At 46.6% G+C, this 119,537-nt stretch overlaps 1 protein-coding gene across 2 annotated transcripts; it reads right to left on the bottom strand.

Moving 5' to 3' along the window:
• Nucleotides 1–1,712: 1,712 nt before the first annotated feature.
• LOC115094091 (active breakpoint cluster region-related protein-like) lies at nt 1,713–108,882 on the bottom strand. 2 transcript variants are annotated; one of them, XM_029606789.1, is made up of 24 exons: nt 108,668–108,882; nt 107,317–107,382; nt 106,192–106,331; nt 97,432–97,536; nt 86,169–86,342; nt 83,303–83,410; nt 82,555–82,606; nt 81,322–81,374; nt 74,945–75,085; nt 68,589–68,701; nt 67,391–67,559; nt 66,895–67,020; nt 65,958–66,033; nt 54,057–54,161; nt 52,959–53,033; nt 40,927–41,024; nt 40,713–40,826; nt 26,467–26,526; nt 22,950–23,053; nt 20,383–20,522; nt 12,040–12,174; nt 11,520–11,625; nt 4,840–4,981; nt 1,713–2,848 (listed from the first exon to the last, which is right to left on the bottom strand). In XM_029606789.1, the coding sequence occupies exons 2-24, from the start codon at nt 107,369–107,371 to the stop codon at nt 2,759–2,761; spliced, it is 2,481 nt and encodes an 826-aa protein (XP_029462649.1). In that variant the 5' UTR covers nt 107,372–107,382; nt 108,668–108,882; the 3' UTR covers nt 1,713–2,758. The 2 variants fall into 2 exon arrangements, 1 of the variants encoding a protein (XP_029462649.1); XR_003857494.1 differs by lacking the exons at nt 1,713–2,848; nt 20,383–20,522 and having other exon boundaries at nt 4,848–4,981.
• Nucleotides 108,883–119,537: the final 10,655 nt, after the last annotated feature.

Genomic DNA, 119,537 nt, shown 5'->3' with positions numbered 1-119,537 from the left:
TCAGCCGCGTTTTGGGGGCGGGTACGGGGCGGGGCTACGGCCCGGGGGCGTGGCCGCGCCCTCCGTACCCGCCCCCAGGTCGCGGCCCGGCGCGCAGCAGGCCCGCTGGCGCGCGGGGATTTACGTCTCCCTCCGGGAGGCGTAAATCCCCCGACAACGGTAAGGGGGGGGTGTAGACAGGGCCGGGTGGGTGGGTTAGGTAGGGGAAGGGAGGGTAAGGTGAGGGGAGGGCAAAGGAAAGTTCCCTCCGAGGCCGCTCCGATTTCGGAGCGGCCTTGGAGGGAACGGGGGGAGGCAGCGCGGCTCGGCGCGCGCAGGCTATACAAAATCGATAGCCTTGCGCGCGCCGATCCAGGATTTTAGTGGATACGCGCGGCTCCGCGCGTATCTACTAAAATCCAGCGTACTTTTGCTTGAGTCTGATGCGCAAGCAAAAGTAGGCTGTTCGCGCGCCTCTTAAAATCTACCCCTATGCGCGTAACCCTTTTAAAATCTACCTCAAAGTGTATGAAGGCGTCAGATACCCCATGGACCAGTTTTGAAAAAACTCCCCTGGGTCAATATTTTCCTGCAATCCGCCCCTGCTTCTGCCATCAGGTAGTTGGCTGGCTCTACTTGACATTTTTTTCTTCAACCATCAGGTAAAGGAGGGTCACAGTAAAACAGTTTTCAGTTTGTCAGCATTCTAACTATGACTAGATTCTTCAGCTATCTTTATATCCCAGAACATGCAGTCAGATATTTCAGGTTCAGTTCATAATTCAGCACAACACATCACTGGCTTCACAAAAATATGGAGGTAAATACAGTATGCATGCGGAAAGTTACACCCGTGTAGGAGCAGATACAGCTTTCTGCTGGACCGATGTAATAAGGCACGCTGAAGCTGCCGCAGGTTTTTGCGTGCCTGTACGCGCATTTGTACTCGCATTTTCCCACGCAAAGCCCTATACAGGGATGTAATAAGGGTTTTGTTCGCGGGGGAAAAAAGCACGTACAAACGTGATTACAGACCTGAGGTTTTTACTGCGCGAGTGCATGCTAATGGCATGCAAAGGAGGCGATTAGCTAATCACAGGCAATGCAGGAAGCCGCGGTAATGCTAGTGCGGGTTTTTTAATGCGAGTTTTTATACCGCCATGGACAGGGCACGAGTTAATTGTCAGGGCCGACTCGGAGTGCCTATCTCAGCGCCCATGCGACCTAAAAAGCAACTAGCTGAGCGCCTCTGTCAATATCCGAGCGGCCAAATACACAGCTAGAAAAGTGCCTAGCTCAGCGCCCGAGTGGCAAGAAGCGGCTGGCCCTGGAACCAGTGAGCCTCTTAGAGAATGAGATTGGGAAATGGAGGGGGCTGCTGCAGGGCTAGGGAAAGAGGGGGGGGGAGGGGTTTAGGTAGGGGGGTAAAGAGAAAAATTTGGAGGATTATAAATGATCAAAAGAGACAGCTTAGACAAACAATGAGACGGTACTAACATTCTATCAGTATGAGAATAATGTTTTAAGGAGAGCTCTCTCAGGCATAGCTGTTTATCAAAAATAATAGCCACTCCCCCACCCAGACGACTATTTCGACATTTGTAAAAAAAAAAAAAAGAAAAAAAGAGAAGCCTGGAGGACAGGTCTGTGTTAGACAATATGTATCATATATGGGAGAGGTAGCGCTAGAGAGTTCTCGGATCCTTGTGATGAATCAGTCAAGAAAGATGAAGCCTTGGAAAAAGCATTTTCACCTTTAATTCATAGATGCTTAAACAGAGGGGTCGGTCTCCCGACACGGACCGTGTTTCGCCACATGGGCCACGTCGGGAGGGACAGATGCCCGGAAAAACTGCTGTAAATGTCAAAGGTACTTAACACGTAGCTTGACAATCATGTCCAAATGTTCTATCAGGAGAAAAGGCCAAAGTTGAGTAAGGGACGCCTTGCGGAGGGTGATCCAAGTGGTAAAAACTTCCAAGGGCAGCAATTTAACACTCGCACAAGGTCCAAAGGAGCACAAGGTCCAAAGTTCAGTCGGCTCGCTGACCAAAATTAATCACGAAAAGAAACTGAAGACGGGCCCTCGGAGACACCATTGTTCTACATCTTCAGATTTTTCTGGCCCGTCTTCAGAGTTTCTGGCCCGGGCCGCCCCTTTTTCCTCGGCCGGCACTTCTGCGTGTACCAGGGTTTAAGCATATGACCGGGCCCATTGTAAAATGCGCGCGGTGTGCGCAAAGCCTGGCCATGTGCGTAAACTCCCTTTGAAAATGTACTTGTTAGTGCCTCCTTCCCAACCTTACTCATTCTCCCCCATTGCCTCCCTCCCAGCCTCACTAATTATCTCCCAGTGCTTCCCCCATCATTCTTCCTCATCCTTCCCCAGTGTCCTCCTTCCAGTTGAATGCAGCTAACAGTACATTAAAGCACTGTTCCACATGCACTCAGAAGCCAGGACCACCATGGGAGCAGGGAGTGCACACACATATATGCTCCTCCTTCTTCTTTGCCATGAAAATTGTTGGCTGCATCGGGTACCATATTTTTGAAGCCTGGGTGGCCTGGATAGTATTGCTTGGTGAGCCATAGTTTGGGGATTTCAGCCTTAGGATGTGAGAAGAGGGGTCTCCTGGGATGTGAAAGAAAGGCAGGGTGAGAAAGCAAGGGTATTCCTGAGATAAGAATGGAGGTGTCCCTTGGGATGTAAGGAGTATCCCAGGCTGAAGGGGGATGGATCCTGTGATGAGAGGAGTCCAAGCGTTGGCATGGGTCATTGTTAAGTCTCCAGGGAATCAGAAGTTTTGGGTTTGTGCTCCTTTTCTTCAGTGGACAAATTGCTTTGCAACAGGTGCAACAGCACCTGAACCTGAGAAGGAGAGGAAAGCACAGCGTGTTACACATGAGTGTCATCCCATCCCAACATCTCTTTTCTTTCTCCTCCACATCTCCACATCTCTTTTCTTTCTCCTCCACATCTCTATTCTCTCTCCTCCACATCTCCATTCTTTCTCCTCCACATCTCCACATCTCTATTATTTCTCCTCATCTCCACATCTCTATTCTTTCTCCTCCACATCTCCACATCTCTATTATTTCTCCTCATCTCCACATCTCTATTCTTTCTTCTCCACATCTCAACATCTCTTTCCTTTTCCATTCTCTCCATTCCAAAATTTACTTTCCTTCTTCCTCCTCATCCAGTTTCTCTCTCACTCCCAATTCCAAAATCTCTCTCCCTTCAATCTCCCCAATCCAATATGTCCCTTCCCATTCCCCCTCCCTTCCTTCTCCACTTCCCAGTATCTATGTCCCACCCTTCCCATCTCAATATCTACACAGAAACAGAAAAAATAGAACATGATGGCAGCTAAAGACCATCCAGTCTGCCCATGCCCACCTCCCGCTTATCTTTACAATTCCTTCCTCTCCCTCAGAGATCCTTTCTGCATGTCCCATGCTTTCGTAAACTCTGTTCCCACTCCACCACCTCCACTTGGAGGATGCTCCAAACATATTTCAACCTATCTATAAAGAAATATTTCCTTAGATTACTCCTGATTTTAGCTCCTTTCACCCTCATCACATGACCCCCTCATTCTAGAACCCCGTTTCCATTAAAAGAGAACGGTTTCCTACGCATTTAGTTCTTGGAAGTATTTAAATGTCTCTGTCATATCTCCCCTTTCCCTTCTTTCCTCTAGGGTGTGCATGTTTAGATCTTTAAACTGTCTCCTTATGCTTTATAATGAAGACCACTGACCATTTTAGTAGTCACCCTCTGGACAGACTCCATCCGGTTAATGCCATTTTGAAGGTGCGGTCTCCACAGCACTGCACACAGTACTCCCAATGAGGTTTCACTCAATGGTGATTTTCTGCCAGGTCATACAGGTCACCAACCCGGAGCCTTTTGTAACTTGCTTCCTTTTCCCCACTGGGAAAAAAGTGGAAGCTGGAGGCTGCTATTTGTTCCAACCTGGCACCTTTTTATTTAGAAAATTACCACTGGTCTCATCAGAGACTTGTACAGAGGCATCATCTCCTCCTTTCTCCTGCTGGCTGTTCCTCTTCTTATGCACCCATGTATCCGTCTGGCTTTTGCCATTGTTGGTCAACTATGATCACACCAGACAAAGCTCTTGTTTTGTGCATAGAAGAAATTCACCCCCTCTAATGTACTGCTCTCTTGGGTTTTTGAAGCCTAAATGCATGACCCTGCATTTTTTAACATTAAATCTTAGCTGCCAGAATTTAGGCCATTACTCAAGCTTCACTAGATCCCTCCTAATTTTTTCAATACCTTCCAGGGTATCTACCCTGTTGTAGATTTTGGAATCATCCACAAAAAGTCAAACCTTACCCAATAGCCTTTCTGAAATACCACTTATAAAACTGTGTACAGAACCGGATTGAACACTGATCCCTGTGGCACACCACTGGTAACCCCTCCCCCCCTTTTTTTTTCTTGGAGAGAGCTCCATTTACCACTACTCTTTGTCATTTCCCACTCAACCAGTTTCTAACCCAGTCAGTCACTTTAGGGTCAATACCTAGGGTGCTCAGTTTGTATCTCCCTCACCTTATTCCAGCATCTTTTACCCTCTCCCTCTTCCATGGCCCAATATCTCCCAGTTTCTCCTCATTACATCTCCTTTCTTCTCTGTCCCAATCTCTCTCTCCCCCTTTTCCCTATTCCTATTCCATCTTTTTTCCCTTCTGTCCCCTCCTTACCATCCCAACCTCTCTCTCTCTCCTCATCTTCCATCAGTATCTCCAACTTTCCCATCTCAATATCTATCCCTCCTCATTTTTTTTGTGCTTCCCTCTCTTTTCTGAGACCCCCTTAGAATCTGTTACCTGCATGACCACTTCCTGGGAGAGATCAAAGGGTGACCCCTGCAGTGACAGCTCCCCGGGGTGTTGCCGCAGCAGTGTGGGGCCAAACACTGTGGCCAAATTGTACAGTGACATCTTATTCACGGGCTCGTTGGAAGCAACACTGCAAAAAAACAGAGGAATGAAGAGGGAGAAAGAAAACATCTGAATTCTCCTCACATGGAAACTTTTCTCCGTTTACGTTCTAGGCCTAAAGTTTTCAAAATGTGTTCATGCAGGACATCGGTGAGGCACATGAAGAGTCCACGCATGGAAAAATGGGGGTGGAATTCTGGAACGGTTTCAGAAACCTGAAAAATCTTTGAATATTCGATTGGAGGCAGAGTTAAGTATTTAGATAACTGGTGCAGGATGAAGTACCTTAGGCCATGGCAGAGATGTAAAGAGGGAGAAAACCATGACATTTTGGAAAAGAACAAACAAGGACAAAAAAAATGAGAATTCCTTTTTAAACTGTTCTTAAATATCAAAATACTCAGCATATATTTCTCCTATTTCTTAAAATCTGTAGTACAGTTTCAGAAGAATAAAAGATTAGCTCTGAATATTCTTAAAAGATAAATTCGTTTCAACATGGATAATGGAACAATGCTCAGGTCACTTCTTTATTTGTACCACTTCCAACCCCAGGGGACCTGAACGCCCATCTTGCTTCTCATTTCCCCCTCGTTCTTTCTGTCTTTCTCTTATAAGCTTCCATTTCTCTTCCTCCTTCCCCCTTCGTTAGCATCTCTTCTCACATATTTCATCTAATCTACCCCTTCACTCTGGTTTCCTCTGTCTTACTAAATCTCTGCATGGGCACCAGATGGTCCAGCAGCTATAGAAAAAGTATAATCCCTATATATCACTGGGGACCTGGGGGTCTAATATTAAGGTGGGGGGGAGGGGGTTTCTAAGAGAATTCAATCAGAGGTCTCCTATTTTTTATAAAGGGATTTTTACAGAACTGGAACAGGGCTGGTGCTTTCGCTAGGAAAACTAGGCAGTCGCCTAGCGTGCCAAAATTTAGGGGGCAACAAAATCCTGCTACAAGAAGAAGGGGTGGTGTGCCGGAGTCAAAACCACTAGAGAAGGGAGTGCTGTGTTGGAGCTAATAGTTGGGGAGCGGGTGCGCGACTGAAGCTTTGCCTAGGGTTCCAAATACTTTTGCACCGGCCCTGAACAGGAAGGGTACCCAAAGGCTAGTGGGTATGAGGGCTATTAAAGTGACTGACAGTGTGGCCCAGTCCAGTACAGGGAATGGAGTTTGCAGGAAACTGGGATGGAGTTTGCAGGAAACTGGGATGTTCTACCCTCCGCAGTACCTCTGTGTCTGTGGGAAAATTTTGAGGTGTTTCCAAAAGCCCTCAAGGAGTATACAAGCTGAATAGTAGCGGAGCAGAAGAAGATGAAGTGAAGTTTGGAAATAACAGGCCTGGATACTAAGATTGGAAGCCACAGGAGCTGCTGGAGCTTCGGTACAGGGTGAAGGAACTACACCTGCCAAATGGACGGTGGTGGTGGTGGTGTCTGGATGCATTCCTGGAGGCTGTGAGTAGCCGAGGTTCGATTCTAAATCCTGGAGCTGCAGAGAGTCTGGGGGAAGAAGGCGGACTTGCAGGATGTCAAGTTTGGGCCTGAAATGGACCTGGCCTCCTTTTCCTGGGTGGAATACTTCCAGGGATTGCAGACATTTTTGCAGGGCTGGTCTGATGAAGCGGCAGTTCCTACACTAAGGTGGGTCTAGGCAGTCTGAGTGCTCCTCCATCTGTCTCCATGGTCAAGCGGCGTAGCGCAGTGTGGTCTGACAGAGCTCGAATGTAGGTGGATCAGGATGATACTGATGATGACCGTGGGGGCTCTCCTGGTGAGGAAGGGGATATTCCCCCAGATTTGGAGCCATATAGAACTCTTCTATGTTTCTTTCAGAGAGATGAGTTGCTGGGTCTGATATCTCAGATCCTGAAGGCCCTTGGAGTGGCTGCACCTCACTCCTTGAGGACGCAGAAGAAGCATCCCATTTTGGTCACCCTGCGCAAGGCTTCTTGTTTCTTTCCCCTCTTGGATGCAATCCAGGAGTTGATTGATCTCGAATGGAATGCTCCAGAAGCATCCTTTAAAGGAGGACCCGTCTTAGCGGGTTTATACCCCTTGAATCCGTGAGCCAGAGAGCAGTTGTGTTTCCCTAAGGTGGATGCTGGTAGAGGGAGGAGCGGATCTGAAGGATGCTCAGGATAGGAGGATTGAGACAATCCTGAAGCAAGCCTTTGAGGCAGTGTCAATGAACTTGCAAATTGCTTCTTGTTGCACCTTGGTAGTTCTGGCTAACTTGCGGCTTTGTCAAGAGTCTGGTGGCGCTACATCTGATCTAGATCCTATGGTAGAACCGGGGACTGCTTTCTTGGCTGATGTGGGCTGTGACTTGGTACGCACAGGTGCCAGAGTAGCTCCTTCAGTTACTGCGGCCAGGCAACAGCTGTGACTGCGCAACTGGTCTGCAGATGCTATTTTAAAGTCCAATCTGACTAAGCTGCCTTTCAAAGGCTTGCTTTTGTTTGCCAATAATTTGGAAAAAATGGTAAGTAAACGGGGAGAGACCCAGTTCCCATGTTTGCTGGAGGATAAGAAGCCAGATCCTGGTCTTCTCAGATGAGTGGCTGCTCTTGAGACTACTAGGGTTTTCGGCCTTATAGGGAAGGTTCTTCCCAGAGATCCTATCCCTTCCTCAGATCTCAGTCCTTTCATCCCGAGGTTCTTGAAAGGATATGGGCTCCGGAGCCCCTCAATCTTCCCAATGAAGATTTGTGGGCTTACCTGATGGTGTGGGAGATAGGTGGTCGTCTATCCCGGTTTTATCACAGGTGGGCCCAGATTACTTCAGATCAATAGGTTCTGGAGTGGTTTGGAACGGCTTTGCTCTAGAATTTCTTCACATTCCATCAAATGCCTTCATGGTCTCTCCATGCAACTCCTCTCAGAAGAGGGTAGAAGTGGAAGCAACATTACAAAGGCTGTTTATTCTGAAAGCAGTGATCCCCCTTCCTAAATTGCAGTGAAATACAGGCCGATATTCCATTTAGTTTGTCATGCCCAAGAAGGAAGAGTCATTTTGGCCCACACTGGATCTCAAGGGCTTCAACTTAGATCTACGAGTCACACATTTCAGGATGGAAACGTCATAATGGTGGTTCAAGCAGGGAATGTACGTCACATCTCTGGATCTGCTGGAGTCATATCTGCATATTCCCAGATATGCTGTCAATCCAGAATGGCAAATCGGAGGAACCACTGATAGTTCCTCTGATTTGCCATTCTGGATTGTCATTACTAGGTTCAGGCCTTGCCTTTCAGACTAGCTACAGCACCCAGGACTTCGAGATTTTGGCAGATACGACTTTTCGACAGCTGCATACTCTTTCCTTGCGGCTGCTTACTTTAAAGACAGCTTTTTTTTTTCTGGTAGCAATCTGTTCGGCTCGTCGGATCTCTGATCTGCAGGTTCTTTCCTGCTGCGAGCCTTTTCTCTGATTAACTCCGAGTACAATTCAGCTTCAGACTGTGCCTTCCTTTTTGCCCAAAGTGGTTTCAGACTTTCATTTGAATCAGTCCATTTCTCTGACTGCCTTGGACAGGGACAGAGATGAAGCTGAGTACCGTCCTATGTGTTCCTTGGACATTTACTGAGCTATTTGGAGGTGACTAAGACTGTTCGGAAGTCCGATCGTCTGTTTGTGCTCCATGGTGGAGGTAAGCAAGGAGCACTAGAGATGTGGACAACGACGGCTCACTGGGTAAAGGAGGTCATTACAGCAACCAAGGTGGCTGCTGAAATTGCCTTTACGAAGCAGATTAGAAAGCATTCCACGAGGGCTCTGGCAGTATCGTGGGCTTTGTTTGTTGTCGCCTGCTGAAATTTGCCAAGCAGTGACATGGTCAACTTTGCACAGCTTCTCCAAGCATTACCGCTTGGATGTTAGGACTAGGAAGGATGTCACTTTTGTACAGGCAGTTTTGACTGGGCTGCTGGCAACCTCCCGCCCTTTTTCGGGATTAGCTTTTGTACATCCCATTCATTGGGATTGACCTACCCAAATGCTAAGGAAGGAGAAATTACTACTTACCTGATAATTTCCTTTCCTTTAATGAAGGGTAGGTTAATCCCAGACCCGCCCTTGGCTGCTGGATTTGGATTTTGTTGTTAGCCTTCTTAGGGCGAGTGATGCAGAGTATGATTCCTGCTCTTTGTTGATAACTGATAAGTTTATAGTTTATTGATTTTATATACCGCCGCATTGGCATTAGCCTTCACAGCGGTTTACAGTTAAAACAAATAATGAAAATACAATAAATACATCAATAAAAGATAACAGCTACAATTTTTAAAAGCACATTAATAAAGTATTTAGCTGTGAAAGATAGAAATTAAAATTATTAAATTAATAAAGCTATATTCCTCGAGGTATTATTCAGAGCTAAAAAGTTAAGACAGATTAATAAATGAAACAGCATAAGTATTATATGACAAAACATAACAAAATAAATAACATAAAATAAGTTCTGCCTGTAGCTAAAATCTGAAGCATTCATTTAAACCTGTATCTGGCCATTTAGAGTCTAGGTATATGTATTTAAAGCCTATGGTCCATTTTCCGTGTACGCGCATTTAAATAGCCAGGTTTTTAAGTCTGCCTTATAGTTTTAAGTCTGGCTTCTCATAGTTTGCTAGATATGTTCCTTCTTTTGGCTGAGCTTAGTGTTCCTTTTGATTGAGAAACATGAATGCTTGCTTGTTGCTAATAATGTTCAAGTTTAATCAGGTTTGTCCACAGTTTGGCTTTTCCAGGAAATAACTGGTGGGCTATGTTGGGACAAGACTATATAGCCGTGACGTCAGCTTTTGCTCCGTCTCCATCTGCTGACAGATGTGCATAACCCACTCGATGGGATTGACCCTGTCCTTCATCACAAGAAATAAAATTATCAGGTAAGTACCGTAGTAATTTTTCTATTGCTGTCATGCTGTCTAAGTCTGTCTGTGTGGAACCTGTACCTTTGACCCCTGACAGATTAGTGGTGCTGTTCCCAAACCCTGGAGTGAAGAATAAGTAGAACTGAACTAATAGGAAGCAGTGAGCACAAATACAATGAGTACATCCTGCTCAGGATTACTAGGAAATGTCACTCAAGGACATTACAATCAGCAGCAGGAAATGCTGGCCCTTAGGTTTTGAAAATGCTTGCTGTTCCTGCACAAGCAGTACACTGCGGTCAGAAGCTGCAGGATGGACCCTCACTGCTCCTTCTGCCAGGTCCTGAATGACGATGGTACCGCAGATGTTCCCACACCTATCCCGGGGGACCCCGGCCAGTCAGGTTTTGATATCCATAATGAACATGCATGAGATACATTTGCATACCACGGAGACTCAGTGGGGTAGATGTGCAAAAGCCATTTGCGTGAATAACTGAAATGTTACCTGTCTAAATGGCCAAACCGCAATTTTAAAACTCTTACCTGAGTAAGTCAGAGGTGTTCCGGGGACGGGCAATGGGCGTTGCCAGCTAACTCCGATATTTGGCTAACTCTGGCCATGCTGTAGGGCAGGTCTAAAGTTAGCTAGTTATCTTTTAAGATAGCCGGATATATTCAGCGGCGCTGCTGTGCTGCTGAATATCCCGGTTAAGTTAGCCGGATAGCTGTAACCAGCTAACTTAACTAGCTATTCAGCGGCTGAACATCAACCCCCATCATGTGCAAACGTACCTCATGAATATTCATTTTGCATATCCTGAAAACCTGGCTGGCTTTGGGGTCCCCAGGACAGATTTGGGAAACCCTGCACTAGGATCTGCGCTCCCGCTGGGCCAATCCTGAAACAGGAGAGAGGTTTTAAGCAAACACAGGACATTGAAGTGAAGAGCAGAAGACCAAGGGAGTAAATGAGTTCTGTTCCAGAAGCAATTTTCGGAATAATTTCTCAGAAAATCAATCAGAATTTCCAGATGTCCCAATGCTTGTTAATATAGTAAAACAAATTAAGAACATTTTGTTCTGTTCCTTTTTCCTGGTGCCAGTTTGAAATTTTGATAAGAAATGTAAGTTGGTTTTTTTTTGTATAAAATTAAAACTCATGAAGACACAAATAATGCAGTGTGATTGATATATCTCACAGAAAATAGCTGTCCATCTCAGACATAGGGCAAGCCACGTGCTAAAGATCTATGCCATTATATTGTCTAGGTTCTGACCCACCTTACTATAGACTTAACCAATTTATTGCGGCTCAAGCCTCGATACATTGGTTAGTCTATAAGGCGCCACCCACCCTCGTGTCGGTTTTGCTACATCAAACTACCATGGCTATCCCTCTGAATATCTGATTTTAGTGTATTTTATGTCCATTTTTGTAAAAACTGCTTTTCATAGAAATAATTCTGTGCATTGGATTTTTTTTTTCATAAAAATTAAAATATTTCTATAAATGCATGTATACTATATTGCAACTCAAGTACAATTATTAAGTTCCCAATTTTCCTATTTCTTCCTGTTTTTTTTCCCTCCGTTCAAAATTTCTGGGAAATTTGCATCTTTCATGTTAGCGCTGTCGGAAACAGGGGAGAGTTTAAAGGATGCAAAAGGGAAGGAAAAGGATAGTTACCGTGTTAAGTGACCCAGAAGGAAGACGAGGGTGTCGAAATTGGCTTTGGGTAAGCAGTGAACCAGGCACATCAGCTGTTCATTCCTCTCTGCTGTGTCCGTGATATCTAGGGGGAAAATAACATGGGTATAAATTAATCCTATATCCAGCAAGAAAGTGAGAGAACAAAGATTCCTTTAGGTGATATTTGTGTGTCTGCTCTCACTTTCAGCTAACATCTGCTTAGTTGACTGGTTGCACACTCCATCTTTTAAACATTCGTTTACTGCAGGGTTTCAATGGAATGCAAAGCTCAGGATGTATTTTTGTCATGTCAGTAAGACACCGTTGCGACAGCCTATGGCAATCTCTCTCTCTCGCTCGCTTTTCCTCTCTCTCAGCCTCTCTTCACCATGTGTACTTTCTAAAACACTGCAGAATACTCATGATGTACTATTTGTGTTGGACTGCCAGCCCTGCAAGCAGAAACAAGCTTCTTAAGCTGTGTCATTTTGCTGGTGAGAGGGTTGCATATGCTTACCGAATGTTTGGGTAAATTCTTTGAAGAGGCGGAAAGTGAGGAGCGGCTCTGGCAGCTCCCGCAGAAAGAGCTTCAGGCTCCCTGCCACGGCATGTATGTCCAGGGCCTTCACGTGCGAGACTGCCTCTTTCACGTCTAAGAAAAGGGATAGGGAAGCCTTGTGAGTTCCCAAATGGGGAATCGGCAGTGCTCACATTCTCCACTTACCCTTCCTTACTCCCGCACTCCCTCCACGGCTTTCACAAAGTCACTTAAGCTTCCCGGTGCTTAAAGTAAGGTTTGTACGTTATTTGGTGCAGGAAACCCAGGGATTTTTGTACAAGTTATCATGCACAGTGCCACATAGCGGAGGAGTGGCCTCGTAGTTAGAGCGGCAGGCTGAGAGCCAGGGTTCAGATCCCTACTACCACCCCTTCTGACCTTGGGCAAGTCACTTCAGGTCAAACTTATACTGCAAGCCCACTAGGGACAGGGAAAGTACTTACTGTACTTGAACTGAGCTACGCATGAAAAGGCATGAGCTAAGTACACAATAAACAGAACTAGCTGAAACCTATTGAAATTCTCCAGAGGCCTCTGTTTGCTGTCCTCCTCGCTGGTCTAACCCCAGCACTTCCCTTGCACTCTCCGCAGGTCTGCCCCTGCACTTCCCTCCCTTCTCCCTAGCCTGCCTTCAACTGCGTCTCCGGCAAACTCTAATGCTCCGCCCCGGCACACCCTAACCTGCCTGATCCCGTGCCCGGCATGGCTCCCACACCCTCCCGACCACGCGGCATGCTGCTCACCAGCCCAGGCTCAGCGCGACCTGACTCCCCTGCCCGACCCCGGCACACCCTGCCTCTGCTCCCCGCCACGCGCTCAGCCAGACCCACCTCCCCACACTTTGACCTGCTTTGCAAATCAGTTTCGGTACCTTCCTCAGCTCCCCCCCCCCTTCCTCAGCTCAATCCTAGCACGCTCCGGGGCCGATGCAATGCAGTGCGCTCAGCCGAGCGCACCGTGTAACCCGCAGTCGGACGCGGGATAAATGGGCGCTAATCCACCCCCTAATGCAATAGGGAGATTAGCGCCTATTTAACCCGCGTTTAACATGGAGTGAATGGGATAGGGCTCATCGTATGCAAATGCACGTGAATGAGGCTATTACTCATTCACTCCCAATGCAAAAAGGTGAATGTGCGTCTCAGACGCACATTTATCGCTCAGATATTAATGCCTGCCTGGAGCAGGCGTTAATAGCTGAGCGCATTGAAAAGAAGTACAGAAAAGCAGAAAAAACTGCTTTTCTGTACTTTTTAAGTAAAAAAAAGAAAGAAAAAAAAAAACTCAGCAGATTGTCGAGTTATGAAGACCGAGGCCGGTAAACTCGGGGGCCGTTTTCATTACTGGCAGACAGGCAGCATGGCGGGAAGGCTTGCGTGACCTTAGCGCCTCCTTCCTAGCACGACCCCCTAATTTAAATATTGCATGGCGCCCCCCCCCCCCTTTGGGGCACCATGCGCGCGTTAAGAGAGCGGGCGCTGACTGTTCAGCGCCCGCTCTCTTCCCGCCTTTATTGCATCGGCCCCGCTGACCTTCCTCCCAGCTTGACCTCACCACACTGGGGCCTCCCCCACCCTTCAACTCAGTCCCGCCATCCTGAGCACCCCCCTCCCCAGGTCAGTCCCAGCGCACTCAGACCCCCCTCTTTCCCGGTTCGACCCCAGCACGCGTGGCCTCTGTCCCCAGCTCAAATCCAGCACTTCCTTCCCCCACTCCCTCCTTGCTGGCTCAGCCCCCCCCTCCCCCTCTGCCCAGCACAACGGCCTGCACACCCCGACCGGCCCCCTCAATCGCAGCGCTCCCTCCTTCCCTTGGGGGGCATTCCCTAACTGCCTCCCTAAACCGATCCCAGCACATCCCCCCCCCCCCATCCCCTGGCTCCAGCACACTCCCAGCCCTCCTTCCCAAGCCCTAAAAGAGAAAAAAACCCCCCTCAAAACTGTAAAAGTCAAACAAATAAAAGCAGCCTCTGGAATTTGTTGCCAGAGGATGTGGTTAGAGCAGTTAGTGTAGCTGGGTTCAAAAAAGGTTTGGATAAGTTCTTGGAGGAGAAGTCCATTAACTGCTATTAATCAAGTCTACTTAGGGAATAGCCACTGCTATTAATTGCATCAGTAGCATGGGATCTTCTTAGTGTTTGGGTGATTGTCAGGTTCTTGTGGCCTGGTTTGGCCTCTGTTGGAAACAGGATGCTGGGCTTGATGGACCCTTGGTCTGACCCAGCATGGCAATTTCTTATGTTCTTATGTTCTCTCTCCCCTGCCCACCAAATCTGATTCAGCCAAAGGTTCTCTCCCCCCCAGAGTCCCCTCAGCCCCCAGTCGCCAGGACTCCCCGGCCTTCCCCTATCCCAGTCCTTATCCTATCCCGGGCCTGCCTCAGCTTTCTGGCTTTGCGTAATGGCTGCCAGCGAGCCCGAGGTCAGTGGCGTAGCGCTGTATGGCAGGCTGGGCCACACAATAATATCGCGGCGACGGGCCCTCAGATTGACTGGCAACCATTTTGCAAAGCTGATGGAGGGGCAGGAGTGCTGGAGAATGGCCCCTGCCCTTGGAAGCTGTGCCAAAACCAGAATTTGGTAAGGCCCAAGGCGGGGAGAGGTCCGCGGAGGGGGTCCCTTGGGGCCAACAGACACCACCAAGAGTATTATGTATATATATATATATAGAGAGAGAGAGAGAGAGAGAGAGAGAGGGAGAGAGAGAGAGAGAGAGAAACCTGATTGTATGTCTCATCAAAAAATTAAAAGTGGATGGTTATCTTTTTGCCGACAATATACAGTTTCTCTATCTGTTAATAGCAATTTAGAAGCTACAGAGGTCAATATTCAAAGCCATTTAGACAGACAACTCACAAGTTATTAGTCTAAATGGTAAGTGTCTGTATGTTCAGCCCCTTACCCAGCTAGATTTTAGTCGGATAAGTCATTTTCCGGATAAAATGTATCCAGATAAAAAGAGTCATTCCAGGGACATTTCCGGGAGGAGTTACGTTATCTGGCTTACTTTGCCAGTTTTTTTCAATATAATCAGCCAAGTTAACCAAATAACTTTACACCTGCTTCAGAGCCTTATGTGGCTGGATAACGTCCTACCTAATCGGTTATCTAGTGGCAGGCCATGTGTGGTTGAGTGGCTCCCCTCGCCATTGCTCTCCCATCCCATCCCAGTTCCATTTTCAGTTCCCTCTGCACTTCCTGCCGTGGCAGGAGCAGGTTTGGGCCTGCTCCTGCCATGGCAGGGTTGGGCTTCCTGCTGGCCCTCTCAGACGACATTATCTGGGTGCTGTATGGTGCAACGGCCAAGTGACGTCATCTGAGCAGCTCCAAAGTAGGCCTATTTTTCTGTTTTTCCAGTTAAAACCAAAATACTCAGTTTCCCCACTGGGGGTGTTTTTCTCACTGTTTTTGGATTTTAACCAAAAATCAGAAGTCCTATGTACATAACACTTTGTGCTCCTTGTTATCATTGCCATGGTACAACAATGCCACCTTGTGGCTGCTTCTCTAATTTTATTTATTTAATTTTTAAAAAGTGGGTGAATTACCACAGCTTTGAAACTTGTGAGCAGTAGTACCAGTTGTCAAGACTTTGCCCCTGGCTACTGTCCATTTTTTAAATACATTCATAATTCAATTATCTAAACAAATCTGTCTAAAGTGGAGAGTGTATCTCATATTTACTTACCTCATGCTTGGATTAGAAATGGCTGAGCAGCATTCGGGCTGCAAACTTTTTAACAAGTATACTTAGAAATGAAAATATCAGTATGTGAATAGGTTTGTAGGTGTATGTAATTGTCCAGAAAAAGGAAAGGAAAAGGAGGCTGGGTAGGATGCATATTATTTTAAAAGTAACTGGTGTGCTGACCTGGGTAGGGGGTGTGCAGGACTTTTTTAAATTTTTCCCTTTTCATTTACGTTTTGCTTTGTTGGTTGAATATTTTATGTTTTGTCTTTTCTGTTGTTGTTGGGTTTCTTTTTAGTGAGTGCTATTTCACAATATCTTGCACTAAAAACTATAACATGTGACACTACAATTTAAAAAAAACCAAAAAACCCCTGAGCTAGGCACCATTCCTTCCCAGTTCTCCAGAAACACCCCCAACACCTCCTCCCCCCAGCCAATCCTGCCCTGCTGGTGCCATGCTACAAAATGGCACCGACTGATCTGAGGCTGGCATCATTTGAAGGCCATGCTCCAAACTGCCGTGGGCCTCTGGTCACTCATTGCCATTTTGTAGCATGGCACCAGTAGGGCAAGCGCAACACAGGCTGGGATGAATTGCCTGAAGGGTTTGGAGGGGGAAGGAGAAGGGGGAGGAGGGGTTGGGGGGGGGGGGGTGGATGTCAGCAAGCTCGGGAGGGGGTGGACTTCCTTGATATTTTGTTGGCATGGTTTGGCAGCAGCAGGAGGCCAAGGTTGACAGCATCTCAAACAAAATGAAAGAAAAAAAGTGAATGAAATTTAATTTCAAATGAAAGCATATCCCTAGTCCTGGAGACTGAGGAAAAATCACAAAAGGTATAAAAAGACTCGTACTTTGCCTCCGATCCTGCCAGAATCCTCACCCTCTTACTATTCAAATCTCAATGCTTATTTAATTCTTTTAGGCTGTCCAATTTAATCAAAAGTATTCCTGGTACACTCACATCACTTGGCTGTGAGTGTACCAGGAGTAATTTTAATTAAATTGGACGGCCTAAAAGAATTAAACACAGCATTGAAATGTGTGCTGAAAGAAGATGAGGACCATGGCAGGATCAATGACAGTGCATGTTTCCTCAGGACAGTAACCCAGCTACTTTTAAAATATGCTTCTCTCCCAGGCTCCTTCCCCCTCTTTTATTTTATATTTATTTAGATTTTTTAGCTCGTCTCTTCCCAAAAGTGTTCAAGGCGAATACAGGCAGAAAATTAAGAATGAATACAATGAACATAATTATAAAAACAGCATAAAAGTAAAACAAATAAAACAAACATAATAAATGATAATAAGCTTAAAACTCATAAAACTATAAAATTAGCTAAAACTACACAAAAGTTAAGCAATATTATGTAAAACGAGCCATGAAAAAAATATATATTTAGTTTTATATAATAAGCCTGCATGCCTGTTGAGGACTTTGGCCACTCTGCACGTATGCCCATGATGTCGCCTCTGGCAGCTGCATGTGCTGGAAAGAGGCCAAAACATTGGCAGTTGAGGCAGTGGGGCCTGCTGGCTGGACAGAAGGCAGCGACCAGAGGAAGGTGGAGGGAGCCACTGCGTGGCCTAAAGAAAGAATAGCCTGTGCAGGCCTGCAGATGAAAGAAACAGCTGGGGCAGGTTGGAGGAGGGATGCGATGGCAGAAGGGGAAAGGTGGACAGTGATGAGGCTGGGCGGGGGGGGGGGGGAGAGTTTGTTTGCATCAGACTGGGGAGAGGGGTGAGAAGAGAATAGAGTGCTGTGTTTTGGCTGGGATGAAGGGAGATGTGTGCTGGGGCTGAGTTGGGGAGGGTGAGTGCCGAGTCAGGAGGGGAATTATCCGCTTCCTCAGACATGGGAGGGGGACAAGGAGAAAAGTGCTGGGGTGCTGAGTATTGGGAGGAGATTCTACAGCCTGAGGCATAAGGAGGCGGCAAGGGGAAGAGGGCAGGTTTGAAGAGAGTATAGGGGATTGGATTGGTGGAGGTGTACGGACGACTGAGGCCACCATTTTCTGAGCATATATTAAAGGAGCTTATTCTCTCTGAACCAAAGAAAATGGAAGACAGTCAGCAAAGCATTATGAACATTCTTCTATATGAGACAAAAGTGAGAAATAGAGGATTTGCAGAAAGAATGCCTGGCTTGGAAAACCTATCCTTTTGGCTCTGTCGCCACTCTGTCCACTGTTAGCTCTGCTTGAAACTAAGAGCTTTGATACTGATTGGAGGACTCTTATCTCTAATGCCATTTTGAAACCATGCAAGCCTCCATGCAAAAAATAAACTCTTCACTTCTTATTTAAAAAAGTGCAAAACGCCCAGTCAGAGAGCCGTGCTTGACCCATATGCATGGATTATGCCTATTCCCGTCTATAAAAGTAAGTGAATCAAAGAGAGCCTGACATCAGAGCGCTACCACCATTACCAATGGACAATACTCTCGGGAGCAGAAGCCTGCCTTCCTGATCTTCAGTGCAAACAGACACTGACTAGAGATGCCTGTGCCCAGCTTTTAAGCCTTCCTCACCTGCACACACATGAACACAGAGAAAGACGTTACCCATCTCCTTCAACTGCTGTCCGCCAGCGCGGTGACAGAACAAACTTTAACTTTTAATAAAAGCTCCAAAGTTACTCTTAATTTCGGGGTAGATAGCCTGTGATTGATCTGAATTAAAATCTGTGCCAGCTTGTGGTCAATAATTTGTTGTGCTAATTTACAAACTTTGAAAGTGCATCTAAGTGTCTAATCATTGAAAGAATCACAATATTAATCAATTATATTTTAATTGATAAAACTCTCAAGAAAATCTTTAAATTTAGAAAAACTTAATGAAGCCATGTTCCGATTAAAACAAACTCTGATCGACAATTGTTTGAATAATTAATAAATTCATAAATACAGAGGCTGCTATTCAGTGCCACTGAATGACGGCAGATAACGACCAAAATGGTCCATCCAGTCCCCCAGCATTTATTTATTTATTTATTTATATTTTTTTAGTTTGGTTTTAGAGTACTAGCAAATGCTGCTCGGTGCAGGCCACCTCCAAGACTTACCTAGCTAAGTGGCTGAATATTTGGCTGCGTTTAGTGGTCGCCACTTATCCCAATAAGTACTTAAGCCAGATAAGTGGTGAGAGGGAAATGGATGTTTCAGGGAGGAGGTACTTATCCGGCTAACATAGATGGATGAGTAGCGATATTTAAACGTATCTGGCTGTGATAAGCGAATAAGTAAGACCTGCCTTAACAGCAGATCTAAAGTTAACTGAATAAGACTTATCTAGCTAACTAGCCACATATTCAGGGATATTCAGCAGCATAGCCATACCATTGAATATCCTTTGTAGGTTAGCTGGAGAAGACAACTCCGACTAACTTACTTAAATGTTTAGCTTTGACTATCTACCCCACTGTAATTTGCATAGTTGGAGGACCTCATCAATAATTAGTCTATACTTATGGTGCTCTATTACCTACAGGGGGAAGGAGAGAGTGCTGGGGTTGGCTGTATGGGAGGTCTGGGATTGGGCTGGGGAGATGAGTATTGGATTGTGGAGGACAAGTGCTGGGGTCAGGCTGGGAAAGAGGGTTGGAGTGGGTAGGGCCAGGCTGGGGAGGGAGAGTACTGAGCACCTCCAAGACTCACACGTACTGTTAATTATTCAATGGGCGTCAGAGAGCATGCATTGTGTATTAAATGCCCTTTTCCCCTTCTCTGATATTGGTGCTTATGAAGTATGCATTTTTCTGTAAAACACAAATTGGGCAAAAGCAGGGAAACCAGGGTTCAAATCCCACTGCCACTCCTTGTGACTTTGGGCAAGTGACTTTACCCTCCGTCGCCTCAGGTACAAAACTGTGGGCCTCATTTCCCATAGTCACAGACTGGGAGGAAAGCCTTAGTAAATCAGGGTCTGAGACTGTGAGGCCTCTGGAGGCCGGGAAGTACCTACAGTAACGGGACGTACTCTGCTTCGAAGAGCCGAAAGGCAGAATACAAATATAATAAATACATTCATACATAACCCTTTAGTAGTGCTCTGTCTGTTACGCTGTCTTGTGCAAGAGTGTCGAGGAGCCTGATTTTAGGGAATATGGAAAGTCGGGTTTGTAGGCATGCGCGCACTTGCGGCAAATGGTGTTAAGAAGCAATGGAGCAAACGCATTACCAAATTACCTTTCCCTAAAGGAAGGACTTGCTCTTTGCACAGCAGCCTGAGGTCTCTCTGATTCTCTCCTCTGTTGGCATTCAACTGAGGAGCACTCTGTGCGCAGCTGGCAAGGGGAAGGGAAGGGTCTCGTGGAGGCAGGGGCGGATTGGCCTATGAAGGGATCAATTAAAGATGAACTGTATAAGTAATATCAAGGGATCAGGCATCCCTCGGTCTAGAGATATAGAAATGATACGTAGTTATAGTACAAAGTGCACAAGAGACAAGGGTAGAGAGGAGACGTAAAGAGGAGAGGAGGGGGAGGGTCGGGGCCGAGGGTGATGTAAGAGTGACAGCGTGAGAAGGTGGGAGATGACCCCACCACCGGATGCTGCCCTCAGGACATTTTAGGTAGATTTCTGGGGGAAGGAGCAGAGTGACAAGGTCTTCTTACTAGTGTTAAATAAGGTCTTTAGGGACTGCACATCAGTGGCAAGACCAGAGATTCGATAGATCCCGACCTCGTTGAGACCACGGCTCTCCACCTCTGCAACGCAGAGACGCACAAGGTGAGGGACAGAGGAGCCCTCAATCCTAGGGAGAAAGAGAAGAGAGAGAGAGGGGGGTTTAGAAGTTCTGAACAAGGATTAGTCTCCCATCTTTGAAAGTGAACTGAATAAATGAATACCAAGTAGCTGTTATCTGGTGCCCTCTACCAGCAGTGGTGGAAAAGCAGCATTGGAGCAGGGAAGGGCACACGGACTTAAGTGAGGAGGGTGGGAAGGAGAGGAGGCAGGGTTGGCAGACGATTTTCCTAACATCAGGGCTTGCTGGTGTGATGAAGGGAAGAAGATAGGGTTAGCAAGGTCATGTTTTAAACATTGGGACTTGGTGGGGGAGGTGGGGAAGGAGATTAGGGCTGCATTGTGGGAGAGGTGCCATCTGTATTTAGTTCAAGCAACCATGAGCTCCCTAAATCTAGCTGACTAACTTTTAGAGGGAACGATTTAGGGTGATTTTCAGTGGAAAATCTGCTTACGTTTTTGCAAATTTAGGGGGTCATTTTCCAAAGCGATCGCACGCGATCACTAAATGGGGGCGGAGTCGGGGCGGCGTCAAGACCGGAACAGGAGGAGTCGGGGCGGCACCGGGACGGACGCCGCGAAGACATCGCGGACAGCGAAAAGGTAAGAACCCTTTTCGCTGCCAATTTCGTGCCTTAGAGCACCACCTTTTATGATGGCGCTACTGGGTGCGAAAGCCGGCAGCGATCGCACCGCGGAGGTGCGATCGCTGCCGGCTTTCGCAGGCCCGTCCCCCGCTTCGCTCCCCCCTCCGCCCCCCTGTACCGTGCAATTCAAAGAGCCCGGCGGTATTAGGGAATCCAGGCCTTAGTCCTGCTAAGTGAGGAATTTTTTTAAAAATATTGACTTCTAAGTGACCACACATTAAAAATAGAAACGTGCAGAAAAAACTGAACTGGAAACCCCAAGAAGGCAGACTCTGCAATACATGTAGTGCAACATGGGAGAAAGAGAAACAGAGATGCATTTCCTCCTGTGTGATACCAGAGGTGCACTTTTCTCAAAGCTGACAGGGAAACTACAGTATTTCCCCAGAATAGAATAAGCAGGAAAAATTCAAGAAAACAGAAGTCACAGCAAAATATCATCAGGCTAGAAACGTAATATAAGCAGAGACAAATACTGAACATCAGCAGGACCCAGAAATTGTCTTTGTTATTATCCTTCCTTCACTTTGTAATTTTAGTTATTATTATTATAGTTCTGTCTTCTTTTCCTCTAATCACTTTGAGGACAATTCTTGAAAAAAAAATTGGACCTTGGGGGCTGAAAATTGTCCCTCGCCGAGTGGCAGAACACAGAATATGACAGCAGTGAAAATAGGTAGCAGTGTTTAACCCCCTATCAAATGGGCATTCTGGGGGGGGGGGGCAGGGTTAGGTGGGGGGAGGACTGCAAATGGATGTGCCTGGTTTTTACATGCCCGGGTTTGCATCATCCTTCCAGGCAGGAGGTGCATGGGCCAGTGGCATTCACAACTCAGCACTGGAGCAGGGAGGAAGTACACAGATCTCCTCCTTTTCAGGGTGGAGGGGCCACCGGGCTATAAGGGGGGAAAGGGTCAAGTGGAAAAGCTGGGTTGCAGTTGAAAATTAGTTTGAACTTAGCCAGGTATAACATAGCTCGCTTAAGCTGGAGCTGACTGCACTGCTGACAATTACCCCTCTTTAATCTCATGCTTTGGGAAACCACGAACAAACTGCCATGCAATTACATTTCCTGGATTTACAGCTTGAGAGAGAGAGAGAAAAAAATTAGCTGAGAATTTATGAATTTCTTGTAGATCAAATTCCTCAAATGACTGCTGATAGCCAGACATAGTTTGTGCTAGCATTAAAACACAATGGGTCCGATGCAAAAAAAACAACCCAAAACGCTGAAAGCGGGTACTGAGTGTTCAGCGCCTGCTTTCCTAATGCGCCCCTGGGCACCTCTCCTGGGGGCGCCATGCAATATTTTAATTAGGGGTCCGCTGTCAAGGAGGCGCTAGGGTCGATTGCGCACCCCTAGTGCCTCCTTGACAGTGGGAGCCCGGGAGTGCGCGGCTGTCCGCCAGTTAAGAAAACGGACGCTGAATTTATCGGCATCCATTTTCCTAATTGGCGCACATCCACATGTTCCGAAAACAGACGCTGATTAACTGAGTGTCCGTTTCCCAAACCTGACCGCTGGCACTTTTAAAAAAAACATTTTTTTTTTAAATCTTTTGTTTTTCTCTCTCTCTCTCAAAATACCCAAAATGAGATTAGTTATTTCCTCATTTTCATAAACTCCTCTCCCTTGAATAAATTCAATTCTCAGGATGCAATAAATACTGTGGGCGTTAGGGTGATAATGCACTTTGATGAATGACCCTGTCAGTTTGTTCTGGTGGGGCCTTCTCAATCTGTGCTAGCATTAGGCGGTGAGAGGGGCTCCCTCAGTTTGCGTTACTCACTTGACTATGTTCTCAATTTGCTCCCCAAACACTTCTCGCTGGGCCCCTGCCAAAGTGAGTTGCAGCTCACAGGGTGTGAACCTCAGGGACAGTGACAGCTTGAGCTAAGAAAGAAACAGATATGATGAGTAAGAGAGAATTATGCACATTTTATTGTTTATTTTATGCTTTTGTGTTATTTGGTGTTGTATATTGCTTTGGAAGATTTTATTGTAAAACCTGGAAAGTGACTTATACATTTTATAAATAAATAAGAAAAAAATAAAATGTTATAAATAAATAAAAAAATACAATTTTATAAATGTAACTAAAATGTTTTTACTTTATTTGAATTACAGACATGCTAGATGTAATAATTTATATAACAAAATATTCTTGCCCAACATACAACTTTCTGATGCCATGAAAGCTGTGGCTGACGGATCATGCCAACTTTGAAGGAATGACAATTTGCATGCCAACCCTGTGTTAACTGAAGCCAGCCTGACACAGATGTATTTAACCAAAATAGCCCCCAAAATACAATTACTCCAAGATCAAATATATCAAAATCAACAAAGGTGCATGATCTTGGTCATTTATTTCAACTATTTCAAGAGAGCATAACCACCTAATATGCTAATATTATATGTAGGACTGCCACTATCATCGGCTAATAATACATTTTGTATGCCGAAATTCAACTGGCCCACTTTTTTAAATTTTTTAAACTGAAATGCAAATAAAAATAAGCAGTCACACTTTGAAGAATCACTGCGTCCCAGAGCAATAAAAGTGACCAAAGAGCAATCATTGGAACAAATAGTGATACTTAGCTTGTAATATATGCATCAAACTTTTTTTTTTTTTTAAATGACCAAGATTTTGCCCCTTTGTTGATTTTGATACAGATGTATTTAATACATCATGAGCATGCTGGAACTGAGGAAAAGCACTGGGACAGTCCGGCATGTTTTTGAGCTAAGTGCAATCTTTTAGTCATACGTGCACCTAACCTGATGATCGCCTTTACTCGTTTTACTTATAGAATTTATATAAAACCAAAAAAAAAAAAACATTTGTATTTGGGAACACAATTCTTAAAAAAAAGTAGTGCTCTTATTTAAAAATGAAGTACTGATTATATTTTTTTCTGCGATATTCAGCAATAGCAATGTTATGAGGGTACGAGGTCACATTTTCTCAGGCATGATATCCTAGGAGGTGCGGTGTAAGTAATATTCAGAAAGCTGTGTGTTGGGCAAGAATATTTTGCTATCCTTTTTTGGTTTTCCTTACCTTTTACTGCAGATTTATTATAGCATGATTTATTCTTTAGATAGCATCAGCAATACTGAAGAAAATAATTTGCTTCTATATATATTAGCTGAATCTTGCTGAAATTCCCCAGGGGCCCCTTTTCACTGTCCTTCCTCCCAGTCTGACCACAGCGCTCCAGCACTTCCTCCCCAGCACACTCTGATCCTCTTCCCCAGTTCCACCCGAGTCAGGGCAGACTGACCATTCACGCAATGGGGCAGAATCCGAGGGACCAGTGCACTTTCCCCTAGCCTCGGATGGGTGGTTAGGGGCCAAGAACCCTTACTGCCCAGAGGCCCAGATCACTGTCAGTCCACCCCTGACCCCAGTATTCCTGTCTCTCCTCACCAGGCCAGCCCCAGCGCACTCTACTGCCCGTTCCTAGCCTGACCCAACACATTCTGAGCCTCCTCTTCCCAGCCTGACCCCAGCACACTCTGACCCCCCCCCTCCCTAAGCCAACCCCAGCACACTGTGACCCACCCTTCCCAGCTTGATCCCAGTGCACTCAGAACCCCCTCCCTAGCACTCCCTTCTCCTCTTCCCAGCTTAGCCCCAGCACACTCAGACCCTCTGCCCCAAACCAATTTCAGCACTCCCTTCTCCTCTTCCCAGTTTAGCCCCAGAATGCCACCCCTTCCACCCTGCCTAACTCAATCCCAGCGAACTCCTCAGTCCTTCCCCAGCCCAGCCCCAGCCCTCCCCGACCCCCTGCTCCAGCTCAACCCCAGCACACCTTTCTACCACCCCAATCCTGCCCCAGTACTCCCTTCCCCCTGCCTCTGCCCAATCCCAGTACCTCTGTTCACCATGCCTAGGCCAACCTTTCATCTACCCACCTTGACCCAAGAACACTCTGCTCCCCCCCCCCCCCCCCCCACACAGTTGGATTCCAGAACATTCTAACCTCCCACCCCCTGCTCAATCCCTGCTCACTGACTCCCCCCAGCCTGACCCCAGAATTATCTTTCCCATCTCCCCCCTCATCGGCCCAGACCAAGCCCACCACTCCTTTCTCTCCTGCCTAGCTTTTCCCCAGTACACTTCTGGCCCTCCCCCCCCCCCCCCCCAGCCCAGCCCCGCCCCATCACACTCTCCCCACCTCTTATTACCCAAAGTGAAAGAAACCCCCCCCCACCCCCCAAAAACAAAAAACAACACACCTGAAAATCCCAAGGAAATGAAAGCATGCCCTCCCTGCAACCGCCGTTCCTGCTTCAACAAGGCCCACCGACACCCCCCCCCCCCCAGGGTCTCCCCCGACCCCAGTCCTTACTACATTTTTCAGAGCCGGAGAAACCTGACAGGAACGATGCTCTAAGGCCTGGGGTGGAGAGAGGCAGCCCTTGCCTGAAGTAGATTTATGGGTGGGGGAAGGACCAAAATCCCCATCCATTTGTATAAATGTTATGATTTCATGTCTAGTGGCTGGTGGGAAGTGCTTGTGCGCTGATGTGCACGTGCTCATCCCACCACTTCCTGGTGAGAGACCGACACTGAAGCCAAGCATATTGCATAAAGGGATATATATATATAGAGAGAGAGAGAGAGAGAGACCTCACGCCTTTTCATTGGCAGCTGAAGAGAAGTTACATTCAGGTTCAGTAGCTTTTCCCCTGTCCCCAGACAGTTTACATCTAAGTTCATATCTGAGGCAATGGAGGGTGAAGGGACTTGCCCAAAGTCCCAAGGAACATCAGCAGGATTTGAATCTCCACTTCCCTGCTTCTCAGTCTGCTTCTCTAACCACTAGACGACTGCATGCTTCCACACTAAGCTGAGGCTGGTGGCAGTAGTGGGCTCTGCAGGTCTGTTCTCAAAACTAGACTATTGCACAGTGAGACTGATGACTGAGGTGCAATTGTAACCTGCTCTGCCAGTTATCATAATTCTGGGCTCTCATGACTAGGCTTTCATGCAATCAGATTGGTGGAAATGGTCCCTGGTGGGTTCCTATCTCACCAGGGACCAGCATGATAGATAGGCAGGCTATACATTTCTCAAGTAAATAAATAATTGGCTTAGTTTGTCAGATATTTTTCCATATTGTTTTATTTTTATTTATTTGATTTACTTTCACTCACTTCAAAGCATATTACATTCAGGTACTGTAGGCATTTCCCTGTCACCAAATATTGTGATGGATGCACCCATGACGATGCCCACCCTCACCCCTTGCAAACACCCCATACTCTCTTCCCCTGAAAAGGTCTTTTACCACATTCAGGTGCAGGATGATCTGTCTCCACTCCTTTGCCTGTAGGGTCTTCGGGTCCAACTGTCCCAAGCAAAGAGACGGAAAAAGAATTATAACACATGTAAAGTAGCACCTGCTGCATGATAATGATGAGGTGATCAAGCAATCTCATGGCCTGATGGAGTCATGAAGGAGCAATAATGCAGCCTGTACTTCAAAACAAATTATTTTTCTGCACTAGCCCAATTTATTAAAACAAAACAAATAAAAAAACCCCACATCTATCCCCTGAGCCTGACTAGGGCTCGCTTCTCATTAAGGAGGATGGGGATTTCCCAATTATAAAAAACACTGGTGCTATGAACTCAAATTTAGCCCTTATCAGTAAACGTCCTGCAGTGCTTTTTACACAATTCTTTTCTCTTCTTGAAGTTGCATGAAATTTAGAGGATCATTTTCAATGGTATTTACCTGGGTAAACTGGTCTGATGGAAAACAGTCTCCCTCAAAGCAGCTAGAGGTATGCATATTGTTGTCTTTGTTTTTTTTTCAATTGGCATACTTCTAGCAGTGTTAGAAAGAAGTGTTATTACTGATGTGTTTAGGCCAACAGAGGAAAATCAAATGTAAATGTGCTGGTATACCCCCAATCCGCCACCCACACAAATGGCCAGTGAAAAATATATGCGCCATTTGTTCGTGGAAATAACCTGGGTAGCTTTCCTTTGAAATTTAGCCATATGTGTGCACGTACAAATGTGTGTGAGTACCTCTTACCTAGGTGGGCTATTGAAAATTGCCCCTTAGAGATGTAGGAGCAGATTTTCAAAGGGTTACGCGCGTAACCCCGAGAATCCGCTCCTGCGCGCGCCGAGCCTATTTTGCATAGGCCCGGCGATCCACGCAAGCCGCGGGACTGGTGTATGTCCCAGGGCTTGAAAAAGTGGGCGGGGTGGGGCGGGGGCGGAGAGGGGCAGTCCGGGGGCGGGGTGGGGCGGGGCTGGAGCCTCCAGGCACAGCGGCCATTTGCCGCTGTGCCCGGGATCGCCGGTGCAACCTACACTGCCTGGAGGCAGGCGCAAATTCTAAGTTAAAGGTAAGGGGGGGTTTAGGAAGGGCGGGGGTGAGTTAGGTAGGGGAAGGGAGGGGGAGGGCAGAGTTAGGTAGGGGAAGGAAGGGGGAGGGCAGAAGGAAAGTTCCCTCTGAGGCTGTGCGGCTCGGCGCACGCAAGTTGTACAATTTTGCACCCCCCTTTTGTGCACCGACCCTGGATTTCATAACATGCCCATGGCTGCGCGTGCATGTTATAAAATCGGGCGTAGATTTGTGCGCGCCGGGTTGTGCGCACAGATCTACGCCCGCGCGTAACTCACAATATCCAGCCCATACTGTTTAAAATTACACAGGCTAACCAAGGTACATTTGTATGCCAGACACCTTCATTTAGGAATAAAACAAAGTTTCCCAAACCTGTCCTGGTAATCCCACAATCATCAGGTTCTCAAGATATCCTCATGCACTGAAGACCTTGATATATACAGATTTATCCTATGCATATTCATTGGGATAGCCTGAAAATCTGAATGGCTATGGAGTCAATAAAACAGATTTTGGGAACCCAGAGTTCTTGGTTTCCCATGTTCCTGCGAAGTCTGGGGTTCCTGTGGAATGGCAGGCAATGTGGGGTCCACGTTTGGGGGCAGTGGCTGGTTGAATGCACTTATGGGAGTGCACATAATATGTGCTCACTGTGCTGTTCCAGTAGGCAGGCCTGGGAAGAAGGGCGGGGCCTCAGGCTTCATCCTCTTCTTGCTGTCACCTGGGGCCTGACTTGCAATTTGAAAGGTGCAGACACTAACACCGACGCACAGTTCAAACTGTGAGCTGGACCTCGGGAGATAGTGGAGGACAACATGGCCCAGGTACTGCCACTGTCCTCTTCATGCTTTCCAGCCCGGATTGTCTCCAGGGGGATTGGAAAGGAAAGAAAAAACCCTGGGGAAGAGACCGCAAGGAGGTGACTTGCCTAGGGAAAGGGAATTAAGAAGGTGAAATGGTGGGAGAAATGGGAGGAGGGCAAAGTGATGGGGAAGTGATGGATTGATAGGGAAGGGGAGGATTGGTGGTAGGTGAGACAGGGACTGGCGAAGTTGTGAGGATACAGACTGGGGGGTTAGAAGGTGTGAGCAGGGATCAGCAAGGCATGAGGGGGTGAGGGGGGGATTGGCCGGTGGAGAGTGAATGAGAAGGGACTGACACGAGGGGGCAGCAGGGTAGGTGTGAGAAAGGAAATGGGGCAAGTGAAGGTATGTATCCCATGGCTGCCATGATAGGGCGTTGGAGGTAGAAACTGCATAATTAGCATGTTGCCACATAATTGTCCACCTGCCGCAGAATCAACATTCTTAATTAAATCTTTTGAAGAAAGCAACAGGGTGCCTGCCTTCTAGGGATGTGAATCGTGTGCCCGATCGTTTTAATGATCGGGTTCGGCTGGGGGGAGAAAAAAATCTGATCGGCATGATTTTATTGGTAAAAAAATTGTTTTTTTCTGAATAGTGCGCACTAACGCGAGTTAGTGCGCACTATCAAAAATTGTTACTTAATGGTTTAAAAGTAACATTTGAGGAAATGTTTGTTAGCTAGAGGTGTGCACTAAGCCGCGCATGCTTGGTGCTGTCCCCCGTGGCCATTTTGCTACCAGATATAGCACGCACTAGCCAGAAAGAGAAAAAAGTGCCAGCAGGCTGCAGCAGTGACAGTGCCAGCAGTAGCCACTAGCCAGTAGCCAGTCTAGCCTCAGCCTGCTCTATAAATTTAACCACTGTAAATATAATAAATTAATAATAAAGTTTTTTGTTTAGTTTTTCTATAGTATGTTAATGTTTTGAAGCTCAGGTTGCAAGTTTCTTTATTAAATGTTTTGTTTCACTAAAGTAGCATATAGAGAAGTACTTAATTTCATTTTATGTAAAGTTTCTTTAGTTTAATACACAAAGTACTTCATTTTATTTTATTCTACTCTAGTGAAAAAAAAGAAGTTTAGTTTAACACAGGAACTGCAAACCTGAGCACAGTGAATGGGGGGGGGGGGGGGGGGGGGAAGAGGGATGTGAAGGGGGAGACAGCCCCTGCATTCAGCAGCTCTGATTTTCTGAAGAGATCTGTCCTTCAGAGACCAGGGAGTGGGACTGCTTGGCCCTTCACCTCCTCCTTTCCCTTCCCTTTGTCAAGCTACCAACTGTTTCCATTTCCCATCCCCCATATATTAAACCATCACCTCAGTGGGAATCTTGGTAACATCAATAAATAAGAGGGCAGCCAATAGGACTACATATTCATTCCTAACTGACCTGAAAAGTGTCAAATTGTATCATTTTCTGTTAGTGCGCACTAACAATGGGTAGTGGGCGCTAACTTCCTGTTAGCACGCACTAACTCCCGTTAGTGCGCACTAACACGATTAACGATTTTTTTATGGTAAATCGGGGGAATTTCTATTGTTTCGCACTCTTTAACGATTAATGGCGATATTAAAAATATCGGACGATAATTTAAATCGTTAAAAAATGATTCACATCCCTACTGCCTTCCCTCTCAGCTCTCTCTCTGCTCCTTTTCCAGCCCCTCCCCTTGCAAACAGCCTGCAGGGAACCCTCTCCTTCTGCTGCTCCCCCTACCACCTTCCTCCTGTCCTGAAGTGAACAGGAGAGTAAGAGCATGATGGATTTAATATTTTGCTGATGATGCTGTTGCCCCTGCTCCCCTTTAAGGTTGACCAACAGGGAGCAAATGGTCTAATAAGGCACAGCTCTGCTTTTTCCTGTAGCAGCTCAGAGGTAGATTCTGTGGCAAAAATTAGAAAATGTTGAAGGAAATCAAACATTTACCATTATATGCCCTTCTTGATCGACAGTGGGATACAGCCCCTAGGGGCTCAGTCAGTAGGAAATGTGGTATAAGCTCTGACTCTACAGAGTCTGGGGCTGCTCCAGATTGGAAAGATAGATAAAGGTAGGATAGATAAAGGTTGGAGAAGGGAACAGCAGGAATGGGGCAGAGATTTTCTCCCCAAATCTCAGGAAGCCTGAAGGAAAGAACTGAAGTGCTGTAATACTGTTTTGAAGATCTGAACAAACCTGGGCTTATCTGGGGTAAGAACATATTCGGACCAGGAAGACAAACTGTGCCAGAGGGAACTTGCCTTGGGGCTCGGAGGATCTGATGCTGCACCAGAGGGGTTTCTTCCTTGAGCTGAACAGGACTGGGTAACTATTGAAATAATGGAAAGGAAAACAGGGCCAGGATAGGCCTGGTAGAGACTAAGAGGCCGATGCAAAAAAAAAAAGTTGCGCTGAAAGTGGGTGCTGAGTGTTCAACGCCCGCTTTCCTAATGCGCCCGCAGGCACCTCTCCTGGGGGCGCGATGCAATATTTAAATGAGGGTTCGCGCTGTTGAGGAGGCGCTACGGGCAATTGCGCGGCCCTAGCGCCTCCTTGACAGGGTGCACCCGAGAGAGGGGTCCGTGGTCTGTGTCTGTTCACTGGTTAAGAAAATGGACGCTGAATTTATCATTGTCCGTTTTCCTAACCAGCGCACATGCATGAGTTAGGAAAATGGATGCTGATAAATTCAGCGTCCATTCTCTGAACCTGACTACTGGCACCGTGAGGAGTGACTAAATCAATATTAAAGTGTCGGGCATTTAATATTAATTTATTCACTCCTTCACTTATTGGTTCCTTCACTGTCACATGTCAGTGAAAAGGACCAATGGGCAATAAGTGAAGGAGTGAATAAATTAATATTAACTGCCCGACACTTTAATATTGATTTAGTCACTCCTCACGGTGCCGGCAGTCAGGTTCGGAAAATGGATGCTGAATTTATCAGTGTCTGTTTTCCTAACCCGTGGATGTGCCAGGGGTTCAGGAAACGGACGCTTGTCAACCGAGCATCCGCTTCCTGCACCTGACTGCCGATGCTTTTTAAATTTTTTTTAAATAGTTGTTCCTCCTACTTAATATCCCAATGATATTAAGTAGGAGGCAGTACAGAAAAGCAGTTTTTTCTCCGGGCAGGCGTTAATTTCTGATCTCATTCACATGCATTTGCATGTGGTGAGAGCTATTAGTTTCACTCCGCGTTGGACACGGGTTGTAGAGGAGCTAATCCCCCTATCGCATAAGGGGATTAGTTAGCGCCTCTACAACCCGCATCCAACTGCGGGTTATACAGTGCGCTCAGCTGAGTGCACTGTATTGCATCAGCCCAAGTAGAAACTATAGTAAGTGGATATATTGTATCAAAAGAAGAACTGTTGCTAAAGGAAGAAAAGTGTTAAGTATGAAGACATTTCTTTTTGTGTGAGGAGTGAAGAGCTGAGTAAGAACTGTACATTTTTGGAGGATTACCTCTACTGTTTGGTGTTTGTCAGTGTTTTTTTCTGAAGATTCTGTAATAAACTATTTTTATGTTGGAGCACAACTTTTGACTGGACATTGTTTTTTTTTGTGTGTGTGGTTTGTCCTTGGCCCAGTACTGGCCTTGCAGGTTATCCTGCCCCCCCCCCCCCCCCCGGCTCAAAGCCCCAGAGACTTGATCCCCCACCCTGGGAGAGTGACCCCTATGCTCCCCAAGGCTGGGAAGGTGATACCTGGTGGAACAGAGGTTACACATTTATTATATTACATCATAAAAATTAAGTAGTTTTCCAGCCTTGCTTGTGTCTGAATAATTTATTTTCTGCTGCAGGTTCACCTCTCTCCCCCAACTCCACTTCCTGTTCGCTGCATGCTGCCTGAGAGGGGAGGGGCTGAGTTGCTTGATTTTGATTGTAAATATTACTAACATAAGGGTTGGGGGAACCCGCACAGAGCAGCAGTTACTACCTTTAACAGTGACAAGGGGGTGACCTGCATGGAGCAGCAGTCACTCACTAACTTAAGAAACTTGCTGGGCAGAATGGATGGACCATTTGGTCTTTTTCTGCCATCATTACTATGAAACTATGTTACATGCTCACTCATACCCACACAACAATATGCTGTCTCACATGTTCAATCATACACACACACACACCCATATGATGTCTCTCTCACATAATCATGCATGCACGAACCATGTTCATAAGCTGCCTCTCTCACATGTTCAATCATACACACACACCCATATGCTGTCTCACATACTTAATCGTATACACACACACACGTTCATAAGCTGTCTCTCTCACATGTTCAATCATACACACACACGCCCACACACCCATATGCTGTCTCACGTGTTCAGTCATACACACACACCCCCCCATATGCTGTCGCACATACTTAATCGTACACACACACATGTTCATAAGCTGTCTCTCTCACGTGTTCAATCATACACACACACACACACCTATATGCTGTCTCACGTGTTCAATCATACAAACACACACACGCCCATATGATGTCTCTCTCACATAATCATGCATGCACGCACACATGTTCATAAGCTGTCTCTCTCACATGTTCAATCATACACACACACACGCCCACACACCCAGATGCTGTCTCACGTGTTCAATCATATACACACACACACACACACCCATATGCTGTCTCACATACTTAATCGTACACACACACACACACACACATGTTCATAAGCTGTCTCTCTCATGTGTTCAATCATACACACACACACACACCTATATGCTGTCTCACGTGTTCAATCATACACACACACACACACATGTTCATAAGCTGTCTCTCTCACGTGTTCAATCATACACACACACACCCATATGCTGTCTCATGTGTTCAATCATACACACACACACGCCCATATGATGTTTCTCTCACATACTCAATCATGCATGCATGCACACATGTTCATAAGCTGTCTCTCTCACATGTTCAATCATACAAACACACACACGCCCATATGATGTCTCTCTCACATACTCAATCATGCATGCACGCACACATGTTCATAAGCTGTCTCTTTCACATGTTCAATCATACAAACACACACACGCCCATATGATGTCTCTCTCACATACTCAATCATGCATGCACACATGTTCATAAGCTGTCTCTCTCACATGTTCAATCATACACCCCCCATATGCTGTCTCACGTGTTCAATCATACACACACACACGCCCATATGATGTCTCTCACATACTCAATCATGCATGCATGCACACATGTTCATAAGCTGTCTCTCTCATATGTTCAATCATACAAACACACACACACCCATATGCTGTCTCACATACTTAATCGTACACACACACACACATGTTCATAAGCTGTCTCTCTCACGTGTTCAATCATACACACACAAACACACCTATAGGCTGTCTCACATGTTCAATCATACACACACACACACATGTTCATAAGTTGTCTCTCTCACATGTTCAATCATACACACACACCCCCCCCATATGATGTCTCTCTCACATACTCAATCATGCATGTACGCACACATGTTCATAAGCTGTTTCTCTCACATGTTCAATCATACACACACACACGCCCATATGATGTTTCTCTCACATACTCAATCATGCATGCACACATGTTCATAAGCTGTCTCTTTCACATGTTCAATCATACAAACACACACACACGCCCATATGATGTCTCTCTCACATACTCAATCATGCATGCACACATGTTCATAAGCTGTCTCTCTCACATGTTCAATCATACACCCCCCATATGCTGTCTCACATGTTCAATCATACACACACACACGCCCATATGATGTCTCTCACATACTCAATCATGCATGCATACATGTTCATAAGCTGTCTCTCTCATATGTTCAATCATACAAACACACACACACCCATATGCTGTCTCACATACTTAATCATACACACACACACACACACACACCTATATGCTGTCTCTCTCACGTGTTCAATCATACACACACACACACCTATATGCTGTCTCACGTGTTCAATCATACACACACACACACACATGTTCATAAGTTGTCTCTCTCACATGTTCAATCATACACCTCCCCATATGCTGTCTCACGTGTTCAATCATACACACACACACGCCCATATGATGTCTCTCTCACATACTCAATTATGCATGCATGCACACATGTTCATAAGCTGTCTCTCTCACGTGTTCAATCATACACACACACACACTCATATGCTGTCTCACATGTTCAATCATACAAACACACACACACCCATATGATGTCTCTCTCACATACTCAATCATGCATGTACGCACACATGTTCATAAGCTGTCTCTCTCACATGTTCAATCATACACACACACACACACACCTATATGCTGTCTCACGTGTTCAATCATACACACACACACACATGTTCATAAGCTGTCTCTCTCACATGTTCAATCATACAAACACACACACGCCCATATGATGTCTCTCTCACATACTCAATGATACAAACACACGCCCATATGATGTCTCTCTCACATACTCAATCATGCATGCAGGCACAAGGCTGTCTCTCTTACGCTTTCTTTGCTTTCTCCCCTGTTAGTGCAAGTGGCAGCAGTAACTGCACCCTCCTTTGGTTCCAAGGGCCCGGCAGACTTTTCTAACCTGCTGCTCCTGCTTCTGACTGTGTGGAGGGAAGTCAATACTTTTTGTGTCTCCTTGGGCCTTGCTGCTTCTCACTGCCGGAGTGGGGAGAGGGAGGAGGTGGCCGACGCTTCTCGCCAAGGTCCTGTCAGCTGTAGGCTTAGCTATGGTTATGGTTAGGGCTTGGGACATATCATCATTTCTCTTGCTCTGTTTCTCTGCCCAGATAATTCACTCCTGTTCCTGGTGCCATGGACCCAGGAGTAAGTTTCTCTTTTACATTCAGAAAACCAGGAGACCATCATAACGAAAATAGCCATAGTATGAGTCCTGGGCACAGACAGAAGAGACAATGAATCCAGGGAATGTGCCACTTCCTATGTCCTCAGTCCTGATTTATGCACACAAAACATGGTTTATGTAAATATGTGCATAGAGGTAGGCTAGAAGCGGTCCATAGAAAAGCAAATAAAATGTTGTGGGGTGTACACCAAAAGACATACCAGATGAGATTTCAGGACCTGAACATGTACACCCTAGAGGAGAGGGGGGATATGATACAGACATTTAAATATAGTAGAGTTGCTTACCTTTAACAGGTGTTCTCTGAGGACAGTACGACGTCAGTCCTCACACATGGGTGACATCATCTGATGGAGCCTGGCACAGAAAATGTATGTCAATGTTCCTAGAACTTTGACTGAGCCTCACTGAGCATGCCCATGGCATGTATTATGTCATGCATCCATGCAGGGTCCCTTCTGTCTGATAATTCAGCAAGAAAGACAAGGGGAAGAGTCTAGGATGGGATGGAGTCCCCCTGTTTTCTTTGGAATCGGGAAGTACTTGGAGTAGAATTCCTGCCCTCTCTGCCATGGCAGGATAGGCTCAACCACTCTGGCTGTTAAGAAGGAGAGCTCCATGAGCAGCACTTCCTGATACATAGGTCATCCCCAAGATGGGTCCAGATGGAAATTTGGTGGGACACACAATAGGTTCAATGTGTACCCTTTCCAGAAAATGCTAAGGACCCACTTGTCCGAGGTTACACTGAGTCATCGATTTGCATAGAACCGTAGCTTGCACCCAACTGGCAGGTCCTGCGGCATGGGTATTGGGATCTTGGCTATGTTCACTGTGGTCCAATCAAAACCACATCCCAGGTGTTGGCTGGGATACCGTCTGAGGCTTAGGTGCCCTCTGCTGCCGGGGGTGGCTGCGAGGGGCCTGTTGAATACAGGACCAAAGGGGTGGAGGGTAATGCCTCCTCAGGTGGAAGAAGTGCCTCCTCTGCCCCGAATTTGGATAACTCGTGGAGGCGGAGGGCAGATCTGGAACAGGCATGGAGAACTGCTGCAGCGTTGCACAATGATCACAGATTTGCACCACCACATCCTTAACCCAATCTCCAAAAATATTCTCTCTAGTGTAGAGCACATCAGCAAGCCTTTCTTGCACCTCTGGTGGAGATCAGAGGCACACGGCCAGGAGAATCTATTCACCCGATCGCAATGGCAGAGACTCTCAATATCACCTCGAAAACATCATATGTCAAACAGATTCCATGTTTTGCACACTCCAGACCCCTAGTCATCAGTGACTGGAGGATGTCCTGCTGCTTCTGAGGAGTTTGCTCAGCTAACTCCTGCTTCAGGATGCATTGGCCCATGATGAGCTGGTAGGCTGCAATGGAGGCAATGAGCATGGTGCCTTGAAAGACTTTCCTCCCAAGAGTATTCATAGCTCAAGTATCTCTTCCTAGGGACACCGAGGAGTGGGTCCTAGAGAGCTTGTATGTCAGGATCAGGAAGATTCAAATGGACAGCCCCAGGTGTTCAGAGCTGGTGTATTTGATAAGAGAGCCACAGGGACACTGAAACTGCAGAGAACTCCTGGTAAATATCAAGAGAATAGGATCCCTATTGGACCAGCAATAGGTGTAGCCCTAATAGACTGCAGTATATAAGGAAGTCCTTTCTACCACACCTTTGCTGGTCCAATGGCTCAGCTGAGATCCACCCAGTTGATCTCTGGCCATCTTCGTGTTCCCTTGTCAAGTCCATGTCACAGTTGCCCCCGTGGAAGTCTACTGGCTCCAGATTCTGCTTTGCCTTGCTTTTATCTTCAGCTACCTACCTGTTCCTATTTCCAGTCTTGCATTTAGCCTAGCCTGGTTCTTGCTACCACTGGAAGTCCTGGCAGCTGCCTAAACCTATGGGCTCAACCCATGGGTAACAGTGGCTGTCGTAAGGTAACACCTTCAAACACCATATAAGTCTCATCAGGGACAGTGTGGACAATGACATTGGCATTCTTGAGAATGGATTAGACCACCACCGACAGGTGTGATAACTGCTGCTTGTCAAAATTGAGGAGCCTGTTGAACGAGATAAACCACATCTACCTTCTTATTTACTGGAGCCACTGAGAGGGGGGTTCTCATATCCTCAACAGCACCTCTTGGAGGATCTCCTTAGGAGGCTCCATGTACTGGAGGATATCCAGCATCCTGTGCCTGGATTCTTCCTCCGTCTGCAAAGTAAATGGGATGGCTTCTGCCAGCATCCTTACAAAGCCTGAGAAGGAAAGGTCTTCAGGTGAGACTTCCTTCGGTCTGGCAGAGGTGAAGGGTTGGAGGGGGAACCCACCAATGATCTATCTTCTGAACCAACATCCAAGCCCTGCATCCCCAGGATTAAGAGGATTCTGACCCACTATGGCTTCAAGGAGTCAGTGACCGGTGAAACTGGACAATGGGCCCAGGACCCCGAGGACTCCTGTACTCTCGGGGGAGCTTCATTTTTCTGAAGGAGCCAGGAATAATCCATGGCTCAGTGGCCACTTCCAATGCCCCTTTGGGGCTCAGTGCTGGATTGACACCAACATCAGTGTCGGTATAGTGCCAATGAGCACCTGCAGTGAGCCAACAGCAGCTCAAGAAGCAACAGTGCCTCTTTTGATGCCATTGATGCCCCAGCACCGAGGTTCTGCAGCGCTTTTTCCACAACCTGCTGGATGTGTCTCTCCAACTCCTTCTTAAAGATTGCCGAAGCCAGCACAAACTGGGAGGCAGGAGGAGTGGCCACATCCTTTTTGAAACCAAAAAGAAGATTGGTGGTGGACACCAGGACCAGTAAAGACAATGGCGAGCTCCTGGGATTCTTTGAGGATGAGATATCCTCACCATGGGACCGCTTCAGGGGGTTCTCAGCATCTGCCAGACCATCCCCATTCTTGGCACTGTACATTGATGAGGACGGATCATGATACTTCTCTCAATGCTTGTCATGGCTCTTTCTTGATGCCAAAGTCAAAGCAGTCAAACCATAGGCCTTCTTCAACTGGGAGAAGCTGATCGATGGCTGGTACCCAGGTTCCCTACTGGCCATAAACACCGAAGGAGCCAATGGTCCCCCTGATGATGATGACTCCACCTCCATCGGTGTGCCTCTGTTGTCCATTGATGTCAATGCCTCCAATGTTGATAGATCAATTTTTTGGTACCCAAAGAGATGTTCCATTAATTCAAAATGGGACCGGTATCCTTTGGGCAACCCCAGATGTCATGCAATGCCATGCATGTTTTTGTTCTGTCTGTTTAATGTTACATCTCAATATTGTACTGAATTATGTTTCTTTTAATACTGTGTATGTATAATGTAACCCACTGAGCTCTGTGGATTGGGGGGGGCTATACATTTTAAAAATAAATCAATAAATCCATGATAGACATATTTCTCTTCCATCAAAGGCTGGAACCCTGAAGAAATGGCATCATGAAAGATAAGGGATGCAATATCAAACTTGATGGTGGTGGTTGCCAATGGCCAGTGGGCACTGACAGCACCACTGCCTGGAAGTGAACAACTATGAAAGGAAATTTAGGGAAAACACTGAAAAACCTATCCAGGGACACTATTAGGGAAAACCGTAGGCCCCTGCATTGATGATAAACACATGAACAGGAGACAAAAGATGCCAAAAAGCAAACAACCCCGTGACAGAAAAGGAGACACAGACTCCTACTATGACCGCCGGGCTCCACAGAAAAAGAAAGACTGAAGGGGCCCCTCATGGTTGCATGGTATAAAACATCTGTGGCATAATCAGTGTTGCTCAGTCAAAGTTCTAGAAACTCTGACCTAAGTTTTCTGTGCTGGGATCCATCAGATGAGGTCATCCATGTGTGAGGACTGCCATCCTGCTTGTCCTCAGAGACCTAAAGGATATTAATGCATAATCAAACCATTTTTAATGAAAAGGAAACTGTAAAGCTAGGGGTCACAGTTTGAAGCTACGAGGTGACAGACTCAGGAACAACATCAGAAAATATAACTTCACAGAAAGGATGGTGGATGCATAGAATGCCCTCCCGGCAGAGGCAGTGAAGACAAGGACAGTATTAGAAGTCAAGAAAACGTTGGATAAACACAGAGGATCCCTTATTGGCAAGAAGATGAAAAAAAAATATTGGAGTTATATCTAGCAGATCAACCCTAAACCACATTGAAATGATTGAATTATGCTTCAAGGAAAGGCATGGAGTAACCGGCATGGAGCAGCAACAGTTTCAATCCTAAACAGAAGGCCCAGGGGTAACCCGCACGGAGTGGCAGTTCCAATCCTAAACACCTTGCTGGGAAGACTGGATGGGCCATTTTGGTCTTTTTCTGCCATCATGTACTATGTTACTATGATACTACTAGCTGATACTTGCTGAACATTCAAACGGAGGGTATATCAACTAAGAGGTGCTCAGCACTTTCTCTTCCTAGGCTGATCCAAGCACACTCTTTCCTTTGCTCCCCAGCCAAATGCTAGCTCACTCCAATCTCGGGAAATTCTGAATGCTGTTCTCAGTCTGCCTGAGTAGTCCCGTCCCCTCCTACCCCCCATCTCGCTGGACCCTCAACGGTCTCCAACGACTCTGCCCCCAGCCTGATCCCAGCCCACGCCTCTGCTTCCAGCCTCACCTCTGCACTCTTTTCTTCCTCCTCCAGTTCAGCTCCATTGAAATTGCAGCACGTTCCAGCATCCCACCTTCCCAGACTGACCCCCCCAGACGTCTGTGATCCTCCCCCCCCCCCCAGCACCACTCCAGCACTGACTCTCCCTCTGCAATCCGACCGCAGCACAACCCATTCCCAGTGCAAGTCTAGCTCTGGCTCAGCCTGACAACCCCAGCACCCCAGCTCAACTCCAGGCCCCTGCCTTGACTAACATGGGATTTACGGGGAGGACCGCTTATTTGTGCGCTCAGGTTTACTCAAGTCCGCGTGCTGTATTTGGGTGCTAAATTCCTTGTTGCATTTGGGAGTAAAGCTGTGTGCAGGAAAACGTGCACACAATCAAGCGCGGCTTGTTACTTTGGGACCTTCGTTAGGACTGGCCTAGGAAAGAGAAGATTCTCAGGGTAGAGGAAGAAGATGTATTTAGCAGTTTTCATGTTCTGCTTTTCTCACAGGAGAATATCAAAAGGGGGAGAGAACAGAAGATGACAAGGGAAAGAGAAAGTATTGCAGAGAAGGGGAGAGATAGGGAGAGGGAGAGAAAGAGAACGAGAGAGTGAAAACAAGGACACAAGGTTTATAAAATACAAAGGGAACTAAAGTTACAGACCCTGTTTGAATCCTTTCCATAATGGTAGAGAACAGACACATTCAGCCATGCACAGGACTGAAGGTAGCCTCTCCCACCTGTATCTGGCTTCTCCCCACCAGTCTTTTCTGATTACACTGGGCCCCTCTTCCAGATCTCTCGTAGCCTAGAAGTCGCAAGGCCTGGGCCCCATCTGCGTGCAGCTCAAATTCCTGCAGGAGAGAGGGGAAAGAAGGGAGTGCACTGCCTTTCCACCAAAGAGATCTCAGCAACCATCCCAGTGTGCCCGGGACAAAGATACCCGATTCTTACCTCTTCCCAGTCTATTACCGCTTCTGGAGCAATGTCCCTACTGTCTGCAAACTTTTCAAAGTAGCCAAAGGAGTCCATCTCCAGGGAGAAATAAAGACCTGGGAAGAAATAGAAGACGTGTCAGAATCTCCCCCACAGCCTTTCCTGTTCCTTATAGCGCAGGTTTTGCTGGGGAAAGCTGTGACTGCACGAGTTCTGATCTCCCTCACATTTAGCGCTCCTTTACCATTGCCCACAGTGCCTCCTGTTGAAAGTGACAAGGCGACATGTATCACTAGATGGAATGTATCATTGGGCACACGATATCATATGTTTGGTAAATCAGTCCTTTTGCATTTTCCTCTGAAGACAGAGGAGTATGCTACGGAAAATAGCTCGAATGGAGCATGAAAAATCCATCTAGCTCCCCATGCTGTGTAAATTGCTACTCCTAGGGGTTTCACGCTGAACCACAAGTTCCGAATCTTAAGCACTGGTGGATCTAAGCCAACCCCATGCACATAGAATTATCTCTCCAAAGTGTAAAGAAGTGAGGTATAGGCAGTCAGGTCAGTAGGACTTGGTGCAGAGGAGGCTAATATAGCTCAAGGCGGAAGCTGGCACAGTTTTGCATGAGAAGATTGCTTCCCAAACTTGTGTACCTTAGTTCAAATATTCAACACAGAACTTGAGAAATGCTCAATGTTCCCTATGGAAGAGTAACTTGTCTAACTAATGTGCCACGTAAATACAGTCAGAGCAGAGTTGCATCCACCATTTCTGTACTGTTACGCCTGGGCTGAGTTCAGGGGTAGTGAACACCACCCAAAGGGGTGGCTCCAGGTGGAGAGAGACAGGGATGGCTGGAAACCGTGGCTGGGTCAGGGCAGACAGCAAGAAGCAGTGTCTGGGTCTAGGCTGGGTCAGGGCAGGCGGCAGAGCAAGGCAGGTCAGAAGGCCCATAGGCCACACACCGTAAGCGGGGCAAGGCAGGCCAGAAGGCCCGTAGGCCACACACACACAGAAGGCCCGTAGGCCACACACCTGTAAGCGGGGCAAGGCAGGTCAGAAGGCCCGTAGGCCACACACACACACACAGAAGGCCCGTAGGCCACACACCGTAAGCGGGGCAAGGCAGGTCAGTAGGCCCGTAGGCCACACACACACAGAAGGCCACACACACACAGAAGGCCCGTAGGCCACACACCGTAAGCGGGGCAAGGCAGGTCAGTAGGCCCGTAGGCCACACACACACAGAAGGCCCGTAGGCCACACACAGTAAGCAGGGCAGAGAGCCCGTAGGCCAAACACACACAGACAATAGAGCAGAGGGCCCGTAGGACCGCATGCACAGTAAGCAAGGCAGGGTAGGGCAGAAGGTCCGAAGACCATACACAGCACAAGGTAGAAGGCCCGAAGGCCGCGCAGGGCAAGGCAAGACAAGACAAGGTAAAAGGCCCGAAGGCCGCGCAGGGCAAGGCAAGACAAGACAAGGTAAAAGGCCCGAAGGCCGCGCAAGGCAAGGCAAGACAGAAGGCCCAAAGGCCGCGCAAGGCAAGGCAAGACAGAAGGCCCAAAGGCCGCGCAAGGCAAGGCAAGACAGAAGGCCCAAAGGCCGCGCAAGGCAAGGCAAGACAGAAGGCCCAAAGGCCGCGCAAGGCAAGGCAAGACAGAAGGCCCAAAGGCCGCGCAAGGCAAGGCAAGACAGAAGGCCCAAAGGCCGCGCAAGGCAAGGCAAGACAGAAGGCCCGAAGGCCGAGCAAGGCAAGGCAAGACAGAAGGCCCGGAGGCCACACAAGGCAAGGCAAGGCAAGGAAAGGCCCGAAGGCCACGCAAGGCAAGGCAAGGAAAGGCCCGAAGGCCACGCAAGGCAAGGCAAGGAAAGGCCCGAAGGCAGGGCAAGGCAAGACAAGGTAGAAGGCCCGAAGGCCACGCAAGGCAGGCTAGAGCAGGGAGCCCAGGTGAGCTCGATGCCGAAGCACCGAGGCAACTGTCAGGCAGGGTTATAAGGGCACACCCAGAGCATAGAGTGGACAGAGGAGATGGACTGGGCCTGTCAGGAAAGCCAGCTCTAGAGGGACCCCTGGTGGTGAGGCGGTTGCACAGCAGCCACAGCCGTAACAGTACCCCCCCCTCAAGGCCTCCCCCTCCTCCAGGGTCCCATTTTTGCAGGGGGTACTCAATAATAAAGTCAGACCCCTCCGGGGGCGATGCAGCAGGTTCAACTCCTTTCTGAGGCAGCAAGGCAGTCCATAACCCCTCCTGGGGTGATAAGGCAGGCACAACCCCAACCTGGGGCAGCAAAATCATCCATAACCCCTCCTGGGACAAGGCGGCAGAGTTAGACCTCTTCTGGGGCAAGGTGGCAGGTTCCATTCCTTCCTGAGGCAACAAAACAGTCCATAACCCCTTCTGGGGTGACAAGGGGAACACAAACCCCACCTGGGGCAGTGAAATAGTCCATAACCCCTCTTGAGACGACAAGGCAGGTGCTAACCCCTCCTGTGACGACAGCAGGGACGGTCCGGACCCTTCCAGGGTCGGCATCAGGGCCGGCACAGACTCCTCCCGAGTCGGCAGCTGGATCGGTACAGCAGGCTCAGATGGTTGAACAACAAAGTCTGTTGGCAGGACCGGTTCGGACCCCTCCGGGGACTGCAACAGGGCCGGTTTGGACCCCTCCGGGGACTGCAACAGGGCCGGTTCAGTAGGCTCGGATGGCTGAGTCAGAAAGTCTGTCAGTAGGACCGGTTCAGACCCCTCCGGGGACGGCAGCAGGACCGGTTCAGTAGGCTCAGATGGCTGAATCAAAAAGTCTGTTGGCAGGACCGGTTCGGACCCCTCCGGGGACTGCAACAGGGCCGGTTTGGACCCCTCTGGGGACTGCAACAGGGCCAGTTCAGTAGGCTCGGATGGCTGAGTCAGAAAGTCTGTCAGTAGGACCGGTTCAGACCCCTCCGGGGACGGCAGCAGGACCGGTTCAGTAGGCTCAGATGGCTGAATCAAAAAGTCTGTTGGCAGGACCGGTTCGGACCCCTCCGGGGACTGCAACAGGGCCGGTTTGGACCCCTCCGGGGACTGCAACAGGGCCAGTTCAGTAGGCTCGGATGGCTGAGTCAGAAAGTCTGTCAGTAGGACCGGTTCGGACCCCTCCGAGGACGGCAGCAAGGCCGGTTCGAGCCCCTCCGGGGGCGGAAGCAGGACCGGTTCAGACCCCTCCAGGGGCAGCAGCAAAACCGGTTCGGACCCCTCCGAGGACGGCAGCAAGGCCGGTTCGAGCCCCTCCGGGGGCGAAGCAGCGGGCTCGGACTCCACTCGAAGCGATGAAGCAGGCTCGAACACCTCTCCGGGCGTTGTAGCCGGTTCGGACCCCTCTCGGGGCGATGAAGCAGGCTCGGCGCCTTCTCGGGGCGATGAAGCAGGCTCGGCGCCTTCTCGGGGCGATGAAGCAGGCTCGGCGCCTTCTCGGGGCGATGAAGCAGGCTCGGCGCCTTCTCGGGGCGATGAAGCAGGCTCGCACACCTCTCCGGGCGTTGTAGCAGGTTCGGACCCCTCTCGGGGCGATGAAGCAGGCTTGGCCCCCTCTTGGGGTGAGACAGCAGGCTTGGATCCCTCTTGGGGCGATGAAACAGGTTCAGGCCCCTCTCGGGGTGATGAAACAGGCTTGGACCCCTCGCAGGGTGATGCAGCAGAGTTGGACCCCTCTTGGGGTGATGAAACAGACTTGGAACCCTCTCGGGGTGATGAAACAGGTTCAGACCCCTCGCGGGGTGATGAAACAGGCTTGGACCCCTCTTGGGGTGATGAAACAGGTTCAGGCCCCTCTCGGGATGATGAAACAGGCGTGGACCCCTTGCGGGGAGATGCAGCAGACTTGGACCCCTCTTGGGGTGATGAAACAGGTTCAGGCCTCTCATGGGGTAATGCAGCACGCTTGGAAGGCAGAGCAACAAGGTTAGAATTAAGGCGCAGGGAGGACAAAGATTGTACTGCCGTGGGCTTGATACTTTGAGCCAGAAGCTCCTGCTTTTGTTTCTGGAGGGGCTGCTTAGAGAGGGCACAGGAAGTTCTAGGACGTCTAGGGAAGGTGCTCGTTAGTGTCTTAAGTGCAGCTGTGGGAAGCAGAGCTCTGCTAGAGTTAATTACTTCTCTCAGCTTTCGTTTCCGAGGCTCTAGCGTGGAAGTTATAGAAGGCTTCTTAACCTGGTGAGTTCTAAGATTTTCAGAATTAATACTTGTTTCCTGGTAGCAAGTTTTTTCAAAAGTGTCCAGAGATGAAGTGCTAGAATGCTTAATCCACAAACTGCTACATGAAATAATGTTGCTAACTGGGCCAGAAGCTGAACGCCCGGTAGTAGAACTAGCTGAGCTTTTGGGAGAAACAGATGGCCCGTTAGCTTTGCAGCGGGGGCAGGGTTCGCCTGGAGGCAAAAGGCACGGAAGACAGGAACATTTCCACCATCCTGGCTGTGGAGTAGAACAGTTTAAACACTCTTGATAAACAGAGACATTTCTCTTATTGCAGTTACTGCACAACCAGTGTTCCTGGCCAGCAAGTTGACAGGCTAGACAGTTCTGATAGCTTAGGTAATTCAAGGTCTGACAGGAATTGCAGGTATAAAACTTTGAAGGAGGCATCTTGTAATAGGGAAAAAAAAAAGGTTGACTCACCGGTTTAGCACACAGAGCTATCTCTTCCCCTGGAAATTTATGGCTTCGGCATACTGTTACGCCTGGGCTGAGTTCAGGGGTAGTGAACACCACCCAAAGGGGTGGCTCCAGGTGGAGAGAGACAGGGATGGCTGGAAACCGTGGCTGGGTCAGGGCAGACAGCAAGAAGCAGTGTCTGGGTCTAGGCTGGGTCAGGGCAGGCGGCAGAGCAAGGCAGGTCAGAAGGCCCATAGGCCACACACCGTAAGCGGGGCAAGGCAGGCCAGAAGGCCCGTAGGCCACACACACACAGAAGGCCCGTAGGCCACACACCTGTAAGCGGGGCAAGGCAGGTCAGAAGGCCCGTAGGCCACACACACACACACAGAAGGCCCGTAGGCCACACACCGTAAGCGGGGCAAGGCAGGTCAGTAGGCCCGTAGGCCACACACACACAGAAGGCCACACACACACAGAAGGCCCGTAGGCCACACACCGTAAGCGGGGCAAGGCAGGTCAGTAGGCCCGTAGGCCACACACACACAGAAGGCCCGTAGGCCACACACAGTAAGCAGGGCAGAGAGCCCGTAGGCCAAACACACACAGACAATAGAGCAGAGGGCCCGTAGGACCGCATGCACAGTAAGCAAGGCAGGGTAGGGCAGAAGGTCCGAAGACCATACACAGCACAAGGTAGAAGGCCCGAAGGCCGCGCAGGGCAAGGCAAGACAAGACAAGGTAAAAGGCCCGAAGGCCGCGCAAGGCAAGGCAAGACAAGGTAAAAGGCCCAAAGGCCGCGCAAGGCAAGGCAAGACAGAAGGCCCAAAGGCCGCGCAAGGCAAGGCAAGACAGAAGGCCCAAAGGCCGCGCAAGGCAAGGCAAGACAGAAGGCCCAAAGGCCGCGCAAGGCAAGGCAAGACAGAAGGCCCAAAGGCCGCGCAAGGCAAGGCAAGACAGAAGGCCCAAAGGCCGCGCAAGGCAAGGCAAGACAGAAGGCCCAAAGGCCGCGCAAGGCAAGGCAAGACAGAAGGCCCAAAGGCCGAGCAAGGCAAGACAGAAGGCCCGAAGGCCGAGCAAGGCAAGGCAAGACAGAAGGCCCGGAGGCCACACAAGGCAAGGCAAGACAGAAGGCCCGGAGGCCGCGCAAGGCAAGGCAAGGAAAGGCCCGAAGGCCACGCAAGGCAAGGCAAGGCAAGGAAAGGCCCGAAGGCCACGCAAGGCAAGGCAAGGAAAGGCCCGAAGGCAGGGCAAGGCAAGACAAGGTAGAAGGCCCGAAGGCCACGCAAGGCAGGCTAGAGCAGGGAGCCCAGGTGAGCTCGATGCCGAAGCACCGAGGCAACTGTCAGGCAGGGTTATAAGGGCACACCCAGAGCATAGAGTGGACAGAGGAGATGGACTGGGCCTGTCAGGAAAGCCAGCTCTAGAGGGACCCCTGGTGGTGAGGCGGTTGCACAGCAGCCACAGCCGTAACATGTACTGTCTGTGCTTATTATAAAACAAGAGATAGGTACTATGAGGTCCATATTCAAAAGCATTTAGCCGGATAATTTAGAAGTTATCCGCCTAAATGAACATTTGGGCACTTATCCAGCTAAATTCTAGCAGACTGATAAGTTAGCCGGCTAAGAGCCTGATTTACTAAAGCTTTTCTCCCATTCTGTGTCTATGGGAAAAGTGCTCAGTAAATTAGGCCATCAGTTAGGGGTATTCCAGAGGCATAAATGGGAGGAGTTGAGTTAGTCCAGCTAAGTTATCTGGCTAACTCCGATATTCAAAGTTAACTGGCTAACTTAGTGGCTAAGTCTGGTTGGGCCATAGAGCTCCCCTGAAGTAAGTCAGAGAAAATTAGCCAGCTAAATTTAAGATAGCTGGCGATATTCAACAGTGCAGATGCACTACTGAATATACCTCCAAAGTTAGCTGGCCAGACAGTGACTGAATATGGACCTTTATATTTATTGCCACAGAGAATATATTTACAGTCAATTCATTTTACCCATGGTCACCATACTATTTGTTAGATCCCATAATGCAAGAAACCCTAAAATCGATCAGGACATCCCACTGATACCAGCCATTACAGGAGTAAGCAAGTCTGGAGAGCAAGGAAATATCAAAACAGAATATTTGGGAGGGGGGGGGGGGGTCACATGATACCTGGGATCTCAGTAGACGGTGGTGTGGTGAGCTCCCTGGGCCCTAAGCACATTATCCTTTATTTATTGGCTTTTATACTGGGCAAACTAAATTAGCCATGAACAAGAAACAATGTAGGAACTCCTTGCTGGCTATCTGGGGCGATAGCGGTGGGAAAGTTCAGAGGAACCCAAAAATACTTCCACTGGCAAACCTGATGCAGTAGAGGAGCATCCCCTGGATGAAGAATGGCCTGCCCTCTTGACCCCCTTCCTGGACACCACAAAGGCATTACAGGAATTGTTTGAGAAGTTCTCCTGATAAACTCACTGCTGGCATCCACGGGGAGCTCCGGGTTGTAGTGAAGAAGGTAGCCACTCTGGTGGAGTTGGTTCAAGAGCATGACCCATACAGAGGAGATGGTGACGTTTTGAGGAGCTGGAGCTCTCTCTCAGGAGTGCGATCAAAGATTGATGCTCTGGAGCAACAGGTGGCTGCAATCACTGCTAAACTTGTCGACATGGAAAATCATGGCAAGGGAAAAAACTTGCGGCTGGTGGGGTTTTTGAAAGGGGTAGAGGGCTCTGACCTGAGGGCTTCTTCAATTGTTGGATTCCGGAGACTCTGGGCCTAGATTGCGGAGACCAGGGCATGCAGATCGAATGAGCACATAAAGCGACAGCTACCCCTCTGGTGCCTGGAGGCTGGCCCTGAACAGTGATTTTCTAATTACACCCAAAGCCATTCCTGTAACATCCTGGAAGAATAGGGTAAAATAAGGCCTTAGTAACTTTCTAACATAGTAATGTCGGCAGAAAAATACCAAATGGTCCATCCAGTCTGCCCAGCAAGCTGCTTATGGTAGAAACTATTGCTCTGTGCAGGTTACTCCCAAGCCTTATGTTAAGCGTAATAATATTAAAAATCAAAACCAGCAACTGTCAAACCCATAACAAAATTATTGCCCTCAACGTTTTTACAGGGTGATGCTTGAACATGCATTGCTTTTGGATTTGGCAGTAGAAGCAGTTCTACGCTTTTTCCCTAATGTCTGCATATCAGTACCCTGGGCCATAAAAGTCAGTGCCCAGTGTTGGTTTTGTCTGAATCCAATTCCCCCCTCTCCCCCCCCCCCCCCCACCTTCAAAGCAGAGAGTGATGACACAGTTGCATCAAAATCATGTAAGCTAATTGGTTAAGTAGTAATCCACATGTTTTCTGTTAGAGGAAGCAGCTGCTGCTCCATGCTTGTTATCTCCCAGGCACTTTTTTCTGGAAGGGTGCCTGGGAGATAACCACCTCTTCTGGAAGGGCATGCCAGGCATCCTCCACCCTCTCCGTGAAGAAATATTTCCTGATGGTTCTGAGTTGTCCCCCCTGAAGTTTCATATTGTGAACCCTAGTTCTACTGTTCGCTTTCCTCTGGAAAAAATTCAAGAAACATGCATCCTTGAATCCATTCAGGTATCTGAAGGTCTGCATCCTATCTCCCTGTACCTTCTCTCTTCCAGAGTTTACATATTCAGATCCTTCAGCTTCTCCTCATAAGTCTTCCAATACAGACCCCACACCATTTTAGTCACCCTTCTCTGGGCTGCCTACATCCTGTCTCTATCTTTTTTGAGATACAGTCTCCAGAACTGAACACAGTATTCCAAGTGAGGCCTCACTAAGGACCTGTACAAGGGCATTATCACCTCCTTTTTCTTACTGATTATTCTTCTCTCTATGCAGCCCAGCATTCTTCTGGCTATAGCTATCACTTTATCACATTGCTTCATCACCTTCAGATCTTCAGACACTATTACCCTAAAGTCCCTCTCCCAGTCCATGCACATTAGTCTTTCACCCCCATCACATACAACTCTTTTGGATTACTGCATCCCAGATATTGTACATGACTCTGCACTTCTTGGCATTGAATCCCAGCTGCCAAGTCTTCAAGCCACTCTTCAAGCTTTCTTAAATCATTTTTTATTCTGTCCCCTCTGTTGCAGATCTTACTATCACCCGCAAATAGACAAACTTTACCTTCTATCCCTTTCGCAATGTTGCTCAAAGATATTGAACAGAACCAGTCCCAAAACTGATCCCTGGGGCATGCCACTTATCACTGTTCTCTCTTCAGAGTAGGTTCCATTTACCATTACATGCGGACTCCTGTCAGACAACCAGTTTGTTGTCCACTCCACCATCTTGGTGCCCATGCCCAAGTTTCTCATTTTATTCATGAGCCTCCTATGTAGGACTGTATAAAAAACTTTCCTGAAATCTAAGTAAATCACATCGAGCACTCTTCCTTGATCCAATTCTCTAGTCACCCAGTCCAAAAATATCAATAAGATTTGTCTGACAGGACCTTCCCCAGTGAATCCTTGCTGCCTCGGCTCCAGCAACCCAATGAATTGTAGATAGTTCACTATCCTTACCTTCAGCAGGGTCTCCATTCATTTTCTCACCATTGAGGTGTGGCTAACCGGCCTGTAGTTTCCAGCCTCCTCTCTGCTACCACTCTTGTGAAGCGGGACCACCACAGCTCTTCAGTCACAAAGCACCACTCCTGTTTCCAGGAATCTACTGAACAGGTCTTTCAGCGGACCCGCCAGCACCTCTGAGTTTTCATAGCAACCTGGGATGAACCTCATCCGGCCCCATGGCTTTGTCCACTTTCAGTTTTTCCAGCTCTTCCCATATATTCTCTTCTGTAAACAGGAACCCCCACCTTCAGTCTTCTCAAGCGGCAATGGTCCTTCTCCTGGGTTTTCATTGTGAGTACTGAACTGAAGTATTTGTTTAATGTTTCTGCCCTTTCTTCGTCTCTCTCCACACATTGATCTTTGTCGCCTTTCAATTTCACTACACCACTTCAGGCCTCCCTTCTTTCTCTGGTATATCTGAAAAATGTTTTGTCACCTCGCTTTACCTCTTTGGCAATCCTTTCTTCCACTTGACCTTTTGCTTTCCTGATTCCTTTCTTCGTCTCCCTCAGTTTCAACAGGTAAATCTTCCCTGTGCTCCTCCTTTTGGGATCCTTTATACTTCTTGAATGCTGTTCTTTTTGCCTTTATTATTTCAGCCACCTCCTTTGAGAACCAGATCCAGGGAAACGTCCCTGCATTTTCACTGGAGAAGGAGCTTGCATTCAGATATCAAAAGGAGGGAAAAGGAAGCTCGCAATCTGGGAGGACTCTAATGAGTAACCTGATAGAAGTCAGGAAGTCAGAGGAAGCCCTTGCTGGTTGGCGAACTGTAAATCCTAAACCGTCACAAAAATATTAATCTCTGTTGTGGATGTTACTAGAAGAAGGTATACACTTTGTCAGATCATTACCATTCCACATATGCCTGAGTAAACATAGAGAGGTGAATATTCAAAGCTGGCCGTTTAAGTAACTTAGCCGGATATAACTTATCCGGCTAAGTTACAAGGTATATTCAGCGGCATGGCTAAGCCTCTGAATATACGTACATACATCCGCGCTAAGCCATATAAGTTATATACGTCTGAGTTTAGATCTGTTCTATGGCACGTCTAAATTAGCCGCATAACGTATGCAGCTAAGACTGACTATCGGTAGTTAGCCGCATAACTTATACGGCAAACTCACTCCACCCCAATCTACCCACTACATGCCTACAAGTTATGCGGTTAACATCTTAGCTATATAAATGTTTTATATGGTTAAATGGCGGTCGCTGATCATAGGCGCATATTCAGAGGCCACAACTTAGCCGCATAAGTAGTTACACTTATCTAGCAAAATAGTGCTGAATGCGCTGATAATATTGACCTCTTTTATTGAGTTGTTTTCTATTGGAAGTACATAAAAACTCTAAAGGCCCTGAAGCAAGTCTTCCCCCCTGACGGAAGAACCCGGAAGCCCCAAAAAATGACCCCTCAGCAACCAGCTAATGTATGCCCTTGTGTCCAAGAACAGCATTGAACAGGGGTTACGTGCTCATAATGACAATGAGGGAAGATAAGTCACACAGTTTCATTTTGATTAGGTTGTGGTGGGGAGAGATGGTCCAGTAAGAGACCTGTGAGAAAGAGTAGTCTAAGCAGGAAGTAATAAGACATTGGATAAAAATGTTGGTAGTGTGCTCAGAAAGGAAGTGATGGATTTGGTGATGTTCTACAAAAAAATATACATTTTAACAATACTTTGGATGCAAGAAAGGAAAACTAGAGATGAGAGGAGAAAACACAGAAAAAAAAGCAGAGACCAAGGAAACAAAAATCAGGAGAATCCTGACAAAAGAACAGGACGAGACTGAAAACAGTATATTGGGATAAAGGTTGAAAAAAAAATTAATGATTGTGTGATATTTGTTCTTAAAAGTGAAATTATTATATTTATTTATTTATTTATTGAGTTTTATATACCGTTGTTCGGTTTCAACATCACAACGGTGTAAAAGGTTTGGATGTTTAACATAGTGTTCAAAATATTCATGCGATTGTTAACACAGTTATTGTAGGCGTTATAAACGTAGTTCTGATGTCAAACTGTACAGGTTATATTACGTGCTTGCATTGGTTCCACATGTTTATATAGGCCGGTAGGATGTACTTTTTAAAAAAGCTTTTTATAAGAAGTAAAAATGGTTATCTTCGGCCACTACTCTAGCTTTGTTAGTGCTGTCTCTTGCACTACTTAGCAAATGCTGTTTTTAATTTTACTCCTGCTGAGAGGAGGTGCCTTGTAGATACCCATTTTATAATTTTCTCTCTGCTTCCTCCCTCATATCTCTGGTCAACAATAACACCTTGGGCTGTTTGCAATTGCCCATGCCACACCTTGCTGGAGAGGTTCGGTGTCTGGCATGAGACGGCATGCTTGTAAGGAGGGCTGGCAGGTGGGAGTTATGATGCTACGAGCGCCCTCCAGCGCCATTCCCTAACGTGCCTCCTGCTAGGAGAAACAGCGTCTGTTGGAGCCCTGGGCTTCCCCTTTATTCAGCACTCCTATACCATTTCAATAGAGACTGCTGCTAAGCGAAGCTGGGACTGCAGGAGCTGTGACCTCTACTCACAGCATGGCCTCCAATGCCATTCCTTACAGCACCTCCTGCAGGAGCTGTGAGTACTCCTCATGGTCAGCCTTCCTGCACCATTCCCTACAGCACATCCTGTGACAAAAGGCAAAGGTTGCAAGATGCGTCGGGGAATGAAATTGAAGAACCTGCCATTATAAGAACAAGAGAAAATACATAGGCACAAAATGGGAGAGAATCCTAGAAATATCAGTTCTAGAATCACTTACTGGCTGGGGTCTGGAGCCCTTGGATGGAATGCAATTTCAGCTCCAGAGTTCCAAACAGAAGGAAACCATTATTGTCTGGAGAGAAAAAAAAAAGAACACCAAGGTGTTGTCAGAGAAAAAGTTTCAATAGGACCGAACCAGCAAGACTTAGTAAACCCTGCAAGAATGCTCCTCCATTTTGCTGGAATCTCCTTTTACATTTTAAGCCCAGGATACCAGGTACCAGCTGAGTGTGTGATACAGGGCTCAAAGCAAATTGGAACCGGGTTCCAGGATCCAACAAAATAGGCAGTCCCAGTCCATTCCAGCAGCAGCAGCAGGTACAGGAGGCAGCAGGATTAATGCACGCCACGCATGGGAGCAGCAGAGATGGACAGAGGGGCACACGGAGAAGTCAGACACCTGTGCAAAGGACGAATGAAGAAGAGCCCAAGCAGACCTTATGGAGTTAAAGTTGCAGAGGAGATTGAGGAGAGGAAAGGGGAAGATGGCGGTGGGGGGATGGAGGATGGTAAGTAAAATCCAGGAGAGAGAAGTGGGGCAGTAGTGTTTTCTGCCACACACGGTGGTGCCAGAAATGGCTTTGTAGGCGTTGATATACCTTTCACGCAAGTTGCTGTATTAGTGCCTGTATTATGGCACTATGATGTGAGCACTGAGTGAATTCGCTCCCTTCTGCTAATCTCAGGGTGAATAATACTCCATAGTTCCCAGGTATGTATAGAGAAGAAATTGAGAAGGATCAGAATAATGATAAATCGCAAAAATGGTTGCCATGCTTATTATTTTCCACTTTGAGGGCTGATGTGATGTTACAGTGGCACTGCTCTGAATATGGCTGCTCCTATGGATTCAGAGAAAGCAATTGAAAGACTTTTCCAATAACTTAGTAAAATGTTTAATTTAAAAAGGATGACTGTTTAATAAGGAACAAATTAAAACAAAAAAAAAAATAAGGTGTGACTGTGACTGCCGTTCCGTGTTCTCTGGAAGCACTGCACAGGACAGGGATGGCAAGACTGTCTTTGCATTTCCTTCCCTGCTCTTCTGGGGGGGTCAGTCCTTTTGAGATCGCACACTCACATCACCGATACTTACCATTGCTCTGACTCTTCAGTGGTGGCCTCCTGGTGCTGCGGAGCTGGGGAAGGGATGAGGTCAGCTTCGAAATGTCTGACAAGAAGAGTGGCACTGAATCCAAATCTGGAAGCCAGAAAGAGGAGAGAGAGAGAGACATAAGTTGATATTTGATGGATTCAAGGGTTTATTAATTCTCTTAATAAGAAGTTTAACCACTAAAAAAAACCCCCCCCAGAGAATATGAAGGCAAATTAAGATATCCTGGCCCGTCCAGTTTGCTTATTCTTCCTTCCTTCTTACGTCAGTATATATCTCTAACTTCTGGCTTTATCCTTACTTCCCCAGCATGGGCAATCCTCAGCCCTTGTCTTATGCTTTCTGCAATTCTGATATTGTCTTTGTTCCCACCACCTCCTCTGGGAGGTTGTTTCATGTACTCACTGCGTTTCCGGTGAAGAAATCCATGTTGGCTAGTTAAAATGGCACTCCAGCACCCCTTGTAGGGTTGTTGATGTTTTGTTATTGTTTTATCTGAGCATGTTCCAACTTTAGCACAGTCTTTGGAGTACTTTGGAACAGGCAAGATATATCTTTCTCCAGCATGCAGCCTTATAAGGTCCTGCACAGCATTTGTAAGCTGCAGTGAAGACTATGGCAATTAGGGTTGTACATTTGTTGGAAAAAAAAAAGAAAACATGATGAATGAGCCTATTTTCATTTTGTTTTCAACGAACTAAACTTTTTTTTTTCCCCATTTTCCTATTGCTTCTGTGTTAAAGCAATTACTTTGGTTGTCAGTTCAATATAGAAAATAATTTAAAATAGTTTTATTAATATTTACATAAGAACATAAGATATGCCATACTGGGTCAGACCACTGTTTCCCCACTGTGGCCAATCCAAGTCATAAGTACCTGGCAAGTGCCCAAACATTAAATAAATCTCAATCTACTATTGATAATTTATTAATAGCAGTTTATGAATTTTTCCTCTAGGAACCTATCCAAATCTTTTTTAAACCCAGTAACACTAACTGCCAGAACCGCATCCTCTGGCAATGAATTCCAGAGCTTAACTATGCGATGAGTGAAAAATATTTTTTTTCGATTTGTTTTAAATGAGCTACTTGCCAACTTCATGGTGAGCCCCCTAGTCCTTCTACTATCCGAGAGAGTAAATAACCGATTTACATTAACCTGTTCAAGTCCTTTCTTGATTTTGTACACCTCTATCATTTCCCTCCTCAGTCGTCTCTTCTCCAAGCTGATCAGCTCTAATCTCTTTAGCCTTTCCTCATAGGGCAGCCGTTCCATGCCCTTTATCATTTTGGTCACCCTTCTCTGTACTTTCTCCAGTGCAATTTTATGTTTTTTGAGATGTGGCAAGCGGAATTGCATACAGTATTCAAGATGTGGTCTCACCATGGAGCGAAATAAAGGCATTATGACATCCATCGTTTTATTTGCCATTCTCTTCCTAATAATTCCTAAAATTCTGTTTGCTTTTTTGATTGCCACAACACACTTAGCCAACAATTTCAATGTATTATCCACTACAACACCTAGATCTCTTTCCTGGGTGGTAACTACGAAGATAGAACCTAATATTGTGTAACTACTACAAGGGTTATTTTTCCCTATATACATCACTTCACACTTGTCTATGTTAAATTTCATCTGCCATTTGGAAGCCCAATCTTCCAGTTTCGCAAGGTCCTACTGCAATTTATCACAATCCGCTTGAGATTTAACTACTCTGCAAAATATTATGTCATCAGCAAATTTGATCACCTCACTCATCATACCCCTTTCCAGATCATTTATAAATATATTAAAAAGCACCGGTCCAAGTACAGATACTTGAAGCACTACACTGTTTACCTTTTTCCACTGTGAAAACAGACCATTTAATCTTACTCTCTGTTTCCTGTCTTTTAACCAGTTTCCAATCCACAAAAGGACATTGCCTCCTATCCCATGACTTTTTAGTTTTCTTAGAAGCCTCTCATTGGGGACTTTATCGAACATCTTCTGAAAATCTAAATACACCACATCTACCGGTACATCTTTGTTTACATTTTTATTCACCCCTTCAAAAAATGTAGAAGATTTTGTGAGGCAAGACTTCCCTTGGGTAAATCCATGCTGGCTGTGTCCCATTAAACCATGTCTATTTAAATGTTTTGTGATTTTATTCTTTATAACAGTTTCCATGATTTTTCCCGGGACTGAAGTCAGGCTCACTGATCTATAGTTTCTCGGATCACCACTGGAGCCCTTTTTCAATATTGGGGTTACATTGGCCATCTTCCAGTCTTCAGGTAAAACAGATGATTTTAATGATAGGTTGCAAATTGTTGCGACCGTTGGTCTACGACGGCTTCGCCCCGCCTACCTCACTCTTCTTGCGGCTCCTCCCGCTCACCTCAGACGACTGGCTGCTGCCGCGGCATCCGTCTGCCGACCTCTCCGGCGTCCCCGGACCGGCTTTGGTACTGCTTCCCGCCATGCTCCTCCAAGGTACCATTGGGCTCGCGTGCGCACGCCGCTCTCATCTTTATTTCCTCGTTGGCATGAACCTCAGGGGCATCCCCCTGAGATGACGTCATGCTGCCCGGATATTTAAGCCTACAACGTTTGCTAGCTAATCAAGTTAGCAACCGGAATTCTACGGATGGGATTCGCTCTCCATACCGAAGCTACTCTGCCACTTCAGCGTTATCTGGAACTCTTTTGCTAATGGGGTATCTGCTCTTCGGGAGCCTCTTCTGCTTCTATCAGGTGCTATCAGGAAACCAGTACTCGCTCCTCGAGGGCCCATGTTCCCTGAGTCGCTGCCTGCATCTAGAACCCTTTCTACTTGGAAGACTTCACTAACAGTTTCCATCTGTGAGTACAACTACCATCTATTCCACAGTACTGCTTCCCTGGAACCAGGTACTCGCTCCTCGAGGGCCTGCCCTCTGTTCTAGTGCCAGACCTCTCATGTAGTGGAATCGCTGTGTGAGTACAATACCACCGAGTCTCTCTACTCTAAGGGATCAGGTACTCGCTCCTCGAGGGCCTGCTCTACCTGTCTCGGAGCTTCTCCTATTCTACCTGGGACTCTGTATGTTTCTCACTGTGTACTCATAACTCTCAGTCTCTTTCCACTACAGCACAGCCAAGCAGAGGATTCGCTGTTCCAACATCCTCTGGGATACTCGCCCAGCCGGGCTCAACATCTACTACTCACTACTGCCACCTCTGGTGGTTTCCAAAACTGTTTAAATAAAGATTCAAATCTGTCGGGCCGTTACAGTAAGGAGCGGTAGGAAGAGCTGCGTTAGTGCTAGGCGCACCCGCGTTTGCCACACGCACAGTCCTGCCCACCTACCGCTCGATACTGTATTTAAATAGCTTGCAAATGCAAGCCGCGTCCAAGAAGCGTCCATGAAGCGTTAGGCCCGCGCAACCCATTTTACTGTATAGGCGCTCTTTATACAGCGCCTATACAGTATCCTGGGTGCGCTGGTACCTGTCATTTCAAATGTCATTTCAAATGACATTTGAAATGACAGGCACCAGGAAGTGGATCCCAACTTTAACCCAAGAAAACCTAAAAACCTAAAATCCCCTCCTCCCGAAGCGACTCGACATGTACCAACTTACTTTTTGTTGCTTTTTCAGCCCTTTCAGCCTTCTCTGCCGTCCTCCGGAGGGGGCAGCCGGCGGCGAAAGCGGCTTCCAGCGGTTCCCGCGCAGGTCCCGGTTCTCCTGGCTCAGCCGCTCCAGCTGCACCTCCAGCTCCTCGATGCGCCGCCGCTGCGTCTCCAATAACTTCTGCTGGCTCTCGATGATGTTGTTCAGCTCCAGGAGGTACTCCACGGCGTGGTTCGGGATCTCAGCTCCAATGGCTAGAGCCAGCGAAGCGCATGATGTCACGGCGCGAGCGAAGCGAAGCGTACTTTCATTGGCTTGAGCACCCAAATTGACGGGCGCTCAAGCCAATGAAAGCACATGGACGGGCGTGCGTGACGTACGCCGTGACGTCACGCATGCGCGTTCATGTGCTTTCATTGGCTTGAGCGCCCGTCAATTTGGGCGCTCAAGCCAATGGCTAGAGCCAGCGAAGCGCATGACGTCACGGCGCGAGCGAAGCGAAGAGTACTTTCATTGGCTTGAGCGCCCAAATTGACGGGCGCTCAAGCCAATGAAAGCACATGAACGCGCGTGCGTGACGTCATGGCGTACGTCACGCACGCCCGTCCATGTGCTTTCATTGGCTTGAGCGCCCAATTTGGGCGCTCAAGCCAATGAAAGTACGCTTCGCTTCGCTCGCGCCGTGACGTCATGCGCTTCGCTGGCTCTAGCCATTGGAGCCGAGAGCACGAACCACGCCGTGGAGTACCTGCTGGAGCTGAACAACATCATCAAGAGCCAGCAGAAGTTATTGGAGACGCAGCGGCGGTGCATCGAGGAGCTGGAGGTGCAGCTGGAGCTGCTGAGCCAGGAGAACCGGGACCTGCGCGGGGACCGTTGGAAGCCGCTTTCGCCGCCGGCTGCCCCCTCCGGAGGATGGCAGAGAAGGCTGAAAGGGCTGAAAAAGCAACAAAAAGTAAGTTGGTAACATATCGAGTCGCTTCGGGAGGAGGGGATTTTAGGTTTTTAGGTTTCCTTTTGGGGGAAAGTTTGCCGTCTACCCTTACCCCTGCCTCTAACGCAGGTATAGGGGTAGGCGGTACATTAGCAGGTTAAACGCGTGGCTAAACTGCAGGTTAAAAAGGCGATAGTCGGGACGCGCGTTACTGAATGGGGGGGAATAGCTAATCCGATCATTTACATCTCATATACATGCCGTGGGCGGAAGGGGTTACTCGTTGATTTAAAGAGGCGGTAAGAATGGGTTAAAGGGGATAGTGAATCTCGGGTTGGGCTAACGCGGCCAAATTGTGAGTAAAAGGCGGGTTAGAAACAGGGTAACAGCGGCCGCACTACTGTATTGACCTGTGTGTTTGTGTGTCCAGAGCAGGGCCGCCATCAGGAATTTTGAGGCCCCATACAGCCAAAATGTCTGGGCCACAAGCATTCAGACTCCGCGGCTCCTCGGCCTCCAGCTAGCAAGCAGACAGCGACGGCCCGCGCGCTTTGCCGGCGCATACTGTCACAGCCGCGTCAGACAGTGAACGCTGGCAGGACAGAGCGCGCGGACGAGTCTCTGTCTGCGGTGCTCTGTAAATCAATGCTATGCGTGTCTAAAAGACACGCATAGCATTGATTCTCTCCCTTCTCTGGGGCCCGCACCCAGGGCCGGCTCCAGGTTTCAGTAGGCCCCTGGGCGACAGACTGTCGGAGAGAGCCTCAGTGGGCCTCTTTGCCATGAACTAATACATCCCCCAAGCGCACCTGCCGCCTGGCGGCTGCGGGCCCCCATATGTGGCAGTAGATCCTGGGGCCCCATACTGCAGGCCCAAGAATACTGCCCTGATGGCGGCCCTGGTCCAGAGTCTAGCCTGACACCGTGGTCCCTCACAGGCCTGCCCCCTGTGGGTGTGGTCAGCTGCCACAATGTCCAAGGATCCACCCAACCATCAATAACCATAACACAAATTAATTGAAATAAGTCTGAAATTTCATTTTTTAGTTCTTTCCCTGGGGTATATACCATCCAGTATATTTTAGTTCAGAACCCTGGGGTATATACCATCCAGTCCAGGTGATTTATTACTCTTCAGTTTGCTAGTCTAGCTTACCACATCTTCCAGGTTCACCGTGATTTGGTTCAGTTCATCTGAATCATCACCCTTGAAAACTGTCTCCAGAACGGGCATCTCCCTAACATCCTCTTCAGTAGACACCAAAGCAAAGAATTTTTTAATCTTTTCATGATGGCCTTATCTTCCCTAAGTGCCCCTTTAACCCCTCGATCATCTAACAGTCCAATCGACTCCCTTACAGGCTTTCTGCTTTGGATATATTTTAAAATGTTTTTATTATGAGTTTTTGCCTCCACGGGCAACTTCTTTTCAAATTCTCCCTTAGCCTGTCTTATCAATATCTTACATTTAACTTGCTAATGCTTATGGTTTATCCTATTTTCTTCTGATGGATCCTTCTTCCAATTTTTGAATGAAGATCTTTTGGCTAAAATAGCCTCTTTCACCTCACCTTTTAGCCATGCTGGCAATCGTTTGACCTTCCTTCCACCTTTCTTAATGCATGGAATACATCTGGACTGCACTTCTAAGATGGTATTTTTTTAACAATGTCTACATCTGTTGCACACTGTTTACCTTTGTACCTGCACCTTTTAGGTTTTTTTTAAACTATTTTTCTCATTTTATCAGTTTCTCTTTTGAAAGTTTAGTGCTACAGCCGTGGATTTACTTATTGCCCCTTCCAGTCATTAATTCAAATTTGATCATTTTATGATCACTATTGCTAAGTGGCCCAACCACCATTACCTCTCTCACCAAATCCTGTGCTCCACTGAAAATTGGATCTAAAATTTCTTCCTCTCTCATCAGTTCCTGAACCAATTACTCCATAAAACTGTCATTTATTCCATCTAGGAACTTTATCTCTCCAGCATGCCCTGATATTTCACTTTCCCAGTCAATATTGGGGTAATTGAAATCTATAGAAACACGTGGTATTGAAAAATTAAACAATCACAACGCTATGAACTTTTATCTTGTATGTTTAAGGACCATCATACCACCCTCAGTGCTCACAAGTCAAACTTGCATCTCATGCACTTTCACGGGGTCACATTTAATCAATTGGTCCAGATGGAAGGCATCAAAGTTCAATTTTGTGTACTTTTTATGAATTTTTTACTATATATATTAAAAAGGCAACTTCCCTTGTTTCTGGGTTATCGGGGTTACTTATCCCGTAGCTGGACAAGTTACCCCGACAGCTACGGGATAAGTAACCCCGATAACCCAGAAACAAGGGAAGTTGCCTTTTTAATATATATAGTAAAAAATTCATAAAAAGTACACAAAATTGAACTTTGATGCCTTCCATCTGGACCAATTGATTAAATGTGACCCCGTGAAAGTGCATGAGATGCAAGTTTGACTTGTGAGCACTGTGGGTGGTATGATGGTCCTTAAACATACAAGATAAAAGTTCATAGCGTTGTGATTGTTTAATTTTTCAATACCACGTGTTTCTATATAATTCATTTCAATCGTGGGATTTTTCACTAAGAGAATTTTGTGTGTTTGGTAATTGAAATCTCCCATTATTTCTGCCCTACCAATTTGGTTAGCTTCCCTAATTTCTCTTAGCATTTCACTGTCTTGTCTTACCATCTTGGACAAGTGGATGGTGGTATACTCCTATCACTATACTCTTCCCCAACACACAAAGGATTTCTACCGATAAAGATTTGATTGTGCAATTAGTCTCATGCAGGATCTTTATCCTGTTGGATTCTATGCCATCCTGGACATAAAGCGCCACCTCGCCACCAAGATGCTCCTCTCTGACATTGCAATATAAATTTGTACCCTGGTATAGCACTGTCCCATTGGTTATCCTCTTTCCACCATGTCTCTGAGATGCCAGTTAAGTCTATGTCATCATTCACTGCTATACATTCTAATTCTCCCATTTTACTTCATAGACTTCTGGCATTAGCATACAAACATTTCAAAGTATGTTTTTTTGTTTGTATTAACATTTTGCTTTTCAGTTGACAGGGATAAATTGGAATCTTTTAGCTCAGGTGAGTTTTTAATTATAGGTACTTGTGTGAGGAAAAACTGCAATATTTAAAGGATATTTTACATCCTTATAGCCCCATGCTTGCATTTCATTCACAGGATCAAGAGCTGTTAGTGATTCCTTCAATTAAGGCAGCTTCAAAAGAGAGTGGGCATTTTCCATGGTTGCTCCAACATTAAGGAACGCTCTCCCATCTGATTTATATTTCATATTGAATGTGAAGATATTTCGTAAACAACTGAAACACCATTTATTTGAAGAAGCTTTTGGTTAGTTTCAGTGTGATTTTGTGAATGTAATTATTTTATTTTTTTGTGTTTTCATTTTAGAAATGGAGAAATTACTTACCTGATAATTTTGTTTTCCTTACTGTAGTCAGATGGACTCAGGACCAGTGGGTTTATGCTCCCCTGCCAGCAGATGGAGACGGAGCAAGCTGATGTTACAATATATATATATACTCCTGCAGTGATCCCAGCCTGCCATTATTCTCCTCAAAAGCAACTCTGGACTGACTAGCAAAAGAACTTGATTAAAAACATGATTAAAAACAGATAACCAGAATGTACTCAACCATCCATAAACACTGAAGTCACATAAGATTCTAGGTACCTCAAGCTAGGGACTGGATGAACACCTTCCAGTAATCCCTTGGGATCCAGAGCCCCACAGGAGGACTACTGACACTCTCATGTGGCAGCCGAGGGTGGGAAGCTGAGTCCATCTGTCTACACTAAGGAAAACAAAATCATTAGGTAAGTAATTTCTCCATTTCCTAGCAGGTAGACAGATGGACTCAGGATCTGTGGGATGTACCAAAGCTACTCCCCAACAGGGTGGGAGGCTGCCCGCGGTCCAGTCATCATCTTCCCAGGCCTGCACATCCAGACGATAAAACCTGGAAGAAGTGTGTAAGGAGGACCATGTCGCAGCTCGGCAGATATCGATGGGAGACAACAGACTAACCTCCATCTATGACACTGCCTGACCCCTAATGGAATGAGCCCTAACCTGAATAGGCAATGGCTTTCCAGCATCCACATATGTGGCTGTGACCACCTCCTTAATCCAATGAGCTATGGTAGCCCGCCAAGCCAGAGTGCCCTGCTTACTCCTGCCATGGAGAACAAACAGGTGATGCGTCTTTCAAAAAGACTCAGAGACCTAATACCCAAGGAATGTCAAAGGTGAAACTCCTCCGCATCCCTAACCTTATCCAGGGATGGCAAAGAGATGGACTGATTCAAATGAAAGTCTGAGACTGCCTTGGGCAAGAAGGATGGAACAGTACACAGCTGTTACGCCCCTGGAGTCACTTGAAGGAATAGCTCCCAGCAAGACAAGGCCTGCAGCTCAGAAATCCAATGCACAGAACATATAGCCACCAGGAACACAGGCTTCAACGTCAGCAACCGTAAGGATTGGCTATGCAGTGGTCGTAACATAGGGCCTGCCAAAAAGTCCAGCACCAAATTAAGACTCCACAATGGAACCAGTAACCTCAAGGGAGGCCTAAGGTGCTTCACTTCCTTCAAAAAATGGGCCACATCAGGATGAGACGACAAGGAAACACCATTCACCAGACCTCTGAAATAGGCAAGAGCCGCAACCTGCAGCTTCAAGGAAGTAAGGGCAAAGTCTTTATTCAATACATCCTGCAAAAAATGCAGAATGAGAGGGATCTTCACTTAATGAAGAAGAACCCCCTGCTCCTTACACCAGGCCTTAAAAACTCTCCAAACCCATACATAAGCCAAGGAAGTGGAGAACTTGAGAGCACGGAATAAAGTGGCAATCATTGCAGAGGAAAAAACACCCTTTAACAGGTGAGCCCTCTCAAGGACCAAATCGAAAGACTGAATCGAGTTGGATCCTCATGAAGAACTGGTCCTTGCTGAAGCAGATCCATGTGCGGTGGAAGCCGAAGGGGGCCTCAACCAGGAGTCATCGCAAATCTGCATACCACGGACACCTAGGCCAGTCTGGTGCCACCAAGAGTACTAGGCCCCTGTGGCCTTCGATCTTGTGAATTATCCTGCCCAGCAAGGGTCACAGAGGAAAGGCATAAAGCAATCTGTCTTCCGGTCAGACCTGTACTAGAACATCTATTCCCAGGGATCATGGATCTCCCCTTTGTATTTCGAGAAGTCGCCAGCAGGTCTAGGAACAGAAGGCCCCAGCGATCCACAATCAGCTGAAATGCCTTGGCTGACAACATCCATTCTCCTGGGTCCAGACTCTCCCTGCTGAGAAAGTCCGCTCTTACATTGTCTTTTCCTGCAATGTGAGAGGCCGAGATCATCTGCAGATGACCTTCTGCCCATTCCATCAGCTGGTCTATTTCCTGCAACACTTGCTGACTCTTGATAGGTACCAGAACCACTGCCAGAGCCATGACATGGAGCAAGATAAGGAACATATAAAGGAGCATGGAGGCATTGCCAGAGCATTGTTGGCAAGAAGGAGCAGGGAGTCACGGGTCCAAGCATCGCCAGCAAAAAGGAGCAGGGAATTGCTTTCTGAGCTTTGCTGCAAGATGGAGCAGGTAGCTGCAGGCCTGAATATTAGGGTGTGCAGAGAAAAAAAATTGTTGTTTTTTGGTTTGTTTTTGGGAGGTTTTTTCCAACGTATTTTGGTTCATGAAATGTTTGATTTGTTTTATTTGTGTGAAAAAATCAAATCAGACATTAAAACAAAAATGGACAAATAAATGAAAATGGGGCCCCGAAGGCCTCCGGTCCCTTTCTCCCACCCACCCAGAAAAATGCCAGGACCAGGATCTACCCGGCCCCCACTTACTTGGTCCATTGGGGAACCGATGGTGAGGCCTAGGCCCAGACTGAAACCTCGGACTTGCATAGGCCAAGGACGTGGTATGTCGCCATGGCCTCAGCCTTGACCTAGGCAAGGCTGATGCCTCAATATAGGCCGGAGTCCGAGCCTAGGCCCGATGTCACAGCCTAGACCAGAGGCGTGTTCGCGAGGCCAGGGCCTTGGCCGGACCCAGGACTGACGCCTGGAGGCCGGGTTCTGACACCTGGGCCTCAGCCGAGATTGGAACAGAGGTCCAGGCCCGATACCGCAGTTCTACCTGGAGGCCAGATCCCGATGCCAGGGCCTTAACCTGGATCCAGGCACAATTCTGGGACCTGAGCTGGAGGCCAGGTCCTGATGTCTAAGCCAGGGCCTGGGCCCAGGCCCAATGCCACGGCCCAGCCCGGGGGCCGGTTCCCAATACTTTACATCAAAAAGATGCTGTCTGCTGGGATGATTGTGCCGGATTTAATTAACTCTGGGGCAAACTTAGTGGACATATTAGTTGAAGAGGAAAAGAAGAAGAGGACACCATTGAAGCTGCTCCGCAACCTGGGCTCTAGTTCTGGGCCTGACCCTAGGCTGAGGTTCAGGCATCAGACCAGAGGCTCAAGTGACAAGACCCAGCCGCTGGGCTGGGCTGCAGTATCAGGCATTGGGACCCAGCCTGGCCACTTCCGAAGATACCCGATGGATCAGGTAAGTGATTATTTGGAGGGGGCTCGTATCTCTGCCAAAACCCTGGCATCGGCCCGGGCCTAGGCCGAAATGCGGGTATTGTGCTCGGGTGTAGGCCAAGGTACTGGTGTCACATTCAGGTGTAGGCTGCCGCCTCTGCTTTGGGCCTCAGGCCTAGGCCCGATGCATTTATTTAAAATGAATGCAATGAATAAGGTTTGATTCATTTGGGGACCCCTCGATTAATTTTAGGGGCCCTGAATAAAATTGCCTTTATTTATTGCATTTTGTGCATTCATTTTAAACAAATGTACATCCCTACAGAGCATCACCAGCAGGATGGAGGAGGGAGCCACCTCGCACAAGTAAAGGGAGACAGGGAGATGCAGTTTACTGGAAAAGGAGAGTGGAGAGTCGGGAGAGGAAAGAGGCAATTCCCAGGGTGGATGGGGCAAGATGCTGTGACAGAGGGAAGGCAATGGGAGGGGGGGGGGGGGGAATGAAGAAAGGGGGGATACTGGGTAGGAGATGGTGGGAAAGCAAGATGCTAGGAGGAAAAAGGTTATTAACATTTTCATCCAGCCCTCTCAGTGATTTGAAATATCCTATATGGACCTTTTCGTAAAATGTTTGGAGACCCTGGCTCTAAAATATTAACAAATATATAAACGGCTATTTTCTAATACTGGGTAAGAATTTTCCTTTTCCTTACTTCTATTTCTTGTTTCTTCAATCTTCTCCTTCCATTCGTAGAGCTCAAATTCCGAGGACAACAGGAAAATATAACTCTAGAGTTGAGAAAATATACAAGTGAACAAAAAGAGTTAGACTGGTTTCCTCTGCAAAGTGATTCTCACCAGCTAGCCTATTTAGTTTATCTCAAACAGAAATTGCTGGATGAGTGGATAATAGTAGTGCCATTTGCACGGTTCAATGACTAAGTGGCTGGATGTTTGGCAGGTTGGATGATTGGGTGGTAGTAAGCATGGTTGAATTGATGGGTGGTTGTAATGCTAATTGAATGCTTAGATTTTTGAATGGTTGGATGCTTGAATGGTCAGATGGCAGTAGTGGTGGAAAAGTGACAATAGTGCTAGTTGGATGGTTGGGTGGCCATCATAGTGATTTATAGTTCAACTGTTACTGATTAGATGGCAGTAGTTATGGTTGGATGGCTTGGTAGTAGTAATAGTGGAGTGGAAGTATTGGTGGTTGGATGATTCGGTGATAGTAGTGGTGTTTTTTGTACTGTTGCATGGCAGTAGTAGTATTGGTTGGATGGGTCATTGGTAGTGGAAGTGTTTGGTGGGATGGCAATATTAGGGTTGGTAGATTGAATGATTGGATGGTAAAGGGGACAACTTTCAAAAGGATTTTCATGAATGTTTATTAGCAAAAAAAAAAACCCTTTGACAATTGCCAGCACCCTCTCCCCTACTTCTTATGGGGAAAAGTACTCGCGCTGACCATAATAAACATATTTTTCCCCACAGAGAAAAGGGGCTCTGCTAGGGAAAGGGTTAGGGTGGGATCTGTGAAGTATGTGAAGGATAAAGTCTCTCCATGGCACTGGCCCATTGCCAGATTTTCAAAGGGAAACTACAGGGATATGTCCCTTTGAAAATCAGCATGTAAGCACTGCCCTTCACCTTTCCAGTCTTGCTGTGGATGCAGAGAGGCACCATTGGAGAGTTCTGCAGTAGCCAGAGCTCATTGTCCAGCAGTTTCCTCTTGGTTTTCTCCAGCACTTTGTTCAGTGGCCCTCTGTTATGATTCTTGAAGAAATGAAATGTAAAAAGTCCTATTATACACATCACAGAAAAGGGAACCACAAAGACACAGGTCCAGAGACATTTCCTCTTCCTTTCAGGGGCTGCACCCATAAACAAATGCAAAGCCCATAAATGTACAATGTATTCCTTTCCTCGAGTTCTCGCGCTCAGATTCTCTGCCCCTTTCTCCCTCTCCATTGCTTCCTCAGCCTCTGAGCCTCTGCCCCTTATTATATGGAGAATTCATTCTGGGTTTACTAAACTGGAGATATTCATAAAGTAACAAGGGAATTAATGGCTGTCAGGATAGGGCATATCTCAAGAGATGTTCTCGGGTGTCCTCATTTCCCTTGAATCTTGCCAAGTTCCTTACCTTCTCCTCCTGAATTTCCAGCCTCGTCTGTTGGATTATCTTCTGTATGTCAATCATGAGCTCCTGTGGCTCAGCTGGGATTGTCAGAACAAGGTCATCCTCCAACACTGGTTGCAGGGTGAGGTCAGTCAGGGGGATGGACCACTCATGCTTATAAAGATCCTGCTTCCTAATGAAACAGAGATAGAAAGGAAGAGAAGCTGGAGAAAATGAACAGTGCAGAAAATGTAGGAGCTCTGAGTTCTCCCACACTCAGCACTTCTATACTGTTCCCTACAGCAGCTCCTGTTGAGTGGGTGTATGTTGGAGTGAATGTATGATGGTATGGGTGCTGGTGTAATGTTGTATGTTTGGTTAACTATGTAGGTGGACAGTCTGATTTATTTATTTATTTTTAGTTTTTATATACCGATGTTCCTGTATAATATACATATCACACTGGTTTACAAGGAAATAAAACTGACGCCTCGTAGGGCGGTTTACATTGAACAAATAACAGATAAGGGGGCATAAAAGGAACTTAGAGATGACTGGATGGTCAGATAGCTGGATTGCTGATGTATTGGACAGTCGTACTGATGGGTGGTTGGAACGTTACATGGATGGGTGATTTCATACTGTACTGGCCCAGTGAAGGAGGAGGTAGTGGCACCCCACTGGGCCCAGGTGGAGAAAAGACAGCAAAGTCTCACTGGGCCCAGCCAGGGGAAGAGGAAGAAGCAGGGCCTCACTGGGCCCAGCGGAGGAGAAGACAGCTGTGTCCTGCCAAGCAGAGAAAAGGCAGTGGAAAACGGGCCCCAGGCCCAGGCAGAGGAAAATGAAGTAGCGCCCTGCTGGGCCTAAGGGAGGAGGAGGAGGAGACAGTGGCATCTGACTGAACCCAAGTGGAGAACAGGCAGTGCCGTCTTTTTGGGCACAGGTAGGGGAAAAAGAAGCAGTGCCCCTCCAGGCTTGGATGGGAAAGAGGAAGCAGCCCCATGCCAGGACCACACATAGAAGGATACAGCAGGTAAGGATTTTGTTCAGACTGTATTGGCCTGAAGATAAGAGTATTGTCTTATATTTGGGGTTATCTTAGAAACTTGACCAGTACAGTAGTTGGATTATTGGTTGGTTGCTTGGATGGTTGGCTGTGTCTCGTGTCTAGGGGCTGCTCGGGGGGGGGGGGGGGGGGGGTTCAGTTCTGGATATTGCTTACCCCTGTTTGAGTTTGGCACACAGCAGGAAGTCACTGAAGAGAAAGAGATGTCGAAGTCGTCTACTGCCATCTGTTACTTCGACAAGGAATCCATCCTTCACCAAGTGACGTATCTGAGAAAAGAGAGACAAAGGCAGACAGATTTCGCATATAGATCCATCTTTATGACTTCCCTCAACATGTAAACTTTATTCTCCTGTGCTTGACATACAAAGAGAGAGAAAGAAACAATCAGATACAGACTTTTCTGCCCTATACGCAATTGTATAATTGGGCTTCCAAAGCCCTAAATCCAATTCCCCACCAATGTTCACATACACACAGCCTGCTTCTGACATATGCCCTCAAGTTAGCAAGCCCAGAAAGACTGGGGTGGTGTCACCACAAGCTGCCTGAAATCCACACCTGCAGATGATAATGATGAGGAACAGAACAGTGTTACCTGTCGATCATTACACATGTTAAGGCCAATTTTCAAACTCCCTGTAGTACTTGCAGGCTTGTACCCAAGGACCTGCAGGTTGATTTTCAAAGCGAAATGCCCTGTGGAGTTTCCCTTTGAAAATCTGGTGGCAGACCAGTGCTATGGGGCATCCTTACCCTGCAAACCTTGCAAGTACAAGCATTTCAAAATGAAAAGTCTTTCTGTATTTCACTGCCCCTGCCCTAACTCCACCCCTGGCAAAGACCCTTTTCTCCACATAGATGGGGTAACTTTCTAAGCTTTTTTTTCCATGGGTAAGCACCTTTGTACCCAGTGGCATAGCCTCGAGTGGGCTGTGGTCCACCCATCTTTCACTCACACCCACCCATTTTTTTGTGCACTAGTACATTTTTCAGCGGGACCAATAGCAAGCAGCCAGCACAGTTACTTCCAGTTAGAGAAGACTTCAGCAGTGGCTCCCTGCGACAGAAGAGTAAGGACTCCACAGCGGCAGGAAAAAATTAGAATGGGAACTGACCGGGAAGGAAGAGTAGCCCGAGCCAAAAGAAAAGGAGTCTGTGTGATGGTGGCAAGATCGCCCGCGGTAGTGGGAAAATCATCTGCTGCAAGCTGAAGGTCTGCAGCACGGCGCCACCCAAGAGGAGTCTGCAGCTGTGCTGAAGTAGGAAGATTCTTCCAGCAGCAGCAGGAGCAGCAGGCACACAAGGGAGTAAGGATCAGCACTGGACCCTGCTCAGCATGTGGAGGCAGTCAGAGGCACTGAAAAGGCAGCGACTGTCCGCTCTGCCGCCGTCTGCTCTGCAGCTGTAGTTTCTTTGCTGGTAAGTAAGAGGTGGCTGAGGATGGGGACGAGCGTGATCGGACTGGGAATACACCCAGGCCTAAAGGTCTGGGGGGAATGAGTATAAGGTGGCAGGGGTTAGGGCTGGGGGCTCAGGGGGGATGAATGTGACTGGAGATGGGGTTGGAGGACTGGGGGAGATGAGTAAGGATGGAATTGAGGGACGAGGGAGATTAATGTGAGGAAGATGGAGCTGGGACTGGGGTAGATGAGTGTGAGGGAGATAGGGTTGGGGAGATACATGTGAAGAAGATGGGGCTGGAGGATATAAGTGTGAGGAAGATGGGGCTGGAGGATATAAGTGTGAGGAAGATGGGGCTGGAGGAGATTAGTGTGAGGGAGATGGGGTTGGGGGCTGGGAGGCTGAGGGAGACGAGTGTGAGGGATATGGGATTGGACACTGGGGGAGATGAGTGTGAGGGAGACAGGATTGGTGGCTGAAGAGTGAGTGCGAGGGAGAAGAGGCTGGGGGAGATGATATTGAGGGATATGGGATTGGACACTGGGAGAGATGAGAGTGAGGAAGGTGAGACAGGATTGGGGGCTGAAGAGTGAGTGCGAGGGAGATGAGGCTGGGGGAGATGATATTGAGGGATATGGGATTGGACACTGGGAGAGATGAGTGTGAGGAAGGTGGGGCTGGAGGAGAAGAGTGTGAGGGAGATGGGGTGGGGAGAAGAGTGTGAGGGAGATGGGGTGGGGAGAAGAGTGTGAGGGAGATGGGGTTGGGGGATGGGGAGGAGTGTGAGGGAGAAGGGGCTGGGGGAGATGTCTTTGAAGAGGATGGGGGGATGAGTGTGAGGTGGGTGGGGATGTGGATGGGCCTGTGGGGGCTGTAAGGGATGAGTGCGAGGCAGCTGGGGGGGGATATGTGAGGTGCTGGAGATGAGGTTGGGTGTGGGATGGAGAGTATGAGAGTGAAGTGCTGGAAATAGGGCTTAGGGGGGATGACTGTCTGGGGGATGAGGCTGGAGGTTGGAAGCAGTGAATGTGAGGTTGCCCGAGGTCTGGAGGTGACTCTCAGGTGGCTGGAGATGGGGTTGGGGGCCTGCGGAGGGGCGAGAGTGAGAATGGGATAGAGGAAAGTGTAAAGGATATGATTCTCATCCTCCATGTCTCTCTCAAACACCCCCCCCCCCCCCCGGTCCCCTGCAGTCTTTCAAGTCTGTACCCTTATCTGTTGCAATGGATTGGGGCATCCCTGTGTTCAAGGCTGGGGAGACCTGCAGTGAGCTATCTCTCACTCAGAGGATGGATCTGACAGTGACCCGATGCAGAGGGGTGTCAACTTTAACTATTTTTCAACTATCTCCTCAGTTTGGGAGACAAGGACAGTTTTCCACCCTTTCTACCTCTGTGTTGATTTTCTCCTTTTGGAGTTAAATACTATTTTTTATTCTTTGTATTTGAGTTGCCCTTTGTAGCAGGGACTCAGTATCCTCTACACTGGGAAAGAGGTGTCTTTCACTCTGAAAGAACTTGAAAGTTGACAGAATCATTGTAGGAGAGAGTTCTGCCCATTGCGGAGAACAAAAGGAGTCCAAGGTAGTGAGAAATGTGGATGCTGCTGACTCAAGTGAGAGGTACTTGAGAGGAGAGCGCCCATCAGGTACTAAATAGGAGAGCTAAAGTATAACCGAAGGTTTCAGGAAAGGTATGAGAACTGGGACAAGTTCTGATAATATAATGGGACTCTATTCTAACCACGCTACAGTGGGAAGAAGCTAGGATAAATTTGTGAGCACAAAGGAGGATTGAACTATTTGCAATCTGAATAATCAGCTTTTTGGAGTAATTGGGGAAAAGAAAGTTTTGAAGTGTTACGAAGTGCGTTTCCAAGGAATTAAGAGACTTTGCTAAAGATGTAAAGTCACAAGTTTATTAATCTTTCTTCTGTCCTATTATTTATTAACTTCATTTGAGCAGTCATCCAATAAGCTATTAGCAAAAGAAGTTGGAAACCACCCTGCTTCTCTGTGTGTTTTGTGGCTGTGAGGACTGTGAAAATTATTAGAGCTGTTTACAAGGATGGATTTGAGATAGTGCTGGGCTATTGCAAAAGGGGCCTCGAAGCTCTTGTTCTTCCTCTCTAAGAGCCCTGGAACTCAGATTGTATATGCTATCCGTGGAGAGACAGAGAGATTTAAGAGGAGTTGGGTGCGGAAAGGGTCCATCTCTCTTTTCCTACGTGGCAGCTACAGGATCCATTCCGTCCAGGGGTTACATAAAATAGCATTTTGTTAGATTATTTTTGCTGATGTATTTTTACACATTTTGAAGTAGATTTTAAAACCCTCCTGAGCGCGCTGAGCCTATTTTGCATAGGCTCGGCGGCACGCGCAAGCCCCGGGACACGCATAAGTCCCGGGGGGGGGGCGGCGCGACGCTTGGTGCGTTCCGGGGGGCGTGGTGCCGGCCCAGGGACGTTTCTGGGGCATGGCCGAGGCCTCCGAAATCGCTCCCGGGCCGGGGAATTGCGCGGCGGCGGCTGATCGGCGCGCGCGAGTTACACCTGCCTGGAGCAGGCGTAACTTTCACGATAAAGGTGGGGGGGGGGAGTGTAGATAGGGCTGGGGAGTGGGTTAGGTAGGGGAAGGGAGGGGAAGGTGGGGGGAGGCCGAAGGAAAGTTCCCTCCGAGGCCGCTCCGATTTTGGAGCGGCCTCGGAGGGAACGGGCAGCACGCGCCGGGCTCAGCGCGCGCAAGGTGCACAAATGTGCACCCCCTTGTGCGCGCTGACCCCGGATTTTATAAACTCTACCCCTTTATGATTATTGCACTTATATTCTCGTAATCCGCTTTGGGTCTCCTTCAGGTGATCATGGCAGTGTATAAAAAGTGAATGTTATGTTCTCCCAGGAGTATTTCCGGCTAATTCTTTCATGAAAATCAGAGAAATGTGATGGCAGAAAAAGACCTTATGGCCTATCTAGTGTTTTCATCTTCTCTGTCACTTTTGTAAAATATGCATCTGTGATATCTTTGTAGTTTCCACAGTACAGGAGGAAATGCACCGTAGGCAGATTCTTGCTTTTTTGGGGGGGCTTTCAGTTCAGCTTTTGTCTGCATGCTTCTATTTCTAATTTGTGGTCACATACTCTGTAAATGGTGAGACTCTAGGTGTGGTCTGCATGTGCAACTAAGATCAGTAATCTGCCAGCATTGTTCAGTCCAGTCTGTTCTTTTTTTTCCAATCTGCACTTCCTCATAGGAGGGTATAAATGAGTTCTAGGGCATTGGTCCTCAACCTGTCATGAATTTACAACGTCTTGTGTACTCATAGGATCACACAAATTTAAAATTCACAACAAATAATATGGTCCTTATTCATAAAGGTACATTAAGCGTTAACACACCAAAACACAGGCCCCGTTATTTTCAGTGGGGCCTAGTCACTGTTAAAGCGTATTTTGGTGTGCTGGCACCGCACACCCTTTTTAAAGACGAGCCGCTCTTCATTTACACCACGATGTTATATCTGGATTCATTTTTCAATTGGCATTTAACTGCCAGATGATATGATGCACGAAGAAACCCGGAATAATGATACTGCTGAACCAAGCCTAGCAGGAAGTGACATTGGTGCGGGGTAAGCTAGAGGGCAGACTACTGGTGACGCTTTACTGTCTCTTTCTAATAAAATGGCAGTAGTTTGAAACTCCAGGACGGAACAGAGGGAGTTCATTTCTGTCCATCTTTCTTCTCCAACATAACTGCCTTCATTACCAATGCTTTAACTTTTTTTTTTTTTTTCGGTCCCGCCCCTCATCTCTCCACTTTCCACCCTTCCACTCGCCCCATTGATTCCTTTGAGCCTTCCATCTCCCCAGTTTTGCTCTCTCTCTCTCCCATTGGCAACTGAGGAGCGGCAGCAAAACAACCACCATAGAGAGTGACTACCATGGCTCAGACCTGAATGCCTAGGGCCCACCCATGTTATCCAAGGGCCCAGCCAAAAAAAAAATCAGTTCTGGCTACGCCGCTGCTTGTACCCAGAGAAATCCTTTTGAAAACTGCCCCCTTTAGTTTTAAAGTTCACACAATATATATAAAATTAAAATTTGACAAAGTTACATAATTAAATTGATAATTATTGTTTTTCTACCATTCCTAGCTGAGCTTTTTTTCTTATTATACTGTTCTCAATTTAACTTCTATTTTTATTCATCTGTGTTCTTTCCTGATACAATTTTCTGGCTTTTTCCTTATACATCTTCCCTCTGTCTTTATCTATTTCTGCCATTAATTTTTATTTGCCAATTCTTTTCCATCCATCACTAATCCTTCCCTTCTCTTCCTCTCTCCCCATGCCTTTCTTACGTTTCTTATTCCTCCATCTCCCTCTGCTTTCCTCATCCATATTGCTTCCCTTCAAGCCTCCATCGCCTTTTCCACCTTACAACTATCCTCTCAGCCCCATTGCCATCTCCTAGCTCTCCATCTCCCCTTCTGTCCTTCCCAAGCCCCCTTCCTACACTCCAATTTCACTCCCAGCTCCTCTCAGCCCTCCCTCAGTCTCCCTTCTCCCTCCCCTCTCTTCTTTCTCCCTTCATCCCTCCTTTCTCCAATCTCTTTTCTCCCTTACTCCCATCTCTTTCATTTGTCTGTCTTATTTACTAATGCTATTTGCTTTGACTATTTTATGCCTTCATTCTAAGTTTCCTTGCTTTCCTCTTTTTCCATTCTGTTAACATTATGCACCACAGTCTTGCCTCAAATTGCCTCTCTCCCTTGCCCTATGTTCTCCAGCTCCCTCCTCCTCTTTTGCTGGCCGAAGCATTCCTCCACTCAGTGCAGCCAGTGGTCATGTGAAAGGGTTCATTCTGGCCACATAGCCACTGCTCTCACACTCCTTGATGCCAGTGGCCCTCTTCCCCTTGCAGTGAGCAACCTGGTGAACTGGATTCTGCAAGGCCTCAGATCCATCCTACTGGCATCGGTCTTGCCTAAGCATGGACCATCCTACGTCCTGGCTTCCATAGCAACTGCTATGGCTGCTCTGCCCAATGTCTACCCCTGCAGGGATAGGTCGAGAGAAGTGGCAGCTAAGTCTTAACATATTGAAGTGTACCTTGGACCTGGCTGTGCTCTCACTGATTTTGCGGGGAAGGATCTCCTTGTTCACCCCGGAGAGGAAGTCCTTGGAGATATTAAGAGCTTCTTGGAGAAGGGGATTATCTGGGTGCTCATCAGGTGTGTGTTTCAGGAGATCCTGCAGGGAGAGGAAGGAACCCCATGTCAAAATGAATAGGCTGAGAACGTTCTGGTTTCTGCCCCGTTGCATGCCTACAGCTGTAGCTCTAAGCTGAGAAGGGGACACACAGAAAAAAGTGGGATAGAGAGATTAAAACCATAGACAGAGCAACAGACATACAGAAAAAAACCCAAAGAACGGGGGAAAGAGATTACATCAAAAAGAGACAAAATATAAAGATACAAAAGAGTGACCGAGAGAGATAAAGAGACAGAAAAATGAGAGAGAGAGATATTCAGGTCCATATTCAGAGGCATTTAGCTGGATAACTCAGAAGATAACCAGCTAAATGAATATTTGAGCACTTATCTGGCTAAATTTTAGCCGAATGTCTTACTATCCAGCTATAATTTATCCTAACTTAGAGGTCCTCTGGGGGCATTTTGGGAAGGAGTTACGCTAGAGGGATATTCAGAGTTAGCCAGTTAACTTATCCGGCTAAGTTTGGTCGCACCGAAGAACTGTCCTAAAATTAGCTGGATGTGTTATCTGGCTAACTTTAAGATAGCCGGATATATTCAATAGTGTGGCTGCACTGTTGAGTATACCTCCAAAGTTAGCTGGATAAGTTTATTTTGTTAACTTTGCTATCTGGACAGTGATTGACTAAGGACCTCATTGAGGTCATGTTTCAAAAAAACATACAATAGATAGCTTATCTTAACTTTAGCCAGATAAGTTATCAGGGATATTCAATGGGATATATGTCCCACTGAATATCCCTAAATAAAGTTATAGTAACAGTTGGCAGAAGACTAAATGGTCCATCTAGCCTGCCCAGCAAGCTGCATGGGGTGGCAGCTCCTGCTCCATGCAGATCAACCCCAAGCCCTCTGTTAAGGGCAGCAACTGCCGCTCCCTGCAGGTTACTCCCAGTCTGTTAGGATAGCAACTGCCGCACCATGCAAGTCACCCCTAAGCCTTATGTTAAGGGTAGCAACTGCTGCTCTGTACAGGTTTCCCCAAGCCTTATGTTAAGTGTATTAACTGCTGCTCCGTTCAGGTTTCCCCAAGCCTTATGTTAAGTGTATTAACTGCTGCTCCGTGAAGGTTTCCCCAAGCCTTATGTTAAGGGTGGTATCTGCTGCTCCATGCCAGTTACCCCCATATAGCCTTATGTTGACGGTAGTAATATTTACAATCAAAATCAAGCAAAGGTCAAACCCATAACAAAATTATTGCTGGCAACAATTTTACGGGATGACCAGCCTTCTCGATAATTCAAGCAATGCTGCTCGAACATGCTTTGCTTATGGATTTGGCCATAGAAGCAGTCCTGTGCTGCATAATGGTTTTTCCCAAATGTCTGCATATCAGTATCCTGGACCATAAATGTCAGGGCCCAGCATTGGCTATCGTCTGAATCCAATTATCCCACCATGAAAGCAAAGAACGCTAATGCAGTTGCCTCAAATGCATCAAGGCTAATTGGACTACAAATGAGAAAGGTTCTCATTTATTTATTTATTTATTTAACTCTTTTCTATACAAACATTCATGAAACATATCATATCATATCGGTTTACATGGAACAGGGGTATTATAACATTAAGGATAAATAATTATAAATATAAATATAATATAAATAATATATATATAATATATATATAATATATAATCTACAAATATAAAATAAATAATATAATTATAAATATAAATATAATAAATCATAAATAATTGATCTATGCTACAACCTAGCCATGAATTTGTGGCTTCAATTGTGGCAGCTGGTCACCCCTCCTCTATGCTGGTCACCCAAAGCCTTATGTTAAGGGTAATAACTGCCTCTCCATGCAAGTTACCCCCAATCCAAAACACTGCACCTAAAATTAATATAGGTTACCCTATTTCTTCATTTCCATCCTCTAGTGTTTAGGGATCCGCAGTGCTTATCCCATGCCCTTTTGAATTCCATTATCATTCTAATCCTCACCACCTCTTCTGGAAGGGCATTTCAGGCATCCACCACCCTCTCTGTAAATAAATATTTTCTGATATTGATTCTCCGACATCCCCCTTCGAGTTTCATATTGTGACCCTAATTCTACAGTTTTTTCCAATGGAAAAGATTTGATGTCTGTGCATCATTAAAACCTATCAGGTATCTGCAGGGCTGTATTATATCTCCCCTGCACTTCCTGTCCTCCACTGTATACATATTTAGATCCTTCAGCTTCTTTTTATTGGTTTTCCAATACAAACTCTAAACCATTTTGGTTGCCCTTCTCTGAACCGCCTCCATTCTGTCTCTATCCTTTTGGAGATACAGTCTCCAGAACTGAACACAATACTCCAGGTGATTACTCAAGGAACTGTACGAGAACATTATCACCTCTTTATTACTGCTGGTTATTCCTCTCTCTATGCAGTCCAGCATCCCTCTATCTTTAGCCACATTGCTTTGATGCCTTCAGATCTCCAGACACTTTCACCCAAGGGCCCTCTCCCAGTCCATGCACATTATCTTTCATCTCCCATCTCATACAGTTCTTTTGGATTACTGCACCCCAAATGCATGACTCTGCACTTCGTGGCATTGAATCCCAGCTGCCAAAGCTTTGACCGAGCTTTCTTAAATCTCCTTTCATTCTCTCTATTCCTTCAGGTATGTCCACTCTATTGAAGATCTTAGTATCATCCGCAAAAAAGACAACTTCTCCTTCTAACCCTTCTGCAATGTCACTCACAAAGACATTGAAACAGAACTGGTCCCAAAACGGATCCTTGAGGGATTCCACTTAACACTGTTCTCATCTGTAAATGGTGTTGCGTCTTCCCCACTCGCATTTGTGCTTTTGTCAAGCAGCAACAGTCCTTCTCCAGAGTTTTCTTTAGTGAACACTGAACAGAAGTATTTGTTTAATATTTCTGCTATTTTTTCATCTCCCTCCACACACTGCACCTTGTCTCCTTTCAGTTTTACAATATCACCTCTGGCCTTGCTCCTCTCACTGATATATCTGTAAAATGTTTTGTCTCCTCACTTAAACTTCTTTGGCAATCCATTCTTCTGCTTAATGTTTTGCTTTCCTGATTTCTTTCCTCGTCTCCTTCAACTTCACCAGAATGCTGATTTTTTTTTAACCTTTATTTTTTGGACCTCCTTTGAGATCCAAATAGGTTTATTTTTCCTCTTACTTTTCTTACATAGAGATTTGTTGCCTTAGTAATATCTCCTTTTAATTTGTTCCACTGTTGATCCACTTCTCCCATCTTTTCTCAGTCTCCTAGTTCCTCCTCAAGGTATGTTCCCATTTTACCAAAATCCGTAGTTTTGAAATCCAAAACTTGGATGTTAGAATGCTTCTCTTTCTCCTGGCTGCTATATTATAACTAATGTATTTAATGTATTTATCATATGTATTAACGTTAATATATTCTTCTTAATTCTTCCTTTATTTTCCCTCTCCCTCCCCTTCCCTGTTTGCATTCCCTGATCCAATTTTTCCTTGTTATAATCTCCTAATGTCCTTTCTAAGTTGAATATTAATTGTAAAGCACTGCCGCTATTTTCTATCTGTTCCAGTGCTGCTGCTAAAGTTTTGTTGAATGTACACCGACATGATGTTACTAAACGAATGTCGGTATATAAAGAACCTCAAATAAATAAAATAAATAAATATATCAAATCATATCATCTGATGATCACTGGTGCTCAGGTGAGCACCTACCTAGACATTAGAGACATTATCCCCATTTGTAAGCGATATGTTGAATATTTGTAAACTTCTCCCCTCATGGGTTCCATCACCATTTGTTTGAGCATAGCCCTTGAAGGGCATCCACTATCTCTCTACTTGCAGATTCTGCATCAGGGATACTCCAATCCATTTCAGGTACCTTAAAATCTCCAACAAGCAACACTTCTCCCTTCTTTCCCACCTTTTTGTTGTCTTCTGCCAGATCTCTGTCCAGTTCTTTCATCTGATTTGGAGGTCTATAGACCACACCAATGTAAATGGAAGCACCATCTTCTTTTTTTTTTAAGACAGCCCAAAGGGCTCACAGCCTACTCAGAAAACTTTGAAACCAAACTGGCTATGTATGAATATCACTGGTCAGATTTCAAAGTTATCTGGGTATGTATACCCAGATAACTGTAACCTTAACCAGCTATATTCAAAGAATGTAGACTGGGCCAGTGCAAGGGTATTAGGCGCCCTAGGCAAACCCTCTGCCTTGCGTCCACCTGCCCCCTCCCTCTCCGGTCTCAGTCCCGGCCCCGGCCTCATTCGCTGAGACGCCACTCGTGGCCCGCCGAGTGTATGCTTTTCTCAGCCACAAGCAGGATGGGCACTGCTCCTAGTCCCACATGGCTGCTCTTCGGCACCCCCGAATGGTTAGCACCCTAGGCGACTGCCTAGTTTGCCTAATGGAATGCACCGGCCCTGAATGTAGATGATGAAGCAGCAAAGCTGTAGAAATAAAACAGTCATATGGGCATGATGGCCTGATCCCCCACCCCCTACCAAGTGCCACAAATATTGGACCTTGGAGGGACAATTTCCACTCTCCCTCAAATCAACCCTAACTTTCCTCCCCACCCAGAGCCCTCCAAACCCCTTACAATGACCAATAGCTTGGACAATAGTCCTGCTCCCAGCTTGCCCAGCATTGCTTGAGAGTAAGAACATAAGAACATAAGAACATGCCATACTGGGTCAGACCAAGGGTCCATGAAGCACAGCATCCTGTTTCCAACAGAGGCCAATCCAGGCCATAAGAACCTGGCAAGTACCCAAAAACTAAGTCTATTCCATGCTACTGTTGCTAGTAATAGCAGTGGCTATTTTCTAAGTCAACTTAATGGACTTCTCCTCCAAGAACTTATCCAATCCTTTTTTAAACACAGCTATACTAACTGCACTAACCACATCCTCTGGCAACAAATTCCAGAGTTTAATTGTGCGTTGAGTAAAAAAGAACTTTCTCCGATTAGTTTTAAATGTGCCACATGCTAACTTCATGGAGTGCTCCCTAGTCTTTCTATTATCCGAAAGAGTAAATAACCGATTCACATCTATACGTTCTAGACCTCTCATGATTTTAAACACCTCTATCATACCCCCCCCTCTCTATTAGAGAGATCCTCAACATCACGCTGCAGTGAGACCACTTTTTTTAAAATGGCCTGTAACCATATCATGGTGTCTAATATTGAGTCAGTGTGAACCTCCATGCCATCAAGTTGCTCAGAAAATGTAAACATTTTATCATATCTCTATCATATCCCCCCTCATCTACATTCAGGGATAGTTAAGCAATCAGAGAGATGTTGGATCCAAGCTGAAAAGTCCTAACCTCTTTAGTCTTTCCTCATAGGGGAGCTGTTCCATTCCCCTTATCATTTTGGTAGCCCTTCTCTGTTAAAGCAACACTGGATGTGCCAAGAGCCAGACAATTGTTCTGAGATCCTGGTCAAGGTAAAGTGGTTGAAGGGTTCCAGGTGGACAGGAGGGTTAGAGTTGGTTTGACTTGGGAAGAGGGGAGATGCCGCATGGGGCTTTTAGTTTAAATTCAATTATGCCAATTCAGAGAAAGTGATGAGGGAAGGAGACTTTTTAGGCATAGAGACCCAGAACAATTTAAACATATTTTGGGGGACTTGAGATGAAGTGGCCATCAACTCAATAGAGCTGCCATTAGTTGGGTGGGGAATGGGGGGGATTGGGTCACCAGACTTGCTCAACTTTTTTTTATTTTGCTATAGGTTAGCTGCTTTATTGGCTTTTTCCTTTGAATATAGTCAGTTAAGGTTACAGTTATCTGGGGACATGTCTAGAGATATAACTCCAAGTATCGGAGCTAGTTGAATAATGTCCTGAAACACCTCTCACTTATCCGGATATATTTTATCTAGATAATGACGTATCTGAATAAAATGTATCCAGATAAGTGCTGGCAATATTCAAAAGTTGGCATTTATTCCAATAACTGAAAAATTATCTTGATAAATACTTTTCAATATTGACTGTTTTATGTTTATATTGGATTAGTTATCTCTGCTGACAGAATTCCATTTTGATTTTCAGTTTTCTTTTCTATTAATATTCATCACCTCTTGTGATATAAGAATTGCAAAGAAGTTTTAAATTGCTAATAATTTTCATTTTGAGATTTGTTTGCATAAAAAAATACAAAAATCTTAGGATGGTGCAGCAAAGTCATTGACAGGCTCTTTGCTCTCTACTCACATGCAGTGCGAGAGTGTTCCTGGTGACCCGATCGATTGGTTTCAAGAGCAATTCTAAAATTTAAAATATCACATGATGCTGTTATTTTTTAAATCATAGGGTAAAATAATTATAATGAAAAGAAATCACATTGTTTTTACTGAAGCATTGAATTTCAAAGTATATGTACACCATTAGCTGAAAGTAAACGATTGCTATCAAAATTTTAACTTCGGCCATCATTTGGATTCTATGACCCATTTACTAGCATCTACAAGTCTTGAGCTTTTGTTTGCCACCTCACTAATAAAAGTCCATTTATCTTTCTAGGAATAGTTTGTGGACTGGCAAGGAGGCAGACCACCAGAAAGTGTTTGTCTTATATGATATGTTTGTTAACATCAAATAGAATCATCATTTTTGAAGACATATCATTAAAAAGTAGCATTTCCCCACTTTGATATAGCATTCAAAAAGGTAACTATTAACATTTCTATAGGCGATTAGATGACAGTAGTAGTGGTCTGGTGATCGGGTAGTAAAATGGCAAGGTTATTGGGTGGCTGAGTGAGTAGTGGTTGGATGGCTAGATGTTTGGGCTGTTGAATGATTTGATGATTGGATAGTTAAGTAATCAAATAGTTGAGTAATTAGGTGCTTGGCTGGGTGATAGAATGACTGAATAGTTTGATGGTTGGATCAGTGGGTTATTGAGTAGTGGGATGGCTCGATTTATAAGTGATGGGATAACTGGATATTTTGATTGCTGAGTTGTGTATGGTTTCTAAATATAATCAGGAAATATATGTCTCTGTATGCAATGAGGTAAAATCAAGATCGCTCAGCCTCTCCTGAAAACATGGAGCCAGCTGGCAGTCCTTGGAGAAGAGCGGACTACCTGACTTTGGGTTGTAACCACCAAATGAGTCAGTTTCTGCTGCTCTTTTATTCCTCAACTCTCCATTTCTTTTTTTTTTTTTTTGGAAGTTTCTCTTTGAAATCTGGAAAATACCTCAATGGTTCCTTAGAGCATGGAGTGAGGTGGAGAGGGAAGAGTGGGAAAAAAAGAGGTTAATAATTCTGAGGTCCTACCTTACAATAATCATAGAAGCTGGGTTTTAATTGTGCTAAAACTACCAGTTCTTTTTTTTTTGCAAATACCTTTTTTTTATTAAAAATATAGAAGGAGCTCCTCCCTATTCCCCAAGTACTTCCCGTGATCTCTTCCCTATGTCTGAAATGCCAACTCTCTACCTTCCAAGGTGTATGATGTTGGATCCACAGTGTCGGCACCAATCTTTATTGCCTGAGCGATAAAAAAAAAAAAAAAGATAGAGAAAAGCTCAAAATTCAGAAAGAAAAAGGCCAAAAGAAACCGAACCACTCTAAATACATTTTCTTGCCAGTCTGTCACAATCCCTTCCCAGTCACAGACTCCTCTGAAAGTCAAAAGCCTAGTCTGACGTCTCTAAGTTATACAAGCTCTCAATCACAAACTTCTCTAAAACGTAGACAGGCTGCTTGGGATGTGATATCTCAAATCTCTCTGGGAAGGACAGGTGTAATGAGGGCAATTTTCAAAGGCATTTCAGTGGGTAAAATAGTGCTTTAACCACGAAAATGGATTCCTTGAAAATGGTCAACTCTATATGCGAATAAAAATATACAGAACACGTAGTTTACATTTACCCACAGATAGAGTAGGCGTTCCTAGGGATGGGGTCTGGGCAGGGCATTTACATATATACTTTTTTTATTTTATAAAGTACATGCACAGATTTCTGAGGATAAAGTATCCACACAAATAGAAGGTTGAGGTCTGTGCAAGTACTCTTTTCATTTCAGTTTCCAGAGGAAACAGTTTCCTTTGAAAATTGACATAAAGTCTGCAGATAAAAAGTGATGCCTTTCTGTACACAGTTTTAGAGTTGCCCTCAATATAAGTGAAGAATATTCGGGAGTGGGGGGAGGGGGAATTTTCACCAGGGTTTTCATGTCTTACCGCTGCCAAGTTTTGGAAGCGTTCATCAGAACTCGTGCACTTCCTTACTGTCTGCAGTGAGAGCTGATGATTGCTTATAAAAGCACGGTATATACCAAGCTGGTTGACCTGTTGAAAGTCATGGAGAGAAGACGTGAGCAAGGGAGAGTTCAGACCCTGCAATGAAGTGTAAGGACCCTTTGGATCCTTCATTATTTAAAATTGCCCTTAGCTTAAGAGTAGGTAGGTATCAGCACTTTACAGACCATCCTTTTCTGATTCCTCATCAAGGCCCAATCAATCTAGACTGGTCAATAAAACCATATAAAAACAGGCTGGGCATCTGCATAGGCTGTGGTTGTTCCTTTACTTTTGGACTGAGGGGAAGAGAATAGAGTGGTTCACAAATGTAGGCCCCACAGCCTGCACAACCAAAGGGATAGGACTCTGCCCTTGTCAGCCTCCTCACTGAGCTGGAAGGGATTGTTCTGGGAAGAGAAGAGGAGATTTTGGGAGAGTTTTGTCTTTTATGAGATCTGTGCATGCCCAGGAGAGAGGTCACCCCCTGCCTGAGGGAGGGTAGGAGAAGGTACTGCTTGCCCCTTTGGCAGAGATACAAGAGAAAGGCAGTGGCTTGAGAAGGAAGAAGAGTTTGTGGGAGAGAGTTTGTTCCAGTTTTTCTGGAGCAATCTTTTAACCGCCATTCCTGCCCACCAAAGAAAGGAGTTTTTATTTTTGGACTTTGATGGTATTGTATTTGGGCTTTCTGTCACTAGAAGCTCAGCTTGTGGAGTTCAACATCAGAGAAAGATAGAAGATCCGTGCCCTCCTAAGAGCCTGCCCATTAACTGCCAGAGTGGGCCTCTCAGTGAGGCAGCATTGGGAAAAGGCACTTGGAATTGTTTTGCTTTGTATGAAGATTTTCTGAGGATTTACTTTATCAAATTGGACTTTAAAGTATTTTTGGTTACAGCAAACTTTTTCTTTTGAACAACCTATGCAAGTATCCAGCCTGTTTCTTCAGAGTCAACAAAGCCCACCAGCAAGGATATGTAAAAGCAAGTACAAGGGAGACTGTATCTTCAGAAAGCGTGAGAGACTGTGTGAACTTGTGCCCATTCCTGTGAGCCTAAGACCCAGGATGTGTATGTCGTCATCGTCGTCCCCCCCCCCCCCCCCCCCCATCAGAAAGAACTCCAGCACCCTTGCGGCCTATTGATGATTGTGTCGGTGTGAACTGGAGAAGAAAGAATAAGATTGGCCTGCAGGAAAATCTGTTGTGCCCCTGCATTCCAGGAAGTCCCCAAAGAGGGGGCTACAGGAGTTTCACTCAGTTCTCACACACTGCAATGGAATCTCACTAACTCCTCACATCACTGGCCTCAGACACTAGCAAAGAGTCTCATTCATTCTGCACACAACTGACCTCATCTACTTGTGGCACAGGTACCACTAGTACTTTCATTCTAATGGCTGATGCAATAGATTGTCTTAATGTTTTATCCCTTTACCTATCAATAGGAATATTCTGGATACCAGGGGTCATTCTGAAGTTACAAAAGGGAATGGCTAGTAGGGTAAGGCCCTTGGGTAGCCCATCCCAAAAAGGATTGTGGGTTTTGGATGTTTTTCTCAAAAGGTTAAAAGTTTATCCTATCTATAAAATTCAGAAGGTTCCAGAGGTATGGCTTGGACGGCTCGGTGGAGGTACGTGCAACGTGTATGAGTGGCAAGCATGAAATTGGACCAATGGTTCACATCTTCTGCCTGGTGTAAAACTGAATCTGTGGTCTAAAAAAGGAGCCGGTCACTAAATAAAGGAATTTGGGGGTGGGTGAGTGTCTGGAGGGTCCAGGCCACTAGAGAAAGAAAGGGAAACAACTGGTGCGTCACCCAGAAGAAGCACTGCTGAAAGTGTGTAAGTAGATTACAAGTAAGAAGGAAGGAACATGTGGCGTTTGAAAGATCCATCTGCGAGTGCCATCTATGCTCTTAGATTTTGAGAAGCGCTGCAGAAGTCGAGGATTACTGGAAGAAAGAGAAGATGTTTTGAGCTTGGTGATTTTTCTGTTGGGGGGGGGGGGGGGTGTTGATTGGGCCTAGGGGAGAGGCACCAGCTGGCTATTTCTTCACAGAGTTCGAGACTAGCTTTGGCTGCAAAAGGCCGGGCAATGCACTGTCTCAGGAGCTGCTCCAGAAGGGAAGTGTCTGACATCCAAGCAGCTTCTAAAGCGTGAGTAAAAATTGGAGCCTTCTGGGTCAGGAGATAATTGTCCAGGCCCCCCCTTGGGTTCTCAAGTGAGAGAGAAAGAGACTGAGCAGTAAAAGCAGCATGGAGTGGGTTTTGAGTGAGCCTTCTGTGGGAAAAGAGTGGAGAAAAACCAGACAATGTGTGAGGGTGAACTGGGATCTGTAGGCATTGGGAGTAACCTCTGCACCAGACCACAGGAGAGGTGAACCGGGGGTTTCTTAGACTCGAAGAGTAACCTACAGCCCAAAGAAAAACTTTGAGAAAGAGTAAAAGTTTGAGACTGAGTTGTGATCTACTCAAAATGGTAAATTATGGTGACTATGATAATGGACTGTGGACTAACTAAAGATCTGTTTTGGCTACTAACTTTTTATGTTAAAAGTAATTTGTTTATTTTTGGAGCACAAGTACATTGACATTTTTATGGATGTGTCTTCAGTCAGTTTGGCCTTACAGGAGATCCTGTCCCCAGCCCATGTCCAAAGAGAGACTGTTCCCCACCATGGGATAGCCAGGCAGATGCTGCCCGGGGCTGGGAAAGTGGCCCCCTTGGCAATGACGTCTACTGCATTCCTCGCATCAAATAGGAGGTCTCCCTCATCCCTCACATTACAGATTATATTCTTTGAATTTTACCAGTCTCTGGAAGAGGTGTCCCACAAGCTGCTTCTCTTGGCTCTGCCTCAGGCCCTCGTAGAATTTCTGGTGAAGCTCCAGTAGCTCTGGCACCTGGAAGAAGATGGTCTGAACCTGCAGAGAGCTCAGAACAGGCTGGGAGGTGAAGGCAGCCATCTTTAGAGGCTTCATCAGCTGGCCCAGCCAACACAGCAAAGAAGTTAGAAGACTTTCTTGTATACAAAACCTCCAGAGGCATAGCTGTGTTAATAATCTGTAGCAGCAAAAATGAAAAAAAAAAAAAAGAGTCTGGTGGCACCATATAGACTGACAAAGGTGGACGAATGCCTTAATCTGGTGCCACCTGCCTCTTTTGTCATTCTTGCATGTATAGAGTACTTACACATACAATAAGTAAAATCCACAGATGGTGGAGTAAGTGAACTTTTACAACTGCATATTCTAGCTGTCGTCTTTAGATATGCACTTGTGATTTCGAAAGCTCATATCTTTGAATTGTTCTTGTGGTGAGCCAATAAAAGGTATCACAGCCTGCAAATAATTCCATTTTCTCAAGAATCAATGCACATAATTAAACAATACTAACTTAAGCATCATAACTTGTACACATTTATTTGCTGCATTACTCATACACATACACACATATATATAGTTTGTGATTTATTCACATTTAGACATTTACCACATTTATTGGACAATAAGACACACTTTATAAAAAAAAAATAGCCCTGCATCTTATCTACTGATGGTTGGTGGGTCTGAGGACTGGAAGAAGCCCAGGGCTACTGCAGGAGCCCAGATTGTTTGCCATTACATAGTAGCACAGTAAATGGCGGCAGGTAGAGAGATCTATCCAGCCTGCCCAGCAAGTTGCTTTTGATGGTAACTGCTGCTCTATGCAGATTACCCCCCTGCAGAAGTGTTACACCTAAAGCTAAGAAAGGTTACCCCATCTTTTTCATTTCCATCCCCTAGCTCGTAGGGATCCGCAGGGTTTATCCCGTGCCCTCTTGAATTCTATCATCTTTTCCCAATTTCACCTCCTCTTCCGGGAGGGCATTCCAGGCATCCACCACCTTTTATGTGATGAAATATGTCCTGATGTTGGTTCCGAGTCGTCCCCCTGGAGTTTCATATCACGACCCCTAGTTCTGCAGTTTCCTTTCCAACTGAAAAGATTTAATGTTTACGCATCATTAATACCTTTCAGGTATTTATTTAAAGGTCTGCATCATATTCTCCCTTGTATCTACTCTCTTCCAGTGAATACATATTCAGATCCTTCAGTCTCATCTCACATGGCTTTTGATGCAGAACCCACATCATTTTGGTCACTTTTCTCTGGACCACTTCCGTCCTCTTCTTATTCTTTTTGAGGTAAGGTTTCCAGAGCTGAACACAGTACAATAGGTGAGAACTCACCAAAGAGCTGTTCGAGGGTGTTATCACTTCCTTTTTCCTGCTGGTTATGCCTCTTTCTATGCAGCCCAGCATCTCTTTTGGTCTTAGCCACCGTCTTGTCAACATTGCTTCGTTGCATTCAGATCACCAGACACTACCACCCCAAGGTCCAGTCTGTGCACATCAGTCTTTCACCCCACTTCTCATACTGTTTTTATTACTGCACCCCAGATGCATGTCTCTGCACTTCTTGGCACTGAATCCCAGCTGCTAAACCTTCAACCACTCTTCAAAGTTTCCTAAATCACCTTTCATTCTCTCTACTCCTTCAGGCGTGTCTGCTCTGTGCAGATCTTAATGTCATCAGCAAAAAGACAAACGTGTTTGTTTATCCCCTCTGCAGTGTCACTCATGAAGACATTGACGTGAGAAGGCAGTCCGGACAGTACAGAGATGGAGAGGGAGAGAGAAGGCTCTCTGGTAGACTACACTGCACTATAAAGATGCACTGAAATATTTTTTTAAGTGTTTTTCATTTAAAAGCCTCCGTGCATCTTAGAGTCTGGTGTGTCTTGTTGTCCAGTAAATATGCTATATTCATGTATCGGAACAGTCAAGAATAACCACCCTGTATCAATTAATTTGTTGGGTTAGGAATATTTGGAGTAGCCATGTTATTAAGGAAAAGTGTTCAAAATGGCCTCACACACACACACACACACACACACACACACACTGAAATATGACTGACCCATGCTGATTATGATGTCACAAATAACACTGCATACTTCATGAAACAATCAGATTTGTATATGTGATGTCATTGTGTCGCACCATTACCGTGTTACTATATTAAAATGGTAACTCCCAGAAATTCAGGGGAAATTAGAGTGGAAATGGATTTTATAGATCATGAAGTAGTAATGACGTGTTTGAATGTTGTGCTCCGGGTGTGGATCCTTGGGCCGACCGGCAATATGGGACGGTCGGTAGGCAGACACACACAGTGCGGGATGGATCTTCACCTGGAAACCCGTGACCCCACCAGAGGAGCTGTTAGGGCCCGGGTCGCTAGGACTTAGGTGGCTTCGCCCTGGAAGTCCGAGGTCCCCCCAGGAGGAGCCCGTAGGGACCCGGACCGCTGGGACTTAGGAGAGTCACTGGCGTGAGGGAAAACCGAGGACGGACAGAAGTCTGGACTGGTAGCTGAAGACAGGAACGAGGAGGTGTGCCGGAGTCTGGGTATGCAGCAAGTAGTGGCTCCAAGAAGCGAGCCAGAGTCGAGGCAGGCAGAGAACAGGCAGAGACGTGAAACAAACCAGGATCAAGGCAGGCAGCAGGCAGGCAGAATCGTGAGACAAACCAGGATCAAGACAGGCAGCAGGCAGGCAGAATCGTGAGACAAACCAGGATCAAGACAGGCAGCAGGCAGGCAGAATCGTGAGACAAACCAGGATCAAGACACGCAGGATAGCAGCAACTAACTCTCTCCAAGGAGTGACCACGTTGCAAGGCAAAGCAAAGAAGAAAGCTGCGGGTTTAAATCCCCCTCCGGGGCTGACGTCAGAAGGAGGGCGGATCGGCACATCCGGGTGCTGGGAGCTCAAAAAGACAGCCCTCGCGCGCGCGCATTCCCCCGCAGGGGGCGGAGCTATCCTCGGGCTTGCCAGCATCCCCACGAGGAGGACGCCGCTGCCATGCGGCCAGGCCAGGCCGGCCCGGAATCGCGCGGCTCGCGGCGCAGGGAGGAGACCCGCGGGGAAGGTAAGGCCCTGGTCGCTGAGTAAGCGACTGGGGTCGCAACAGTACCCCCTTTCTTACGGCCCCTCCTCAGGGGACCCGGCTTACCGGGATTGTCCTGATGGAAGCGGGCTAACAGCGATTTGTCCAGAATATTCCGAGCTGGCTCCCAGGAATCCTCTTCAGGACCGCAACCCTCCCATGCCAACAGGTATTCCCAGCGACGAGCTCGGAAACGAACATCTAGTACTTCGCGTACCTGATAGGTAGGTTCTTCATTAGCGGGGGATGATACAGCATCAGTCGAGGGTTGATGGAAACGGGAGAGTACCACTGGCTTCAGTAGAGAGACATGGAACACGTTGTGGACACGTAAAGAGGAGGGTAGACGGAGTCTATAAGAGACCAACCCTATGCGTTCAGCGATAGTGAAAGGGCCACAGTATCTTGATGCCAATTTCTTGGAGCGACCTGGCAAATGGAGGTTTCTGGTGCTTAGCCATACCTTAGTACCGGGTAAGAATATGGGTGCTGGTCGACGGTGGCGATTGGCATATTTCTGCATCTTTTCGGCTGAGGAAGTGAGTCGGCGTTGGACCGACCTCCATAGATGATGAATGTGTTGGGCCACCGTTAGTGCTGCCGGTGAAGGCACGGTAACAGGAATGGGCACCGGAGGTTTCAGGTGGCGACCGAAAACGGTCTGGAAAGGTGATTGTCCTGTTATCGAGTGGGTGTGGTTGTTGTAGGCAAACTCGGCCCAGGGAAGGAGGGACACCCAATTGTCTCCTCTTTCGGAGACAAAACTTCGAAGGAACGTCTTCAAGGACCTATTCATGCGTTCGGTCTGCCCATTGCTTTGTGGGTGGAAGGCTGTAGATAGGTTCAACTGTATCCCAAATTTCCGGCAGATGGCCCGCCAAAATCGAGCCGTGAACTGTGGGCCCCGATCAGACACGATACTTTGCGGAAGTCCATGAGCCCTGAAGATATGCTGTGTGAACAGGTGGGCTAACTCTGGTGCTGATGGCAACTTGGGTAATGGTACGAGATGAACCATTTTGGAGAAGCGGTCTACTGTTACCCATATCACCGTATTGCCCTTGGAAGGGGGTAAATCCACCACAAAATCAGTGGCGATATGGGTCCAGGGTTCCGTGGGAATGGGAAGAGGCTGCAGAAGCCCCCATGGGCGACCGTTCAGAGGTTTCTGCCGGGCGCAAACTGGGCAAGAATCCACGTACAGGCGTACATCCTGGCGCACCTTAGGCCACCAGTAATAGCGGTTGAGAAGGTTGAGGGTCCTCTCCCTACCGGCGTGACCACCAGAGAGGGAATCATGAGCCCAGGCAAGAACTCTTTTGCGGTCCCTGCGAGAGACTACAACACGTTCAACAGAGGATACGATAGTATTGGCTAACTGGACCTTGGCTGGATCGATAATATACTGAGGGATCTCCTCCTTCTCCTCCGGAATATCATTCCTCGAGAGGGCGTCCGCCCGGACGTTCTTCGCGGCAGGTCGATACTTGAGGAGAAAGTCAAACCGACTGAAAAACAGCGACCAACGTGCTTGTCTGGGGTTCAGCCGCTGGGCTTGGTTCAGGAATTCCAAATTCTTGTGATCGGTGTAGACCGTCACAGGATGAGTCGCCCCCTCCAACCATTGCCTCCACTCTTCTAGTGCCAACTTGATTGCCAATAGCTCTTTGTCGCCAATCCCATAGTTGTTTTCGGCGGAAGTGAATTTCTTAGAAAAATAGGAGCAAGGGAACAAATGGCCAGAAGAGGACTTTTGTGAGAGGACCGCCCCTACCGCAACACTAGAGGCATCTACCTCCACGAAGAATGGCTGAGTGGGATCCGGATGTCGCAAACAGGTGTCATGGAGGAAAGCCTCCTTTAAGTCCTCAAAAGCTTTGCAAGCCTCGGAAGGCCAGATTCGAGTGTCCGCACCCTTCTTGGTTAGGGTGGTGAGAGGTGCCACCAGCTGGGAATATCGTGGAATAAAGTGGCGGTAGAAATTTGCAAAGCCCAAAAAACGTTGCAAAGCCTTCAGGCCCACCGGCCGGGGCCAATTTCGGATGGCAGATACTTTGCTAGGATCCATGCGAAAACCAGTTGCAGAAACGATATACCCTAAAAAGGGCAAGGAATTCTGCTCAAAGAGACATTTTTCTAATTTCGCATATAACCGATGATCCCGCAGAATCTGGAGTACCTGTCGAACATGTCTTCGGTGAGAGGCTAGATCCGAGGAGTAGATAAGAACGTCATCTAAATATACTATAACGCATGATTGTAGGAAGTCCCGGAGGATCTCATTCATTAAGTGCTGGAACACTGCAGGAGCATTGCATAGGCCAAATGGCATCACTAAGTATTCGTAATGTCCATCCCGGGTGTTGAAAGCGGTCTTCCATTCATCCCCGGGACGGATACGAACCAAATTGTAGGCCCCTCGCAAGTCCAGCTTCGTGAATACTTGTGCCCCCTGGAGTTTGTCCAACAGCTCCGGGATTAACGGCAGTGGGTAGCGATTTTTCTTGGTTATGGCATTAAGTCCACGATAGTCTATACAGGGCCGCAAAGACCCATCTTTCTTAGCCACAAAAAAGAAACCCGCTCCTGCGGGCGACTTAGAGGGGCGAATAAACCCCTTGGTGAGATTCTCCGAAATGTACTCAGACATGGCTCGGGTTTCAGGCTGAGAAAGTGGGTATACTCTCCCACGGGGGGGAGTGGAGCCAGGAAGCAAGTCAATCGCGCAATCAAATGGACGATGCTGTGGAAGCAACTCCGCTTTTTCCTTAGAGAACACGTCAGCAAAATCCTGGTAGGGAAACGGAAGCTGAAGCCTGACATCAGTCTGCACCAGAGGCGTTTGCGGACCCCTCCAGGGCTGGATGCAAGAATGGGAGCAGTGTGCACCCCAACGGACAATCTGGAAATCGTCCCATCGAATCTCCGGGGAATGTAGTTGGAGCCAGGGTAACCCCAGGACCACGGGATATACCGATTTCTCCAAAACCAGGAACGAAATCCTCTCTGTGTGAAGCAGACCAGTCTGAAGGATGATGGGCTTGGTACTAGTAGTTATACTGCCGGCGAGCGGTGTACCCTGAATGGAGGTGACCCGTAAGGGAGGTTCCTGACGCTGCGTGGAGAGCTGAAGGTGTCGTACCAAATCCTGAGTGATAAAGTTCCCTCCTGCGCCGGAATCTATGAGGGCCTTTGTGTTGAAAGAACCCCCCGGATATTTGAGGGTTACGGGTACGGTACAATGAGGAGTTGCATTCAGACAACCTAGGGGAACCTCCTCACTTACCCCTAGGTGCGGGAGTTTCCCGGACGCTCCTTGCATTGGGCCAGGAAATGGCCTTTACCTCCGCAGTATAAACATAAACGCAAGTCTCGGCGGCGTTGCCTCTCCTCGGGGGTCAGAGCGGATCTTCCTAGGTGCATAGGCTCTTCCTGAGAAGACTCTGCTGAGGAGCCGGTGGTCCGAGATCCGGAGTTCGAAGATCTAGCGGTAGCTGACGGTACGGGGACCAGACGGCGAGGGAAGCGCCCTTCCTTCGCTCTTTGCTGCAGGCGTCGATCGATGCGCCCAGCCACGTTAATAAGTGAGTTCAGGTCCTCAGGAAGGTCCCGAGCTGCAAGCTCGTCCTTTATTCTAGCCGCCAGGCCTTCAAGAAAAACCCCGCGAAGGGCGTTATCGGCCCAACCCACTTCTTGGGCAAGGGTGCGGAATTCCAGAGCGTAGTCGGCTAGGGTTCGTGTCCCCTGCCGAAACTGGAGTAGTTCAGAAGTTGCGGAGGCCTGACGTGCTGGTTCATCGAATGCTGCTCGAAATTCCTCCACGAACAAACTCAGATCACTCAGGGCGGGATCATTTTTATCCCACATGGGAGACGCCCAGTTTAAGGCTCGACCATCAAGTAATGAAAAGATGTAAGCCACCTTGATTCCATCTGAGGGAAACTGATTGGGTAGCAGGGTGAACCGTACAAAACACTGATTCAGGAAGCCCGCACAAGCCTTAGAGTCCCCAGCAAAACGTGTGGGAGCTGGAAGCTGCGTGGGAGTATGAAGCGTCACCACTGGGGCAGGTATGGCTACCGGAACCGGTGCCGCGGGCTCAACGTCCATACGGGTAGCCAACCGTTCCACGGTGGCCGCCAGGGTGTCCAGTACCTGTTGTTGTTGAACCAAACGTTGAGCCAGTCCGGGAATGGCCTGTAGACCAGCTAGGTCTGCCGGATCCATGGCCTTGCAAACTGTTGTGCTCCGGGTGTGGATCCTTGGGCCGACCGGCAATATGGGACGGTCGGTAGGCAGACACACACAGTGCGGGATGGATCTTCACCTGGAAACCCGTGACCCCACCAGAGGAGCTGTTAGGGCCCGGGTCGCTAGGACTTAGGTGGCTTCGCCCTGGAAGTCCGAGGTCCCCCCAGGAGGAGCCCGTAGGGACCCGGACCGCTGGGACTTAGGAGAGTCACTGGCGTGAGGGAAAACCGAGGACGGACAGAAGTCTGGACTGGTAGCTGAAGACAGGAACGAGGAGGTGTGCCGGAGTCTGGGTATGCAGCAAGTAGTGGCTCCAAGAAGCGAGCCAGAGTCGAGGCAGGCAGAGAACAGGCAGAGACGTGAAACAAACCAGGATCAAGGCAGGCAGCAGGCAGGCAGAATCGTGAGACAAACCAGGATCAAGACAGGCAGCAGGCAGGCAGAATCGTGAGACAAACCAGGATCAAGACAGGCAGCAGGCAGGCAGAATCGTGAGACAAACCAGGATCAAGACACGCAGGATAGCAGCAACTAACTCTCTCCAAGGAGTGACCACGTTGCAAGGCAAAGCAAAGAAGAAAGCTGCGGGTTTAAATCCCCCTCCGGGGCTGACGTCAGAAGGAGGGCGGATCGGCACATCCGGGTGCTGGGAGCTCAAAAAGACAGCCCTCGCGCGCGCGCGCATTCCCCCGCAGGGGGCGGAGCTATCCTCGGGCTTGCCGGCATCCCCACGAGGAGGACGCCGCTGCCATGCGGCCAGGCCGGCCCGGAATCGCGCGGCTCGCGGCGCAGGGAGGAGACCCGCGGGGAAGGTAAGGCCCTGGTCGCTGAGTAAGCGACTGGGGTCGCAACATTTGAATGTGAGGGTCACTTCTATCCACGTGTGCTTGTGAAATTCTGCACAGGACAAACAGGCACAGTTTCTGGAGGTGTGCATTTCTGGTTCTGTGTCTTCACTGCAGGATATTTAGGGCCTGATTTACTAAGGCTTTTCTCACATTCTGACCATGGGCAAAATGCTTCGGAAATGAGATCCTTAGTTAACACTTTGAGGGAGGAAGCTCACAACCGTCCACCACAGGCAGGGGACAAAAGCTTCGCGTGGTTATCTAAAGCTCTTTGTCAAACCAGCATGCGTCAGAAAGAGAGAAAATTGTTCACAGTCCTCAGAAAAACAGAAGTAGCAGTAACTCTAGCAGCATACTATAGTACAGGGGTGGGCAAACCTGTCTGTGCTGATTAGATATTTTATTCTAGCCAGAACTGCAGTCCCTCTCACGGGGCTAGAATAAAATATCATCTAGTGAGTTTACATTTCTGCACTGAGGTCTTTTTCTTCTTTGACATTTTATGGTGCATCTGTTTTTGAAATTTGTGCGGTTTTGGGGGGAGATTTTGTATACAAGCAGTGTGACCACGCAGAAATACATTTCCTCCTGTACCCAGTAAAACACAAAGATATCAGAGAGGCACGACCCAAAGCTGACAGAGTCCAAATAGTAAAGTAAACTGAAAATAAAATGCATTTTTTTTTTTTATCTTTGTTGTCTGGAGATTTTATTTTTCTAGTCAGATTGGTTGCAATCTCTCTTTTTCCTCTGTCTGCCTTCAACTCCTTTTTCAAGGTCCCATATACATTTTGAAATTCCTCTTTCTTCCTTCTTCTTCACTTCCTTCCTCTGCCATTGATCTTTCCCTTTCAATCTCTCTTCTCCGCTCTCTCTGTTCACTCATACCTTTATTTCACCCTGTCTTCTCCCCCTCTCATTCTCCCTCTTTTCACCTCTCACCCACCTACCTACCAGCTTCTCCTCTCACCCTCATCCCCTTCCCAGCCTTCCTGGCCCCTTTCACCCACTCCCTGGTGCCCCATTTCCACCCTCTGTACTCACCTGATCCCCAGCCCTCAATCACATTCCTCTGCCTCTCATCCCCTCTCTAAGCTCAGTTACTTTTGTCACTCACCCCCCCTTTTTTCTGTCTCACCCAGGCTTCTTCCCAGCCCCATTACCAACCTTTCTCATCCCTTTCACAGACCCATCTCGTTCCAACCCTCCAGGTCCTTTAACTATATCTCGACCCAGCTCTACCACTTAGCCCTCTTCTACTACCTCGCATCTCGCATCCACAGTCCTATCTCATACCCCTCAGCCCATTTAATGCACCCCCTATTCTTCCTCTGCCACCCAGTTACTGAGTCCATATTCTCCTCATCTATCCATGAGTCCCTGCTCTCCCCAATCCCAAAATATCCATTCTATGAGTCTCCATTCTGCTCAGACATCCCTGAGCATAAACGTTCTCCCCCATACACGGTCTTCCCCCAGTTTGGAAACCCCTACTACTCCCCCACCCCCCCCCCACCCCCAGACACACTCAGTCTGAACGTTCCCATTCTCTTTTTCTCCCTCCTCCTCCATCCACCAAATCTGGGAGTCCCTCCTCCCCCCCGTCACCCATCCCTGAGTCTCCACATTCCCCCTCCACGCAATTTTCACTCCCTCCCCAATTCCTACCCATCCAGTTCCCTGCTCCCTTCCACCTTCTCAGCCCCATGTTCTATTGAGTCCCTGCATCCCCTCCAGCCTTCCTTCAGAGTTTTACATGTGTTCTTTTTGGCTGCACTGCCCTTGCCTCTTTCTCCCCGCACCTCCTTCCTCCATACTCCATCTGGCGTTTGCAACTCTGTCCCACATTGCTTACTTCTTTAGTGCTGACATTTCATGCCTGTGCCTACTCAGTTCTCTGGTCAGCTTTCTGAACCACGTGGCTCTGTATCTATGGAGGCCTGTGTGGTTCAAAAAGCTGATCTGCACAGGCAGACACCAGCAATGGCACTGCAAAAGAAAGAAACTTGGGACCAGGTTGAAAGCTCCAGACAGGGTAGGGAGGAGGGGTTGCAGGAGAGAAAGAAGCAAGGGAAGAGAAGCCAAAAAACAACAACCCATTTAAAGCTCTGAGAGAGAACTGGACGGATTTGGGGCAGTGAAGAAGAGACTTGGAGCATGGGGCCCCATGTGCCCATAGCTAACAACATCCCTGGCGCTAACACTGACCTGCTCGCCTGCCTATCTCCCTGAAGTGATCATTAAAGGCCTGACCCATCCTGACGTTGTGCATTTCATCATGTCATGAAAGGTGGCAATTTGGGCATTTGATGATGACATCAGACTCAGGCATGCTAATCAGTGCATTGTGTGGGCCACACACAATGGTGTTTTTAAATGAGGTAAGCAGGCCGGAAGAAAGGTATTAATGAGCCAGATTTGGCCCATGGGCCATTGTTTGCCCACCCCTGATACAGTATATCCTGCCACTAGGCTATGTACCGAAGGTTTTCTCCCAACTTGTGTCTATGTGACCAATGTATAACACAATCAGATACAATACTAAGCATCACAGCAAGCATCGCAATTCTCCTTGTTCTGTTTTCTTCTATTTCTTTCTTTTACAATTTATGGTCTGAACCTGCCCACTGCCTTAAGCAACATGTATAAACAGTCATGCCAATAAAGCCTTTTGAATTGAATTTGAGAGAAAGGAAGATAGATATTGATGGAAAGAATGAGACAAAGAGAGAGGCAGAGCGAAACAGCTTTATCTATCTGAAATAGCACAAGGGAATCACAAGGAATTATGAAACTGACACCATACCATATTGTCAAAATTTGAATGAAAAAGGAACCAAGGATGAATGAGGTATGAATATTTAGTGTTATAAAATAGTAGGAACACTTTACACAAACCTTTGTGCATCTCAAACCAAGCTCACAATGGATTGAAGAATCTGTATTTTTATGGTACAATGTTTTTTTCAGGTGTTACTCACCAAAGTGAGGGCTTCCAGCCCCCTCAGGTAGTGCTCCTCACAATGCATTATCTTCTCCAAAACCATTTTCCGCTTTTCCAAGAGTAATTCAGGTGCAGTCTCCCCCTATAAAGACATTTAGGGCCACTTTTAGTGTTAGTTCTATAGTCCTAGTCATCATAACTTGCACTGCCCCATTGCACACATTATTGGTGTCACCGTACCTTTACAGTAATTTTAACTCCCAATGATCTATCACATCCCTCAGTGTATGCTCATAACTATCATCTCCATTGTCTCTTCGTCCATTACAAGGATTGTGTCCTTCATTGTTCTCATACATCCATTGTCAGTATTATCTGTTCCATAACAGTTCTAGGTTGTCCATTGTCCCTCACACTCATCAGCATTGTCAACTGAATCCTCACCACTACTATAACCCCACTGCCCTCCCTCTTAGCCATCATCAGTATCTTATGCACTTTCATAGTTACTAAACTCTAAGGGGTAGATTTTAAAAACATACGTGCGTCCATGTGTGCGCACTACTTGGCGCGCACACTTGGACACGCGATTTTATAACATGCGCGCACTGGTGCACACAAGGGGGGGTTGAAAAGTGCAATTTACACATGGTGACGAGATCGGGCCTCCAATTAAGGAGCAGACTGGAAGGGAACTTTCCTACCCCCCCCTACTTACCCTCCCTCCCTCTTCCCCTCTCCTACCCGACCCTTTAAAATGCCCCACCTATTTTTTTTCTTGGTTTTTGAACTTACACCAGCTCCTGAGCTTGATTCGGTGTCCATAGTATGTAGGCTCCCGCAGAAAAAAATTCATAAGCTCCAGGAAGTAGTTGCCCAGTCAATTGAGGCCGAAAAGGTCACCCTTAACCAGCTCCAGTCACTAATGAGGCAGCTGAATTTTGAAAACCAAGTTATTCTGATGGGGCCGGTTTTCCTCTAAAGGCTTGCTGCTGCAGTGGCAGGTATTAGGGCAAAGCATAAATGTCATCAGGCTGAACAAAGCAGGGATGGAGGATGTAAAGATATGGCAGGCTTTCCTAGTGGGTTTTAAAGGAGTCTCCATTTGGCACATGTCTAAGGTCTTGAACTTGGACTTTAAATTGTTTGCTGATACATCTGGTGGTAGTGGGTTTGGATTCTATTTTAGGGGCCATTTGTGTGCAGAAGAATTGCTGATAGCATGAAAGTAATCTGGGGTATCCAGGAACACTGCCTTCTTGGAGCTTTGCCCTATATTAGTTGCATTGTTGGTATGGGGCAGAGTTGAATAACAAGAGGGTATTGTTCAAATCGAATAATACTGCAGTTGTTCCTGCAATCATTAGCCAAATGGCTAAATATCAGTTTTTGGCTCTGTTAGTCCTGTTGGTTTGCAACTGAACATAACAATGAGAGTCAGGCATGTACCTAGAGAATAGCCACTGCCATTAGCAATGGTTACATGGAATAGACTTAGTTTTTGGGTACTTGCCAGGTTCTTATGGCCTGGATTGGCCACTGCTGGAAACAGGATGCTGGGCTTGATGGACCCTTGTTCTGACCCAGTATGGCATTTTCTTAGGTTCTTATGTTCTTACCTGGGGTTCATAACAGCTATTAATCAAGTTTACTTAGGGAATAGCCACTACTATTAATTGCATCAGTAGCATGGGATCTTCTTAGTGTTTGGGTAATTGCCAGGTTCTTGTGGCCTGGTTTGGCCTCTGTTGGAAATAGGATGCTGGGCTTGATGGACCCTTGGTCTGACCCAGCATGGTAATTTCTTATGTTCTTATAATGCAATCGCCGATGATTTCTCTCATTTTAAGTTGCGCATTTTCAGGATGTTAGCGCCAGATGCAGACGAGCATAGGATGCCTATATTGAAGAAGCTTTGGGACATTGGAGCACTAATGTGAGGCACCTATTCCAAGTGGCACTGGTTCAATCTATTTGGCAGGCTTATTCCAGAGGATAGGACTGATTTTCCAGCAAGCCCTGGGCATGCAATACACATGGCCAATAGAGCTTGTCCAGCTAGTTGTTTTTGTGATGCATGGCCAAGAATCCGAGTTACCTTTCAGCACAGTTAAAGCTTCCATAGCCAGCATCTCCTTTTTGACAAAGATAAGAGGGGAGGGCAATCCTTCATGTTCCTTCTTTCTTAAGAAGCTCCTCTAGGCATGGAGCAGGAAGGGCGTCTTAGTTAGAAAGAGCAATAGAAATTACCCGATCATGCACAACATCTGCTTGCATTTACATAGTGCCTTGGGAGCAGTTTGTATGTAAACCTATGAGACACTGTTGTTCAGGGCAACATTCACCTTGGCCTTCTTTGCCACATTGCAGATAGGTCGAGTTGGTCCCATCAGCTAAGGAGGCCCATGGTTCTGATGGCCTTATGATGAGCAATATATCATTCAAAAAGCAAGTAGTCCTGTTAAGAATTAGGAGGTCCAAAACTGACCAGGAAGGTAGAGAGACCTAGCTGATACTCCAGAGCAAACAAAAACTATGTATTTGCCCTTTCAGGACTATAAAGGCTTTCTTGAGAGTCAATCAGGCAGAATTTTTATCATTCCTAATACATGTCAGTGGTCTCACACTATCCAGGCTCCAATTTGTCGCTTTCCTCAAAAAATCATTAACAGATGCAGGTCTAGACCGATGAGTATATGGTACTCATTCATTTAGGATAGGACCAGCCACATATGCAAGTAAGGGACCTCTACAAGAAAAGCTGAAGAAAATAGATAGGTGGGCTTCAGATAATTTTAAAAGCTATGTGAGGCGTCATATGATCCAAAAAAAGGGCAGGAGGTAAAGTCCAAAAAAATTTTTTTTTGTTAGGTAAACAGTACCAGGAAGCCATGATCATGTTTTCATAATTTTGCCTTTTATTGATTTTAATTCTATACTCTTGTACATTAACCAGGTGGCATGAAGTTCATATGGATCTGTTGCCATGCCTTTGTTTTTTGGGCCAGAAAGCAGGCAGTGAAGAGGCATTGGGCAGATAGGGCCAATTTGTTTTTTTCAAAATGTCTTTATTGAAGCAATTGCTTAGAAAGTAACAAACAAGTACTACATTGCAATTATCTATTGCAGAATTGTAAGTAAACTGAAAAGGAATTGCTTCACAAATTTTTTTTTTTCCTATTTGATAACCTGATCAGCAGACTAATTCCACACATACCCATTCATCCATCACATCCATCCTTAATTACTGTATCTTATGTTCCAGAGGTCGAAGTCATCATTGGCTATCATCATGGAGTTACAGCAGTGCTTGTAAACATGATCATAATTATAAATAGCTTTTTTGTTTCAATAAAGACCTATGACCCGAAAAACATGTTTTCTCATTTTCTCCATTTTGGCAAAATTTAACATTTCTTGTTTCCAGACATTTACATTCAGTACTTCTTCACTATTCCAGCAGGACAAAATAGATTTTTTAACGATGGTTAAAGCACTACTTAACACTCTAGCACTGCCTTTGGGTAAGCCAGCACAAACATCGAATAAGTAGAAATAAGACATTTTCCCAGGCCAAACAATAGAAGATGCAACAAGATAATTTAACGTCATTGCCTGTCTTCAAAAGAGTTGCAACTGGGTACATTCAGTAAATATGTGGCACAAGTATTCTGTTGTATGACGACAGTTCAAACAAATGACCGAATCCCAAAGTTTCATTTTTACTCCTAAAACACGGGAATATATATATCCATGGGAATTTTAAATTGTACTTCCCTTAGTATTATTGGGAGTAAATTTCTATGAAGAGCAGAGAAAGCTGCTATTATATCTTGAACTGTTACCGATGTCCCCAAATCTTCTGCCTATTGTTTGAATAATTTCTCTAACACCAGTTCTGCTGAAATTTGTTTAATATGCATCATCCATATGCCTATTTTATTGAACTTTGGTATTGTATCAAAAAAATGTTTCATCATTGTCAGAATAGGAAACATTTGCAATCCAGATTTGGCTATACAAGACATTAATGCCTTAGTTGTAATTATGTGAAGAAGTTTGTTTTGGTAATGCCAAGTCTTCACATAATTGTTGAAAAGTATAAAAAGTATATTCCTCAGGCATTATAAATTGTCCCAGACAACCCCCTGCTTCTCCAATCTCTGAAAGGTCTATAGCACTTGGAAAATCTGGATTCCCGAGAAAACAAATAAAAGGTGAAATATGTGGAGAAGAGTTATTTCTCTTTCTCCACCAAAACCATGCTTTATGCAATGCCTGAAACCAAAAACCCCAGCTTCCCCCCAGCACTTTGCTTGGTTTTGAATGATGCATTAAATTCAGTGGATGCCAAGGCACAACTACTTCCTCTAGTAAATGCTCTGGATCATATTTTACCTGCATTGACACCTATTCTTGTATATAAGAAACCAGATGAGCCATATTTGACCACCACCTTTTTTAGCTCTACATAAGCAAAGTTAATCCGAGCTGTCCTCTTTTTCCAAATAAAAGCAATTATAGTTGATCTAAATTGTTGAATCTCCACATTGTGTATCCATAATGGAATCATTTGAATGGCATATAAAAGTTTTGTTGGAATTATCATTTTCACCACTGCACATCTACCACTAAAAATAAAGTGGAAAATCCATTCATCTGTTCAGCAATCTTTTACAAGGGTCAAAAGCTTTAACTATATTGTTATGCAATTTCATTTGTGAGTGGGTCAACCAAATATTTAGATATTTTAACGCAGTTAGATTCCAACTAAATGGAAAAGGGGAAGACCAGCCATATCTGAGAGATGGACAAATAGGAACAGCATATGTTTTGTTATAATTTATTTTCAAGCTGGTAAAGAAGCCAAAAACTTGTATTTCATGGATTACTTGGGACAAAGACTCTTTAGGGTTGCCAAAAAATAATAAAGTGTCGTCTGAAAATAAGCTTAACTAGACATTTTGTGTTCCCACATCAATACCCTCAAAAACATGTAAAGTACACAATTTATTCACCAACATTTCTAAAGATAATACATACAAAAAGGTTTGGATAAGTTCTTGGATGAGAAGTCCATTAACAGCTATTAATCGAGTTGACTTTGTTACAGTTGTGGACCCTTGAGCCGGAGCAAGCGGTGATGACCACCAAGGGGATGCCCCCAATAGAACTCGTCTCCGGGAAGTAGAGCTGGTGAAGAGAAGGACTCACACGGAATGGTTCCAAGAGATCAGGCAGGATGGCCCTCCGAGGAGTGGATAGCCTATAAACGCGGAAGAGCCCCCGAGGGTACTCAGAGCATTCATCCAGTGAGACAGGAACCGAACCTCCACAAAGAAGCGGAATGGAGTCCAGGCAGAAGATCCAGGGCAGGCAGCGAAGAAGTGGAACGGAGTCACAGGCCAAGGGTTAGGACGGGCAGCAGATGATCAGAGAGAGAAGACAAGCCAAGGTTAAACCTGGAGATCAAGCCGATGACTGGATACAGGAACGAAGGCAGGAATTGGAGCAGGGCAGGAACTCGGAGGCAAGGCAAGGCAGGAACTCAGAGGCAAGGCAAGGCACTTGGAGGCAAGGCAAGAAGAACAGCCAGGCAGCAACAGAGAAGACCTGTTGCAAAGGCAATTTGAGCCTCTCGTCGCCACCTACCTCTGCCAGGGCTCGCGCGGTCCATTCGGGGCAAGAGCCCGCTCACCCCTCGTTCAGTGAGCAGTGCAGAGAGAGGCGCGAGAGAGAAAAGAAAGGAGAAAGAAAAAGAAAAAAGAAAACCGGGAAACCAGCGAAACAACGCGGTGAGTCCTTGACCACGCCCCTAGAGTCAGCCGACCTATCAGGAGGTGGCTAGAGCCCCTTTAAACCACCGCGCTTCCCAGTGACCTTCCTCTTCGGCGCCCGCCCGCCTCTCGCTGCCACCTACCTCTGCCGGGGCTCGCGCAGTCGGCGCGGCCCATTCGGGGAAAGAGCCTGCTCACCCCTCGTTCAGTGAGCAGTGCAGAGAGAGGCGCGAGAGAGAAAAGAAAGGAGAGAGAAAAAGGAAAACCGGGAAACCAGTGAAAGAACGTGGTGAGTCCTTGACTGTGCCCCCAGAGTCAGCCGGCCTATCAGGAGGCGGCTAGAGCCCCTTTAAACCACCACGCTTCCCGGCGGCGTCGCTTGCACAAAGGAGCGCAACCTAAGAGGCCTGCCCCTTAGTGCACCCCTTCGTGAGCCCCAGGATCCAGGACAGAGTCCCCTGCCCGAACCTCTCTCCAAACACTACAACATCCGGTTTATTCACAGTATTCATCTTCCTAGTTCCTCCATCCTCCACTACATCACCAGCTATAAGGACCTCTAGCGAACAACTACTAGCACTCAGCCTGCTCCAGCATCGACCTTAGCCCTCTCCAGCATCGATCCTCCGCCAGCTCACCAGTGGATGGACCCCTTCCAGCCTTCTCCCACCTCCAGCACTCTACCCCCGACAGAATTCATCCTCTCCCATCATTCACTTTTCACCAGCAGTCACTCTTTACCAGATTTCCTCCAACACTCCTCCAGCGTCCAACCAACATCCAACCAGCATTCATCCTCCAACATTCCTACAGCATCCAACCAGCATTCATCCTCCACCAACATTCTGCCTTCGCCAGCTCTGATCAGCTCCACCAGTGCACCAGTGAACGGACGCCCTTCTCAGCATCCACCCACCTCCAACTCTCAGCCTCCCACAGCATCCATCCCCCTCCTCTCTTCACAACAAGAACAACATGACAGCGGGACTCCCAATCCCCATTCTACACCATAGTCTCCTCATCAATGGAAAAACACCCATGCAACCCCGATCACGATCTACCAGGACTCTCATTCCAATCATGATCTCCCCCATCACTCAATTCCTAGGCCTCGCTTTATTCTCCTTGACACTCTTTAATGCTCAATCCCTTACCAAGAAAACACATATCCTCAACGATTAGCTCCTAGACTCAAAACCAGACATCTGCGCTATAACAGAAACCTGGCTTAAACCAACAGATATAGCACTAATTAATCAACTCCCCACACATCTCTACAATTTCGTGTCACTTTCCAGACAAAAGAAAAGAGGAAGAGGCCTTCTCTTGGCGGCAAAGAAAGAACTGAGACTAACCCAACTCCCAATCACGTCGGCCTCTAAACTGGAACTAGGCCTTTTCAAAACTGACCAATTCCAAATACTCCTCATATACGCACCTCCAGGACTTCTAGACACAGACGCCTCTCCCACTGTAGAAATTATCGGAAAATATATAAACCTGGACTCCCCAGCACTAATCTTAGGGGATTTCAACCTACATGTTGACAACACCCCCCTCACAACCAATTGTGAGGCTTTTCTCTCCGCCCTGACAGCCATGGGCTTCAAACAGATTATCAACAAGCCCAACCACAAAGCTGGCCACACCCTGGACCTTATTTTCATAAACGCCGGCCTCACAAACTCTTCCCCCCCAAAATGCATTCCGGTCCCCTGGTCGGACCGCTCCCTAATCTTGACCACCTTCACAATGAATGAAAGCCTCACTACACACCCCCTGCAAACCACATTTCATTTCAGGAGATCTTGTGCTTCAGAGATCCTCAGCAATCACCTGGCCGAGAAACTACCTCACCAAGATCTCTCAACCCCCAACTCAGCACTACTTTCCTGGCACAACATCACAGAGATAGTAGCGAACAAATTATGTCCACTAGTAACAAAAAATATCAATCCTACCACGCACAGAAGACAACAGTGGTTCTCCAATGAGCTCCAAAAACTCAAACAAAATCTCAGACAGAAAGAAAACAAATGGCGCAAGACCCCATGCCCCAGCGCACTATCCGCTTACAAATCCGCCCTCCACCTGTACAGGAATTCCGCCCTACGGACAAAAAGAGATTTCTACGCTCAAAGAATTCACAACCTTGTATTCGACGCCAAAGCACTATTCGCCTACGTATCCGAACTCACACAAACCAACACCCCCCATTCCTAACGACCAGGCACAATCCAAAGGTAACGAACTTGCTACCTTCTTCCAAAACAAAATCTAACCTTTTAACCCTCCTGCCCCCCAGCCCTACCGCTCCCACCAGCTCCTACCACATCTCAAACAAAGGGTTCTCACTTGAATCGTTTGAACCCACTACCGCAGCCAATAAACAAAACCGCGATCGGGCCGGACGAAAAAAAAACACGATATGAATCGGAAACCGGAATCCGAACCGATTCTGGTTCCGATTCACATCTCTAATCTGGACTGATCCGGGTACATACAGGGAAAGGGGAATTGAACTATCTTCAATAGGGGAAGATCTAAGAAATCTGAGTAATTTGAATAACTTGGGAAGAGAAAGACATCAACTGTCAATAAGAGAGCTTCCATGAAAGAAAGCAACTTTGCTACAATTATAATAATAAAATAATGTCTAATAATTTTTATGTATAATATAATTTTAATATACAATATTAATTAATAATGAATACTTTTTGGAATCATGAAAAATATTTTGGAGACCAAGCTAAATACTTTTTGAACAACAATCACTAATCAAGAAAAACTGAATATGTGTCAATTGCCTTCCAGATGCTGACATTCATTTAGGTAAATTGATCCCTATATTCCCAACTTCCCACTCAAAAGTCATCATCAGAATCATTTCCGTCATCATAATGACTATAATCCACATTTTCTCCTCACAACTATTATCAGATCACTGCCATCTGACCAAGGTGTCCACATTTCTTCATATGTCCCTAATATCCTGGAAAGACTATTAGCCAACGACTTACCTCTTCTCGGAGCTGCTTGTGGGAACAAAGAGGGCTGCTGCTTGTGCTGGAGCACTGCTGGCGGAACAAGGGGCTGTCCACGAAGGTAAACGGATCATCCAGAGCCACGTAGACCTCATCATCTGCGTCTGACTCTAGCACTTAGAATGGGAAAAAAGAAGAGTCAGCCCCTCCGCACTTCACTCAGGGAACCTGCACAGGCTCACCTCAACATCTGTAAAGGCCCTTTGTGGCTAAGTGCAACAACGGGACTGTCTTCTGTGGCTCTAGAATATCTGAAGATCCTTCTGTACCTTCAACATGCTACACGAGCTTCTAACAAACCCTGCATTATATCTGGAGAGCCTCCTAAGTTCACATCAGGATAGCCTACAGACCCAATCGGAGAAAGTTCTTTTTTACTCAACGCACAATTAAACTCTGGAATTTGTTGCCAGAGAATGTGGTTCGTGCAGTTAGTATAGCTGTGTTTAAAAAAGGATTGGATAAGTTCTTGGAGGAGAAGTCCATTACCTGCTATTAAGAAGTCCATTACCTGCTATTAAGTTCACTTAGAGAATAGCCACTGCCATTAGCAATGGTTACATGGAATAGACTTAGTTTTTGGGTACTTGCCAGGTTCTATGGCCTGGATTGGCCACTGTTGGAAACAGGATGCTGGGCTTGATGGACCCTTGGTCTGACCCAGTATGGCATTTTCTTATGTTCTTATGTTCTTAGCCTTGAAGAGACTCGGCAGAGCATCTGGAGAAACTCCTGATGCCTGAGCTTCACATCTGAATAGCTGCCTGTAGTCTCAAAAATAAATCTGGAGTCTCTTTCCATCTGGTATTAAGGTTAGGAAAAGTGTATAGGGAAGCAACCCATACATCCAATCCTTCAAGTGCTATCTCCTTTATCCTAAATCCAATCCTAGAAGTGCCATCTCCTTTAATCTAAATGCTGTGCAATGATACTTTCTGCTTTTCCTAATGCCTTCATTTTCCTGACCTCTCTCTGACATTTTTGTCTTCCAGTTTCTGCACAACCATCACCTACTTTACCTCGCACCTTCTTCCTTCTTTCCCTCTCTTTACTCTCTCTCCCATCCACTTCAGCTTCCTCTGTCCCGCTTTGCATGTTTACCTTCAATGTTGTGCATACTGAGATACTCCACAGCTTCACAGTATAGCTCCATCATTCCAAGGCACACTGGAGAAGGAAGGGTGACTGATTAATGGTAGTTTCCAAATCTCATTAGGTGTTATATGTATTTATTTATTTAGTAATAAGCACGTACATAAGTAATGGAATACATAAGTCTGGCATCTAAGATTTAATACTAAAAATGCAAGGTCATACATTTGGGCTGCAAAAAAAAACAAGAGAGCAGCATAGTTTAGAGGATGAAATTTTTCTATGCACAAAAGTAGAATCTAGGGTGATTATATCTGATAATCTCAAGATGGTCAAACAGGTGTATAAGGTGATGTCAAAAGCCAGAAAGATGATTGGGTGTATAGGGGGAGGAATGGTCAGCAGAAACAAAGGAGGTGATATTGCCCCTGTATATTGCAAGTCCCTGGTAAGACCTCATTTGGAGTACTGTGTACAATTAAGTGGGCCTCTTTTAATGGAAAGGAGGCTCTTGAACAAGAGGTCATGGGATGAGGATGAAAAGGGGTGGACTCAGGAATAATCTAAGGAAAAAGTTTTTCAAAGAAAGGGTGGCGGATTCATAGAACAGCCTCCCAATAGAGGTGGTGGACATAAGGACAGTATCCAGATTCAAAGCATAGGACAAGCACAGGGGATCTCTGAGGGAATGGTAGGGCTTGTAGAACTGAGTAGTTTGTGTGGATGGGCAGATTACTGCCATCATGTTTCTATGGATACATATAGATATGAAGTAGATTGAAAGTAAATAGATAAGAAGTGGCATATATTAGGTAAGAGTAAGAGAGTAGATGCATTGGGTAAAAATTGCATATATTTAGTAAAAATAAAAAGTAAGTTAAACACCATTTAAATAGATGAAACCCAGAAGAAGATGAACATTGTGGGATTTGTGGTCATGGGAGAACCTCTCTTGGGTAGGTACTAGAAGTGTTAATAGATGGAGATACTTAGAGAGAGATTGTGTCGGCCAAGTGCTTTGGAACCCTTCTTACAAATTGCTTCGCTGTCATTCGAGGTTCTTTAACATTACATAAATGTCCCCACAACCCTATGTTAGCCCTGATTGGAATGACTGAAACCCTTCTCTTCCCACAGCTTCCTTTCCTATGGCTCACTTATAGAAACCATAATAACAGTGTAGATGCAGCAGATGGTGACTGTTTGCCTGTGCAGTCTGCCTGATTGTCGCTGCCCGTTTTGCTGTAACTTAAGATATCACCCAGACATCAGACATACCCGGCTTGAAAGAAGAGGTATAAACTAACGAGTCGATTACAGAGAATGAATCTGAAGACTTTGATAAAAGTAGAAGGCTCACCTCTGCTAGCAAATCTGCATTTGACTTTAGGACAAGTCACTTTTGCTCCATGGGCATCCTCGGATCCAGATGAAAAGAAGGCACTTTTCTTAAACTGCCTTTTCCTCTACAACAAATTAAAAAATAAAAAAGAATAATTTGCTTTGTTTGAAGTCTGTTTGGGATCTGCTCCTGTTACCCCGTCATATTCTGCCTGGTTTTGGTTTCTTTCAATGTCGTTGTTTCTAACCACACAGATATTGATGCAATGCTTCCTCAACCTTCCTGCCTTTCACACCAGAAGAGAATTAAAAAAAAAAAAAAAAAAAAGAAACAGGAAGAGACTGAGAGAGAGAGAGAGAGAAACAGAAACAGAGACACAGAGAGAAAAGGGGAATCAGATTCCAGAAATGACATATTGTTTCATAGGCAAGGCTGGAAACTACAGAGCAGCCTCACCCAAAGGGATCATTTATATACAAGGATTCATCATTGAAGGAGAAAAATATTTATTTAGATGAAGGGAATAAGGACTTTTATTATCTGATAACATCAACTTTCAGGGAAAAACTCATCCCGAGTATTTTAATGTCTCCACACTTTACAGTAGCCAAGTGTTTAAAGATAGAATTTTTAACAGGTGAACTGAGAAATCTAAACCGGGCGTGCAGTTGCCAACTATCAGGCCGATACAGAAAAACGTGCGGGAGAGCTGGCGAGCGCCCGCTCTCCCAGCGCGCGCACAGGCCACTCTCCTGGGCGCGCGATTCAGGAGGGTGGCCTATGCAAATTAGGGCCCTCGGTAAAAGGAGGCGCTAGGGGCACTAGCGCGTCCCTAGCGCCTCCTTTTTGACAGGAGCGGCGGCTGTCAGCGAGTTTGACAGCCGACGCTCAATTTTGCCGGCGTCGGTTCTCAAACCCGCTAACAGCCACGGGTTCGGAAAACAGACACCAGCATCATTGAGCGTCCGTCTTCCAACCTGCGGGCCGCGGGCCAATTTTTAATTTTTTTTTAAATTTTTACTTTTTTTTTTACTTTTAGGGCCTCCGACTTAATATCGCTATGATATTAAGTCGGAAGGTGTACAGAAAAGCAGTTTTTACTGCTTTTCTGTACACTGCCCTGGTGCTGGCCGAAATTAACGCCAGCCTTTGGGCAGGCGTTAATTTGTGAAAGTAAAAAATGCGGCTTGGCTGCACATTTTACTTTCTGTATCGCGCGGGAATAACTAATAGGGCCATCAACATGCATTTGCATGTTGCGGGCGCGATTAGTTTTGGGGGGGTTGGATGCGCGTTTTAGACGCGCTATCACCCCTTACTGTATAAGGGGTAAAGCTAGCGCGTCGAAAACACGTGTCCAAACCTGGGCTAACAGTGCGCTCCACCGCACTGTATTGGCCTGTATGTGTAACTCCCTTTCTTCAAGGTCTTCCCTAAAACAGTCAAGGGGCCTTCCTTAGAAGCTGTAGAGTACAGATCAGTAAGAACAGTTCTGGAATCAGGATTTTCCATCAAAAGCAATATAATATTGCAAAAACCAAGGGGATCACCCCACAGTCTTTTAATAATTAAGTCCATAAAATGGCTGTTGTTCCAAAACAAAACTACTGAAATTCCAAAAGTAAAAAAAAGCAAAACAGAAGTTCCAAAAAACAGAAAACAGTTCTTTACAAATTGTAAATAGTCAGCAGAGAAAATAACTAGTCAAGTCTAAGGCTCCTTGACTGAATCAGGTGGGAATTGGATTTCTGAGGGTTCTCCAGGCTTCTTGTCTCCCCAGAATTGATCTAAATACTGAACTCCCTTTCTTTCGCAGTAGCTGACGATATCCTGTTTTTCGCAGTCAGCCTCACTGATGAGACTCCCATCTCAGTGGAATAGGGAAACACTCTCCAGAAAACTATTGCAGTTGGGTCCCTGAGGGAACCCACTCCATCCTCGGGGCCAACTCAAGGGCAAATGGTAGCCTGGCTGAAAATTGTTGATGGAGGCCCTCCTCCCCGATCATTGATGTGCATTAGAGGGATGTGCACACAAGCTTTCTCTACAAGTAAGCGACGGGGGTTCCCTCTTCTCTCAGCATTCAACCCATATCTCTTGCCTCCTTCTCCCAGCATTCTCTCCCCTGTCTCTTAACCACCCTCGCATCCCCATCATCTGCCTCCTATCTTCCCCTCCCCTCCCCAGCTTCTTCCTCTTGCCTCTCCTCTGCTGTTGCCACCTCATCTGCCAATCCCCCTGTCTTCTCCCTGCCTCCTCCTCCCCGGAATGTGGGCCAGCACTTCCTGTAGGATGATTTTGTGTTGCATGAGATCAGTATACAGGAAGTGCCTGCTGCTAAAGTGTTTTCACCCCCCCCCCCCCAAGTGCTGCAGCCGCCATGACAGGTTCATTACTTTTTACTTTGTCGCAGGTATTCCTTGAAGCTTTTGAGCTCATATCCCACAGTACTGCCATTCAAGCACTGAGTATACTTTCGTGCTGTTCCAATGCCTCTTGCTAGACTGATATTCTCGATCAATTGCTTCAGTTAGACTGTGTGGGGCCTCGATGTAGGGAGAGCACTGCAGGAGTTACCTAATCTACATCTGCTGAACTTTCGGCCATAACCAGAAATCCTGGCTAACACACTTTTAAATATTAAACTTTAAATTATCTCTGTTCTTTGTACACATGCAGTTGTCATCAGGGAGTTATCTTATATGACCTGAGACAAGGCAAGTACCCTGTTATTTTAATCCTGGCAGTGGTCCCGGTTTCTTACTGTTTTCTGTCCATACACAGACAGGACACCACCTGCTCAGAAAGCAGAAGGCACCACTACAAAAGTTTGTACTGTTGATGCAAGGTATTCGCCATATATGTCATTGGCATCTCTAAACAGGACCTTCTATGCAACAAAGAAACCCCTTGACCAGTTTGAACGATCTAGTAAAACTACCACTAAAATTATTCAATAGCATCAATCAATAAAATTCTTCTATATGGCAGTGAAATCTAGGATATATGCAGGATAGGACAGAATCCCTGCATCTCAAGTTGTACAATATCCTGTATTTACAAAAACTCCCCCAATAGAGAGTTCAGAGCAGAACTAGGACATTTCCCCTTATCACTCACCATAGGAAAATAATATTCAAATTCTGGTGTCACTTCAGTAACAGCTACACAAACTTCCTTCATTACATTGTGTAATAATTCAAAACCCCTGCAAAACAAATGTATTCAGAACCTATAGCGAACCTGCCATATCATAATACACTCATTGTCAGATTCAAACAGTAACTACCTTCTCCATGAAAAGTCAATACTGCAAATATTACACCAGGCCCTAAAACACCAATATATCTCCTATTAGGAAAACAGAATAAGTCAGACTGCTATAGATTCCTGCAGAGAAACTACATGCTAGTAGAATAATTCACCTCCATCACATATGCAGAACATAGACAGATGCTCTCCAAATACAGAATAAAGAGAATATAAAATATAAATACAAACTGAACTGGAAACTGCAAAAAGCCAGATTCTGTATGCAATGTAACAATGGAAAAACTTAAACATAACATTCCTCATTAAACATCAAATAATAAAATCAAGAAATATAACACATTAATCATATTAATAAAAAGAAAAACTATTTCAAAACAGCTGATGAATAAAATAATATACAATAGTTAAAAACTCATACAAAATGATTAAAAATGTACCAAACGCCAGTAAAATATTTCAAAACAGCAGACATGCCTCATAATACCCAATAATTAAAACTAAAAAGGATTTTTTAAATTTCCCACCCTCCATATGTAGAAACTTTTGATTTCCAGTCACCCTTACATTACCTTGGATGGAGTAGTGAAAGGGAAGATTGCACAAACTTTTTCCTCTCTCTCTGTCATATGCATACACTCTCTAACACACACATGTATATGCTCTCTCTCCCTCACACACACACACAGGCTTTCTCTCTCACACACAGAGGGGCCGATGGAATAAGACTCATGGCAAAACAGGTGCTATTATGAGCGCGGGTTTTGATTACTGCGCACGGCTACAGCTGGCGCTTCCATGGAATGTAAAAAAAAATAAATCAGGCAAATGATTTGCACGCAGAAATCCACACACTCATGAAGAAATACGCATACCTAAGCACCTAAGTCTATGTAATAAGTGGCCACATCCGCACTGAAAAGCCTCGACGATAATCTGCGCATAAAAGCAAGCGAGTGAACAGGTCTTTCTATTCTGTGAAAGTATGACCCTGGAATGTATTTTTAATATTTCGAATAACTCTGTACTACAGAAAAATGGCAAATATTTTCATGGGTGGTAATTCACACTGGCTTGGCAGCGAGATAGGCGCTCTACTGGCCACGAATCTGGCTAATCAGGCGCCCAGAAAAGTGTCTAGCTAATCACGAATCTGGCTGCAAACGCATCTCCCTATTCAGTTAAAGTTTGACCCTGGAATGTATTTTTATTATTTCGAATAACTGTGTGCCGGAGAAAACATGGCAAATATTTTCATGGGTGATAATTCACATTGCATGGCAGCTGGAACAGCCTGCTCCTCATGATCCATCCTCTCTGCCTGCTCCCTCCAGATCCTCTCGCTCCTGCCACAACCTCTGTCACCTGCCAAACCTTCTGCTGCTAGCATCCTCTGACGAACTCGCAGGATGTACCACAGCATCAGGAACAGCCGGACACAATCAGACATCTCCATAGTAATAACACCAGAGCTGCACGGACACGCAACCACATCACACCAATGCAAGCAATGGAATAAAATGGCCCCCCCCGAGTCAGCGCTGTCACTTAATTTGTGCCCTGACTGTGGTGGTGAAAAACCAGCATTAAAAAACCCACACTAGCATTACTGCGGCTCCCTGCATTGCCTATGATTAGGTAATCACCTCCTTTGCGTGCCATTAGCATGCACTCGCACAGAAAAAGCTGCGGGTCAGTAAGTGCGTTCGTACTCCGCTTTTTTCCCACGCACAAAACCCTTATTGCATCCCCGTGTAGGGCTTTGCAGTGAAAACGCGTGTACAAATGCGTATATCCGTGCACAAAACTGCAGCAGTTTCAGCACACCTTAGTATATCGGCCCCAGAGTGAGGCTCTCACACACTCACACAGAGGCTCTCTCTCTCTCACACACACACACACACACACACGGGGAGGCAGATTTTATAAATTTGCGCAAGCGCGTACTTTTGTTCGCACACCAGACGCGAACAAAAGTACGCTGGATTTTATAAGATACGCGTGTAGCCGCGCGTAACTTATAAAATCCGGGGTCGGCACGCGCAAGGGGGTGCACATTTGTGCAACCTGCGCGCGCCAAGCCCGGCGCGCGCTGCCTGTTCCCTCCAAGGCCGCTCCGAAATTGGATCGGCCTCGGAGGGAACTTTCTTTCCACCCCCCCCCCCCCCGCACCTTCCCCTCCCTTCCCCTACCTAACCCCCCCCCTACCTTTTGTTGGCAGATTTACGCCTGCTGAAAGCCATCACCCGACCCGGGGGCTGGTCCAGAGGCCTCGACCATGCCCCCCGTCCCGCCCCCTGACCCCAGACACGCCCCCTCCCTGCCCCTTTTACGAAGCCCTGGGGCTGTGTGCGCGCCGGCGGCCTATGCAAAATAGGCCGCCGGCGCGCGCAGGGCATTTAAAATCCGGCCCATAGGCTCTCTCTCACTCACATTCAGACATACAGTCTCACTCTGGGCCTTTTCTTCTCTTATTTGGCTGCTGGTGGCATGGAACCTGCAGCAGCCTCGCTGGGCCTCTTCCTCAGCTGCCAGCATTATGGAATCCGCCAGCGGCCCCCACAGGGCATCTTCTTCGGCCTCTGGCGATATGGACTCCATCGGTGGCACTGCAGGACCTCTTCTTTTTCCTGCCAGAAGGAAAGGATTTGTCAGCAGTTTCTCAGGTCCTCCTCTTCGGCTACCGCTGACCCCACTGGGCCTCTTTTGTTCTTCAGGTCACTGATATCTGGTGTCAGCATGGGCTCCGCCAGAGGCCAAAGAAGCAGAGATTTAAGTCACCGAGGAAGAAATTTGGGGCACAGGCCTCGTGTGCCCAGAACTAACGAGTCAACGACTGTATGTGGCATATTGTTTATTTATTGAAAGTATTTCTATACCGTCTTTAACAATATATAATTGATCAAAACGGTTTACAATGTAAAATTAATAGAACAAAATAAAATAATATAATATACTATAAAATGAAGCTATGGTAAATCAATCATAAAACAGGAATAGACTGGATTAGAACCTATTAATCATTCCCTCCTCTCTATCCATCCCTTCTGGCTCATCTCACCCTCCTTCCCTCCTCCCTCCCCTCTCTCAACCCCATTTTCCTGCAGCTCTTCTCACTCTCTTCCCTCCCCTCATCTGGCATCTCATTTGCCAGTAGGGACAATAAGGGCTCTGCTGCTACTGAGGTCTCTCTTGCACCGCTGCAGGTCTCTCTCTCTTTCTCTCTCTCTTCTGCCAGTGGAGAGATGGGTGCCCCACTGGCACGCTAGCCTTTCTTGTACTGCTGTGGGGCTCTGTCTCTTTTGCCTGCAGGGGAGTGGGGGCCCATTGGCACTTTGGCCTCACCTGCACCATCGTGGGTCTCACTCTCTTTTTTTTTTGCCAGGAGGACTGGGGTCCCGCTGGAACGCCAGCCTCTCAGTGACTGCAGCTGCTGCTCTCCATCCTTCTGCTGCCAGTCGGCATGGGAGGGAGCACCTGCTCTCTGGCTCCCATGCTGTCCCTACACCCCTGAAACACCATCCACAAGGGCCAACATGGCACTGGGCCTTTGCCGATGACGTCAGAATGGACAGCCTCAGTGTGAATGTGGAATGAATGAGCCTCGTGCGCTATCGTTTTATCATCTCCGTTGACCCAGGTCAGTGGCACCACACAGGCATATGGCAACCCAAGCAGTCACTCTGCTCATCCTACCCTAAAGCCAGCATTACCTAATCTTGAAACGCCACAGACCAGGAGAACCCACACAAGTCCTTCTAAAAGCGGGAGGAAGGAAATCTCTGCTCAACTCTCTGGGAGACAGAACGTACTGCACCTTTATGCCTCTCACTTGACCTTTTCGGCAGATGACATATCCCTTTAGTAACTTATGGGGTCTTATTTTTTGACTCTGGACACTTGACTCACCCTGTAGCAAATGAACCAGTACATCAATCAAAAATAACTACCGTATTTCCACGACAATAACCCGCCCACGTATATAACCCGCCCACACACATAACCCGCAGGTTTTCAAAATTTATGTAAGAAACCTTTAATATACCCCGCCTCCTCATATAACCCGCGGGCAGACAGGGCGCTTGTCCGAGGGGGCGGGGCCGCCGGCACACTGACCTTGCGCACTCTGCGCACCGTGTACAGCCCCATGCCGTCCTGCACGCTGGACGCCTTCAGCGAGAAGCGCTCCGGTACGTACATGCCCAGCATTTTCATGGCCTGCCCCGGGGTGCGAGCCGCTCCCTCTCACATCGCCGGCGCTTTGCTTCCCGAGGGAGTTTGACCCTCCTCTCTCGTTGTCCCCTCGTTCCTTCCTGACCAATCAGGAAGCGGCCGGGCGCAGGGATAGGACGGACTCCTCTCAGCTGCAGCCTATCAGATGCGCGCTCTCCTTGACGCTTTGTTTTGTTTCCTCCTTCGCTTCTATTCAGAGTCGGGAAACTTTATTGGTCGGAAAGTTTGTCCACGTGTAGCCGAGTCAATGCCCGCGGCGGAGTGGGCGGAGGGATATACAGCGTGAAGCGCCGGGGCGGGGGGAGAGAGATGTTAACCGCTGCTGTAAAATTTTTTCTGGATAACCCGCCCACGTTTATACCCCGCGGGGGGCATGCGGGGTAGGTAAAAACGCACATTACCCGCGGGTTATATGCGTGGAAATACGGTACACACCCATGGATCCTTCCACTGCTGGAACTTTCTATATTTTCCTCTATGGTGAAGCCTAGTGGGCTTTCTATACGATTGGGTCTGGAGGTTTTATCATGTGACATGTAACCCCTGGGCTAGAACCCCAAAGATCACGTTTCACGTAAGGGATTAAGCTGTTAAAGTTCTTTCCTGATGTTAAGCTTCTCTGAAAGCCAACATTCCCTGTTGTAGAAGGGGGGAGGAGAAGATTGCCTCTTAGGCCCTGCGGTGACACACCAAGTTGTATCTTAGACAGTCCCTGCTGGGGAATTGGTGCCTCAAGCGTTGAAAGCAATATCTGTTTAGAATCTGAATAGTCTGAAAAGGAATAAAACTACAAAAGGGCAGCACCAGAGAGCTACATTTCTGTACAGCCCTTGCTCACTAGCCCGGTGAGAGCCTCGGTTGGGTGGAGTCACTAAGCCGCAGAGATTGGCTATTAGTTGTATAAAGGTGAAGGCTTCTTGCAGATGGGGAATTGAGGGAGGCACAGCAGCAGCTTCCTAGTGGAATGGACGAGTCTGAAAATGAGCTACAATCAGAACCTGCTAGACAACATAAGCATGAAGCTAAGTTGATTGGTGTTTAATGCTCGTGAAGGAGTCCTAGAAGATTTCAGCACTAGCCTGAGGGCAGAAAGGGCTTTAATTGATTAACTAAATTGTGAACTGACTATAGGGTTGCCAACTGCCTGGGTTTTGGACTGGACAGTCCAGTTTTCTGTAGACCTATGCAGTGTCTGGTCAGATGTACTGACGGGACACTAAAAATCTGGCTCCTGTGGCAGGCAGCTCCTTTCCTCTACGTCACTGTGTTTACAGGCAGGGGAGGGAACTAAGGCAGAGCGAGCAGCCTGAGAGTAGAGCTGCAGCCTTGCCCTATCTCCTCTCCTCCCCCGTGCTGTGGTTGGCAGCTGTGGAGAGGGCTCTCCTCTGCAGCTCTCTCCCCAGCTCCTCTTTCTACTGTGTCTGTCTGTAAGTTGTGGCAAGAGGGGATGGGGACACAGCTCAGTCTTTCCCTCCTCCCTGCATATCTCAGGTATGCCTCTGAGGAGAGAAAGAGGAGGCAGGAAGGGATGGGAGAGAAAAATAAGAGGTACCCACAATGGAGAAAGGAGGGGGGAGGCAAGGCTGGGGGTGGGGGGGAGAGATTGGATGAGAGAGCCAGAGGAAGCACAGGAGGTGGAGGAGGAAGAGTCAATAGCCCTCAGGTGATGTTGGAGGAAGAGAGAGTGGGGGACAGTGGCTCTGGAGGGAAAGATACAGAAAGGCACTGAAGATGAGGGGAGAGAGGGGGGCAGAGGCAGTTGAGGCACAAGGAACAGAGGAAAAAGGTGACAGGAGATAAATATATGCAAACTTTATGCTAATGTCAGAAAGGGATGGGACGCCCCCTCTGCCTAGTCCTCAAGTGTCCAGTCATGGTCTGGAAGAGTTGGTAACCCTGATGGTCTACTCCTGAGAAGTAGAAAGGAGGGCATGGCCCTTGCAGCAGTATAAACAGAAGGAAAGTTAGCAAGCACTGCCACTGAATGTTATGAAAGTAGAAGCCTCTTGTGGCATTTAGAAACTGCACTAAAGTGAAAAAAGGCTACTTAAATGAGCTAAGGGGACCCTTGAGGTGCATGAGTAAAGCTCTGCCTGTGGCTCTCGCACTGCACTTGAATTCCAGACAAATTTTAAGATTTCAGCTGGTAACAAAGCAAGTAAAGGGAGGCCCCAGAGTGAGGCTTGCCCACTGCAGTGAAAGAGAGCTGTGTACTTGTGATTTGCCTTGGGATGGTTGTCTGAAGAGAACGGACCTGCTGTTTGAGAGAGAACTTCTGTGGGTTAAAGAAGTCCTCGCATAGTTCGAGCCTCTCTTAAAGAGACTGCTCAGGGGGAACAGCTGGGCAAGTGGCTGAGGGGGAGAAAAGTTACAAGGGTGGTGGGTATGTATCCAAGCATGAGAACTGTAATTGCAGTGTAGAATGGATCACTTCTTGAAGAATGAGACTGTAATGCTTTTTAGATTTTTTTGGTGGAACAGAAACTTGTGTTTCTGAAATCTCAGACTAAAGGAATAAGATTGAGAGGTGATATGCAGGCTGGCAGTCTTGGTAGTAACAGCCTGGTGCTTAAGAACAGAAATATTTAATGTCCTGGACTGTGAATTAGAGGGGTTAAAATCGCCAAGGTGAAGAGAGCTGTTGGGTTTAGGGGGGTAGTTTGGCAGAGACTTTTGGGGAATTCATGGAGAATGCACAGCCTTAATACCCTGCAAGCACTATATGAATAAATGAAGCTGAAAGGAGTATTTCAAATTCAGCTAGGCATGGGCTCCAAGTGTCAATCCAGGGGCTTAACTGGGAGTAGCCCAGTTACATCTACCCCCCACCCCTCCAACCCAAAGGGGGTGCTGTACATATGGCCAGAGTATCTATCCCTGGGAGGGGCAAGTTGTCTTGGTGTTCAGCCACTAACCTAAATGGAAGTATGGTGAGACATTTAAGCTAGCAGTGAGTCCATCAAGCTAGGGTGAGAGAACATTGTAGAAATCTCATCTTTGTGTGACTTTCCTCACTCCAAATGATGTCAAATCTTCACCGAGGTGTATTTAAATATTAAAGTTGCCATCTAGATGGATAACTTGTGAATTAACCATCTAAATGTCTTTGAATATTGACCTCTTTATGGAGTAACATTTATGTGGCAAATGTATGCATAACTTGTTTTCATAGGGTACTTATACTCCTAAATTATCCCACCAAATCTACCTGCAGAAGAACACCTGCTAAAACATCTGCACAAACTTTCCTAAAGAATGCATATTCTTTTGAAAATCGAAAAATATGTGCTTAACTCCAAACCAGTCCCCAGCTCTGGTCCCAGGAATGCCTTGGCCTTTTATCCACAGAAACTTTCCCTTTACATCTGACTCTCCATTCCTGTAT

Source organism: Rhinatrema bivittatum, chromosome 6 (genome assembly GCF_901001135.1).
Source record: "Rhinatrema bivittatum chromosome 6, aRhiBiv1.1, whole genome shotgun sequence".
NCBI lineage: Eukaryota > Metazoa > Chordata > Amphibia > Gymnophiona > Rhinatrematidae > Rhinatrema > Rhinatrema bivittatum.
This window is presented reverse-complemented; position numbering and strand designations above follow the sequence as displayed.

Coding starts and splice junctions, on each gene's coding strand:
- LOC115094091 (XM_029606789.1), bottom strand. CDS start 107,371: ATGATGGAGCTATACTGTGAAGCTGTGGAGTATCTCAGTATGCACAAC. Junction 75,086..81,321: donor GGAACACTCTCGCACTGCAT/GTGAGTAGAGAG, acceptor CTCTCCCTGCAG/GATCTCCTGAAACACACACC. Junction 41,025..52,958: donor AGGGCTCCAGACCCCAGCCA/GTAAGTGATTCT, acceptor ATTTCTTCCCAG/GTCTTTATTTCTCCCTGGAG.